A 144179-nucleotide genomic window follows, 5' to 3' on the forward strand; every position below is an offset into this window, starting at 1 on the left:
TGCACTCCAGCGTTTGTTTTTACATCCTTATTTCACGATATTCTAAACCAGCATCCGGACCATGTACCTGTATTCACAGATGGCTTTAAACAGGGGGACTCTGTTGGTTGTGCTGTAGTTTCCCCTGATCGAGTCATCAAGTTACGTCTTCCTGCGGCGCTTACCATCCTTGATGCTGAATTGTTTGCAATCTTGCGGGTTTTGGAGCAGATGAGATATGTTCCCAGTCTTAAGTTCCTCATCTGTTCTGACTCCCTGAGTGTCCTTCAGACCATGCAACACTTGTACCCAGCGGATACGGTCGTCCAGAACATCCATGAGGTTTCTTTCTGCTGGGTGTCGGGGCAGGTGGGTATTAGGGGAAACGTACTGGCGGATGTGGCTGCCAAAGATGCATGTTCCCTCCCTCACGTTGCTGAATGTACCGTCCCCCTCCATGCTGCAACCTCCCTTTTGCGTTTTCGTGTTATGCATCAATGGGAAGAGGAGTGGCCGGCAGTTTCTGACAATAATCTGCGTCTGGTAAAGGCCACTACACGACCATGGCGTACGTCCTACCAGCCATACAGGCCGGATGAGGTTCTCCTCACTCGCCTCCGCATCGGGCACAGTCCCTTAACGCATGTTATTTTACTCCGGCGGGAGGACCCCCCAATCTGCAGTGCTTGTGGCGCCCAGATTACTGTCCGCCACATTTTACTTGACTGTCTTTTATTCTCTGACCAGAGGGCGGTGGTTTCTTTGCCACCGGATTTGCCCTCTATTTTGCAAGACGACGCAGCGACTGTGGTTAAGGTCTTACGGTTTTGTGTCCTGTCCAATCTGTTGCCTCGGATTTTAGGGAGAGGGTTTTAATGTGCTGCTGGGTGACTGGCTCACCCAGGTTTTAGGTAAGAGGTCCGCCAGTCACGATTACCTCCATGTTTCCCTTCGGTTTCTGTTCTCCATCCCTTGTGTTTCCGCCAGCCGCGGTGGTCTCGCGGTTAAGGGGCTCAGTCCGGAACCGCGTGACTGCTACGGTCGCAGGTTCGAATCCTGCCTCGGGGATGGATGTGTGTGATGTCCTTAGGTTAGTTAGGTTTAAGTAGTTCTAAGTTCTAGGGGACTGATGACCACAGATGTTAAGTCCCATAGTGCTCAGAGCCATTTGAACCATTTTGAACCTTGTGTTTCCTTTCCTTTTTTAGTGTGTTCCTTCTCCTCTTGTTTTGCCTCTGTATGTGGGGATTTGGAACTGCGTCAGGTCTGCGTCTTTTAGCCATTCTCCCTGATCGCTGTTCGTCTTAGACCCTTCACTGCATGTGTTCCTGTTTTTATGTGCCTGGGCGCTGATGACCACGCTGTTTAGCGCCCGTACATCTCAAACACACACACAATAGTGGATAATATAACATCCTGAGGAATATCCCAACAGCAGTTCGAAACGTTAATCATTTTAGCATAACTTCAATTTTGTTAAAATCGGAAAAAGAAATATTTGATCAACGATACGTTTTACTTATAAGCTTTAAAATATTTTTTTTAGTTTGACCTTTTTTATAACTAGAAAATAAAATCGCTTAACGTGAATATACGGAGCTCTAAGTATAGTTTTTTAATAAGTGCAATAATGACTGGTTAACTAAACTGTACATGATGAGGATGTACATGATGAGGAACTACAGTATTCATTGGATGTATTCACACAGGATGTGACAACAGTGATATTTTTAGTTCTTTTTTTATTGCAAGTATTTTTTCATGACTGTATTTAATGTGTGGTTTAATGTATGGTTCAATTTTGTTGTATGTCATTTGGTGATGCTCATTGATGAGAATAAATTTCATTTCATTAACCTAAATTCATTCTTTTTTTTATTTGTTGAAGAGAAGGAGTATTTGTAGTTTTTCTGCTGTATCTGTCACTTGACGTTCATCTTTAGCTACATCTAAGGCAAATGTAAAGTTTCTTCAATTTTTTAAACGAAGCGCCTCCATGTGTTTCCAGAAACACATTTCCTGCTGTTTGCCAATTTAAGTCTTAGAAAACGAATTGTAGTTGAACTTTTATATTCTTCAATGACTTTATAGCCTGCAATTACTTTTAGTACTAAGGAGGCTTTGTCTTTCATTTTCTTATTTGTGTAAAAGCTGATTCTGACATTGTTCATCGGAAAACATTCATTGACGAAGAAGACAAGAGTTTATTAGATAATACCTTGAGCATAAAACAGTTACAACCTGACGGGTTGCCATCTGACTACTGTTGATAATGAGAATAAATAATATAAACGTAAAGTATATTTTCATCCCTTACCACGCTGAGATTTCGGATTTGACCTCAGCTCTCTATTAGGAAACAGCCGGGGAGTCCTTATTAGCTCGTACGAGATGTCATCTTAAAGTATGAGGCAAGTATAAGAAAAACGAAGCAGATCACCGTTGTGGGTAAAGTGATGGGTCGATTGCCACAATGAGCGTCGGAAAGCACGGAAAATTGCTGTCTGACTGACAGTCTCGTGCCGGCTGGGGTGGCCGACCTGTTCTAGGCACTACAGTCTGGAACCGCGCGACAGCTACTGTCGCAGGGTCGAATCCTGCCTCGAGCATGGATGTTTGTGATGTCGTTAGGTTAGTTAGATTTAAGCAGTTCCAAGTTGTAGGGGAGTGATGACCTCAGAGGCATTTGAACCATTTGACAGACGCGGTCCTATTCTAAGTTTTATTTTTGGAATTAATTTAAGCCAGTAAAGGATACTGTAACCTTTTTTTTCTTAAAGCGTCAGCTGGAGAAAATAAGTTTTGTAAAATAGCCAGTGCTACAGACCTTACAAAGAAGACGTGTCTTCAGTGACTCAACGATACAGATAGCATCGTCGTACGTACAACCAAAATAAGGTGAGGTGTCTGTGAAAAGGCCAGACTACCGCGTGGTTCCTGTGAGGGCCGCAGCATTTTCAGTACTTGCAGGAGCAACAGTCTGGAGGGTTGACTGATCTACCCTTCTAACTCTAGTCAACGTGGCCTTCCCATGGTGGTACTGCTAACGGGTGATAGCAAGGGCAAATTAAGTCCATTATTTTTCTGTAAGGCCTGCAGATTTTCTGCATGGTTAAATGAAAGTTCCATACTCTTTGTCACCACCCGCATGTGTCCCTGGAAACGACTTACTGTTTAAGATCTGGTTTAGAAACCTGTTTTACTATTATATGACCAGTTTCATACCTTCCAGTGTCTCCAGGTCTCTTCCACGTCTATAACCTTCCCACGTGATTGTTAGACAAAGTGTTAGCAATGATAAAATTATGCTCCGTGCAAGACTTGACAAGCAGCTTCCTATTTCATTCCGCCAGTCCATATTCTCTTATTTTCTGCTTTTCAAACTTTTCGCATTATCGAGTTCCCATGGCCCATCACAATTGAATTCTCCTGTCCCTTCACTCCGCGAGTAATGTCATTCCTCTCATGATAATTTCTTAATCATGTGCATAAGTGGTTGGTATAAAAACTTTTACTACTGTAGTGTCCGCCCCCTTTGGCTCAGTGGTCAGCGTGACAGAATGTCAATCCAAAGGGCCCGGATTCGTTTCCCGACTGGATCCGAGATTTTCTGCTCTCAGTGACTGGGTGTTTTGTTGTTCTAATCATCATCATTTCATCCCCATCGACACGCAAGTCGCTGAAGTGGCGTCAAATTTATTATTATTATTATTATTATTATTATTATTATTATTATTATTATTATTGTACTGTTGTGGGTGCTGACTTCGTGTCAGTTTCGGTTGAGATAATGAGTTCACCGTTCATAGTATCTGTATATGGAAACTTAAGAAATGCAAAAAGGCTGGATATTAAGGAGGTGGGATAGGGATAAGTTGAAACAACCAGAGAACATTTCAGATTATAGGGGGAGTACTAAGCACCACTTGATTGAAACAGAGGACGGGAATACAGAAGAAAACGAATGGGGTAACTATGAATGATGGAATGGTGCTGACATTAAATTGTCACACGGATTAAAAGCCAAGATTAATAGAAACCGTTGGGTAGAACAGGAGGTATTGAATATAATTGAACAAAGAAAAAAATATAAATATGTAGCAGATGAAAGAGGACAGAAGGTGAAAAATGACTAAGCAATTTCGCCAGAGGACAAATGCTATGCTGTAAAAGAATGTGTGACTAGTAGAAAAATAGACATCACCTTTAGGAAGATAAAAGAGATCGTTGAAGGAAAGAGCAGCAACTGTATGAGCATCAGGCTCAGATAGCTAGCCAGTAGGAAGGGAATGCTGAAATGTAGCTGGAATATATAGCAGAGCTATATAAAGGAAACGGAAGATACTACGAGAACAATATGACAGAGCACCAGAGGACCCAAGCCGAAACAAGGACCATGAGGTAGACGACATTCCATCAAAATTATTGAAATCCTTGGAGGCCCAGCGACAAAACTATTTCACCTGACGTGCAAAATATATGATAGATGTGTAATACCTACAGGCTTCTAGAAGAATGTAATAATTGTAAATCCGAAGAGAGCAGGTGCTGACAAATGTAAATATTATAGAGCTAACAGCTTAATAAGTAATGCTTGAGAAATACTGACACGAATAATTTACAGAAGTACAGAGAAAGATGTAGAAGCCGACCTTAGAGTTTCTATGTAATTTTTTGGTGTTCCAGGTATGTGATGTGAGCTTCATATTTTCGTTGGATGTCTCAAGTTTCATATCTGTACTCTAATCATTTTTCAGATTGTGGCTTTCGATAGTCGATATCTTACGGCACTGAGGCTCTGACTAGAAGCCCTGTGATCTTTGGTTCTCAGTGGCATTGTCGTTGCAGTAGACTTTCTAGGAGATGCTAGTGATGGGTTTGGGTATTGACTATGCTAATTAGCGTTCTAGAAATAGTTAGCCCAAAGATAATAATTTAGAGAAGAACGAATTTTGAATTATGATTTGATAAAAATTAATTGGACAGCTCAATATTATGAGGTCTTACTTGGTTGTGCGTAATTATGATTTGTTTAGTGCACGGACAGCTTTCTTTATTGGTTTGGGTTCGTTAGTTCATTGTTCACACGACAGTAAGTAAGGTTACCAATTCACATGGCTTGCATTCAGAGGTTACAGATTTTACCACTTCCTTATAATTTTCAGTAATTAATCACTTAACAGAGTAAAATTTGTTACGAAAAATAAGTTTTCTAAAGATTAATAGTCGATGAATTAAGGTTTTTGCAGTACAGTTTTTAAAGAACAGTTTTGATTACGTCATTTAGCACGTTCCAATTCCACCACTGTCTCCTCACGAATCAATTTTATATTTTCTGATTATGCGTGTCGCCGAACTGCACTCTACGGAACACAGTCGCTAAAATAGACATGATTTATTCGGCGTAATGGCAAATACTTGCATTGAACTTTCGAAAAACCTTTATTTAGCTTGCTTTCTGCTGTGCTGTGCAGAGCCAAATTTCTGTTGCCAGAGATAAGCCACAAAAATCTGTTAGGGCCAGTTACAATACAGTTAGAACGCAATGAGATTATTCAGAGTTCGGCGTTGTTTTTCAGAATTCATCATCAGGTGAGTTTAACCAAAGTTCGCATCTTATTTAATTTCTTATGCAGACAGTTTTATTTTCACAGAGCTGTGTTACATATGCGTGTGCATTATTCTGTGTTTGGAATTTTGCTTAGCCAGATTGCATACGTAGAATCGCAGACATTTATTATTTCAAAATTTGTTTGATAAATTTATAGAGTATTCGTTTATTCTGTTTGCTTTGTGTGTGGGCACTGCACGTCGCGTCATATGTTGTAACACTGCTCACTCCTGTTCCATACATATTTTCACAGGACATGTTATTTAGTTCAGTATTTTGGTTCCCTAACTGCAAAGGTAAATTTAATTAAAAATATAGTTGTACAGTTGCAGTCTGGGTGACTCATTTTATCAGAAAGGGTTTTCGTAGATACAGCACTTTTCTTTTCACGATAACAACACGGACACGCGAAGCTTAAAACAGAAGTCCAGCCCAATTTTAGTTCTCATCAAAGATTATATTTTTGACAAATTCACACCAGTAACGAAGTCTGCATACTTTATTTATTGCGTGTGCGACAGACGGTCAGAGGTAATCTTCGAAATTTTCCCAAACTGCAGTGTCATTCTGAACCAGTGTTGATTAAACAGTGCGTGTAGACTGGATAAGATAAGATTCTAAGTAATTTTCTTTTCTGTTTTGTAAGTGTGTGTGTGTGTGTGTGTGTGTGTGTGTGTGTGTGTGTGTGTGTGTGTGTGTGTGTGTGTTTTGTAAAGAGATGGGAAGCACTGTAGCCATAACTAACTCTTTTGCATTTCTGCTCTACTTAATGTTGCCTCCCGAGATTTCAAATGCACAAAGAAGAGAAAACACATTAGCTAAGCCTCTTGGCCCCAGTTCCCTTTGAAAGGATTAAGCGTCTCAGAGACATGGAGTTGCACGGAGGCGTGAGACAGGATTGGAGAGCGCGAGATGTCCGTGATGTGGCGCGGACTGCTCGTTTAGTAAAACTGCCTTCTGGGGTCTTCTGCCAAGTCGAAGTACTCGTATCTTCCCTCAGTTATGTTTGAGATTCTGTATAATTGTGTGCAACACGAATGAAACGCTCTAGAGGTCGTTAAAATGAAAACATAATATATATTCTCAGTTGAGAAGAGTCGTGAGGAACACGGTGGTCATCAAAATTTGCTTGGAAACTGAAACTGAATGTGAACTGGCTATCACCTATTGTGGGACAAGATAGTCACGAAAGATAAAGATACATGGGTGAGTGTTAGAATTATGACCACGTTACTTTAATAAACTCTTGTTTAGCATGTATATTTTCCTTCCAACGGTTGAAACGTGGCTACACTGAGTCACAGCGCCAGAGATTGCGCCAAAGATTATTATTCCGCCGCCCTCACTGGAGCAGTAGTAGTTCAGAGGATGTCAAGGACGGTAGTAGTTCATAGAATGTCGAGGGCAGTTGTTATTCTGCTGGGCGAGAGAGTAGATGCTGTTCGGTTGGTGTAATGTATAGGTGGAAGATGTTGCAATGATCACAGTGTATTTTTCGTCAATATATATATTGAGGTAAAAAGAAAATATCACAGATTTCTTGAATGACAATGCCACTTGGTCACAGGTTCAGTCAACAAAGTATCGTGTTCATGTATTAGACTTGTAATTCTGGTTTCTATGCGCAATTATAGTATTTCTGGTTATCCAATTAGTAAATGGTGTTTAAATTACCTTATATTGAGGAAGAACAGAGCCAGATACGTGTACGTTGAGTCACACTACCACACACAGACCGTGTGACTGCTACGGTCGCAGGTTCGAATCCTGCCTCGGGCATGGATGTGTGTGATGTCCTTAGGTTAGTTAGGTTTAAGTAGTTCTAAGTTCTAGGGGACTAATGACCACAGCAGTTGAGTCCCATAGTGCTCAGAGCCATTTGAACCATTTGAACCACACACAGAAGAGTTACATTTGTGCTTTGTTGTTTTGTAGCTTTTATAGTTGCAGGGGACTTAATTAATCAATTGTGTTAATGGAAAGTTCTTGTCATTCTTTATTTTTATTTTATGCAATAAGATTGCGTGCTAACACTAGTCAGGGCCAACAAGTTACGAGACTTCGTAACCGGACACACAGCTACTAAAATTATTGCATTTATCCTTGCATTTTAATTAAGCCCCCATTGACTGTTTCTTAGCATTGCAGTATTAACTTCTGAACAGTTTGGGGAGTAGTGTTATGTTCCATTAAACATTCACACGGTCATGATCTTAATGCAACCATTGAAGATCTTCTTGCTTGAACACTATGCTTAGCTGCAAATGGACACCACAACAGCAATGCAGTCAGCCATGCAGTTAGTACCGGCTCTAATCCTGGCGGCCTGGCATTCCACTACCGGCACCAACTACTAAGGTTGGCGATAGTGCGCCCGGCTAGCCGCGCGGTCCAATAGGAAGGCGTGCCGGTCCCCGGCACAAATCCTCCCGGGTGATTAGTGTCGAGGTCCGGTGTGCCGGCCAGCCTGTGGATGGTTTTTAAGGTGGTTTTCCATCTGCATCGGTGAATGCGGTCTGGTTCCTCTGATTCCGCCTCAGTTACACTATGTGGGCGACTGCTGCGTAAACACTGTCTCCACGTACACGTACACCATAGTTACTCTACGGCGCTAACATTTGGGGTTACACTCGTCTACATCTACATCTAGATCTACATGATAACTCTGCAATTCACATATAAGTGCTTGGCAGAGGGTCCATGGAACCACAATCATACTATCTTTCTACTATTCCACTCCCGAACAGCGCGCGGGAAAAACGAACACATAAACCTTTCTGTTCGAGCTCAGATTTCTCTTATTTTATTTTCATGATCATTCCTACCTATGTAGGTTGGGCTCAACAAAATATTTTCGCATTCGGAAGAGAAAGTTGGTGACTGAAATTTCGTAAATAGATCTCGCCACGAGGAAAAACGTCTTTGCTTTAATGACTTCCATCTCAACTCGCGTAACATATCTGCCACACTGTCTCCCCTATTACGTGATAGTACAAAACGAGCTGCCATTTTTTCCCCCCTTTCGATGTCCTTCGTCAATCCCACCTGGTAAGGATCTCAATCCGCGGAGCAATATTCTAACGAACGAGTCTAGTGTAAGCTGTCTCTTTAGTGGACTTGGTTGCATCTTCTAAGTGTCCTGCTAATGAAACGAAACCTTTGGCTCGCCTTCCCCACAATATTATCTACGTGGTCTTTCCAACTGACGTTGTTCATTATTTTAACACCGAGGTACTTAGCTGAATTGTACTATTTATCGACTAATCGAATTCCAACGGATTTCCTTTGGAACTGATGTGGACCACCTCACACGTTTCGTTGTCTAGCGTCAACTGCCACCTGCCACACCATACAGCAATCTTTTCTAAATCGCTTTGCAACGGATACTGGTCTTCGGATGACCTTACTAGACGGTAAATTACAGCATCATCTGCGAACAACCTAGGAGAACTGCTCAGATTGTCTGGTATGAGACGTTCTGGGGAGGGTCCACTGGGGACAGAGCCGCACAATAACACTGGCTTCGGTGTCGGGTGGCGGTGGGTGGGTTGACTGCTGTGGTCTGTAGTGGGGTTGTGAACCACTGAGGGCTATGGCGGGACGAATCCTCTCTGTCGTTTCTAGGTCACCAGTTCAATACACACACGAGATAATACGCAAGCTTGCCGATATCTGTTCGATCGTGCGTAGCAAGCTAAGGTCTCTTGTCGAGGTGTGTGTGTTGTTGGTTTGGCGGTACCTGGAGAAAAACTGGCTGGAGGGGACGCGTCTAGCAATCTGCTGCTTTTTGGGGACTCCGGCTGTCCGGCGCGGGTTTCGAGAAACTGCGGAAGGTTCAATCGGAAAGGGTGAAGCCTGGTCGGCTAGCTGAAGGATTGGTGGCGGCGGGCTATGCGAAGAGCTGCGGACGCCGCGTGCAACCTGGTCGGCAGGTTCCCGGCTTACTCTGCACGCTTTATTTTTACTGCACGTCGACGATCGCCTGTATGGATTGGAGGCAATAACACCCCTGCTGGAATCCTGCAAGTCACGGCTCCTTCACGGTGGGTGGAGTTAAGATTTCTCTTCCTATTTTTTGAGTACTTCATACTGTAAGGCCATGTCTTGTGTTATAGTGAACTGGACATGTTGAACCATATTAATGCGCCAACTAGTGTCATACATCATTATTAAATCAGTGACATTCACATAACAATCCATAGATAGTAATTATTTTAGATAACCTTTTTATTGTCCTCTTGGGCCTAATATGGTGCTAGATCTTCTCATGTTTTCCATGTTTCTATATCTTTGTAGTTTTGTGTGAACTTCATGTGCTGTATCTCTATCAGATATCTCCACATGGCTCAAAAATAGCTGTAATTGTGCCAAGTTAACGTTAAAAGCTCAGTAAAAGTAATAAGGTCCTAGTGGGAACCACGTTGTCCACTCAGTCGAAAAACGTGAGTTACGGTGTATTACAGTGTATAGTTTCGACTTCACAGTTTCCATTCTCAAAACAACTGACGTATTGTCAGCCCACCTTCAGTAATGCAACAAAATTAAATTACGTTGACAGCGTGTATTACGATGTCGCTAATGTTTCTCTCATCCCATCCTTGCAGTGGAAACAACACGCTTAGTCATCTAGCGATCGGTGTCTTCAACAACCTTCGCTTCAACTATTCCCCCAAATGTACACCTCCGATTGTCTTTCACTTCGTTATTTTACGCGCGCAAACGAGAGGCGACTTTGGTATCTTCATATCTCTGGTGGATTTATGAATCTAAGCTGCCATTATTTCCTGACCATTACTAATTTCATGATTAGCAATCTGTTTCTATGACCGTCTGAAATACACAAAAATTTTATAAAAATTTATCCATACATCATTACCTCTCTATTGTTAGTCATTTTCTGCTGAGATGTCCAATGAAATTAAGGTCGGTAATATCATCTTTGGTCCAGGAAAAACATAATTCAACAATATTTTGGTGTACTGAGCATGCCAATAGAGATTTTATCCATAATGCTTTCATTGAGCTCTAATCTCTTACCTGCCATCATATTAAAAACAGCTGTTTTTGTAGAAAAGTAAAAGCAGTTTAAAAGAGTTTTCTTGGGTAATGGCGGCGGTAAACACAATATCTCACATTTCTATATTTTGCACATGGCAGCACTTCAGGACCGTTTGATATCAGTAAATTTATGCAAAGCACCCAACGAGTTGCAAAGAAAAGGTTCTTTTGGGATACCCTTTCCCACGGTTTTGACGGATGTAAACTCGTCTTATTGAGAAATACGTGTACCCTGAAGACCATGTGACAATAGCTACAAACCCGGAAATGTACACGTCCAGAATAACCGATCATACAACACTAGAGTCTCACAAAGGGTTGAGAATATCAAATATATTATAAAACATCACAAAAATGATAAAAACTAATACTTAGCACTAAAATTTCTTGTTGCAGAAACAGCAAATAATGTGCTCTCAACGCACATCATTGAATACATTATTAAATACGCTGGGCCCTATGATCAGAGCCTGTCAAGTACAAATAGCTAAAATGCGGAAGTAAAACCAGTCAAATAAAATGACAGTTCCAGCAATGAGTCCAACCAGCCAGACTGCACACAGCGCATTCAGCGATTTTCACGTAGAATACTACGTGGCGTTACCAATGTAAATACCTAAACAGCCAACTTACAAAGGCAACTAGCTTTTCGACTTATCTGATGCCCTCAAACATGTCCAGGCCAAAACGTCTTGATATATTCGGACTGTTTTAGGAGTTAACGCCATCTTCCTAGCTCAGTGAACTCACTTAACTCATCTCGATATCTATTGGCTAAGGTATCTGATTCCGTGTCTAAAATTCAGAAGATTCGCCAGCCTTCGTAAACAATATATAATATAGCATGGCTCAAGAGCTTTCATTTAATACTGGGGAAAAACATTTCTGAGGGTCTATTTGTTCTTGGGGTGGGGGTGGGGGTGGTGAGTTTTTGATTTCTGTGTGTGTGATGGAGTGGACTATTTCTACCCACCCCCCATCCCCACCACGAACCACCCTCCACCATCCCTCCGTAACAGGTATGGTGAGGAGTATGAGAGCAAACAGACACACATTTGTGTGCTTCTAGAGAATGGATGCATCTCTAATTGGAAGTATCTGAGTGTGAAGGTACATCTATAATAGAAAATTGCCCAGGGCAACGATGCATGCTTCCTAAACTTCGATGACACGTTCTGTCATATTACATGACATGACAAATGCCATGTTGGGTGACATAATAGCGTGACTTCATGTATTGTGTTATTTAACTTGCAACGATGCATTGTATTAGATGACATGGTTAGTAATACTTACAAGTGGAAAATTATATTCTGTCCGGAACGATTCGGCTGCTACGGTCGTAGGTTCGAATCCTGCATGGGGCATGGATGTGTGTGGTGTCCTTAGGTTAGTCACGTTTAAATGGTTCTAAGTTTTAGGGGCTGACGACCTCAGGTGATACACCCCATAGTGCTCAGAGCCATTTTTGAAAGAGCGTAAATAAGTCAAGATGTTTTGATTTAAGTGTCTTTTAAGCTGTCAGATAAATGGAAAATCTAGTTCTCTTCTTTTACATCCATAACCCTGCAAAGTACACGTTCACCTATTCTATGCTATGGTAGGAGCATTTAACATTCTGGTTCCCTGTTCTCTTAACACACGTCCTGACCTCTCTTCACAGATTTTGCCGATTTTGCGGAGAACGTCCTAATTCCTTTTCAGTGCACCTAATTTTCAGTGTTCTTGTGTAGCACCACATCTCAAACGCTTCGGTTGTCTTCCGTTCCAAGGTAACGTAAGTAAGCAGCACACGAGCTGCTGGAATGGAAGGACTGAACTGAAGTCCAGGATACATAAAAAAATATTTAATTTTATTTGCCCAGAGCCGACCGCGGTGGTCTCGCGGTTCTAGGCGCGCAGTCCGGAACCGTGCGACTGCTACGGTCGCAGGTTCGAATCCTGCCTCGGGCATGGATGTGTGTGATGTGCTTAGGTTAGTTAGGTTTAAGTAGTTCTAAGTTCTAAGGGACTAATGACCACATCAGTTGAGGCCCATAGTGGTCAGAGCCATTTGAACTATTTTTTTGCCCACACACTTCGAACAGTACACGTATAGAACAATTAAGCAAAGTATGGTTTCACAGATAAGATTAGCAGTCTGAATCGTAAAACACAGACTCAGAACATATATTTAGACAGTTTTCAATGAAAACTAAATATATTTTGACTTTAAAATCAAAAATAATGTAATAAAAGTAAATAATTCTGATACTTGAAAATGTAGGTGCATGCAACATCCATAACTTTACTTAATATTCAACAATACTAGGTACAAAGGGGCAAAAGTGCAGTGCCAACCTTATGCTACTCAACTCACCGCAGAACAAGATTCCGATGGCCTTCAAGTGATTCCTCAAAGTATAGATGCAAGGAAATTTTCTCACAATGTTAAGAGCAATGAATGACACAGTGATAACGCATTGGTCCACTTAGTTGTCCTAGGCACAGGGCTGCGAGCGGAATAACTTTGCCAGGCTGGGTTTATCTAAACACATGAAACGTAATTAATACATCATACCCTTACTTCTGCTTGCGTGAACCAGCTGATCAAGACTTATGCCTAACCTTGGGACCACCATTAATAACAACAGGCATAAACAAAAAATAATTGAAGTTGGGTTTAAGCCAAAGCTTACAGAAGCCTGCAATTCAAGGGAGCCACCTTTAAAGCGTGGATTAAAAGCTTTATGAAAATGTAACCAAATGTTCATAGTAGGCAAAAAATACCCTAAACCTCCTTAAACCTCCTTCAAAAGATGGACTAAAACGGAGAAGTACTTTTCTTGAGATTTCTTTCAAGACGAATTGAAGCAAAGACTTCAAAAGCTTACTCAAATATTCACAACAGTAGAGCAGCAACGAGAAGACATCCTTTCGAGAGAATATTAAAAACCTATTACATTAACAAATGTTCACTGTTTGAAAATAGTGAGTTTGCACTAATCAGCCTTTAAAGGGAGGTTAAGACGTTTCAATCTTTTAACAAATTCCATAATAACGAGGTCGGTTGGTTGGTTTATTTGGAAAAGAGGACCAAACAGCGAGCTCATTGGTCGCAACGGATTTGGGAAGGATGGGGAAGGAAGTCGGCCGTGACCTTTCAGAGAACGATCCCGGCACTTTCCTGAGGTGATTTAGAGAAATCACTGAAACCCAAATCAGGGTGAATGACTGTCGAACAATAAGGATACAGCGACCTACCCTCAAACGATGAACATAATATCTTCTAAATCGCTCTTAGTTCATGGGTTGAATTTAAAAAGCCAACTATTATTAATTAGCAAGCAGAAAGTTCCACAAAACGTGAACGCTGGAGGGGACAATGATCGCGTGCACAATCTGGCCAATTCAAATAACAAATACGCCGACGTGGTGTGGACTGACACAGTGTACTGCAGGCAAGGGGACTTTAACAGTAACCACGAATGGTCAGAACCGAAGAACAACTTCCTTAACAGTAACGTTCGAGTGAAGTAGCTCACCAATAACTGTAGTAGCCAGCAGAACAGCACACACGGACTCAATACAGCAAGCAATTCTCTGAGATGGCAGACGTTGTAGAGACGACAAGCCGTCCCTCCAAGCTATCGTTCGCCCTGCGTAGCATTCCGACAGAAACTGGCCTCGGCAAACTCCCCACTCCTTCCCCGCGTGGCCCCACTGCTGTTTCACACAAGCGGCCGTAGCGCCGGCAACCTGCCCTTACCTCTGTGTGTCGCTAGAGAACACAGCCTGGCCACCTGCCCCCTCTGCAAACTCTCCTTAGATCTGTGCGATGGCTAACACTTAAAGATTCCGCCGCACAAAACCCTTCCGGCGGACTTATTCCTGGGAGGTAAGATCTCTGGCCAACGACACAGGCGCTGCGTACCCCGAACGCATTACGAGGACTACGCCGAAAGTTTTTACCAGAATATGTGAAAAAATTTATTTGCAAAAAAACGTTTACAACTTTTCAAAATACTCTCCATTAGCATGTATACATTTTTCCATTCTCTGAAACCATTTAGAAAATGTGTCAGTCCACGTTTCTTTTGGACTGTCACTTAGTGCACTCTCGTACGCAGCAATGGCCACTTGATCTGATGAAAACCACTGCCCTGGAATTTTTTCCTTAGCTTTAGGGAACAGAAAGAAGTCACAGGGGGCCAGATCAAGTGGATAGGAGGAATGGGGTAACACTCGCACTTTTTCCTTCTCCTGAAAGTCCACCGTTCTGGCAGCCCTGTGGACAGATGCATTGTCGTGATGCAGCAGAAGGTGCGCACTCTTGGACTTTGGATGCTGTGACTTCCATGTGGCGATGACCATCATTCACATACCATTCAGCATTGACTGTACGACATGTGTCCCAGGTCACAGAGGTAAGATGCACGATCTTTGTGAAAAAAGTTGCCACCATCTATCTTCCAGAACTCCAACTTCGTCTACTTTTGTGGGTGGTTCCTTTCCTGGAAGACTGTCTATTCGTTTCAGGGTCATAGTGGTAAACCCACGTTTCATCACCTGTGACCATATTGTAGGTGTCTTGGGACTTCCCTAGATTGAATTTTTTGAGCATGAAGCGAAACGAGTCCACTCCCGCCTCCTTTTGACTTTCTGTCAGGGAATGTGGCAACCAACGGGCACATCTCTTAGTAACGCCTAAGTAACTATGAACGATGGTCTGTGCTGTAGTTGATCCAATATTTAGGGTCCCTTCAATGTCGCAAAATGTAAGATCAGTCATTTTCCTCACAACATCAATGTTTTCAGGAGTCACAGCTGTTGCCGGCCGACCGGGACGAAGGTTCATCTGCAATTGACTGCTGACCCCTCGAAAACTCGCGAAACCAATTTTCAACTGTGGCCCTAGAAGGGGAAGCTTCACCAAAAACACGCAGCAAAGTAGAATGGCATTCTTCGGTAGCTAAACCATTTTTATAACCGGAAAAATCATGGTGCGAAATTCGCGGCGCGACAGCTCCATCTTGCACAGTCTCTGACTCAGCACTGCCTGTGCTTTCTTACCGCGCTGTGGGGGGATCACCGCTAGCCACGCGCTGCGAGCGCTCGTCCCAACGTCGAAAAAATCGCTCTTTCGAAAAGAAAACAGCCCCATTGTCCTCCGCCTTACGGTTTACGGGCTGCTAAAAACTTTCGGCATAGCCCTCGTATTATTCCGATTTTCCCAAAGTCCATATTCCACCATCCGATACTACTGAGCACTCAAAACTTCCCAATAACGAAGAGAGATATTCGTCATCTGCAAATGAAAAGACCGTCTCGCTGTCTCTTCCCCGGACTTTCCTACACCACACTATACTGTCGTTGTTGTGAGAACAAATATATTGCCTCTTAGGGCCCAAGCACTGTCCACAGCAGCAACTAACGGCGCACATTTGCGCACTTTATTAGGCCCACTCAGAAACCATATTAGTAGCGTTGGCCTTTTTTCGTTATTGTTTTTGGAAACGAATTAATACCAATTATTTTCGTGAAGTGTAAAGTAATTTTCCTTAAACCTGGAATTTGTTTTTAGTAAAAATTTCGTACATTAATGGGATCAGCAGTACCATTGTAGGTAAAGTATATAGGGTGGAAAGAATGCTTCACGTTCAAATCGGCAAGTAATGCTTCATCCAGATCGAAGACAAAGTCTACCTATCAGAAGCACATCGGATCTAATTTGAAAACACATGCATGAAAACGAAGAGCTCGAAACAGTGTCGGATTGAGTAGCACATGGGAATGTACAAAGGAATGTGTACTGGCTCCACTACCGTACCAGTCATCATAGTTCACTGAGGCAAGTCGTTCCTAAGTGCGTTATTCCTCAGGTATGGAATGGTCCGTTGCCACTGCCAAACCTGAGCTTCGCGCAAACTCATGCATTTTAGCGCTGGTGAAGCCGACATCATGAGGAGGACCTGAGGATTTCATTATGCGGTCCTTCGTGATTTTCATTATAGTGCTCGAGATGTCACTCTGATAATTATAGATGTTCGCCGAGTGAAGGTGAAACTCCTGTAGCTCGAAAGACTGCAAGGGCATGATATTCGTTTGTGCTCCCAGCCACATCTGGTTCTCCAGAATGAGTTCGCTTCTGTATTGTACAGAGGGGTCCTAAAAAATGTATCCACGGTTTAAAAATCCATAACATGCAAATTAATTGACGGTTATGGTGAAAGTGTAGCTTACAGTCAGACTTAAAGATAGCACTGTAGGTGTTCGAAACGGTCACCATTAACATCCACACACAAACAATGCCGCCGAACTGCAGCACGAACTACTGACTGCAACGTGTTCAGTTTGATATTTGCACATGAATGTAAGATGGATCATAGAAGTTCATCCAATGTGCGTGGCTCTTGTCGATAAATGACGTCCTTTAGTGTTCCCCACAGGTAGTAGTCCAGAGGGGCTAGGTCTGGGGAACGTGATGGACACTCCACAGCACCTCCACGGTTATCCATCCTCCTGGTAGATTTTCGTCGAGATACGCCCCAACACCATTTTTATATTGGGCTGGGGCACCATCTGTTGAAAGTAAACTCTTCCGTCTCTATACAAGTCTCGGATGGCAGGTAAAATCGATGTCTGAAGCTTCTGAAGATACACCTCACAGGTAAATGTGCCGTCAAAGAAGAATGGCCCGATCAAGCCCCGGTAAGGCAACCCACACCTCACAATTACTCCTCACAAACTCACGGCCTTGTCTACATGGACGTTCGGATTTTCGACGGCCCAGTAGATGCAATACTGACGATTTACTGTACCGTTAAGTTTAAACTGTGTCTCATCAGACCACACAATCATCTCTGCGAACTCTTCATCGTTGCGCACCATGTTAGTAAACCACTCGCAGTAGTCCATTCTACGATCTGGGTCGTCCTCGTTCATTGCATGTAGCAATCGTGGGATGTAGCACTTCCACTTTGCTGTCTTCAAAATCCGCAAAACACTTGAGCGACTCACTCCAGTTTCACGGGCACACTGTCTCACAGACTTCTGTGGCGAGCTAATGAATTGTTGTAACATAGGACGGGAGTTAGCTGGACTTGTTACTGTTACAGGTGGTCCAGATCGTTGTATGTGTACATCTTTTACACAGCCTTCAGCTTCAAATTTGTCTCGAATGCGACGAATCGTTAAATGTGTCGGTGGCTCTGTTTGATACTCATTTCTCCTTTGCCGTTGAACCTCATTAATGTTTTCGTACTTAAAATACCACTTCAAAACTGACTTCCTTTCATCGATTGTAAGCCTTGCGCCAGCCATGTTTACTCGAGTAACTAGGTGAGACTAAGAAATACACACTGGCCATCTGGCGACTGCCATCTGACAAAACAAGCAATGCAACAGTTTTGTGGCGATTGACAGAACTACAGAGTATTATGCTTTTTTATTCCAGTCTCTGATCATAAATGAATTCCTTAGATGATGACCGCTTTCAGCCTGTAATGATCATCCTCAGATCACATTAGGACATGGTGTGAAAAAGATCTGAGGATGGTCATTACAGACTGAAACCGGTCATCGTCTAAAGAATTCATTTGTGATCAGAGACTGGACTAAAAGAACCTTTTACAGTATTGGATCACTGTTCAAACACGCGATTATGTAGCAGTTGGTGATGCTACAGAGTATTACACTACCAAAGATGAGACAACTCCATCAATTAGTTTGCCAGTTATGGACTTTTAAACAGTGGATCCATTTTTTTGGACTCCTCTGTGTGTAATTCGGCTTCGACCGCGGTCTCAAAGGACGTAGCTCACTCCCATTCGCTCAATAGGTGGACGAGAAATTTTTCGTAGCTTCTCATTATCATGAAATATCTGATGCTGTAATTTGTTCTGCTCCTAGCAAACGCCCGGTTGGGATGGTCTTCCCAAAGAATTTTATGTTCGGTTTAGGTGTCTGATAAGAGATATGATAATATCAAGGTGAATGAGGTGATGAAAGGGGTACTCGTTCCGCCCTCCTTTAATGTCGTAAGAATGGTTTTAATTCCCAAAAAGAGAGGACGTCGGTGTGTGGATCAGGTCCGACCGATAACGCTACTCAGTTTTGATTAAAAAACCGTAGGGCGGGCGATAAAGAGACATTTGTAAGCTCGCTGACTTTGTTGCGCGTTATCAAAGTTGTCTCCCGGGTCGTACACTCCTGACTCCCGTAGTTGAATGTCTTGATCTCACATTGATTGCTTACACTGTTCATGAGTCGGGAGCATTATTTCCATGATTCTAATCATGCGTTTGAACGAGTTTGTCATGAATTTTTATTGCGAGTGTTCCCGGCTGTTGGTTTTAATGATGCTGTAGGACAGATGTTCATCTCACCAATTACTGGTTTTCAGGCGTTTACATTTTTAGTCGTTGGTGTTCAGACTGGATTGACGGAATTTATTCCTTTGATGTCTTAAAAGATGTTCTACCATTCTGTCCCTTCTTCTTGTCAATGTTTTTCATTTACTTCTAACTCGCCGATTCTGCGGAGAGCCTCCTCATTCCTTTTTTTTCAATCCACTGAATTTTAAACATTATTCTGTAGGATCACATCTCACATGCTTCTATCACTCGTGTTTCCAATTTCCACCGTCCATGTTACACTAACGTACAACAGTGTGCCACAAACGTAAATTATCATTTTTTTCACGTTAAGGCGTGTGATTGATACCAGTAGGCTTCTTTTGGCCAGGAATGCCACTTTTGCCAGTGCTAGTCTGCTTTTCATGTCCTCCTTAACCCGTCTGGCATGGGTTATTTGGCTACACAGGTAACAGAATTCCATAACTTCGTCTACATACATCACCAATCCTGACATTAAGATTCTCACTGTTCTCGTTTCTGATACTTCTCTTTAGTTTCGTCTCTCTTCGATTTACTATCTAACCATAGTCTGTACTCATTAGACTGATCATTCTATTGAGCAAATCATGTAATTCTTCTTCACTTTCACTGTTGGTAGCAATATCATCAGCGGATATTATCATTTATGTAATTGAGTTCCTTACGCACATGATTCTCTCTGTCAGACTTGTGGCAATCAATTCAAATTCTGTAACAAGGTATAAAAGTGCATGTAATTAATGGTCGTACTTTTGTTTTCTGAAAGTTGTATCCGTTGCCACAAGATTAACCAACATTATTAGAAAGACAATAAAACTGTCGTCGACCGAGTGAACAAAAATATACATCGTCTACCGAGCTTTGGTTGTCTAATGTCTAAATTATTGTAGAGTAACAGTTGGGAACCTAAACGAAAAATGCTCGTATCGTAGCACAAAGAGGGCCAATATTCCCTGGACAGAATTATGATGAAAAAGAGAGGAACCAGCCTTTCGCCTTACCTGGCAGCTTCAAAGACATTTAAATCAAAACGTCTTGATATATTCGCGCATTTTGTGTTACTTAACACTGTTTTTCCGGCGCAGTGTCCTCCCGTTGTTGAAAGGTGGCGTCACATCTGCTGTTTGCAGATTCTATTGTTGGACAGACTAGCAGTTAGCGAGTGGACGGGGATGTGTATGGACATGATTTTCTTAGTGGAGACTGTGTTGACCGAACACGCAACGTAAAGTGAGCCGAAATGATGTGTTTATAAGAAAATATGTAAGGAAATGTATGATAAGGGATGTTGTTGATAATGCCTGTGTAGTGGAATTAGTGACAAGTATATAATTTTTGGGACTGGATGTCACATGAATAAGATCAGGAAAATAATAATTTTATTATCCACTGCTTTAAAAAAAGAGCACTTGGGAAGGAAAGAAAATAACAAAGGTCCTAGTAACAGGAACTGCATACATAATCTTCTTTACAACAACATTTTTTTTTTTTGTAAAATAAGTTGTGCGGCACTGCTTTAGTGTTAAGATGTAACATAGAACCATTGCATTTCACATGAGAGATAGTATAGATCTTGTTCCTTGGGGTGGCGCTTTGCATAGTTTTGATGATCACAGATGCACACATGCTATTGTAAGCTTAGACATATGTTTTCCTTATCTGCATTGCTGTAGTTACTGTAATTTTTTTCTGCTTGTGCTTTGTCATGTTTAGATATAAGTTATTGCATTTGCTGCGGCTGTTTGTTTGACAGTGTCCTACTAAATGTTACTGTGTTTTACTGTGCTGAACCAGTTATGCATCTGAATTCTTATTCTTGTTTGCTGAATATTGACTTGTATTAGTTGTAATGTAGCATTTGCTTAGCTAATTTAGATATGTCGCTGCTTGCTTTGTCAATCTGCGTTTTTGTCGTTGCTCTTTGTGTTAATTCTTTTTTGTGCTGCTGCACTGCCTCGTTCTCTATTTTATGTACCTTAGCTCAGTAGGTTTAAGTTAGCTTAATAGGGGGTACGCTGTATAAGAAAATGAGTTGTGGTGAATTGGGAAGAAATGCATTGACAAGGTCTAGCCACAGAGTATTGTATAATGACGAACAATTATTTTGAAAGAGGAAATGAACAGATATAAGTATCATATAGTGACAACAGGTTTAGGTAGGATTTTCCTAGAATCAAGTGATGAGGTGAGAAAAATATGGAAGTATAAGCACTGGTTCAAAGTGTAAACAAAGATAGCATGCTTACGAAGAACTTTTATGGAAACAAGTGTTGAAGTACGAGAGGTCTGTGAGAATTAAATGAAGTTGTGTTTAGAAATGAAATAGTTTTGGTTAAAAGTTAAGGATGTATGAACAAGAAGGATAGTATTTAAAAGAAGGACATGGAACGGAGGCATAAAATGCACACCACAAGTACTGCAGTATAGAATGTTATACTTGCAATTACAATTTGACACATTTATACCTGAAAGCAGATCCTGTCTTTCCTTTTTGTGTTATTCCGATGTGTTTATGTTTACCCTTGTGTCTCTGGGTTCTTCCTATCTCTTTGAGTTTACCTGATAAGATAAATATCGTAAAATGTTTTTCCTTCTCATAGTAGGCTGCATTCACTATGACGAGGAATACTGTTATCCTTAAACCTAGTCTCTGGTTTTGTATCATGTTCTTTACTTTAGGAAGATGTTCAGACATTATTTAATCTGTTATGTTTTCTTTTAATATTTGTGAGTCAAGTTGACATTTCCACTGATATCTTCGTTTTTGTTTTATTTACTTATGTCTCAACTCCTTTAGTACTTACATATAAGCTTATTTCTGTTGTTTCTGTCAAGCCTGTATTGCTAAAAATATTATTCTATTATCATGTTCTTTACTATACTGATGTATTCATTACATTTGTAAGCATATTCTTACGCTATAAAATTTTAATTGTATGGAAACCAGTTCTTCAAGTTAGGTAAATAGTAGGGACTCTTTTTACTGCACACATTTGTCTGTCGCTCAAAATGGCTCTGAGCACTATGGGACCTAACATCTATGGTCATCAATCACCTAGAACTTAGAACTACTTAAGCCTAACTAGCCTAACGACATCACACAACACCCAGTCATCACGTGTCTGTCGGTCATACTATATGAATCAAATCTCAGAGATTGTATGACTTTGTTAGTGCTTGTACGTGTGTTGATAATTTAGCAAGGGCCTGATTATACCGTTAAAAAAAAACTGTGGTCCACAAGTGGTGGCTGAGGAACTTGTAATAAGCATGAATACTGACCACGCAGCAGTGGCTCATGGACGTGCTAAATTATCCTCAAGACTCTTTAGTTGTGAATTTGCAACCACACTGTAGCAATGGAAGGCTGCTGGCCATCTCTGCAAGGACTGTAGTGGGTCTGCACCTTTGGTGGCCCACTACTATCATAATCCCTACTAGGACTATAGTAGGTCTGCTCTGTGGTGATTCACCAATTCTACCAGTATTCTTCAAGACTTCGACTGATACTGCTGTGGGTCTGCTCTGTTGTCACCCATTATCAATCTTACGATACCATTTCAAAACTTGTTGTCAAGAGTCAGCACTATGTTTCCATGGGGAGGACAACACTACTTCTCAAGGCTGCATGGTTGTACACTGCGTACTTGTGCATTTTCGGGTACTGTTCAGCCTTTCTGCATAAAAATGGCGTAGACTACTGATGAACTACTAGGACTGTCTTTAGAGACTATGAGGAGAATGTTTACTTTACGATCAACAGAATATTACTTAACCTTTGTGTGCATCAGCTCTATTTGATATTGCTAATATCAAAATTTTAACAACTTAGTCTTTGTCACTGCCCAAAACACCTTTTAAAATTTTGTGAGGGGAGCAGAGGAGCTACGTAAGTAGCTTGTTTGTGTGGTGGCAGCGCTATAGCCTATGTTAATATCGCTGACAGCGCTCTGCCCCTTTGGCAAGAAATTCTGTGGTTGGACGGACTAGCAGTTAGAGGGAATATAGGGAAGTGTACGGACATGATTTCCTTAGTAGAGACTCTGTGTTGGTACGACACGCAATGTAAAGTGAGCGAAATTATGTGTTTATAAGAAAATATGCAAAGAAATTTATGATGAGAAATGTAGTTGAAGATGTCTGGGTAGTGGAATTACTGACAACTATATAATTTTTTGAACTGGGTGTCATATAAATAAGGCAAAATTTTTTAAATACATTGTTGGCTTTTCAACAAAATCTTTCATTTAGCTAACCATATGCCTTTTAGTAGTTAGAATCTTTTTACTTAGCTGGCCGTTTTTGCTACCTGCTGTAATTTCTGTAGTTCGTGTTATGGAGATTTTCTGTAGGTAAGTGACTTAGGGAAAAGAATGGGTTTGCACTATCGGGATTGGTGACTGAAATGAGTTTAGGCACTTAATAGAGTTGAAGGTAGTTTCATATTTCGTTAAGTTCATACTTTTTGTATTTGTGTTATTGTTAGGACTTCTTGCAGATCAGGGTCATTCTTTTGCGATAAATATTGGAAGTTATGTTGTCAATGTACAGCTGTCAGATGGCGGGTGATAGATGAGTACTTTAAGTTTGAGTTATCTTTGTTAGGGAAAATCCTGTAGATCAGTGTAAATAGTATGTAGATAGTCGTAGTTTCAATACGTTTAATAGGTAAAAAAATCTTCCCTTGGACGGACGAAATTTCGGGGGTTGAGTTATTCCTCGGTGGTCGTTGAAACTGTTTTTCGATTTTTGAGAGGGCAGGCTGAGTTTTCTCGCTGAAATCCACGCCTAGTTACGTGTATAATGAGAGATGTAAGAACAATAGACAAAGCTACGTACAAGACTAATGAGGAAATATAGACACGTTCACAGGATGTGTCAACCTGGAAAGAGCGACCGACAATGTCAAATTGTGCAAGAAGTTCTAAATTCTGAGAAAAATAGGGGTAAGCTATAGGAAAAAGAGGGTAACATACAAAATACAGAAGAACTCAGAATAAACAGTAAGAACGGAAGACCAAGAACGAAGCGCTCTGATTAAAAAGGGTACAGCATAGGTGTCAGGCATGTAGCCTTTCGCCTCTACTGTTCAATCTATATGTAGAAGAAGCACTGATGGAAATAAAAGAAAGGTTCAAGAATGGAACTGAAATGCAACCTGAACGGAAACCATCCAGAATGAAGTTAAACCATCGATTCTCGACAAGCGATACAGTTTATTGGATTGAAAAATTTCGCTATGACTTTATGCATTTATCTACTTTCGTGTAAAGTTTTAACCGATACGTTAAGTATAGAAGGGGCGATGTTGAAAGGACGCCGCGAAAAACTTGTTTTTTGCATGTAATGAAGAAACATTTTTTTCCAACGGTTGGATGTTTTCTTGCGTCAAGATTCTATACACCGGTGGACCAAATGTGGACCATTAGTCCCGCTTCAATCGAAAATTGTTAAAGGGCAAATGATTTTGCATGTAAAATTCAGTCGAGGGAGGCTGTTTCTATCATATTGGTCATATACAAATGGTGCCAATACCTGAGCATCAGTTTCAGCTCAATGAAAATGTTTTGCAAAAAGAATTAATCGATTCGTTCAATTTCCTTTTTGCCAGCTCATGTTTGTCTTTCGAACTTTGTTTAATACAGCTACAGTAAGACAGCTGTCCGAATGCCTAGAGAAATAACCGCTGGTCCGGGCTAAACCTTAAACTTCCTACACCACAGTTTCATCAGCTGAAATAGGCCGGCCGTTATGACCGAGCTGTTCTAGGCGCTTCAGTCTGGAACCGCGCTGCTGCTACGGTCGCAGGTTCGAATCCTGCCTCGGACATAGATGTGTGTGTTGTCGTTACGTTAGTCAGGTTTAAGTAGTTCTAAGTCTAGGGGACTGATGACCTCAGATGTTAAGTCTCATACCACTTAAAGCCATTTGAACCATTTTTGAGCTGAAACAGGAACCGAGCGCCAAACAACTCTCCCTCCACACAAGCCACTATTCTGGGTTCGGCGTTTGAAACACGTTTGTTACAGCACTTTCATCTACGTACGGTACTCTTTCCAGTACTGTAGAGTGTGAGGGGTTGCCTTGACTTTTATGACTGGTTCACGTGTCTTGTATAGCATGTGCGTGGGTGACCTCTTTGAAGTAGTTCTGGCGTCCAGCAGCAACTACTGACGCAGCGTCATACGTCATGTGTACAACCACTCTTTATAATTGTCCTCTTTTCGTGGAATAAGCAAATAAGAATACCCCCAGCATACACCTTTGAAATGACACTTGAGTGGCGGCAGCAGATTTAAAAGAGTGAGTACTTTGTCTGGTCTAGAGGGCAGCACGAACTAAAATGGTACACAGCGCAGGTGCAACAAAACATGAAAGACCGGCCATGAGCCCACGCCAGCGCTCGCCGTTGGCCGCCGTGACGGACGGCGCGACCCCGGCGCAGGTCGGCCGCTCGTCGCGTCCGCTTGTCCGCCGTCAGCGGCCGCTGCAGGGTCGCCACATGTCAGCCGCAGCGGCGCTACAACTCTGCCCGCCGACCTCTCTCGCCGCAGGCCGTCGCTCCGTCCCTTCCCGTGACGGTGTAATCATACGAGATTAATGCGACGCTACACGCGCCCGCTGTTGTCGAGGTGGCAGCAAAGAACGTTCTATTTTCTGCTGACGTAAACCTAGCTGAAATAGTAGCCCCTAATAATAGTTCAGAGGTTATTGACATGAAATGTATTCGCAGCTGCGAATTTGGACAGCCGTCAGTTGTATAATAGAGTGACAACAATGAAAATTTGTCGACATCAGTGACGTGCCCGTCATTCGTCACTGATATTTGGCGCAATACGCCAATGACACGGCGCTTTATACGACCGGCCGCAATTCTGATCAACTCACAGCTCACCTCTGAAGGCTAGTGGACGCGACAGTGAGCTGCTGTCGCTCCAATAAAATGGCCCTCAATGCCGCCAAAACCATGGCTGTGTATTTTACTAAACGGCGCCCTATATTCCGAAACAGCATCTCAAACGGGGGCGTCCGGGTCCCGTGGCCCAAGCTACCAAGTATCTCGAGGTCTGGTTGGATCAGAAAAATTTTTTCAACCCCCACGCAGAATACGTCACCCATAAAGGGTTAAAGTTGACAAAGGCGTTGTACCCGCTCTTTTCCAGCCGAGAGCTGAATTTAGATACGAAGCTCCGCCGCACGGGATTAGCCGAGCGGTCTTAGGCGCTGCAGTCAAGGACTATGCGGCTGGTCCCGACGGAGTCTCGAGCCCTCCCGTTTGTCCTTAGGATAATTTAGGTTAAGTAGTGTGTAAGCTTAGGGACTGATGACTTTAACAGTCCCATAAGATTGTAAGGTGTCAGGTAAATCCAACAACTTCCATGAAAACCCTGACATAATAAGCAAATCTACTAGTATGTCACATAGCTCCGAATAAATCGTGACATTAAATTAACCACAGTAATACAAGTAACGAGTGAGCAAATGGAATGCCACAGACTAACACAAGGATGCCGAAATGCATGTCGTACCTTCCCACCGTGAGGCAGACGCAGTTCCGAGGGGAGAAACGAGGACAGAAGCCGAGAGCAGAACCGTGTTAAGCTAGAAGGCCCTACGATAAGGGAAGGTCTGGACACCTACGGCGCCAGCTAACCAGTAGGGCCCGCACGTTTTCGTGTCTCTGTTACGTCAAGGACCACCCCGCAGCCCATGTTAAAAGATAGGGCCCTCCAGAAGAACAGTATAGATCTTATGATAACGCTAAAAGGACCACAACACCCGCACGTTTTAGCGTGAGACTTTTTAGCGTCTCTGTTACGTTGCAAACTTTAAAAACATTACCCCACCACGAAAAGTATAACGTTTCTCATTGGATAGACTGAATTTTTGTAGGCGGAGCTTAAGGTTAACATTGAGACCCTGATTGGTCAGAAGAAAACATAGGCAGATAGTTTTTTTTAAACTAACTTCGGTAAATTGCAGTAAGGAGAAGTTAGAGGAGAACTGGTTCCGAGACAGCGAGCTGGATGGCTGCTGCGCCGGCCGCTGCCGCCCTGACGCTGCTTAAACACCGACAAGGTAATGAACGCACGCGATGCCGCATTTTTGAGCGCATAAGGCGTCACTCAGAACTGCAGACGTCTCATCTGTTAGACCCCCTTTTTTCATCTACAGCTACATCTACATCTACATCTACATCTACATCTACATCCACATCCATACTCCGCAAGCCACCTGACGGTGTGTAGTGGAGGGTACCCTGAGTACCTCTATCGGTTCTCCCTTCTATTCCAGTCTCGTATTGTACATGGAAAGAAGGATTGTCGGTATTCTTCTGTGTGGGCTCAAATCTCTCTGATTTTATCCTCATGGTTTCTTCGCGAGATATATGTAGGAGGGAGAAATATACTGAAACTTCCTGGCAGATTAAAACTGTGTGCCCGACCGAGACTCGAACTCGGGACCTTTGCCTTTCGCGGGCAAGTGCTCTACCAACTGAGCTACCGAAGCACGACTCACGTCCGGTACTCACAGCATTACTTCTGCCAGTACCTCGTCTCCTACCTTCCAAACTTTACAGAAGCTCTTCTGCGAAACTTGCAGAACTAGCACTCCTGAAAGAAAGGATATTGCGGAGACATGGCTTAGCCACAGCCTGGGGGATGTTTCCAGAATGAGATTTTCACTCTGCAGCGAAGTGTGCGCTGATATGAAACTTCCTGGCAGATTAAAACTGTGTGCCCGACTGAGACTCGAACTCGGGACCTTTGCCTTTCGCGGGCAAGTGCTCTACCAACTGAGCTACCGAAGCACGACTCACGTCCGGTACTCACAGCTTTACTTCTGCCAGTACCTCGTCTCCTACCTTCCAAACTTTACAGAAGGTAGGAGACGAGGTACTGGCAGAAGTAAAGCTGTGAGTACCGGACGTGAGTCGTGCTTCGGTAGCTCAGTTGGTAGAGCACTTGCCCGCGAAAGGCAAAGGTCCCGAGTTCGAGTCTCGGTTGGGCACACAGTTTTAATGTGCCAGGAAGTTTCATATCAGCGCACACTTCGCTGCAGAGTGAAAATCTCATTCTGAGAAATATACTGCTTGAAGGTATGTTCTCGAAACTTTAAGAAAAGCCCGTACCGAGCGTCTCTCCTGCAGAGTCTTCCGCTGGAGTGTATCTATCATCTCCGTAACGCTTTCGCGATTACTAAATGATCCGTTGGATCTTCTCTATCTCTTCCATCAAGCCTATCTGGTGCAGATCCCACACTGCTGAGCAGTATTCAAGCAGTGGGTGAACAAGCGTACTGTAACCTACTTCCTTTGTTGTCGGATTGCATTTCCTTAGGATTCTTACTATGAATCTCAGTCTGGCATCTGCTTTGCCGACGATCAACTTTATATGATCATTCCATTTCAAATCACTCCTAATGCGTACTCCCAGATAATTTATGGAATTAACTGCTTCCAGTTGCTGACCTGCTATTTTGTAGCTAAATGATTTTTGCGTAATACTAGTGTCGATCGTTAATTAAAACTCATGGTGTTCACATTTGCCACTTGAAGAACAGATCTGAAACGCGATGATTTTTCTTTTATATAGTTATTGAGAAGCCACATCAGCCACTGTAATTTACGACAAGTTTGATAAGTAATTAAAGATAATTCAGGGTCAATGTAGACCATTTTGATAGTTTGCTCTTTTGTGAAACTTAATTTAAACCTAGATTATAGATGTGATATGGCATAGATCATCCTTCGATCGATTGTAGAACTTGGAAACCCATTCAGGGAATATTCGTTCACATCTTTGTTGAACGCAGTTGGTTTTTACCATCCTGATTAAAAAAATTCCTTTTATCAAAGGTGTAATTTATAAACGATGTTTTGTGAGTAGAACAAAATTTCCAATGGTAAACTTAACTGCTTTTTCGACGTTATTTTACCAGTTAACTAAAAATAGGAATGCATTGAACCCTTACCACTAAATGTAGTTAGTATTAAGATTCTTTTACAGGGAGTGAAGTGGAGCTGACGCTGAAATGGTTAAGAATTTGATTATATCATCGCTAGTCTCACTGAACTCATCTGAATTCTACATGTCATGTGTGGTCTGGCTTCTCCTTACCAGCAACAGGTCCCAGGTTCAAACTAGTCAATTCCCTAAAAAACACGCTCAGAGCGTCGTTGCCCGAAAGTGATAGGGAGACACGATATAGAACAATCAGACACCACCATGAATATTTAGAATGCTCCAGCGCCTACAGAATAAAGTTCCCAGGTGGAGTCTTCATGCCCCTACACTCACAAGTATTGTCATTCTGCATGAGGAGAAAATAACAGCACTTCTGAAGACGACCATTTGCCGTGCTCTTGAACTGTACAGAAAAGTTGACGCCCACCGTGACACAATCGCTGGTCTCCTTACCGCCGGCACCACCGTCCCACGGCTCTGGCACCGACAGCCCGTTCCGCTCACCACCACGGAGGACTCGGGTTGGAGCTATGACTGACGATAGGCCCTATACGACAACGTTTTTCTACGTGTTTCGTACAGTCACTAGCAGTGGCTTGTTCACGTGTAGCCACTTTTCTCCTTGACCATACTGTTGGAGCATTATTGCACCCCTCCACTGTCCTTCCACCATCGGAGGATGGCACAGAATGTAAAGTTCCACCGACACAAAGTGGTGGCTGTTATTCAGCCGTTGCTACTAAATAGTATTTAAAGACCTGTGACTGACGCCCGAACAACAGGGAACTAATGCATCGAGATTACAAAATGTTGCACTGATAATGGCTAGGGACTAGCTGAATTTGCATAATAAAACTGATGTGTACATAGCTCCTCGTAGTCAGCGCGTACACAACTTTCCCATTAGAGGGCGCCTGCTAAGCACAACAGCGCAGGCGCAGCGCTCGTCCGTCTCCGCACTACGAGATGGTGCTGTCTTAGAGACGGACCAAATTCTGCTTTTCTTTTTCGATTCCCCTTTAAGGGGGGCGGGCTGGCAGCAGCTTATTACGCCGCTCTTCAGCCTACAGAATTTGTTTTAAAAAGACGAAGATAATAAAAAATAACAGTTGGCGATAAAACTGGTGAATTAAAGGTAAAATGGCAGAAAATTCTGGAACTTAAAACATAAAACACAGGGTTGATGATGCGAATAAAATACATAGGAAACAGAAACATAATAGACAGACAATTAAAAAACACGGCGACAGCCTGGTTTCTGTTCGCAAGAGATATAAAATGCACACCCAGCAACAGCATGATTCTGTTCGCAACACTGTGGAAAGATGCACAACACTGAACACTCACTTAAACACTACACTAAAAAGTTGGCAGAAATATAACATACCACAGCCGAGAGCAGGTGGGGGGAAACTGGAGATATGACGGAAAAAAAGAGGGAAGCAGAAGAAAGGTGAAGGGTGGAGGGGGGGAAAGGAGCCAATGAAGGATGAGGATCCATAAGAGGAGACGTCCCAGGGTGTGGGGAAGGCAAATACAAAAGGACTCTTGGGGGGGGGGGGGGGTTGAGAAGGGAGATCGGGAGAGGTTAGGCCGGGAGAAAACAAAGGGGGAAGGAAGAGGGTGCCCATGGAAAGGACGGAGGAAAGGAGGGGGTTGAAGATCAGAGTTGATAGAAGGGATAAATGGAGGGAGAGAGGGCATCATCCGGGAGGGGGAGTTGATGGAAGCCACCTTGGGAAACGAGATGTAGAGTGTAGAGATGGAGAGTAGGGGGATACAACAGCGAAGGTGTGGCAGGGGGCGGGGATGGGAGAGGAGAGGAGCAACCAGGGGTGAGGGGGTTCAAGGCGGCGGGAGGTGTAGAGAATGCGGATACGTTCGAGGTATAGGAGCAGATGGGGGAAAGGAATGAGATCAGAGGATCCGTGTGGGGGACAGGAGGCATATACGGAAGGCAAGGCGGAGTGCATGACGCTCAAGGATCTGGAGGGACTTACAGAATTTGGGGCAGATATCCAGGTAGGACTGCCATAGCAGAGGATGGGACGGATTAAGGATAAGTAGGTGTGGAGGATGGTAGAGGGGTGCAACCCCCACGTCCAGCCAGAGAGGAGTTTGAGGATTCGAAGGTGGTTGTGGGCTTTGGATTGGATAGAGTGGAGATGAGGGATCCAGGTGAGGTGACTGTCAATGGTGAGGCCAAGGTAGTTGAGGGGGGGGGGGGGGGTGAAGCAGACAGGATGGGCGCTGAGAGTAAGGAAGAAATCCAGGAACCGGAAGGAGCGAGTGGTACGACCTACGGTGATTGCCTGGGTCTTGGAAGGATTGATTTTCAGGAGCCACCGGTTACACTATGCAGCAAAAAGATCAAGGTGATTCTGGAGAAGGCGTTGGGACCGTTGGAGGGTAGGAACGAGGGCGAGGAATGCGGTGTCATCAGCATATTGCAAGAGGTGTACTGGAGGAGGGGGGGCTTATCTGCTGTAGGGGGAGGAGATAAGTGAGGCAGAGAAGTCGGTCTTCAGCAGACAAGGAAGGTCGAAAGCCACATTGGGTGTTGGGGCAAATTCTGCTTCCGACGATTCGCGTATTAATATGTCACGCAGCCAATGAGATTGCTGCTAACGTAGAACATTTTCTCCTCGCAGATCACACTCACGCAGTGATACCTCAACGCGTGAGGTATTATAACAAGTGTACAGACCTCCGATCAGTCAGTCTGCATTACTCTGCACCTGTCTACATTAGTCTGTACCAGTCTAAAGTCAAGTTTCAGTCTGCGCCTAATAAGATTATCATATTCCTCTACATAGCCATGAAGAGAAATGTATAGACACTTTGTCAAGTATCAGAGATATGTGAGAATAAGATTAACGTACCAAGACCAAAGGTACTTAAGACTGCAGCATCCAGAACCCAGTTAAGTAATTTTTATGCTGGCTATTATTTTAATAAATGTGTGTGAAAATCAATGTAGCTCTGTTTCAAGTTGGTCACCGTCAATCTGCTACTCTAAGCGTGTATGTGGCATCCTGAACCAAGTTAAGTAATTTTTATGCTGGTTATTATTTTAATAAATGTGTGTGAAAATTAATCACGTTCTGTTTAAAGTTGGTCACCATTAATCTGCTACTCTAAGCGAGCAAGTGTCATTTCTATCGTCTGACCTAACGGCAGAAGATAAACACGCCACGGTAAGACCACGAGACATATTGCCGACACTGGCCTACTTCTTTAGAGCGATAAGTCAAATAATCTGATGGTGTGTGTGTACCGAAGGTCTTACAGTACGCACACCACAGATCAACAGATCAACGCAGACCACAGATCAACACCCCTAGGCCCTACTCGCCTACTTCTTTAGAGCGACAAGTCAAATAATCTGATGGTGTGTGTACCGAAGGTCTTACAGTACGCACAGCACAAAAACCTACAAAAAAACCACGACTCATTGCTGCCCTCTATAATTTATAAATCACATAACAGTCGATGAGTGCTCACACTTTCCCAATGGAATGTAGCGTGATGAGTCATGGTGTCATCACTTAGAACCAGAATCTAAATGAGACAGTCTCCAGTGGAAGCATCCAGGGTCACCAGGTTATGCAGACGTTCTTCTTTGACCAAGATGGCCCACTTCTGATTCACTTTCTGCAGCACGGGACAGCAGTGGATGGCCAGTGTTATCGCCCAGCGATCAAATCAAAACTACGCGGCAGTCTCACCCTTGCGATCATTCTGCTCCACGACAATGCAAAGCCTCACATGGGAAACACAGTCGCGGCACTCCTGCAGAAATTGAAATGGCAGGTTCTCAGCCACCCTGCCAATAGTCCGGACTTGTCTCCCTGTGATTACGCCATTTTTGGTCCTCTTAAATAGGCTCTGAGGGACAAACGATTCACCTCGCACGACGACGCCCAGCTGACCGTACGGAACTGGTTAACATCGTAACCCCGGGAATTTTATGAGACAGCAATTTACTGACTTGTGTCCCAGAGGGACAAATGTCCAAACAGCCAGGATCAATACTTCAATCATGCAGGTACTCGTTTTTGTAATTATGCCCCCGGCTCATTTCTTTTTGAGCGCCTCTTATACCACATCAAAAAACGTTTTGCATCACCTCGGTGCCGAGAGTTCCGGAACCTGTACAGAAAACTGGAAGATATGAATATAAACATAATTTCCGCCCGTTTTATTACTCATGAAAACCACACATTACATGTATTATTATCATACAGCGAGACTTTCAGAGGTGGCGGTACAGGGTGTTGCACACACCAGTAACTCTAATAACCAGTAGCACCTCCTCTTGCATTGATGCATGCCTGTAATCGTCGTGGCATACTACCCGCAAGATCATCAACGCACTGTTGGTCCAAATTGTCCCAGTCCTCAACAGCGATTCGGAGTAGATCCTTCAGAGTGTTTGGCGTGTCACGTCGTCCATAAACAGTCCTTTTCAATCTATACCAGCCATGTACGATACGGTTCATGTCTGGAGAATATGCTGGCCACTCTAGCCGAGCGATGTCGTTATCCAGAAGGACGTCATTCACAAGATGTGCACGATGGGGGCGCAAATTGTCGTCGATGAAGGCGAATGCCTTGCCAGTACGCTGCCGATATAGTTGTACTGTCGGTCGGAGGATGGCATTAACGCATAGTAAAGCCGTTACGGAACCTTCCATGACCACCAGCGGAGTACGGCGGCCCCAAATAACGCCACCCGAAAACGTCAGGGACCCTCCACCTTGCTGCAATCACTGGACAGTGTGTCTAAGGCATACCGCCTGACCTGGTTGCCTCCAAACATATCTCCGATGATTGCGTTGTTGAAGGCATATGCGACACTTATCGTGACGTCAATCCTGAGCGGTCCATACGGCATGTTCTTGGGCTCATTTTTAACGCGCTGCATGGCTTCGTGGTTGTAAAGGTTTACCTCTCTATGGACATCCTGTGGATGTACAAAAGGTGTTATTTAACGTGGTGGTGCTGCTGTCAGGGCTCCTCCGAGCCATAATCCGTAGGTAGCGGTCTTCCACTGCATTAGTAGTCCCTGAGTTGCCTGTGCGAGGCATGTCATCGACAGTTCCTGTCTCTCTGTATCTCCCCCATCTCCGAACAACATCGCTTTGGTTCACTCCGAGACGCCTGGACACTTCCCTTGTTGAGAACCCTTCCTGGCACAAAGTAACAATGCAGATGTGATCGAAACGCGGTTCTCACCGCCTAGGCACGGTTAAACTACAGACAACAACAGCCGTGTACTTCCTGCCTGGTGGAATGACTGGAAGTGATGGGCTGTCGGACCCACTCCGTCTAATAGGCGCTGCTCATGCATGGTTGTTTACGTCTTTGAGAGGGCTTTGTCGCATTTCTGAAGAGTCGAAGGGACTGTGTCTATGATGAAATATCCACAGTGAAGGTCTACCTTCAGGAGTTCTGGGAACTTGTGTGATGCAAAACTTTTTTTTTAATTGGTGTACTAACACGTTTGAAATTATGTTAAAGTGTGGTGTGCAATATTCATGCCAGTTCATGTGCATCATTATATCTGTTCCTTTGTATAGAAAAGAGAATAAAAGAAAATAGCAAATAAATAAACAAATAGATGTTCGCGTATATTTTATGATCTAATTTGTATACTGGGCACTAATTACCACGATTATCGGTACCCTGGATGGCTATTAGCGTAATATCGCTGTTTCATGATAACAGCAGAAATCGTTATCAACTGTAGTCTATAGCACACATCTCATTGGGTCGAATCACTCGTTCCATCTGCGATGCGGCATTTAAGCTGCACCATTTCTATTCAAATTAATTTCGGATAGAGTGTGAACTGCAATGACTGAGAAGGAATACTCGTTCCTAGACTACAGCAGTGCTCCGCTTGTACTTTTCCCTAAATGAATGCAAATGCGAATTACAGTGACCATATTCATGTGGTTTAAATTCCAAAAACAGTGCTCGTAGTTGAAGCGCTTGGTTCTGAAATTAAATGCATATCCTCTCTCACTAGTCTGTACAAATTATTGTATTTGATAATTATTGAAAACTGGTTTCCGATAATGATAACTTAACGTACAAAATATTAAGTGTCTGGTGTTCACTTAAACCCTGTCACAACGTCACAGTTCACAACGGGGTATCGCAGTCTCCCCATAACAAAATACTGAGAAATCACTGTAATTTCGAGTAATAACTCCTTCAGTAATATTTGTCTCCTGTGTTATTGAATCATACGATGCATTTGGGACCTTGAGTCCCTCATCAAATGGAAAGAGTCTTAATACAGGTTGTCTCAAGAGATAAGCTACAACAATATCCAAACAAATTAAGATATTCATACAGTGTTTGGCATATATGAATATCATACAAGGTTTCTGTGTCCTTTAATTAATTAATTAATTGGCGAACCGTTCGACGCACATAAGCAGCATTTTAGATTAAAATCAGAGTATTGACGAACAAAAAGCAAGCACAAGTTACGCAACATTTTGCAGAACAAATGAAATTAGATGTAGTAAAGTAACCGTTGTCCAGTCCAGGCTCAGCTCACGAAATGAAGAAGGAGGTGAACAATATAAAGCAGCAACTCTGTTCTAATTTTTTGCATTGGAAGATCAGGAGAGTCTCCTCAGTGGAGAAGGTTTCGCAAGACGTTGAGGAAGTCCGGGAGACCATTAAAGGTACTCAGAAAGACTTACATGAATGCGAGAGCGCCAGATCATTTTATGACGGTAAGTGTTCATGTTAGCCAATGCCTTCGTGAGTAGAAAGAGCCTGTGACGTTATATTGTACGCTTGCGTAGCATTCTTTTGTCAAGATTGTGAGAGGGACGCCTTTACACATTAACGTTAGTTCCGGTCAGGACGCAATTCTAGTCACTAAATTCTCCTCTTCATACGAAAATCACTTGTGTTAATCATCACAAAAGAATTAGTCCCTCTCCTTCGTTAAAGGCGTCTTAGCAGATATCAGTCCACACTGTTATCAACTTCCTGATTGCTCTACGCAGCTCACAGCTTCGACCAAGCTGTTGATAGAAATATGCTGACGCTAGAATATAAAATGTTTGTTGTCGGGTGTGAGGGATAGGTTATGCTAAGGCATTCTAAAGTCGAAAATGATGTGATAGAACACTCTAGGAAAAGTAAGAAGACTACCGGATTAGTTCTCGAACTGTGTACTGCAAGAAGGTAGACGGCCAGGCCTGTGGAACCGGTAACAAAGAGCAGGAGCAGTGAGAAACCCAGCAGAAATTTGATTAACTGGTACTCTCCTGTTCAGTTGCAGGAGAGCTCAGTAGGTGAAGAAATATTTGTAGAAGGAACCACAAGGGTAACTAGCGTCATTACATAATTTAAGAACAATTCACTTTCCGAGTTACTTAACCTTCTCTGAATGGATGTCTGGCTGCATATCTTTGCCTTTCATTTGTAAGTTTTGACTTTCCAGCAACTTACGGTTCCTGAAATATACTTTCTACTTTCATATATAAGCACACAGCTTGCAACTCTTTCCGGTAATCCGCAATCAGATACTTTATCCACAATTGAGTCAAGTGCGAGACAGCAATTGTTCCTTCCCATATACTGAGACACAGAAAGTATCAAATATCACTCGTAGCCAATACGTGCACATAAATACATAAGTTCAACGTAGCGCTTTTTCCTCTTTATAGTCTGAGTCACAGAAAACATAAAAACATTACTCTGCTTCTATACACAAACAGACATGATACTCATAATGGAAAACAAGTGTGACACAGTGTGTTTCCTTTTATGCTCTGAAACACAGAGCATTGAGAGACAACTCGTTGCTACTGTAAGCAAATTCCATAGTGTTTATTCCTCTCTAACAGGCCCAAAACTCAAGACAGTAAGTTTTACTTGCGTCCTCTCTCTCGAAAGTGCTACCACTTCTTGCCGTTACTGCTGCAGCAGCTTCCAAATGTCACTCTACTGTCATTACTCCTGACGACACAGCTGTAGAACCAATAGCTTCTGACTACCATTCCCAGATAAGTGTTCACTATGTTAGGTTAACCGCGCTATGCGTGTGTCTGCTGGTTGTTGGAGGATTCGTATGCGAGTTTCTCCCGTAGAGTTGTTTTCCCCTGGCTCTTCAGAAAGGAACGGCATGTTCTGGAACCTTCTAGAATGTTCTTGAGGAGTCTTGCTGTGTTTACGCATCTGACACCCATTAGGGGCCTTGTTAGCCCTCACAGCGGCGCCATTCCCTCAAAGATCTGCCAACAAGCCTAACATCATATAGTGCGTTAGCTTACTTCTGAATGCCTGCTTGACACCATGTCTTGTGCGTTGTCTTAATATTACTCTTAATAAAGTTTCTACCTTTCCCTGACAGCCGCGACATGTCTCACATTAATGAAATTAGATAGCCTAGACAGCCTAACACAATAGAACAGATGTGAAAGCCGGATGTACTGGCTCCGTATATGTGCCGCCCTCTGTATACTGTGTATCCTGAAGTACTCCTGTGGGCTGTAATGATTACGTTGGTTCCAGTGGTAATCAAGACAACGAAGTTTTGAATTTGTTGATGTATCTCATTTATAAAGATTACTTCGTAAAACCAATTTTCGAAATAGCTGTAAAAATTACACCACCAAATTGGACAGCGGAATGTGGTAATTCAGCTTTCAACAACTTAGCGTGGACAATAGATTATTTCTTCTGTATTTGACTATGTTGCTATGAGTATAACAATACTGAACAATGCATAGATATAGCTTGTAGTTGTTACAGTCCAGTGTAGGTGAATAGAGATAGTTTCTATTAAAATTATTCGTTTGGCTTCGAATGTCACAGTGCTTTCCATTATTGCCATGGGCTATATCTAGTAATGTGTAACAGCCACGTCAGTGAAAGACTGATGCTGCATCCAACACACTTATTCATGCGATCAACGATGAACTTTAATTAACTATGACTCCTAACCAACCACCAGTTCTATTTAATTATGCATGTTATGGAAAGGATATGTTTTATGTTACTTTTTTCCCAAACTAGATGGGTCTGTTGTCTCTACTAAAGTATATTTTCAATGTTTACGTCATCGTGTAATCTTGCCATGATACAGAAAATAATTGTAGCACGCTTTGTTTGTAGCCTACGACAGTCGACTAATTTGTCCTTGACACACAACTGTGGTAGATAGCGGAAACTAAGTCGATAGAAAAGCATAATATATTTTCTAGCATGCCACCAACGCTGATATGCTACTTTAGCACCTGATAAGTAATAGTTTTAGGGGAACATCACCTTATTGTGTTAATTGGAAAACATCGTCTCAATGTATCCCGTTGTTAACGGTTGTTCAAGGTACAATATTTCGTTGTCACCACTACTATTTTATCTGGAGGTCTTCCTTAACAAAGCAAGGGGGATGATTATGCATCGGTAATTTTTACAGCCAGTATTTTTCTTTTTTCCTGTAGCGAACTCCCAAGGCAGTCATAGCAACCCACAAAGAATTGCGCTGACGTCTCTGACTAATTTTGAGGCGTTGACATTCAACGGAAATTTCCTTTTGTCTGAAGTTCAGAACGATTTTTGATCACTGTGACACAATCATTGTAGTGAGATAATCGACCCAATACCGTGTAACGTCTCTTAGCAAAAGACATATTATGTAATAAAGAGAAAACTTTGTGTCATGTTTTGCTCTAGTATAGAATTATGTACCTTTTTTTTATTTAGATAATATCTGTGTCGGCGAGTACTGAAACCGCCACAGACGATACTTATTAAATATCAAACAAAGATGTGAATAGGTGACCAGTATAAATAGTAAAAAAAAATAACATTGATCTCTCTGTCGTCTTCTTGTAGTTACGTGAGTAGGAAGAGCTTGTGACGTTATATTGTACGCTTGCGTAGCATTCTTTTGTCAAGATTTTGAGAGGGACGCATTTAGACATAACCTTGGAAAGGTGTGTAATTAATTGATTTGTTTAAATGTTTTGAATAGAGTTACTTAGTGAAACCTTGCATTATGATTTGTAATAAGCTTGCGTGGTATTTTATCCCATCACTTCAAGGCATTTTCAGTTATTTAAATGTTATTCGTGGTGCAGAGATGCGCTACGAACGAACGAGCCGCTGCCGCGGCGCATTTAAACTGCATTAAATGAAATCTATCATACCGCAAAGAAGCGGGCAGATAATAGTGAAGTAAAATTATTTCTTTCAGCTTTCGGAATTGCAGAGCAGAGCAGCAGATTTTATGATGTGTTTTACAGGTTGATCCGGGTGCTGATAAAATATTACTAACAGTGCAAAAAGATAATTTACCTTCATAACATTAAAGAAATCTTGCTGTGCGTAGTTCTGGTCTGGCAAACCTTATAGTAAAAACATCTTTTTCTCCGATGATAGTCTCATGTTCTCGTGATAGTCGTGATACTTATTGGTGTTTTACTGTTAACAAAAATCCACTGCAAAATTTTGATGTTGAACAATCATTGCGTACTAACATCAGTATTGATAACAAAGTAATTTTCATTAACCTTTTCAATAACTATAAAGTAAGAAAGATATGTTGAATATGTGAGTTACAGTAACGAAAAAATGTTCCTTTAATAGAAAGCCAGATCCAGAAGAATAAGAACAAAATATATTTAGTTTTGCTGAAAATTAATGATCCAAAGAAAGTCACAGCACAGCATCAGTAAAAGGTATTTCGGGGCTCTTTGCGTAGTAACATATTTTATTTCGTATATTAGTTGTTACACGAGTAATGATAAAACAAAGCAAATTATAATAGAGCCAGCAAAAACCGTCAGAGTTTCTTTTGTCAGTTCAAGTGCAGGGATCCAGAATATTGGTGAACTGTGTGTTGACATCATTCTCTAACTAATAATTTTGATTTGTCTGACACGGCCAGTGAGCAAAATTCTTTGGTACTTTGAAACACAGTAAGTACAATTATCACATTACATCATGAAAGGAAATTCGGCTGTGTTACTCCACACAGTTTATAGCTGTGGTCATCTGAACTTTCCGATCTTGTGGTCTAATTGTCTACTTCTATTTTAGAATTTTCTTTTTGACATCGTTCAAGTCACTTGGTTATTTCCGTTCTTTTTCTCAAGTATTCATGAGTCCTTACAAAAAAAAAAAAAGGTTCAAATGGCTCTGAGCACTATGGGACTTACCACCTGTGGTCATTAGTCCCCTAGAACTTAGAACTACTTCAACCTAACTAACCTAAGGACATCACACACATCCATGCCCGAGGCAGGATTCGAACCTGCGACCGTAGCAGTCGCGCGGTTTCGGACTGAGCGCCTCAACCGCTAGACCACCGCTGCCGGCTGAGTCCTTACAGCAATAAGATCTCTTTTGAGTGCAACCTGTTGATATCAGAAGTGCTTTTATGCGACATATCGTGATTTTTCAGGATAATTGTTGTGGGTACCTCGGAATGTGGACTATAGTTTTGTGACAACATTGCTGATTTTTGTTGAAGACCAGGAGAAAATATAATTCTAAAATTGGCATTGCGTCTACCGTTACTCTTTGTTCACTACATAGCCATAGGCGATTATTGTTGAGAACCTCTCGTAACGTTGCCACCATTATCTGAAAATTATAGTAGGAATCATGTTAGTGAACTTTTCAAACCTTAATTTTACACACCATTACCGTTCTCAGAAACAATCAGAACCTTAAAATATTTTCCATAAGCTTTAATAGATTAGAAATACCATCGGCCCAGTTGATAAATACTGGTTTGTTAAACCTCGACCATGTTTTCTGTAGTTTTAAACCTGCGTTCTTCAAAAGGTACTATACCTAGAAACACATTTTATCTTCATCCGATGTAGGAGTCTTTGACTCTGTCTAATACATGTCTGTCATTCACCAAATCACTATTTAAAGTACGTGATTTAAAAGTAGTTGCAGTCTACTGAAGAGGTTTGTATTAAGGCTTTTTAAAATGACACACATTTGGCAATGGATCCAACGTCATGTACGTCACCTACATCGGTTATAGATGGTGTGTGATACTACGTACCTACCTGTTAAAACCGTGGTCAAGGTTTAATAAACGTGTGAATTGAAATTGATCTGGTGGAATTGCCAATCGATTGAAGCTCTTGCATACACAGTTGTTGAAACGTAGCCGTGTTTAAAATACTGTATTTAGCATACTTACAATAAAGCCATATTTCATTTCATATTAAGTAACACATGACTTAAAAAATACTGACTGCAGAAAAAGGACCTGTGAGAAAACGGTGTATTGTTCTGCAGTTAGCTTATAACTGTCTCTCGATGCAAACAGTCCTTCTAATCTCACCCTTATTCTACGTATGTTCGGTAATGAAATAATCGACCACATTTTCAAAGTAATACAAATATCCACAGCTACAGCACGAGGAAAATATGTTGTTCTTTGCACGACTTTGTAGCTGGAAATGGCTCAGTAGTATGTTCATTAGACACAGTAATCTTTGATCAGTTCCTCAGTAACATAAAATGTCCGACAACGAAGGCATTTGAAACTGAAAAATGAAATCTTTTGCTCTAGTCACAACTCCTCCGTTTCGATAGACGTATTATTTATATACTACTATTGGCGTAAGTAATATGCAACTCCAATTTGTCTACATTTTTGGTTAAATTTAAGTATCCGTATGTTTTAATTGTAATGCGAAAAGTGTAAAAGACTAATGAGATTAGAGTATTACATTCACCTTTACTGTCATAGAACTATATACACAGATATACCAAGTACATCTTACGTCTAACCAAGATTGACTCACCGGGAACCGTTGCGTACAGCGACTGTATGAAACTTTAAAAAAAGAAACGAAATTCATCTATCAGCTGCAAATGCACTATTTGTTTCCATTGCAGACCTACAGTTCAAGTAGTGAATAGCTGTTTTCAGTGGATGCACTGAACATAGGTATTCAATATCTCAAATGTAGATCTACAATAAAAACACGGAGAGAATTTGCGACGGATTGCTCAGTCGCTTTTTCCTTTATGTTATGTGTAATATGACTCGTTCTACATCGTTTCGATGGAATCTGTAACGTTTCTCTATGGAACATTTTATTATAAATTTATGTAATTACCAGCGAGGATGCAAGAATCTTTTATTTAATGTGAAGCAACTTACAGAGTTCAAACTTGTTTTGGACACTGGGTCGCGTCGTTATGAAATTTGAAAGCAATTAAAATGACATTGCAGCGGTCTTCTTCAGGGTGACTGACTACGCCTTCAGGAGGACCGCTGAAAAATCTTTCGAAATATCGGCATTTTAGTTGTTTTAATGTTTCATAATAATGGGGAATGATGACCAAAATCATTTTGCATAAACTGGACTGTACGTGGAAGCCTAAGAACTGATCTGACGCGAAAAATTTAGTATTGCGTAGCTCCCCACCTTTCCGCCATACATCGTGCACATTGAATGTGAAAATATAATGGAGAAGCATAAAATAATAAGAACAGCAATTATAAACTTACCTTTTTGCATATGTCGGTAAGACTACGCGACCACGTGTACGGCTTCGGCCAGCAGCACGAAAAGAACTTTTAAGTTGAAAGTGTAATATTCAAATAATGGAAAACTTTACACCTAAGAATATGCACTGCCACGACCTAATACAGTCTTTACCTGATTACATTTACTTTTATGGACGATACACAGTGTGTATAAGATATTGAATTAGCATCTGCAAGGATACAAAATAATCATAAGCGCAGTATAATGTGAACAATAAAGCTACTGCACCTTTAGTTTATATTTTTGTTTAACTTATTTCATTGTACACTACAGAGGGAGAGAGAGAGAGAGAGAGAATCTTTACACTATCAATTTTACATTTACAATCAACAAATGGGTACTTTGTTATATTTATTTATTTTCTTTAATAAAGCTCTACACCAGCTAGATCTAGTATTCTTCGTACTCTGTAAAGCGGCTACAATTCGTCTGTCGTCTTAAACTCTCTGGGAATCTAGTACAGTTTTGATGCTACTCTTACCACGAATCAATATCAAGCGTCAGTAAGTGGGGCTAATATATTCCAAAACGGCAAAAAACGGTATTTTTCGATGATCATAACTTTCTGTTGGTGTTAAAAGGTTAGGTCAAGAGCTTTCGATAGCCCACTCCCTATGCACCATTTGGATCCCAGCAAAAGAATCTTACGGTACTGTGTCAAAGTATGAATATTACACACTTCCTCCTGCTAAGGCAAATACACCGAATCTCTCTTTTTTTTGTTTCATTGGATGTGGTCTATGGAAGGCTTGATAAGACTTACGGAGGCACTATTAGTTCGTTGACTGTTCCTTGGAAAGCCCCACAAAAAAGAATTTTTGTAATACATTTTTGCCGTCACCGGCGGACGAAAAGTCAGCTTGGAATTCCGTGACGACTATGCACAGAAAATGGCATTAATTTTGACCCTGTGTTCCTAACCATGAAAAGTTTCTTCATATCTTTATCCATTTTATCCATGTCCGAGACCCAGGGGTTCAGAAAATCCTCCTTGTACAATTAAAAACGCATATGGAATCCGGTGCGAGACGGAAACGTACTTTATAAAGTGACGTAGCATGGAGAAATATTGCTTTAAAGTGTTTACGTTATCATCTTGGAACTCTATGTTGTAGTACTGGAGCAGATGCAATTTTTTTTGCGTATAAAGTCCAGTCTGACGTGTAAAACTAGTTGCGGGTTATTTCAATGTAAAATAACTAAACTACATAAGTTTTAATGAATAGTAAATTTCTTTTCATGTGAGTTACATGCTCTGCTGCAGCAGGGAGTTGAATGGAACCAGCGGAAAAATACTCATTTCAGGGCACAAAACATACAATTATGTTCCTGTTTACTGAACGGTCCTCACTGAAAAGCGGGGAGCAAGCTGCCTCATTTTCCGAAAAATTTTGGGGTGCGAACATACACTGAAGAGCCGAAGAAACAGCAACACCTGCCAAATATCGTGTAGGGCCACCGCGAGCACGCGGAAGTTTCGCTACATATACAGGGTGATTCAAAAAGAATACCACCACTTTAGGAATTTAAAACTCTGCAACGACAAAAGGCAGAGCTAAGCACGAACTGTCGGCTAATTAAGGGAGCTATAAAGTTTCTTTTAGTTGTACATTTGTTCGCTTGAGGCGCTGTTGACTAGGCGTCAGCGTCAGTTGATGCTAAGATGGCGACCGCTCAACAGAAAGCTTTTTGTGTTATTGAGTACGGCAGAAGTGAATCGACGACAGTTGTTCTGCGTGCATTTCGAACGAAGTATGGTGTTAAACCTCCTGATAGGTGGTGTATTTAACGTTTGTATAAACAGTTTACAGAGAATGGGTCTTTGTGCAAAGGGAAAAGTTCTGGACGGCCGAGAACGAGTGATGAAAATGTAGCACGCATCCAGCAAGCATTTGTTCGCAGCCCATGAAAATCGACTCGCTGAGCTAGCAGAGAGCTGCAAATTCCACGATCAACTGTGTGGAGAGTCCTGCGAAAAAGGTTAGTTATGAAACCTTATCATCTGAAATTGGTTCAAGCACTGTCTGCAGCTGATAAGATTAAAAGAATCGATTTATGTGATTTTATCCTTGCTCAAATTGAAACAGATGAATCTTTCGTTTCAAAGATTGTGTTTAGTGATGAAGCAACTTTCCACACTAACGGGAAAAATCAACCGTCACAATGTCAATATGGGGCACTGAGAATCCACGGGAAACAATTCAGTATGAACGTGACTCGCCTAAGGTGAACGTTTTCTGTGCCATTTCAGACAATAAAGTTTTTGGTCCCTTTTTCTTCGAAGGTGCTACTGTAACTGGACTACAGTATCAGGAGATGTTAGAGAATTGGCTGTTCCCTCAGCTCGAACAAGAAGCACAACAATTCATATTTCAGCAGGATGGAGCGCTACCACATTGGCACTTATCTGTCCGTAACTACCTGAACGTCAACTACCCGAGGCGATGGATCGGCCGCCAGGCAGCCCGTGACAGAGCACTTCATCACTGGCCTCCAAGAAGCCCTGATCTTATCCCCTGCGATTTTTTCTTATGGGGGTATGTTAAGGATATGGTGTTTCAGCCACCTCTCCCAGCCACCATTGATGATTTGAAACGAGAAATAACAGCAGCTATCCAAACTGTTACGCCTGATATGCTACACAGATTGTGGAACGAGTTGGAGTATCGGGTTGATATTGCTCGAGTGTCTGGAGGGGGCCATATTGAACATCCCTGAACTTGTTTTTGAGTGAAAAAAAAACCTTTTTAAATAGTCTTTGTAATGATGTATAACAGAAGGTTATATTATGTTTCTTTCATTAAATACACAATTTTAAAGCTGTGGTATTCTTTTTGAATAATCCTGTATAGCGTGGACTCGACTAATGCCAGATGTAGATCTGGAGGGAACTGACACCATAAACCCTACCTAGGGCTGAGCATAAATCCGTAACGGTACCTTGTGATGGATACCTCTTCCGAACAGCACGTTCCGAGGCGTCCCAGATACGATCAACAATGTTCATGTCTGGGGAATTCGGTGGCCAGCGAAATTGTTTAAACTTAGGAGAGTGTTGAAGTTTTAAACATGTCAGAAGAGTGTTCCTGGAACCACTGTGTAACAATTCTGGACATGTGGGGTTTCGCGCTGTCCTGTCTGAATTGCCTAAGTCCGTCGGAATGCACAGTGCACGTGAATGGATGCAGATGATCAGACAGGATGCTTACTTATGTGTCACAGGTCAGTGTCTTACCACTCCAACTGCACATGCCCCAAACCATTACACAGCCTCCACCACATTGAACAGTCCCATGCTAACGTGCAGGGTCCATGGATTTACGACGTTTTCTCCCTGCCCACACACGTCTATCCACTCGATACAACGCGAAAGGAGACTCATCTGACAAGGCAACACGTTACCAGTTAGCAACTGTTCAATGTCGGTGATGACGGCCCCAGGCGAGGCACATAGCTTTGTTTCGTGCAATCATCAAGAGTACACGAGTGGGCCTTCGGCTTCGAGAGCCATATCGATGAAGTTTCACTTCTGTCACGTTGAACGTGTGTCTGCAGTCGTCATTGGTCCCGTTCTTGCAGTATCTCTTTCCAACCACAGCGAGGTCCTAGGTTTGATGTTCTACTGGATTCCTAATACTGAAAGTAAACTCGTGAAATGATCGTACAGGAAAATCCCCACTTCACCGCTTCCTCGGTGATGATGTGCGAGGACTATAACATCACGTTCAAACTCACTGTAGGCTATAGTTGTCACAGGAGTAACCAACGTAACAATTACGCCAGAAACAAGTATTATGTGGGCGTTGCTGACCTCAGCACCGTATTCTGCGTGTATACGTATCCGTATAGTTGAATAAGAACGCTTGCACCAGTTGGTTTCGGCGTTTCAGTGTGTTCGCGCTTTTTACGCTGAGAGAGGACAATGATAGAAGCAAAGTGACGGAAAAAATAAATATTGGAAGAAAGTAGACAATGGTTGTTACTTAAAGGGCGAAGAAGAGACAATGACAATGTCAGAGAGAACGACACAGCGGCTGTGGAACGTAGTGGACAGTGACGGAACAGTGCCAGGAAAAGAGGGAAAGACACAGTGAGGAAAAAAGAGGAAGAATCTCTTGTGATAATTAGAGACAGAGTATACGACAGGCCTAACGAGGAAAAGAGTAGCTGTGAGAATCGATGGCAGCAGCGGGACGGAAGCTTGAGGTATTAGCAGTAAAAGTCAGAAAGAAGGAGATATTGACAATGACATGACACTGTAGTGCTAGAAGAGGACTAAGGGGCTGTAGCTGTGACACAGGAGTCAATGACAAAGAGAGGCAAAGAGATAATGACAATGAGTTGGGCTGAATGAGTGAGTGAGAAATAGCGACTGGGAGTGGATGGGTACTAGCGACTTACGGTGGCGGACCAGTTGATGTAAGTGAGTTACAGTGAGCGGAGCTTATATGGGTTTGAGGTGAGTTGCATGTTAAAAAAAACGCCTTTTGCATTCCAAAATATTTAGGAAAATTTTCAAAGAGTCCGAGGAAGACAGAATAATGCTACTGATAGTTTGCTCCTCAGTCACAGTCTTTTAAGCGAACAGGAACATATTCGCACTTCCTGTGGTCCGATTAGAGACATCTTCCGCTAATACACATATGAATGGGCAACTAACGGACTAATAACTATCTCTGTCAAATATCGACACTCGAAACAGTACTTTCACACTTGAATCTGTCTCGTCAAAGTAAACTACACCTGAACAAATGTCTGCGTTTAGCTAATATGTGGCCGGCCGGAGATGCCGAACGGTTCTAGGCGCTACAGTCTGGAACCGCGCGTCCGCTACGGTCGCAGGTTCGACATCTGCCTCCGGCATGGTTGTGTGTGATGTCCTTAGGTTAGTTAGGTTTAAGTAGTTCTAAGTTCTAGGGGACTGATGGCCTCAGATGTTAAGTCCCATACTGCTCGCAGCCATTTGAACCGTTTTTTAACTAAAACACTACTGGCCATTAAAATAGCTACATCGCGAGGATGACGTGCTACAGACGCGAAATTTAACCAACAGGAAGAAGATGCTGTGATATGCAAATGATTAGCTTTTCAGAGCATTCACACAAGGTTGGCGCCGGTGGCGACACATACATCGTACTAACACGAGGAAAGTTTCCAACCGATTTCCCCTACACAAACAGCAGTTGACCAGCGTTGCCTGGTGAAGCGTTGTTGTGATGCCTCGTGTAAGGACGAGAAATGCGTACCATCACGTTTCCGACTTTTATAAAGCTCGTCCGGTCGGAGTGGCCGAGCGGTTCTAGGCGCTACAGCCTGGAGCCGAGCGACCGCTACGGTCGCAGGTTCGAATCCTGCCTCGGGCTTGGATGTGTGTGATGTCCTTTGGTTAGTTAGGCTTAATTAGTTCTAAGGTCAAGGCGACTGATGTCGTCCGAAGTTAAATCGCATATTGCTCAGAGCCATTTGAACCATTTATAAAGGTCGGATTGCCGTCTATCACGATTGCGGTTTATCTTATCGTGACATTGCTGCTCACGTTGCTCGAGATCCAATGACTGTTAGCAAAATATGGAGTCGGTGGGTTCAGGAGGGTAACAAGGAACGCCGTGCTGGGTGTGCAGCCACGTCTCGATCCCTGGGGACATTTGCAAGACAACAACCATCTGCACAAACAGTTCGAAGACGTTTGCAGCAGCTCAGAGACTATGGCTGCGGTTACCATTGGCACTGCGTTGTGTATGTGACACTGTCTCACTACTGAAATTGGCAATAGCATGTTACCCAATTCCACACACTTAGGCACAGTCACACTTCCATGAAACATTTACCGATATGAAATTAAATTAATATCTACACAAGCATTTGCGTTTTATTTCTGTCTCTGTTTCGACGGAAATGCTATGTATCACTGTACCTAGAGCAAATTTTCTTTTGTATAACTGAGAAAGTTTAAAGCGTAATAAATTCATTGAACTTATGGAGCACCCTAAACGTAAATGTAATGACTGGACAGAAACGTTAACGTGAAATTTATCTTGTAAGATTACTACTAACGTACATGAGTGCATGTATTTTGAGTACATATTTTCTAATAGTAATTAACGAAATGATACAAATGGGTAAGTCCTAAAAAATTTTAATGTACAAAGCAGATAGAGGCAGATAAAGCAGAACTGGAATTAATTCAACCCATTTCTCAAGTGAATGAAGTCTCCCACTCGAGCTATATAGCAGCTCGAAAAATATGCAGACAGGAATGTGCCTCAATATAAAATAGAATGTCTTTAGAATTGTTATTGCTATTGTCAATAGTTGTATGTATCACGTTATTTGTTGTAGTTCTCTATCCGTTTATTTAATCTGCTGCGACTGCTTAATTCTGTGTAAATATTCACTGATGTGTTGAGAAAGTGGCTGTCGATAGACGTGTAACGCTTTCCTAAACTGACATGTAAGCGACTGACATTTTCTGGAGCTGCAGTGCTTCAGATGTTGGCGTTGAAGCAGGATGATAGGATAATGCTGATGAGCTGTCTCATAAATGCACAAATTAATTTCTAAAATATTAACTCCTTACTGATCTGATGAACTTTTTAAGTACAACAACGGACAACCCCGTCAGCATTTGCCTAATGCGACGTCTGCTTATTAATATTTCTCATTCAGATTAAATGTGTGCCTTGGTACTCACGTTAAATGCTATTAGTAATAGTTAACTGGATCTCTGTCCACCTTTTGAAACACTTCTAATTTTAACAGGCGTCACAGAACCACTGAAACTCAGAGTCTTCTCTTTCAAGAGTCAAAATAACGCCTTTATTTATTTCGTAGATTGATTCTATTAATGCTGCGTACACTCGCATTTTGTGATAAAAACCACTTTCGATCCTCTTCTCTCTGACAACTTTTCATCTTTGGGGTCCTGTTGTCTTCTGCGTCAATCTTCTTGAGTCTTTACTATTCTCTCCTGTAACATTCTCACTTGCGTCATCTTCGTTGATAACTTCAAATATCATTGATTGTTCCACAGTTACGGTGATTCGTTGTAACAATGACATGCTGATAAGCGTCTGGCAGTGTATTTGCTCCGCGCTCTTTCGTCCTCTATCCCAGTATTATGATTCTCGCTTCCACTTTACACCATCCATTATTACCACCAAGAATATGACTTCTTTCCACCATTCTAACAGTGCTTTTCCTGTAATAGATGACAAGTCCTTTTTCTCTGTCTTTAAAAATCAGCAACCTTTTTTCAACTTCAGTTCGCTGCACAGCAGTATTTCGATTCTCCTCCCCGCATTTTGAAATCCGTCCATTACTAGCAACAAAAGAGCTCTTTTCCACTAATAAACGAACATGTTCCTGCTGTATACCTTCACACATCAACATCCTATGATCAGCGGTTCGTCTTCATCTGCCGCCTTCATCCTACTGGAAGCTGCAGAGATTAAGTTTCACTCATCAGACCAAACCACATTATTTTACTTATAAATGACACAGTACTCAGAATAACGTGAAGCACACACTGATATGGCATTATCTTTGCATAAATTTATCATAGACGACAAAATATTAACGTGGTACCCGTTTCACCAAAATACACTGCAGTAATTACAGACGGAGAAAATTTTCGTTACAAGTGGTGCGTATTTTTTTTTAGTTATATTGTTTGTTTAGATGATCTGCATTGGGCTAATACGTCTTTATCTGTTGGTCCATGATAGTACACTGTCCTATCTGCTGCCACTGGAAGTTCCAGTTTTGGCCGACACAAGTTACAACAAAAGTGCTCGTTTCAGTGATGTTCGGCCATGAGCAAATCGCTAAGTGTTCATGAAAACAGATTAGCTAAATATCAGAACGTAATGGCATCAAATTTCTTACATAGTCAAAAGCAAATGAAATGTAACCCCAAAATCAAAACTTTTCAACACGTCAAGTAAAAGGAGGTTTAATATATTATTATTGTTGGTTAGTTAATTAAAATGTTCTTTATTTATTATTATAAATAAATATTCCTTATTTGGTCTTTCGTTTTATTTAATAGTTTAGTTATTGTTTCAATTGGTTTAGCTTGGTTCCGTATTTCATCTTACCTTTACTTTCCTGAAAACCTGCAAAATATTAATACTTCGTTTTAATCACAACAGGAGAGCAAGAGACATATTCCGCAGAGGCGATCTCGTAGAAATTCCTCGACGTTACCTGCTGCAGCTGAAATCTCTAAAACCTTTACTCACTACGCAGACAGTTCGTCACAATTGTGCGCTACGTTTTTCGATGAGTCTGGATGATAACTCCTACAATTTAGCAAGTTAAAGTTTATTAATTCGGAGATAATCTCTCGACGAATTATGATCGTGGAAAACGCACGTTCGCACAGTCGTTTCATACTTCCCCTCCGAGCGATCTACGTCTCGTAATATCAAACTTCCAAACGTGTGTGAAATCTTATGGGTCATCAGTTCCTAAGCTTTCACACTACTTAACCCAAATTATCCTAAGAAGAAACACTTAACCTAAATTATCCTAAGGACAAACACACACACACACACACCAATACCCGACGGAGGAATCGAACCTCCGCGGGGACCAGCCGCACCGTCCATGTCTGCAGCGCCCTAGACCGCTCGGCTAATCCCGCTCGGCGTCTCGTAATATCTGTATCGTGATAATTAACTAATTTCAGTAGGGAGATAAACACACCTTAAGTACTTTACGTTAGTTATTGCATTTTATTTTGTCCAAAAAACGGATTGTGCTATGTACCGCAATGGCGTCTCAAAACAATACCATCTCTCTACTCTTCTTACACGTCTTATCTCTCAATTTCCTTCACAATGAGTCTCTAAAACACCTTTGGTTCCGTATGACACAGATGCGTTCGCAGCACGGGAAGTCCGATTCTCGCAGCTCGTATATGCCGTTCACCACAATATCATTCCTTCGCATCGGAGTAACAGTTGTAGCATCGCTTATTAGAAAGATGAGAGAAACATATGAGCCACGCACAGTGAGCCCTGAATTCGGGGTAAGTAAGTTCGATTTAATACAGCTTAGAGTACTTTAATCGTGAGGTTTTGTTAAAAATAGAAATTGCTTCTTTTCTGGTATATGTGAAACAATGTATCACATCAAGCCAAAATCTCATAAAACATTAAAGAGCCCTTTACGTGCTTTAGCGCACGAATGGTCTCGTCGGTGCATAGTCTGTGGCTCCATCATCCTAGGATGATGTCGAAAGGGTTTTGCCTACTATCGAGACCTGACGATCAATTGATTCTGATTTAAGAACGTCTAATACAGAAATCCTTTCTTTAAGGAGGACAAGTACACAAGAACCTTAAGGGGCGTATGTCCGGAAAACCGGTAGATGACGCAATTGTTCATGTGGACCATTGTTTCTGTAATGATAGGTAATAAGCAGTGCATCTTGAACAATATGGCGACAGGAAAAATATTTTTGCACGCAGCGGTTGTGCTGAGAAAACATTTGGTCCTAACCGTTAGTGACGTAGAATTCCAGAAAACACAAATTTTAAGCAACTGATTCGACCACGAAGATTCGCCTCCAGTCATAAACAGCAGTTTCTAAAAAATGCTATGTCGTCTCTCCAAATGTTGCATGACATTTACGAAAGACTGAATATACAAACAACGGATTGACCGTTCCCGCAAAAATTTATCAGCGAACTTCAAGTGTACCTTGTGAGAGAAAAATCGAAAGTGCAGGGTTCACTGAACCGCGCTGGCATTGCTACATGGGGTTGAGCCGTAGCTTTTCGACTGTTTTTCGGTGACGCAAGCTAATCCTGTGGTCTACAAAATCGGTATTTTCTTGTTGTAGAAACGGGAGCAGATCACGCTTGAGTTAGAGACTGGAGATGTGGACAGAGCGGAGAGCAAGAGCGTGGCATGGCTGATTGCAGGTAACTGCAGTTATCAACAGAGGGCGCGCCGAACGGAGCAGTACGGCACCACTGGCCACTGACACGCAGGAAGGGGAATGGTGGATATGGCAGCAGTTGAGGCGGTCAACCAGTATCGGCTAGTTGCTGCTCGACACTACATCACCACGCGTCTATGGGCAAGGCATCAGCGAGGGCAGAAAAACGTCCAGCTGACTTTTCACTACGCGGTACCTGAATCTTTGAAATTGACAGATTTAGTATAAGGGAAAGCAATGTCTTTGCCATATGGTTGTGCTCGCGAGGATAATTAAAGTGTATTACAGTTCTATTTATTACAGGTAGAATCTGAAATGGTATTCTAGCCCTGCTGTAGCTTACAAACGGTAATCTAATAACTATGTTCAATTTTGCTGTGTTGTCCATGTAACGTCAGAGAGAAGGCGTGAAGATACTTGAAATTCGGAGAAACGGACTGGTCGAAGAGTTACGTAGTGGTTATAAAGGAAATTGCTTTTAAATATTAGGTTCACGTTAAATCTTGTTTGTATATTTTATGCGCTGCTTATTGGGTATTATATCCGATTGGTAATGGCAAAAAGAGCTTTATAAATTTTCTGTCTTATTGCAACCAAGTGTATTTAGAGCATAGTTGTCCAATGTTCAGTGTGATTTCTAAAAGCTTTCTAAAACATTTATGAGCATATGAACTAATAAATTTTAGTAAGAAATGAGCAATACTACGGGACACAGTACTACTGTGCATCCATGTTTGCTTCTTATTTCGGCTACTGATGTCAAATAACTGTTTTTGGATGTTTCTTTCACCATTCAGTACATCTCCAGTACCTTCCAATTTCCAAAATCCGTCCTTGTCACTGTGCGTTCCCCCTCCATCCTAATTTATACAAATCCAATAATGTCATAATAGAATGAGCCGTTGCGTTAATGTGGTTTATTACCCATACACTCGCATCACAAGCAAGCGATGGTTATAGGAAACTTAAATTGCAGATCCGTTCTGATACGTGTCTGAACTTCATTAAGTTCTATTAGTAGATGTACTTCCCACTTAAGTATTTAGCTTCCATTTATTGTCGACAAAGCCCATACTTAGAGTCACTGTTCTGATGTGGAGGCTCACATTCAACGCCCCGCTAACTCACATACACACATACACATACACTCACGTACACATACACACACATACATGCTTTCTGAAACATTGAGCAAAAATAACAAACAGCAATACCGTGTTTTACGCTGCATAAGATACCACCAATTACATATAAAAACTTTTGTACAGCTTTGGAGTGGTTGAGATCCATGGTGGGTGGTGAAAATGTCAGTGGTTAGGAAGACAGTAGTTCACCATCCTGGGCAGGATAGCAATGAAACATGGCTATGTGCCTCGTTAGACGTAGCCAATAGTTCACCATGGTGCGCAGGGTAGACAAGAGCAGTGGGCTGATGCCTGGTTTTTGACCCAGGTAGCCAATACTTCACCTTCCTGGGCGAGATAGAGGTTGAGCTCTGGGCTAATGTCTGCTTGTAGACTAGCGTATTTTCATCAAAAAAAGCATTATTAACATAGTACTCTGCTCAGAAGCGCCAGTGCACCCAAGGTGTAACCTGTGAATGCCCGGCAGAGAGAGCACCCGTGAAGCCGTCAGTAAGCGGTCTTTTGTCACTGGTAGCTTGCGGAGCCACTCGGTCAGTAAAATGATGACACCAGCGACTTGGAAAGGGTGGACAAGGTGCTCAGCAGTCTGCAGGGTAAGGTTTCCAGCAATCTACTGTTGTTTGCAAATGATTCTTTGGTGTAGAGGAAGGTGTTGTCTTTCTATGACCGTAGGAGCATACCAAATGACATGGATATAATTTCTAGCTGGCTAGCTGTAAATGTAGAAAAGTGTAAGTCACTGCGAATAGGTACGAAAAAACAAACACGTAATGTTCAGAAACAGCATTCCTAGTGTCCTGCTTGACGCAGAAACGTCATTAAAGTAAGTTGGTGGTACGTTGTAAAACAATATGAAATGGAACAAACAAGTGAGGATTGTGGTAGGGAAGGCGAATGGACGGCATCGGTTTATTGGGAAAATTTTGGGGAGGTGTCATTCATCTGTTAAGGGGACCACATGTTCTTGGGTAGTGCAAAAGTATTGTGTGATGTCCTTAGTTTAGTTAGGTTTAAGTAGTTCTAAGTTCTAGGGGACTGATGACCATAGATGTTAAGTCCCATAGTGTTCAGAGCCATTTGAACTAGACATCAGCACCAGGTAGATTTATACGAAAACGTTGAAGCACTTCAGAGGCTCGCTGCTATGTTTATAATTGGTAGGTTCGAACAATATGCGAGGATTACGGACGTATTTTGGGAACTCAATGAGAATCCCTTTTTTTCTCTTAGGAACACTGTTCAGAAAAATTAGAGAACAAGCATTTGAATGTGACTGCTGAACGATTCTCCTGCCACAAATACACATTTAGCGTAAGGACCACATAGAAGTAACAGGAGAAATTAGGGCTTATACAGGGGCATATAGACAGTCGTTTTACACTCGCTCTGCTTGCGAATGGTACAGAAAGTGAGATGACTAGTAGTGGTACAGGGTTCCCTTCGCCACGGACCATGAGTTGGCCTGCGGTTTATGGTTCAAATGGCTCTGACCACCATGGCACTTAACATCTATGGTCATCAGTCCCCTAGAACTTAGAACTACTTAAACCTAATTAACCTAAGGACAACACACAACACCCAGCAGAGAAAATCCCTGACCCCGCCGGGAATCGAACCCGGGAACCCAGGCGCGGGATGCGGTTTATGTATGTAGATGAAATGCAAAATCAAATTTCTGCTGAGAAATACTTAGGGTGTCCGCGGTTTTTTCGTCATGTGGCAATTAATTATGATTGGGCATAGGCAGCCTAGTGGTAGTATTCGGTAGCCAATAAAAATTACCGAGCGTAATGATTTCTTTCGGGGTAATCTATGAATTGATTACAACACCAGTAGTACCTTTCTCAATTTTTCATAATCACGATCACGTTTCTTTCGCAATACGTCACGATTTACATGGTTGGGGGTGAGTTGGCACCTAACAACACAAATTACTATGTGCAGTCACTCTTAAACTTGTAAAATGTAAACTTTCACGGCCGTAACTGTCATGATTAATAAAATTCTTTTCCGGGCTATTATGCCGTGGTCTGATGGATTTCGCATTGTAACCCAACGTTTCGTCCGCATCTGCGGAGGACATCTTCAAGGGGGTTCGTGGCTTCTGTTAACTTCCGAAACACACTGTCTCACTACTGACTGCAGCAAATTTTTGTTTTCGCGTGCTCCCGCGCATAGGCGTGACGTCACATGTTTTGAATACGCGAGCGCAATTGGCCGTTGTCGGTTGCCGCCGTCCGCTGTTGCTATCATCCCATGGCGGAAGACTGGTACACATCTTCAGATGTCCTCCGCAGATGGGGACGAAACGTTGGGTTACAATGCGAAATCCATCAGACCACGGCATAATAGCCCGGAAAAGAATTTTATTAATCACTCTTAAACTTACACACGAGACCTTCTTTGTGGTGACAGAATGCTCCGTAGAACAGTCTGAAATCTGGGGTTTCATTTGAACGAGTAGGCAATGCCAACGCTCAGCCACTGTAGTGGTAAAGATTGACCTATAACACAGACATCAGTTTTTCTGGCGTTAGTTTATACTAGTAATTTTGTTGTTTACGAGGATAACACGGTAAGTGCCATACACCGGTTTCTTAGAAACTTGACTTAGTGAGAAAGGAGTCATAGTAAGAGAAAACCTATCTTGGCTTACCCATAGATACTAGACCGACTCTGAGAAAACGACGGTCAATGTGTTCTAGTTCTTTATATCTCTTTCAGCGAGCGATAATCTCAGCCGCATTAGTGGCTCAGTGAATAGCTTCGCAGCCTCTCGATTTTTGCGCCCTATGTTCGGAAACCGATTATTCTTTTTATTTATTTTATTTATTTATTTTGTTATTTACCTACCCATGTCCTTACAAGATTACTGTCCAAATGCTTATCAAGTTACAGTGGTGTTACATTAATTGTAAACTTATAACTGATGTTCGTAACCAGTTTAAAACATTTATTGTATAGCATATCTGTGTATGATGTTTTCAGGGATCATAATCTTTTTAAATTCTCATATTCTTATTTTTCATTCTTATACCAATTCAGATTTCAAGCCTCGTTTTTCATTCGTATGTTTTATTCTGATACTTATTCTTCAGGAAGATTGGGTGCATTGCTGTGGATGATACCGATCTCAGCAACTTAGAAGCATAGAAATTCCGAACACCACGAGCATCACGCAAAGTCAAGTTTGCCATAGTGCAGTTTATGTGTATGGATCACAAACGAGAAAGAAACTTCGTTGACAATGCTGATGATTTCACATGTTCGCAATAATTTCGAGCTAAGCTACGCATAACTGATCACTTTAAGGAAAACTGGCGCTTACAAGTGATTATGAATGAAGACACGCTACAGGTATTTCACCGAAAACAATTCCAAATAATTTTCTGATTTTTATCACCAGATTGACAAATAGTAGAGGAGTAAGTACAACGTTATTTCAGTATACGTGGGAAATAATAGTGTAGTAATCTCCTACTGACATGACCAGATGAATGAAAATAAAAAATTAAATAACCGTCTTTCGTAGACAGGGCGCCAAGTTGTAAATTTACGACGCTTGCCCTTGTCCCATCGCTTCACTTTACGTGTTTACTGGATGAAAGACACGTTTTCTCGGAAACTTTGACAGTCGAGTATCTACGAATATGCTGAGACATGTGTTCGCTTATTTTGACCACTTCCACTGTGTGAGGTTTCTGGAAAATCAGGTTATGGGACTTGCCGTTCAAAAAAATGGCTCTGAGCACTATGGGACTTAACTTCTGAGGTAGGTCATCAGTGCCCCTAGAACTCAGAACTACTTAAACCTTACTAACCTAAGGACATCCAACACAGCCACGCCCGAGGCAGGATTCGAACCTGCGACCGTAGTGGTCGCTCGGTTCCAGACTTTAGCGGCTAGAACCGCTCGGCCACCATGGCCGGCGGACTTGCCGTGTTCTCCTGGTTAGATGTGAGGAAAGCTCCACCGCTTTTTACAGTAACATGTTTTTCTGCATCACCTACGTAGTGCATGTCGGAGCAGAGAGTTGTTAATATGTGGCGCGCCGATAGCGACGCTGCTCAGGCAGTTCCGTGCCTTGCGGCTGGCGGCGTGTGGTGAGCCACGTCACAGCAGAGCGATGTGTGCCCCGCAGATGCCGTGACGCAGACAGAGCGCCGGGCCCGCGTGAGCGCTGCCAACGTCACGGCTGGCGCCTCATCGCTCTCCCACGCTGCAGTCGCACTCCTTGGTTACCCAGGGAGGCGAATGCGATCAGAGGCCACGTGCTTGCTATGCCGAGACTACGCTGCCAGAAATAGTTAGAACACAGTTTCAGAGGCTCTCAATTCACTGATGGCTTTTGTTTCAACAGTTCATGTGGAGTGCTTGTCATGATATCTACAGATTAATAGCACAATTGGATCTCAGGAACCAGATATCGACCCGTGCTGAAACAGCCATACTGGCACGTGGTGTAGCCCCGAGGGCTGAGTCTGACACTGCCATACAGTCGACCATAACTGTTGGCGTACACTGTTCTGGGGGATGTTATGCCACACCATCTAGATGTTCACATAGTTCTGTAAGACTTGTCGACTGACGAGTCACTCCTCGTCCCACCATGTCTCACATGTGCGCGATTTAAGAGCAATCCATAGATCGTGCTGGCCAGGAAAGGTGCTGCACTTCTTGCAGAGCACGTAGAATATTACGCGCAATGTGTGGGTGAGCATTATTCTTTTGAAACAACGCATCACCTCCATGTTGCAAGAACGGCAAAAGACCGGTTATAACACCATCATGCACGGACCGATCGCTGGTCATCAAAGTTGGACGACAGTTTTAGCTTATCGCACCCCTTACCATAAGACGTGGGGTGAGGCCCACATGTCTTGGACAAATGCACCCTATGAGACAGCTATGAGTCAATGTCGTTCGGGCAAACAACCATCACTTGTGTGAAGTCAGAAACTACTTTCATTGTTGAAGACCACAGCGCGTCATTCCATCTTAAACTTGCAGTGAAGCTCTCTTTGCTTTAGCAATAGTTTCCTAACATTGTTGAACCACGGTGGGTTTTTCCTGTCCCTCACAGTTTTACTCGGCACGTACCTGTCTAAAACGCATTTTACGACTGCCTTGAACATTGTCAGTGACAGGAACAGAAATTTTCGTTCTGATCTGATAGGTAGTCTGAAGTCTGCCTCCTATTACTCTTGCTAAACAGATAAACTTTCCTCCCTTTTTTTAATATTCCTATTTACTTCCATATTCAGGGATGCTACAACGGCCTTATGATCACTGATTCCCTGTTCTGCGCTTACAAAGTCGAAACGTTCGAGTGTGTTCGTTATCAATAGGTCCAAGCTGTTATCTCCACGAGTCGGTTCTCTGTTCAATTGCTCGAGGTAATTTTCGGATAGTGCACTCAGTATAATATCACTCCATCCTCTGTCCCACCAGCCGTCCTAAACGTCTGAGAGTCCCAGTCTATATCTGGTAAATTGAAATCTACACCTAAGACTATAACATGTTGAGGAAATTTATGTGAAATGTACTCCAGATTTTCTCTCAGTTGTTCTGCCACTAGTGCTGCTGAGTCGGAAGGTCGGTAAAAGGAGCCAACTATCAACCTAGCTCGGTTGTAGAGTATAATCTCCACCCATAATAATTCACATGAAGTATCCACTTCAATTTCATTACAAGATAAACTACTACTAACAGTGACAAACACGCCACCACCGGTTGCATGCAATCTATCCTTTCTAAATACCGTCTGTGCCTTTGTAAAAATTTCGGCAGAATTTATCTCTGGCTTCAGCCAGCTTTCCGTACCTTTAACGATATCAGCTACGGTGCTTTCTATCAGCGCTTGAAGTTCCAGTACTTTACAAACGCAGCTTCGACAGTTTACAATTATAATACCGATTGCTGCTTCGTCCCCGCATGTCCTGACTTTGCCCCGCACCCTTTGAGGCTGTTGTCCTTTCTGTACTTGCCTGAGGCCATCCAACCTAAATAACCGCACAGCCCACGCCACACAGCCCCTGCTACTCGTGCAGCCGATTGCTGGGTGTAGTGGACTCCTGATCTATCCAGTGGAACCTGAAACCTCACCACCCTATGGCGCAAGTCGAGGAATCTGCATCCCACACGGACGCCTCTGATTGAGACCCACCACTCGGCTCTGTATCAAATGTCTGCGGTCATTCCTGTCGACGATACGGCAGATGGTGAGCTCAGCTTTCATCCCGCTAGCGAGACTGGCAGTCTTCACCAAATCAGATAGCCGGCGGTCGCCAGAGAGGAGTTCCTCCGATCCATAATGACACACATCACTGGTGCCGAATGAGCGACCACCTGCAAATGGGTGCACCCTGTACCTTTCATGGCATCATGGCATCCAGAAGAACCCTCTCCACATCTGGAATAACTCCCCCTGGTACGCACACTGGGTGCACATTGGTTTTTTTCCTCTGCCTTGCAGCCATATCCCTAATGGGTCCCGTTACGCGCCTGACATTGGAGCTCCCAACTACCAGTAGCCCACCCTCTGCGACCGCCCGGATCTTGCAGACTGACGGGCAACCTCTGGAACAGGACAAGCAGCCATATCCAGCCGAAGATCAGTATCAGCCGGAGACAGATCCTGAAACCGGTTCGTCAGGCAAACTGGAGATGCCTTCTGTTCAGCCCTCCGGAATGTCTTTCGCCCCTGCCACACCTCGAGACGACGTCCCACTCTACCACAGGTGAGGGGTCAGCGTCAATGTGGGCAGTATCCCGGGCAGCCAGAGCTGTAGTCGGATTGGGGGATGCTTGGGACGAGCTGACCGTCCCCTACAAACCCCCGTCCGGACCCCCACAGTGACGCCCATTGGCAACAGCCTCAAGCTGTGTGACCGAAGCCAACACTGCCTGAAGCTGGGAGCGAAAGGATGCAAACTCAGCCTGCATCCGAACACAGCAGTCGCAGTCCCCATCCATGCTAAATACTCTTGTGCAAAGTACGTCTCAACTAATCTACAGAGACCACAAACTATTCGACACAAAATTTAAACGGTTATTAAAATACAAGATTGCCTAGTAAATGCAGTAATGCTGCTACTTGCGCACTCTGACACACTGCTCGGCGGCAGAAGGAGACCACGTGATTTTACATTATTCAGGGGCTAAAACGCGATGCTACAACCTATGTTGGAGGACGACGTTGAATTCGTTATCAGATAAATACTGACGTGGTCTTTCAAGATGTTTATTAGTAATCCAACATTTTTGTGTGGACTTTGGGAGTATAGTGATTGACTTAAGCATTCGAAGAGTTCTTTAAATGAGGGCCTTGCTACGAAGGGACTTCTAAAAGTAAGTTACATACAGAGGCTGCCGAAAAATATTGAAACACCTCGAGAGAAGCACGTTTGAACATAGAAGCAGATGGTAGCCAAGCATTCAGTTTGCGGTGTTGAATTTAGCAACGAACGACACCTGTCCAATGTTGTCAATACTTTGCAAGCGTTTGTCTTTGTCAGGACAGTGTTCTGTGTAGTAGTGACAGCATGTTGGGATAAGTTAATTCTAACTTTGGCACCATGTTTGTGCTCGTTCGGTGGGTGCTTGCGTAACCAAGGTAGCCGACGAGTTTGATGTTTCCAGAGACACCACATCGAAGTTTCATACCGCACACAGGGAAAGCGGGAAAACAGCGTCCCCCCAAGTCACAACATAGACGAAATGCGTGGGCAGTGATCGTGACGCACTGTCATTGAAGAGCGGGCTGTTGTGGCCAAGTCGTTCTAGGCGCTTCAGTCTGCAACCGCGCAACCGCTACGGTCGCAGGTTCGAATCCTGCCTCGGGCATGGATGTGTGTGATGCCCTTAGGTTAGTTAGGTTTAAGTAGTTCTAAGTTCTAGGGGACAGGTGACCTCAGATGATAAGTCCCATAGTGCTCAGAGCCATTTGAACCATTTGAATTGGTCATTGAAGGGAACTGTGATCGAAGATAAGACGACTGCGGCAAAGGTCACTGCAGAACCGAATGTCTAACTCGCGAACGCTGCCAGCATCTAAACAACACTGTGCGAACGTCATAAACAGGGGAATTGCACGACGAGTTAGACTTTCAGTGATGTAAGTGACCGACCACATTCGGGGACACGATGGTTCAAACCCCTGTCCGATCATTTTGATTTAGGTTTTCAGTGTTTTCCTTAAATCGTTTCAGGCAAATGCCGGGATTGATCCTTTTAAACGGCATCGCCAATTTCCTATCCAATCCTTCCGTAATCAGAGCCTGTGCTCCGTCTCCAATAACATCGTTGTCGACGGGACGTTAACAGCTGATGTCGCCATCCTCCACCTCCTCTAGTGATGCAAATGCCCGTAAGATCGATACGTGGTACCGAAAACCATTAAACCTTGACGAAAATGCAATGAAAGAAGGTCGTTTGGTCGGAAGACTCTTGTTTCACACTGTTTCCACCTTCTGGCCGAATTATCGTACGAAGATTGAAACATGGCGGTGGTCTGGTGATAATTTGGCCAACCACATCGTGATAAACAGTTTTTAATGTTCCTGAGGAACAGTACACAATAAGCTATAAATGAACACACCGCCATTTTATTGTATTGTTGCTTATTTAGTTACTACCAGGTTTCGACCTTTTATATCATTTTCAAGTGATAGAGTTTATGTCACAGCTATTGAGTTTATATCATATCGTGATATTTCATGGGACCCGTGGTCTGCTGTGCAAGGTAGAATTTCTGCCAAGGATTATGCCATCGTTTTGCTGATCAGGTGAGAACCCATGATACAATATTTGTTCCCCAGTGGTTATGCTTTGTTCCAACAAGACAGAGTCGTTGCTCACACAGCTCACATCGTCCTAGATTGGCTCCATGAGAACAAGGATGAACAATCCTGGCCATCACAGCCACCATGTCACAGATTAAGGAGGCTTTGTGTTCTGCTTTGGAGATATTCGGTACGTGATTGCTATGCCGTTCCATCATTGTTACCTGAACATACCTCTGTTCTGCTGGAAGAATGATTATACGTTTCGCTTGAAAATCGTTCAGAAGCTGTGTTTATTGTTTCCGAGATGACTGTGGGCTGTTTTCCTACACGGCATCGGGCATCGTAATGTGCGAGGGTTATTCTGAAAGTAAGGAACGATCGGTCGCGAAATGGAGAATACAGTGAAAATGTGATGAAGCTTTGCAGAGATGCGTTGGGCACAGTGTATAGTATGCCCATTGATCGCATCATGACGCTCTTTTAAGTTCTGAGCTCAAAGTGAGAATGTAAAGATGGCTAAAAATTAGTGTCTCCAACTAGGTATGAGGGCCTGAAGCTATGCAATCCACATAGCATAACTGTCATGCAGTTCGTTCTACACGCCAGCTCTCGGCCGCACTCTGCACGGGCAATGAAGATGTTGTTGTACAGATAGCAGGTGTGTCACAACGTGACATTGGAAATAGCGCAGGAACTAGAAACGTGAAGTATGAAGTACGTGCGACAGTAATGTTGCTGGGGGAGAAACATCTAAACGGTACACAGATTCACTGAGATACGGTGGTGTATGTAACAAATACAGTGTCGCGTCCAGACGTAGTGGCATTGTGTCAACAATAAGATAAAGGCCGCACAGACATGGGTGTTGCTGACTGGGGAGAAAGGTCATCGACATCGACCACAGGCAACATGGTCCAGGCAAGGGAGGAACTGATTCAGAGCAATCAAACAATTTTCAAAGGCGAAGAGGTTCACATATTTTATCTCGAATAGTTGTATGGCCAAAGATCAATTGAACGATTAATAGAACGTTCCGTCAGCTGTTCACAGAAATATAGTGACCGTGATTAAAATAGTGTCTTGTATCAGTGGCACTTTCACTGTTACTGCATCCGCAGCAGTTACTTGGACTTCCATAATAATCTGTAATTTACTTCTTGAAGTCCTTTCATTTATTTAACGAAAGTGAGAACTTCTGCACCACCTACTGAGTAGGACCAGTACGATATACGGACTGACAGTTAACGAATACAGTGCTGTGCTTTAGTGTCACGCAAGAGCAGAGAAGAGATTGACATCAAAGTTAGAATCAAATGTGGTGACTTGTGGTTGGCAGGAGAGCCAACCGTGTTCCTAAAGGAGGCCGAAATGCACGCTTTTTGCTCACGCAGGCTGGCGTGAGGTCTGGAACATGACAAGGGAATTAGAATTGAGAAAAACGGACGTAGCTGGTGGAATATAACTTTAATCCATTAGTGACGAACGTCGCTCTTGACGGTACATGATTTACAATATCAATAGTACGGATACTGGCGCCTTGCTAGGTCGTAGCAAATAACGTAGCTGAAGGGTATGCTAACTATCATCTCGGCAAATGAGAGCGTAATTTGTCAGTGAACCATCGGTAGCAAAGTCAGCTGTACAACTGGGCTGAGTTAGGAAGTCTCTCTAGACCTGCCGTGTTGTGGCGCTCGGTCTGCTACCACTGATAGTGGCGACACGCGGGTCCGACGTATAATACCGGACCGCGGCCGGTTTAAAGGCTACCACCTATCTAGGGTGGTGTCTGGCGGTGACACCACATTCGTCCCCGCTAATCGGCGTACGGTTGTGGCATAAGGCTTCCGCCCGCCGTGGGGAGGACCGCATGTTGACGTATGCGACGAGGTGGGGAGTCTAACAACAGGCGAGACTGTGCCACCCGCACCCTGCCATTCGGACCGCGGGTAGATAGGAAACGCATGGAAACCTGCTCCAGGGTGCACGTCAACATGCAGTGTATGCGCCTGTAGAGAGACAGGAGGGGCCGAAGGGTCGATCTCCATCAGGCCGGGGCACCCGACGGGCGAAGACGACGTATGGTCCGGAGCGGGCAAGAGTTCCATGTCGGAGGACAACTGGTCACGGGAAGCGATCGGCGGCGCGTGACCAAGGTAGGCGCCCGGCGGTTGCAGCGACGCGTCCACTGCGGGCGTCGCCGGCGGGAGAACAGGCGGCGGCGGCGGCGGCGGCGGCGGCGCGTCGCCATGGGGCAAAATGGAAGGCAGAGTCGGTAACACCTGGGGCTGAGGCGAGCCAGTAGATGGGTCCCCGGGGCGCTGACCGGACGGCACCGTCGCTGAAAGCAGACGGCGAGCGGCAGATCCCGTGCGACGACAGAGGCGTAGCTGATTGAGATGCCGACGCACCTCACCAGACGCCCCCAAAACCAGATACATAGCGCGGCCGAGGCTGCGAAGTATGCGCCCCTCGAGCCAACGCCGTGAACCTCGATAGTGGCGATAGTAGACAACGTCGCCTGGAGCAAAAGCAGGTGTCTGTCGCTGCACAGGAAGCTGATGCGGTGGATGCAGCAAAGATATCAAGGTTCGATGAGTGCGACCGTGGAGCAACTCAGCCGGCGAGCGACTATCTCGGGGCTAAGGGCGATACGAGAACAAAAAGAGCAATAACGCGTCCTCCCGAGAATACGACTCTCAACTTCAACATCTGTGACTTGAAAACCTGACCAATCGTTCAGCGGCACCGTTTGACTGTGGCGAAAACGGCGCGGACGTCAGATGTTGAATACCATGGGCCTTGCTGAATGACAAATTCTGCGGACATGAATTTTGGGCCATTGTCGGAAACAATAGTCTGTGGAAGACCTTCAATGCAAAAGATAGCGGATAACGCTTGGATAGTGGCAGATGACGTCGTGGAAGACATCTGGACGACAAAAGGAAAATTACTGAATGAATCTACCACAACCAACCATCGAGCACTCCAGAATGGACCAGAAAAATAGATCTGTAAGCGTTTCGAAGGGGAAGTGGCTTTTGACCATGCAAAGAATTTCCGCGGTGGCGTTGATTGTTGTTCGGCACACACCCTGCAAGAAGAGCACATATTCTTAATCGCGGCATCGATTCCGAACCAAGTACAGTGCTGACGAGCAAGTTCTTTCGTTCTCACTATACCCCAATGCCCTTGGTGGAGAAGATGTAAGACAGAGGACTGTAACGAACGTGGTACCACGACCCTGGACTGATCATTATAAGAACGCAACAGCAAAACACCACGTCGTACAAAAAGTCTCTCCTCGTGAGCAAAAAATCGGCGAACCAACGGGTCCCCGATCCGTGACTTTGACAAGGGCCATTGCGTAGCAACAAAACGCAGAACGGTAGCAAGGACAGGGTCGGCAGCTGTGGCTGTAGCTACACGACGAAAATCAATCGGAAACGATTCGACCACGTCATCGGTTTCCGCATCGATGAACATGCAAGCGAGTTCGGAGGAATAGAATGCTCTATCCTCAGCAACAGGCAAGCAGGACAACGCATCGGCGTTTCCGTGATTAGCAGTGGACCGATACAAGATATCGTAGCGGTACTGCGAGAGGAAAGTAGACCAGCGAATGAATTTCTGCGCTGTACGTGGAGGTACAGGCTTGGTCGGATGAAAAAGCGATGTCAATGGTTTGTGGTGTGTGATTATGGTCAAGTGACGACCATACAAGAAATCATGAAACCTTGTAACACCAAATACGAGAGCCAATGATTCTTTCTCGATCTGTGAATAATTTATTTGCGCAGACGAGAGCAATTTGGACGCAAAGGCAAAAGAGCGACCCTGCGATCCATCTTCGTGAGCAAACACAGCAGCGATCCCGAAATCAGATGCATCCACTATCAACAAAAGGGGCTTTCGGGGATCGAATGGCGTAAGGCAAGTATTGGATAGCAACGCCGATTTCAACTGGCGAAAGGCGCGTTCGCATTCCGTCGTCCAGACGAACGGAACACCTTTCGGCGTAAGCGATGAAGCGGAGCTGAAATGGAAGAGGCGTGTGGAACATATTTATGATAATTGTTGATTTTTCCCAGCACACTCTGTAGCTGTTTCAAATTCTGCGGCGACGGCAAGTCTTGTATGGCACGAAGATGCGTGGGACTGGGATGTATGCCTTGGGCATTGAGTACATGGCCCAAGTATGCTAAGTCCCGAGCAAAAAGCACACATTTATCCTTTCGCAAGCGAAGACCATTTTGTCGCCAGACCTGAAATAATGTTCTGAGATTGGCTAAATGTTCTTCTTTCGTCTTTCCGGAGATCACAATTGTCGCAAGACCTGAAATAATGTTCTGAGATTGGCTAAATGTTCTTCTTCCGTCTTTCCGGAGATCACAATACCGTCCAGCTAATTTGCTGCAGTAGGGACCGACGCACAAACAGTTTGTAAATATTGCTGAAACAATGCAGGGGCGGATGCACACCCGAATGGCAGTCGTTTGAATCGATACCAACCAAGATGAGTGTTAACCACCAAAACGCGCTGGGACTTCGTCCACCGGTATTTGCAAGTACAAATCTGTGAGGTCCAACTTTGAAAAATATTTACCCGGGCACAGTTTGTCAAAAAGATTTTCCGGGCGGGGTAAAGGAAAAGTTGCAATCACTAGTTGTGGATTCACTGTTGCCTTGAAGTCCACACAAAGTCTCAACTTTCCGGAAGGCGTTGACAAAAGTACTAACGGAGATGCCCAGGAGAAGTCTGCACACGTTCAATTACACCTTGTGATTCCAAATCGTGTAATGTTTTTGTGACCTCATCACGCAATGCGTGGGAAACATTGCGCGCTCTGAAAAATTTCGGTTGTGCGTTTACTTTCAGTTCCAAATGTGCTTCATAGTTCTTAGCGCAACCGAGGCCAGGTGCAAAAATGTCTGCAAACTCTTCACATTGACGAGAAACACTGTCTGAAGGCACAGTCTGGTTCACTGACAGGACCTGATTTACTATAGACAAGTTAAACAACTGAAATAAATCTAAACCAAACAAGTTCACTGCAGAAGAAGAACGAAAGACGTAAAATGACAAGTTTTGTTTGTCCTTTGTATGTTGCAAGAAGGCTGCACTGTCCTAACAGGGATAGCTTGACCGGAATAGCTACTTAAATTAACCTTTGCGGCACGCAATGGATGTGCGCCCAGCAGTTTGTAAGTGTCTTGATTGATCAGTGAAACTGCAGCTCCGGTATCGAGCTGGAATGGTATCACTTTGCCGTTAAAGTCCAAGTCCACAAAAAGTTTATTGTCCTGCTAACGACAAGAGCGACTGTCTCGTGCAAGGTGAACTGACACTTGTATATAATCACTTGCTACTCGACGGGAGTTTCGGCGATGTCGACGCACACTATTTTTGGGACGAACACAGTCACTGTTAGAGTGGCACTGCGCGGAGTGGAATGAACTACATGAATTTCCATGGGCGAAGTTTCGCGAGCCTGAGTATCCTTGGTTCGATTCCGATTCCGGCGCGAAGCAAAGGGCGTGGAACGGTTTTGAGCTTCCAACCTGAGCTTTTTCTGGCAAACACTCTGAACATGTCCTTTCTTATTGCAATAAAAGCAAATAGCTTGGCGTGACGGGCAATTCTCACGCGAATGTTTAGTAGCACACCGCAGGTATGATTTGATCACCGCATTTGCTTGCTTGCGCGGCACAGGTGGCCGAGAGCCTGTTTACTGCTCCGTGCAGCTCGCCCGGCGGGCCGGTTAACCTGACACACTGCTGAGCAAAGTCAAGTGTGTCCTGCCGATCCAGTATGTCCATCACTAGCTGAAGGGAGGGATTTACTAGTTTCAAAATCTGTTCCCGTATACGAACATTAGAAACGTTCTGTGCAATTGCATCACGTACCATAGTATCTGAGTAAGGGAGTCCACATTGACACTCGAAAGCACAATCCCTAGTAAAGCCTTGCAAGGTTGCAACCCACTCCCGATTAGTCTGACCAGCCGTACGTTTTGTACGAAAGAAGGTATACCTTTTCGCAACTACTTTGACTGATTCTTTGAAATATGCATCTAATGCAGACAAATATTCTTCGTAGGACAGAGTTGTGACGTCACGTCGGGGAAATAATTTGACTATCACGAGGTAATTGTTCACGCCGACAGAAGACAACAAATAAGGCTGCCGCTCGTTACCTTGAATTCTGAAGGCGGCGAGATGGAATCCAAATTGGCGTGACCACTCCGTCCAGCTTTCCAGCGCAGCATCAAAGGTTGAAAAGTGGGTGCAACAACGTGTTGTGGCTGCGTTAGCGGTGAAGCGGCTGCCGCCTCATCGTTTTGCATCGCACGTTGACCCTGGACGAGCTGTCCAAGGGCCTCCAGTAAGGCCTGCGTCTGATGATTCTGTAAGCGATAATATTCGGACAGTACATCTGGAGATTGTGGCTAAGCCATTACACAAGTAAATCAGGGCAATATCGATAAGAACGCGGTTTTGCCTAGTCGCCAATTTTGTGGTTGCCAGGAGAGACAAACGTGTTCCTGAAGGAGGCCGAAATGCACGCTTTTTAGCTCACGCAGGCTGGCGTGAGGTCTAGAACATGACAAGAGAATTAGAATTGAGAAAAACGGACATAGCTGGTGGAATACTTAACTTTAATCCATTAATGACGAACGTCGCTCTTGACGGTACATGATTTACAATATCAATAGTACGGATACTGGCGCCTTGCTAGGTCGTAGCAGATAACGTAGCTGAAGGGTATACTAACTATCGTCTCAGCAAATGAGAGCGTAATTTGTCAGTGAACCATCGCTAGCAAAGTCGGCAGTACAACTGGGCTGAGTGCTAGGAAGTCTCTCTAGACCTGCCGTGTGGCGGCGCTCGGTCTGCAACCACTGATAGTGGCGACACGCGCGTCCGACGTATACTACCGGACCGCGGCCGGTTTAAAGGCTACCACCTAGCAAGTGTGGTGTCTGGCGGTGACACCACTGTGACCATGTAGTAAACTAAACGAAGTGCTTGGGTTCCCTCGGCAGCAAAAATAACTTTTGGTGAAACGAAACAACCAGGACATAAAAGGGAGACCAGCACTAGCAATGGCAGTTTTCCTGTCTGAGAATGGTCTACATTTATAAACAATTATGCACATTAGCGTACAAAAACTTGGTCCATGACTTAAGTTACAGTGAACAAGAAGAATAAACATAAAACTCAAAGAAGAATTGTATACTAAGGAATAAAGTTATTCAATAAATTGCCCTGTATGTTTAAGGAGGATATTAAAACGAACTTATTTAAAGAGGCCGTGAAAATTCCTGTCAAGTAACACATTCAATAAAGTGAATGATCAGTTAACGACGATATGCCAGAGTTTGGTAATGTTTATTCAATATCCTGGCTTTTATCTTGCATCTTAACAGGATCGGCCTGTTAATTTTGTTATTTGGCGATGTTAGTGGTAGAGGGTGGCCGAATGCCATTCCCAACTCCCATCACCCCCAATCGTCAACCGCCTTCCCTCTCCCTCCCTCCCGAGGTTGAAAATGTGTATCCCAAGTGCCTGTGTCTAGTGTTGTCCCAAGTGAAAGTGTGCGAACGTTTCCTAAATGTGTGCGATTCTTGTAACTGAGTATGGATGAGGCCACCAGGTCTGTATTCCCATATTTGGATGTGGGGAAATGCCTCAAAGCAACATTCAGGCTGGCCACTACACCGAACATTGTCGTTAATCCGCCGGGCGTCCTTCAACCAGTTTTTTTCTAGATTTTAACGGGAAGGCCGCTGGTACCAGGAATGTTAACATATTAGAATCAAAGCCCAAGCGAATATTTTTTAACGTATCTGCCAAATGTCAAAGGTCAGTATTGATGAGAATTGCCAGTCGAATGCAATTTTTAAAGAATATCAGTAAATGGATCTTTCTATTACAGTTGTTGTGCACCTGTATAACATCTGTATTAAGCTGCTTCTTTGACTTTAAATGCATGTAAATATTTTCTCTTATTCTGCCATTTGCGGCATTTTGGAACTGTTTTGTAAATAAATGTCTTTTCTGAAACTACGTCATCTTATTACCGAGTTATTATACATAATTGATTCGTGCTTATACATCGTAGGATTGTACGCAGTAAAAAGTTCGACTGAAGTACCTTTGCAACGAAAAGGCTTAGGCGTGAATGTAAAAGGGTGAAGGGAGCGATTTGGCGTTAGAAATCTTTGTCCAAAAGAGAATCTATGGCCAGTTTCCGGTGAGTCAGAATCTCCAGTATTCGATTATTTTGAGACAAGATGTCCTGAGACGTTGGACCAATATGCCTTGGATGTAAGTTACTGTTTGCTGTTATAGCACTGACTTTATTAGATGTCCGCGGTAGCGTTCTCGCTTCCCGAGCACGGTTTCCCGGGTTCGATTACCAGCGGGGTCATTGATTTTCACCTGAATCGAGATGATTGGGTGTTATTGTGCTGTCATCATCATCATCATCATCATTCATCCCCATTACGGTAGGAGGAAGGCAATGGCGAACCACCTCCGCTATGAGGTTGCCTAGTATGGCCGTGCGGGTCTCCCGCATCGTCCCCTACTCTGTGTCAAGAAGTATGGGACTTAATCATCATTATTATATTACTCTAAAATTTGCAGTTCCAACGCAAAGGAAACATATTATAGAGTAGCCGTACATCAAGAACGATAACTCTTTTACACTGCGTCGTTCCATTGCCACAAAAGATAAGCCAGCTCAACTACACAAACTAGTAATGAGGTTCGAAATACTTGCATGGCCTACATTTTCTTTCTTTTTTTTAGTTTACAGCCAGTCTTTTGTGTGAAGTGTTCCAACTGATAAAGTTCATAAGCCAATGCACGGTAAAAAGTAAGTGATTAATGTTCCAATTTGTAGTGATAATTTCCACTTATTATTAAATTCATTCCATAATACTTCAAATTTCCTTGTAAAACAGTAGTAACAAAATCGGTACTAGAGTATAACAGTTCAGAAGCGTACAGCCAAGATGTTTTGCTATATCTCTCTCTTTTCTGTGTATGTGTTCTGGTTACGTAATGCCTTTAGTTAAGAAATGTGTCAATACACAGAACCGGTTCAGGGTCACGTTACGTTTTAGCTAGTGTAGTAGTAATTACATAAAAGTTCCTGTAGAGCTACCTAATTCTGAAATTTTTGTGCACTTGAAAATATTATTTGCCATGTCTTACTTAAACAGAAGAGTATATCTTAGAAGAAGATCACTTTGGCTCTGGAAAACGTAAAGGCAGACGAGAGAGAGAGAGTTCTGATGTTGCAGATGGCATTGAATGTGAGACTGGCGAAAGATAGAGGCAATTCTTTTGATTTGTCGAACTGGAAAAAAGCATTCAACCATGCAAAATGCTACAAGATGTTCCAAATTCAGAGAAAAATAGGTGTGAGCTGTAGGCAAACATTTACAACATGTACAAGTACCACGAGGCAAAAAGTAGACTGGAAAAACAAGAATTAAATGTTCGGGTTAAAAGGTATGTAATACAGGTATATAGCCTTTCATACCTGCTGTTGAATGTATACATAGAAGAAGCAATGACGGAAATGAAAGAAATGTTCAGGAATGGGGATAAAATACAAGATGATAGGATATCAAAGTTGAGATTGCTATGCTCAGTGAGAGTGGAGTAGAATTACAGGATGTGTTGAAGTGAATGAACGGTGTAATGAGTACAGAATATGGATTAGTAGTAAACAGAAGAAAGTCGAAAGTAATGAGATGTAGTAGAAATAAGAACACCGAGAAACCTAAAATCAGACTTGGGAATCACGCAGTAGACCAAGTTAAGGTATTCTACCACGTAGGCTGAAATCTAACACTTGAGGGACAGACCAAGGAGGAAATAAAAATTAGGCTAGCACTGGCAAGAAACGCATTAGTGGCCAAGAGACGTCTATTAGTATCAAACATACGTTCGGAGACATGGACTGTGGGAAAACAGGAGACGAAGAGAATCAGAGAATCGAAGCCTTCGAGACGTGGTGCTACAGAAAAATGCTGAAAATTTGATGTACTGATAACGTAAGGAAAGAGGAGGTTCTACACAGAAACGGCGAGGAATGGAACGTATGCTATACACGGACCAGAAGAAGGGATAAGATTTTACGACAGCTGCTAGGACATCAGATAATAACTTCCATGGTACTAGAGGGAGCCACGCGGGTTAGCCAAGCGCTCTGAGGCGCTGCGGTCATGGACTGTGCGGCTGGTCCCGGCGAAGGTTCGAGTCCTCCCTCGGGCATGGGTGTGTGTGTTTGTCCTTAGGACAATTCAGGTTAAGTAGTGTGTAAGCTAACGAACTGATGACCTTAGCAGTTAAGTCCCATAAGATTTCAAACACATTTTTTGAACTACATGGAGCTGTAGATAGTAAAAACTGTACAGGAAGACAGAAAATGGAATACATCCAGCGAATAATTCCTCCTCTGATATGAAAAGGAAGGTGCTGGACAGGAATTCGTGGCAGGTGGCATCGAACCAGTTAGAAGGCAGACGAAAAAAAAAAAAAAGAAACAACTGAACCTGGATCCTCATGAACAACATATGTAGCCACTTAACTTAATGAGAAGGTAGCTGTCATCGTGAGTTGTTTTCTGTATACTGAAATGAAGTTACTTTCGCCTAATTGGATGGTGACAGTATTCATTAGCGTGACCGCTGATTTTACTTTTCAAATAACATACCGTTGGTTCGACTCCCGTCGGAATAGCTGTTGCATCCTTTCACTACGTGGTCCTTCAGCTGACAAATTATAATCCGATTACTCTACGATCACACACGATCACAGTCCATCTGAAATTAAATCAAAGGGGTAACATTACAGGTGGGATTGGCAATTGTATCAAACCGCTAGACTAATACAAATTATTGTTGCAAGCTACGCCCGAAACGCTTCAGGAAAATGTCCATGTGAAAACTGAGCTTAAACCTTCCTACAAAATGGATACCAAAGCAGTAAATCGATGTGATAAAGATATATTTCACTTTATTGAGGAAGCAAGTAGTATTAGACAGGACTGTGTTAACATGATCAGTCACGATTAGAGTTCTTGTGCTACAAATATTTTGTCGCTTGGTAGCTGTTACAAACAGCCGTTTCGAATGAGGTTACGGAAATAATGCCACTTGGTTCGCTATGTCTGCAAGTGCAGCGGGTCATCTTCGTCTCGTATACGACGGCATGGCGGTGATTTCATGGGGTATCCCTACGTCAAGTAAAAATTATCCAGTTTCACCGACCTGTAGATTTGACGCTACCCTACGGTTTTATCCTAAAGTAATGTGCGTCTTCATGGATACTATGCAGATCACGCTTAAGTGCCTGACAGGCGATTCATTGAACCAACTTCACAACAATACTCTATTATTACACTCTGCAGCATCGCGTGGAAAAAACCAAACCTTATCTTTCAGTGCGAGCTCTGATTTCTCTTATTTTATTATGATGATCGTTGCTTCCTATGTAGGTCGGGATCAACAAAATATTTTCGTATTCCGAGGGGAAAGTTGGTTATTGAAATTTCGTGGGGAGATTTCACCGCAACGAATAACGCCTTTGTTTTAATGGTGTCCATCCCAAAACCTGTATAATATCGGTGACACTCTCCCCTATTTCGCGATAGCACAAATAATCTTTATTTCAATCATATCACAATTCAAGCTCTACCCTGAATAATTGTGTAAAACCATCAACGCAAGACGCATTAACGGCTTAACTTAACATAAATATTTCCATATAATGATGTAAACTTAATACTCTTTCATTTGTTAAAAGAACTGTGCTGCTATAGAAATAAGGCCACTAACAGAAGCACTCTGAAGATTGCTTTCCTATTAGTATTAGTTATATGTTTTTCCACGATACAATATGTTAAGAAATTCATTCGGTGTTAATTCAAATGTTCTCTCGACAGTGGAAAAACTGCACAGTCCTGCAATAATACCACGCTTCACTGCAGTATTATCTTTATTGAATGGAAGGAGTTCATTAAATTCGGTATGCTCTATTTATTCAGAAATACTTTAATAAACACGAGAGTCTAAATAAATGCATTTGATTATATGAAATGGAATAATTGTACTCCGCAAAACTAATGACGCGGCTTTAATAGGTGAATATCTGCAGCATTTTGGTCGTATTGCGAACTTTTACAGTGAAAAGTTTCCCAATTATCAAAGCTGAGGTCGAATTTCCAATGAAAAGCATTAAATTCTCTGGTTTCTGCATTCGGGAGGACGACAGTTCAATCCCGCGTCCGGCCATCCTGATTTAGGTTTTCCGTGATATCCCTAGATCACTCCAGGGAATTGCCCCGATGGTTCCTTTGAAAGGACACGGCCGACTTCCTTCTCCATCCTTCCCTAATCCGAGCTTGTGCTTCGTCTCTAATTACCTCGTTGTCGACGGGACGCTACACACCAATATCCTCCTCCTCCTCTGGTTTCTGTTTTACGTTTGCAGTTTTTAGTGATTTTTCCAAGCGATGTTTGATTGTAGTCTAACCAATGATTGAGTACACGTTAGCTAGGCTGATTTTCAATAATGAAATATCTTTACGATAAAAGCAAATGCCTTATAACATACCTTGTTCTAAGTCGTGTCTCCCTACCACTTCCGCCCAACGACACCCCGAAAATATAAACTCTAGTTCCCTTAGAATCCCTTTAAATGCTTCGACACCATTGCCTCCGCGACCAGCTATTGAGTGCTGGTATTTCAATGGTAACTTCATTGCGCATAATTTATTCAACTCTCTGTCACTGCATGGTACATTTAAGCATTGATTTTTCTTTGTCATTGCTTCGAAAAATTTCACGAAACTCTTCTCTCCTGAATATTCGAAGTATGGGTTGTGTAATAATTCGTACTTCACTCGGTTCTGTGCTTCGCTGAACCAATATCGCGAGAGAAACTTCTCTCTGAAATCTTCGTACGATCGGCATGTCGCTGCAACATTCTGCATGGCTTCTGCAACTGTTCCAGATTTGTGTGCTAGCGCCCAGTGTTCAGGTAATCCTAATCGGAACTGATCAATAAAAGAATGTAATGAGTTTCCTTCTCGAAAGTGTTGAAATTTTCTGACTGTGAGGAAATGATCGTCGTCGTACTTCGTCATGGTTCCATATGAAATTCGCCATTCTTCGCCACTTTTGTTTCTGATCATTTCTCCCATCATTCCTTCCGGTTGTAGTAGATCCATTGGATATTGTCCACTGTAACTCTCGCCCACTCTTGGGTAATATCGTTGAAGAGGTAAGCAATAATTTTCTTCCATCGGTTGTGAACGTGTAGCTGAATGCATTGCACTGTACTCTTCGCGACCTGGCTTTCCATTGTCACGTATTGGTTCAGTATCTTGTCCGGCTAACCTTGCCGCTTCATTGCACGATCCAGACTGTGTTGAAACATACATTTTTGGTTCTGCATGTGTTTGTAGTGCCGTTTTTTCATCAAGAATTTCGAAACGTGTTTGTTGCGGTGCAGGCTGTCTGATTTCACGTATGTTACTTTCCGCCTGTGATTGGAATCGCAAATGCATGATATCTTCGTTATTACTTGTTATTCCTGTGCTGTTACACATACGGATGTGGTTGTTGACTCAGTGCTAGTTCGATCCTATTCACTATGATCTTCAATAGTTTGCAGCAACTCTGTTCGCAATTTCTGAAATTGTTGCATCGTTTGCACATCTATTTTGACTATGCGATTATTATATCTTTCCAGTGCTGCTTTTGTGATACGTTTGTGTAACACACTGTTTTCTAAAATTTCACGCGCTGTGCCTGCAACTTGTCTAGTAATTACGTTTATCTGTTTCTCTAGTTTCTTGACTTCTCCCTGGGTATTGTTATGTAATGTTTTGATCTCGTCCTGAGTGTCATTACACAATGTTTCTACGTACAGTTGTACCTTGTCAATGTCTGTTCTCAATTGATTGTGACCTGTTATTAAATTTCCTATCATTTCTCGAGATTCTTTTGACTCGTCTTCAATATGACTTAGGTGTAACTGAATATTTTTGTTTTCTTCTTTAATCTCACGCATTTGTCTCATGGTTTCTGCATTCTGAATTTGAATTGGGTTCGCTATTTCTATATTTTGCCTTGTCATGGTTTCCGCAATTTGTTTTAATAATTCTGTCAGATTGGTGGGTCCTATTGCGTTCTCTTCCGACGTCCTACGTTCTGTGTTTTCGTCCAATTGTTGGTTTGCAACCGATTGCATTGAATGTTCTGTGACACTTTTCTGCTCGCATTCCTTGTACTCTGTAGTGAGGGAGCTCTGATTACTTGTACTATGGGTACATATTCAAGACGCACGTTAGAGTCCTCATCGGCCGTCTCTCTACTTTCCTGCTCCTCTGTCGTATGCTGACATACGTTTTCTATGCCTTGGCGTACATTATCATCGTTATGGTGCGTTGTCTGTCCTATTTCTCGCGATACTGCATCGACTGTTATACTGTCCTCTTTTCTCTGTCCGTCTTCATGCTGGGTCTCTACCTCAGTTCGGTCAAGGTCTCGATCTGCCGTTGCTAATCTTTCTGATTCCATTATATTCTGTTTTAAAAGCAATTCACGCGCCCTACTTCGCTTTTACATCCGCTCATACGATCTCACGCGATTCATAAACTTCATGTTCACATGATTACACACTTATTATACCCAATACAGACAATCGATTCACTTACCTGTTGGGTCAGAACCAACTTGTCAACGATGTATCCGCCACCTGTGCAATTGCATTGGAGAGAAAACTTAATTCTAACAATATTAAAATTCATAACTTTATTATGCTATTGTTTCTGCTAGAATGTCTCGCTTTCTATTGCATACTTTCTTACTATCTATCGCTGCAGTTACTGTTTTCAACTATTTATGCCTTTCAAAAAAAAGTTTATTATGAACATTTTTAACAGGATATTATTCTGTCCTAGTTAGGCATGTGGTGGACCTTCAATCATGATATTTTACCATCCTGGCAGGTTCGCCATTCTCTAACATCATGCATGAAGTCTGTCTGTTCTGAGTTGTGTCTCCCTACCACTTTCGCGCAACGACGCTCTGAGCGTGTTGTTTAGGGAATTGACTAGTTTGAACCTGGGACCTGTTGCTGGTAAGGAGACGCCATACGACACATGACATGTAGAATTCAGAAGAGTTCAGTGATACTAGCTATGATACAATCAAATTCTTAACGATTTCAGCGTCAGCTCCACTTCACTCCCTGTAAAAGAATCTTAATACTAACTTAATTTAGTGGAAGGGGTTCAAGGCTTTCCTATTTTTAGTTAGCTGGTAAAATAACGTCGAAAAAGCAGTTAAGTTTACCACTGGAAATTTTATTCTACTCTCAAAACATTGTTTATGAATTGCACTATTGATAAAAGGAAATATTTTAATAGAGTATGATTAAAACCAACAGCGTTCAACAAAAATGTGAACGAATATTCCCTGAATGGGTTTCCTAGTTCTACAGTGGATTGAAGGATGACCTATGCTATATCACATCCATAATCTAGTTTTGAGTTAAGTTTATTAAAAGAGAAAACTATCAAAATGGTCTACAGTGACCCTAAATTATCTTAAATTACTTATTTAACTTGTCGTAAATTACCATGGTTCATGTGGCTTCTCAGTAATTATATAACAGGAAAATCATCGCGTTTCAGATTTCTACTTCAAGTAGCAAATGTGAACACCATGAGATTTAGTTGACGATCGACACTAGTATTAGGTAAAAAGGGGATGTAACAGATGAGACTTCTGCAGTTCTGAGTGAAGTCTTATGCGCTCAAAAATTCGGCATCGCGTGGGTTCATTACCTTGTCGGTGTTTAGGCACCGCCAGCGGGCAGCGAGCGGCACAGTTCCACACACCTCGCCGTCTCGGAAGCAACTCTCTCCTAACTTCTCCTTACTACAATTTACCGAACTTGGTTAAAAAATCTATCTGACTGTGTTTTCAGCTGACCAATCAGGGTCTCAATGTTAACATTAAGCTCCGCCTTCAAAATTCTGTCTGTCCAATGAGAAACGTTATACTTTTCGTGATGGGACAATGTTTTTAACGTTTTCAACATAACAGAGACGCGAAAAAGTCTCACGCTAAAACTTGCAGCTGGTGTGGCCCTTTTAGTGTTATCGTAAGATCTATACTATTGTTCTGGAGGGGTCTATCTTTTAACATGGCCTGGGGGGGGGGGGGGGGGGCTGGTTTTGGCCGTCAGCTGGCGACGTGGGTGTCCGTCACTTATCGTAGGGCTTCCTAGCCTACACGATTCTGCTGTTGGCTTCTGATCTCGTTTCTCCCCTTGGAACTGCGTCTGTTTCACGGTGGGAAGGAATGACATGCTTTTAGGCGTTCTTGTGTTAGTCTGAGGTATTCCATTTGCTCACTCGTTGATCGTATTACTTTGGTTAATTTAATGTCAAGATTTATCTGGAGCTATGTGACATACTGACGGATTTGCTATCATGTCAGTGTTTTCATGGAAGGTGTTGGATTTGTGTGACACCTCACAACATGTGTGGCTCTCAGGTTCAGTCTACCATAGACATTTATCAGGAATTTACTTTCTAATCCTCCCATTCTTTTTATAGGTGGTCTGAGTACATAAATATATGCCTTTGTAAATCATTTATTAAATATGTATATCTTAAATAGAAAATTCTGAGCAATGGAATAATCAATAGCACAATCCGATCACGGTTTCATAAACATATTCAAGGGTAGGAGATGATGACAATGTTCATTCGGAAGAAATGAGGGCATCAATGAATTCTTATGAATACTGCACTTCGTTCTGGAAATATTTTAAATCTTTTTTTCTTGTTTACATCGTACCGAATCATCAAAACAATTTGTAGTCCACAGAACATAGATTAATAAAAAGGCTTTGTAAGACTAAAAATGCAGGATGCATGGCACCTGCTACCGATATATAACCCTTTTTTTTAAATTGTATGTAAATATTTGTAATTTGAATGCTTTCTTTTAATAAGTTATGACATTGCTTCACTGCATGCCTACTTTTAGGTAGAAGTCTGATGACGTTCCATTGTATTTATCCGTGTTTTAGTGTGAAACTTATAAGCCAAAGGATTTGTTATTTGCATCGACTAGCAACGATAATACCAGTGCTTTTGAGTTGTAAAATCTTTGCGTAGGGAGTTGTTGCGCAGAGCGCGTGGAGTGACCAGGAGACGGGTTCCAGCCCTTTTAGTGTGTGGAAGTGATGTGTTAAGGCTCTCACACTAGAGAGTACCGTTTTCGGCGGCATCATGTACGCGCACCGGCCAGATGTCTAAAGCAGGCGTATGGGCTGAAGAGGCTGTATTAGTTACGATTGCCTGTTCCTATAATTAGGCGTGGCTCCACAATATGCTATTGTCTTCAACAACAGCAGCAGTTCCAGCAACACAGTTTTGTCGTCGGCTCCGAGATCGTCGTATGCACAGCAATGACGTAAGACTGTTCATTGGTAGAAAGTATTAACGGCTAAACCAGCAGCACAGTTGAATGTGATTTAATTGATAAGATTTATTTAAATAATAATCAGCTAAACTCAGGACGATTGTTGACCTCATTGCCCCAAGACAATGTTACTAAGCAGGATACTTCTTCCTTTTTTTCCCTTATATGCTAACTGAGTGTCATAAGAATAAAACTGAATAGTTACAGCCAGTTTATTACTGAATAGATTCTCTGTTAATAATTTTAGCTTCAGTCTACTTTCAATTATCTGTTGTACAACAGAGGCTCAGTATGTGACTAAGTAAAGCAATTTCATTTTTCAAGTTTGAGAATCAAAAATTGGAAAAACCCAAATCTAATTAAATGCACAAGTGAAGAGTGCGGAAGTTTTATTTATTTTACATACAGCTTGGAGCACATGGGTGTTTAGTTTGGTACATATTCTAGTATTTAATTCTATTCAAGTCAGTAACAAAAGTCTCAGTTGTTCAGACAATAATATGAAATCAAATCTGCAAAATAAGTACGGCAAAGTAAAATGTCCTTGCTTTTTTTCCAAATTTCTTTGATGACGTTATGCAGAGGTCACTGAAAGTCATTGTTCACGTAACGAAGTTCAGTACTAACATACAGTTTAATTGCATATTTTCAAATCATTACTTCATTGCCTTTCTCAAAATTTAATGCCAACCATATCGTAAGAGTGACTTCTCAGTTTTCTTATCATTAGATACTCACTTAAAATTAGTATCAAAAAACGTGACAACTTTCAGTTGCCATGTCAGTGTTTAATAACGCATGTTTTTCTTTCCCATCATCTTGTACAGGATTTTGGATGTAAATCGCCCTAGTGGACTGGCGACCGTTAATTATTTCCTTTTAGTTCATTAGTGTAACTTTTGGATTCATGATCAGTGGTATCCCTTTTCTTTCCAGTGTTTTCCGTCAGTGAATGCACTAAACAACTTTCATTTTCCAAATTCTAGCCCTGTTCTTTTTAATTACTTTTTAATTTTAGTAGACTTTCCATCATAAGGGTCGGTTGTACACTTTCTTCCTACTTATAGGTATCACCTCTCCCGGAAAGATAGCCTTATCCAATTAGAAAAATCCATTAGGCATACACGCGATCCACGGCATATTATATATCGCAAACAGGATAGGCCGATTAGTAAGAGGAAGGTTACAGATTTACTGCGTTAGCAGAATGAAATCCGTGGGACGTTGAATTCGACAGATTATATCTTTGCCGAAAATAGCAGCTACGGTGAAGTATATTGAGTATCGTATAATTAATCTCAGTTGTGCCCAGTAGCTATTGTATCGATGAGCTGAAGAAACTTTGGTTTTAGAAATACGTTCCTCTACCCATTTGCGCTACGTGGACTTTTCACAACGAAAGTACACGCTTCCCCAGTGTAGATGCCTTTTGTCTCCTCTGTTCTTCTGTTTTACTCATGCTACTTTAAAAAATGTGAGAGTAGCTCAGCAGTCATCCATAAATAAACATACGGAAATGCTCTGCTTGCTTACGTACGTTACCACTACATTATAGCACAGGCTCTTTCCGCAAATTACCGCCTATCAAAGAGCACTTTCTTGATATCCACAAAGCAAAACGTCCGCGCTATTGTCTTCTTTCGATAATGTTTGGAGCGTATAGCACAACTCATTAATTCCAGGTGGTATACAATATATGAGACAGGCATATTAAACTCATTCGTGGAGAAGGACGTAATAATTAAATTTCCAAAGCAGTCAGGTGCTGATAGCTGTGAATATTAGAGAACCATTAATTTTGTAAATCATGAATGCTAAATACAGACATTAATTATTTACCTAAGAATGGAAAAATTCACGGAAATGGCCTCAAGGAAAATCAGTTTGCTTTTGAAAGACATAACTGGAAGGCGTTACTGATCCTATGACTAACCTAAGAAGACACACTGAAGGAAGAGCAATCTACATCTTTACTTGTCTATATTTGGAGAGTGATTTTGACCAAGTTCACTTGAACATACTCTTTGAAAGTCTGAAAGTAACGGGGGTGTAATATATGGAGTGCCTGTTTATCTACAACTTGTACAGAAAGCAGATAGCAGTTATACAAGTTGAAGTACATGAAAAGAAATTAGCAGTTGTAGGGCGTATGAAAGTGCTGTGATCTATACTCCATGTTATTTAATATGTATATTGAGCAAGCAGAGAATGGAAAGAAGAATCAATATGGAAAGGCAATCAAATCTCATGGAATGCCAGAAGATTATCGTTAAGTGTGGAGTAAAGCATTTCCATCCCGTGAATCTCGATGTGTATTGTAGTGTGGTGCGTGATACGTGTGTCATCGTCCGTCATAAGTGTCTTAACCCCCTGACCAGGCAAGTGCATCTGTTTAATAAACTACACGATCCCGGAGGGCCTCGTACCTTCAGCAAGACCTGGTCCAACCGATCAATAAAGAATTTTGTCAAAATCTTTTGAAGAATACCTGGCAGACCTGAGAATGGGTATGTGGCATTTCGCCTCTGGGTACTTGACCTCCCTCTTATTCAAACCACCTGGAACGTCTTAGAGAGACATGAAGATACCTGTGATTTGTGTGTTACAATTGAGAGATGATGCCGTTGGATGACTCTGCAACGCATTGACAATGTTAAAACGCGTTGCCGTCGTCATCTTTGTATTATTTAGTGTGTGTCAATGATAAAGCTGCACGTTAATGTGTTGTTGCTGGAAAACGCATTTCCGCTTCACTTTCCTTAGAAAATACTTAAAGTATTTATTTCTTAATAATCTCCAAAAATATTGCTACAATATGGTATATTAACCTGTTCAGTTGTGTATAATCCAGAAAAATGAAGGGAAAGGAACGAAAAATGTTGTATGAACAGAGAACAATAGACAAGATACGAGGGTTGGGACTTTAATAGTGGCAAATATTACAGCTTATACAAAGCAGACAAATGTTTCAAAGTTTTATTGTCCTTGAGAGTAGTCACCAGCATTGTGTATAGCCCCTTGCTAGCAATGTGGAAGCCGTAGGACACATTTAGCAACCCCAGAAGTGTAGGTACATCGAGTAGAACCGTCTACTGCCTGACGAATCTCTGTAACAGTTCTGAAATGAATGCCGTAAAGTGGTTCCTTCATCGATCGACCAAATCAGTCGCAAGTTGTGCCACACGAAACCGGGCATTGTCCTGCAAAATGATGGGCGGATCCTGCAGAAAATGTCGCCGCATCCTTCTCTAAGCTGTCCATTTCTGGAAGATACACTGCAATCCACCACAGTCCCACGACTTAAGGCCATGTGATGAAGGAAGCACTTCCTGGGATTCGTTTCAGAACTGTTACAGAGATTCGGAAAACAGACAGCTCCTCTCGGACTATCAACACAGCTGTTGCTGCTAAAGCTATCCTACGAGCTCCACATCACTGACAACTGGTTATACACGACTATGGTGGCTACTGTGAAGTACAGTATAACTTTGAAACATTTGTCTATTTTGTATAAGTTCTTATGAAACGTTTGCCACTATTTAAGTTCCAACCCTCGTATACTGTAACTGGTTAAGTCTACAATGCGCGAATAGAAGCTAGACAGTGTAACAGGTTAGACTAGAGATGTTTGTTTTGTTGTAGGACCAAAACCTACTAGGATCCTACGCGTCCACTTGAGAACTGCAGAATACGAAGACGAAGAGAGGTGTTAATAACTATTACACGTTAATCCCAATCGACGGAGGAGAAGAAAGACAAACACACGGATGCGGAAAAAGTCCTATAAATTACGCCATAGAGAAACGGAGGTCGTGAACCAAAAATGAAGTGGCCGTTGCCATATTACTGCGACGGATAAAAAGTAAAACGCAGTCGACAGCCAGCGCGTCGTTAGCTACTACGGCCGGTAACTCAGACGGCAAACACAAAGGAGATCGTAAGTGGTTAAAAAAGGGCATTCCGCCTGGAAATGGCGGGCCGTCAAAGGTTGAGCGCAACGAGTAGAAAGTGGTGGGGGAGCACCACTTAACAAATGACGATGGCTAAAAAGACAGTGCCCGATAAGCAACTTAACTAAAATGATCTCTTCACGGCGTGGCGGGAGAGGAGACCGTCCAAGCCGCTGGAAGACACTTAATAACCCAGAGCTTGTTCTCATGAAGGGAGTGACACCAACTGCTGACGGACGGCAACACACAGATCACTGGAGGGAATGTAAGAACCAGCGGGCTGAGGTACGAGAACTGCAGCCTTGGCAGCAGCGTCACCAGCTTCAGTTCCTGTCAGACCAACGTGACCAGGAACTGAAACATCACAGTGGCTCCATTAGGAGTGAGCAAGTGACAGCTTTTCTTGACCATTTGTGCTAAGGCATGGACGGTGTACAGCACAAAGAGGCTTTGAAGGCCACAGATAGAGTCGTAGCACATGACGCAATTGAAAAGCCTGTGTCACCAGCTGTACTGACTGGCCTGATACAGGGCAAAGGGGTCTGCGATAAATACTGAGCAGTGTTCCTGAAGCCGGTGCCAACGACGTGGGCACACCTGACACTACGGTCAGTCCTAGAAGCATTCGTGTACACAAAGGTACTGTCGGGAAGATCGTGAAACTGAAGGCGGTAGAGAAGGAGTCACCAAAGAAAGAGGCATAGGGTGGGTGGAAAATCATGGCAGACAAATGGCATGCATATCTGCTGTGGAGAACATCAAGGCGGTAGGACAGTGGTAGTAGGCGGCTTCTGCATACAGACTCTCATCCGGGCTAGTGTAAAAGGCACCAGTGGCCAAACGCACGTCACGACAGTCGATAGCATTGAGATGGCGTTAGAGATACGGGCGTGCAGATGCATAAAAGAAAGACCGGAAGTCTAATTTCAAAAAGGACCCGTGACCGGTACAAACGGAGGAGAGTGGTCCGATCTGTTCCCCAGGAAGTACCACTGCGGACACTTAGGACATTGAGGAACCGAGTACACCAGACTTCCAGTTGAGACACATGGGAGGAACAAGAAAGTTCCCAACAGAGAATGAGCCCCAGGAATTTCGAAGCTCCAACGAGCGGAAGAGGAACAGCCGCAAGACGTTAGGACGGTGGAAGAAATCAATTTTGCCGCCAGAAACTCATAAAAAACAGATTTTCCAGAGGAAAAACAAAAGCTATCGTCGGTACCCCATGAGTAAAGACCATCGAGACATCGCAGAAGATGCCGCTTCATGAAACAGGTCCTTGGAGATATGCAATACATTGGAAAATCGTCAACGAATAGGGAGCTGGAGATGCCCGGCGGGAGACAGGCCAGTATAGGGTTAATGGTGATAGCAAAGAGGACGACGCTCAGGATGGAACCCTGAGGTACACAGTTTTTCTTTTTTTTTTTTTTTGTCCTCAGTCTACTGACTGGTTTGATGCGGCCCGCCAACACTTCCTTTCCTGTGCTAACCTCTTCATCTCATAGTAGCACTTCCAACCTACGTCCTCAATTATTTGCTTGACGTATTCCAATCTCTGTCTTCCTCTACAGTTTTTGCCCTCTACAGCTCCCTCTAGTACCATGGAAGTCATTCCCTTATGTCTTAGCGGATGTCCTATCATCCTGTCCCTTCTCCTTATCAGTGTTTTCCACATATTCCTTTCCTCTCCGATTCTGCGTAGAACCTCCTCATTCCTTACACTATCAGTCCACCTAATTTTCAACATTCGTCTGTAGTACCACATCTCAAATGCTTCGATTCTCTTCTGTTCCGGTTTTCCCACAGTCCATGTTTCACTACCACACAATGCTGTAATCCAGAGGTACATCCTCAGGAATTTCTTCCTCAAATTAAGGCCGGTATTTGATATTAGTAGACTTCTCTTCGCCAGAAATGCCTTTTTTGCCATAGTGAGTCTGCTTTTGATGTCCTCCTTGCTCTGTCCGTCATTGGTTATTTTACTGCCTTGGTAGCAGAATTCCTTAACTTCATTGACTTCGAGACCATCAATACTGATGTTAAGTTTCTCACTGTTCTCATTTCTACTACTACTCATTACCTTCGTCTATCTCCGATTTACTCTCAAACCATACTGAGTACTCATTAGACTGTTCATTCCGTTCAGCAGATCATTTAACTCTTCTTCACTTTCACTCAGGATAGCAATGTCATCAGCGAATCGTGTCACTGATATCGTTTCACCTTGTATTTCAATTCCACTCCTGAACCTTTCTTTTATTTCCACCATTGCCTCCTCGATGTAGAGATTGAAGAGTAGGGGCGAAAGGCTACAGCCTTGTCTTACACCCTTCTTAATACGAGCACTTCGTTCCTGATCGTCCACTCTTAATATTCCCTCTTGTTGTTATACATATTGTATATGACCCGTCTCTCCCTATAGCTTACCCCCAGTTTTTTTCAGAATCTTGAACAGCTTGCACCATTTTATATTGTCGAACGCTTTTTCCAGGTCGACAAATCCTATGAACGTGTCTTGATTTTTCTTTAGCCTTGCTTCCATTATTAGTCGTAACGTCAGAATTGCCTCTCTCGTGCCTTTACTTTTCCTAAAGCCAAACTGATCGTCACCTAGCGCATTCTCAATTTTCTTTTCCATTCTTCTGTATATTATTCTTGTAAGCAGCTTCGATGCATCAGCTGTTAAGCTGATTGTGCGATAATTCTCGCACTTGTCAGCTCTTGCCGTCTTCGGAATTGTGTGGATGATGCTTTTCCGAAAGTCAGATGGTATGTCGCCAGACTCATATATTCCACACACCAACGTGAATAGTCGTTTTGTTGCCACTTCCCCTAATGATTTTAGAAATTCTGATGTAATGTTATCTATTCCTTCTCCCTTATTTGACCGTAAGTCCTCCAAAGCTCTTTTAAATTCCGATTCTAATACTGGATCCCCTATCTCTTCTAAACCGACTCCTGTTCTTCTTGTATCACATCAGACAAATCTTCACTGTCTTAGAGGCTTTCAGTGTATTCTTTCCACCTATCTGCTCTCTCTCCTCTGCATTTAACAGTGGAATTCCCGTTGCACTCTTAATGTTACCACCGTTGCTTTTAATGTCACCAAAGGTTGTTTTGACTTTCCTTTATGCTGAGTCTGTCCTTCCGACAATCATATCTTTCTCGATGTATTCACATTTTTCCTGCAGCCATTTCGTTTTAGCTTCACTGCACTTCCTATATATTTCATTCCTCAGCGACTTGTATTTCTGTATTCCTGATTTTCCCGGAACATGTTTGTACTTCCTCCTTTCATCAATCAACTGAAGTATTTCTTGTGTTACCCATGGTTTCTTCGCAGCTACCTTCTTTGTACCTATGTTTGCCTTCCCAACTTCTGTGATGGCCCTTTTTAGAGACGTCCATTCCTCTTCAACTGTGTTGCCTACTGCGCTATTCCTTATTGCTGTATCTATAGCGTTAGAGAACTTCAAACGTATCTCGTCGTTCCTTAGAACTTCCGTATCCCACTTCTTTGAGTATTGATTCTTCCTGACTAATGTCTTGAACTTCAGCCTACTCTTCATGACTACTATATTGTGATCTGAGTCTATGTATGCTCCTGGGTACGCCTTACAATCCAGTATCTGATTTTGGAATCTCTGTCTGACCATGATGTAATCTAATTGAAATCTTCCCGTATCTCCCGGCCTTTTCCAAGTATACCTCTTCCTCTTGTGTTTCTTGAACAGGGTATTCGCTATTACTAGCTGAAACTTGTTACAGAACTCAATTAGTCTTTCTCCTCTTTCATTCCTTGTCCCAAGCCCATATTCTCCTGTAACCTTTTCTTCTACTCTTTCCCCTACAACTGCATTCCAGTAGCCCATAACTATTAGATTTTCGTCCCCCTTTACATATTGCATTACCCTTTCAATATCCTCATACACTTTCTCTATCTGTTCATCTTCAGCTTGCGACGTCAGCATGAATACCTGAACTATCGTTGTCGGTGTTGGTCTGCTGTCGATTCTGATTAGAACAACCCGGTCACTGAACTGTTCACAGTAACACACCCTCTGCCCTACCTTCCTATTCATAACGAATCCTATACCTGTTATACCATTTTCTGCTGCTGTTGATATTACCCGACACTCATCTGACCAGAAATCTTTGTCTTCCTTCCACATCACTTCCCTGACCCCTACTATATCTAGCTTGAGCCTTTGCATTTCCTTTTTCAGATTTTCTAGTTTCCCTATCACGTTCAAGCTTCTAACATTATACGCCCCGACTCGTAGAACATTATCCTTTCGTTGATTATTCAATCTTTTTCTCATGGTAACCTCCCCCTTGGCAGTCCCCTCGCGGAGATCCGAATGGGGGACTATTCCGGAATCTTTTGCCAATGGAGAGATCATCATGACACTTCTTCAACTACAGGCCACATGTCCTGTGGATACACGTTACGTGTCTTTAATGCAGTGGTTTCCATTGCCTTCTGCATCCTCATGTCGTTGATCATTGCTGATTCTTCCGCCTTTAGGGGCAATTTCCTACCCCTAGAACTAGAGAGTGCCCTGAACCTCTATCCGTTCCTCCGCCCTCTTTGACAAGGCCGTTGGCAGAATGACGCTGACATTTTATGCCGGAAGCCTTCGGCCGCCAATGATGATTATTTATTTTACTGGATAAAATTGTCCGACAAGAAAGAACCCATATGTACCTTAAAAACTCAGTCTTTTACAAATTCAGGGCAAGTGGCCACGGAAGCAAGACGTGTAGAGTGTGCGGATGATACCAGTCCTCCAGCAGGTGTCGTAGGCTTTCTCCAAATCTAAAACCACAACCACAGTGTGGGATTTCCGGAGAAAACCATTCATGACGAAGGTGAACAAAGTGACGAGTTGGCCAACTACAGAACGGCGAGCTTGAAATCCACACTAGGCAGCGGTTAGTAAATTGAGAGCCTCGAGCTATGAGACCATCCAGGTAAGAATCATAAATTCGATAATCTTGCGAACACAGCTTGTGAGAGAAATCGTGCAGTGGCTAGAAGGAAGGTGTTAGTCCTTACCGGGCTTAGGTATGGGCATGACAGTGACTTCATACCAGCGCCTGGAAAACGGGCCCTCTGTCCAGATGCCATTGTACATATGAAGCGTAAAGTCTTTGCTGGAAGAGAAAGGTGTTGCAGCATTTGAATGTTAACATCTGGCCCTGAGTCGGGGGACCAGAGAGGATGATATAACTCCCTCATAGTAAAGGGGGCATTGTAGCACTCAAGATTCTGAGAAGGGAAGGGTATGTCCCAAGCCTCCTCCGCTCGTTCCTGATGGACAAAGACAGGGCGATAGTGGTAGGAGTTAGAAATCTCCGCAAAATGGCGGCCCAAAGTGTTGCACATAGCGATATAGCCCATGATGACATCATATATACCATCTAACTGTACTCATTCAATGTTAGTAGAGCGTCATACTGGAGGTTGGCCCATGTGACGGAAGACGGAGTGGAACTGTTTAAAAAAACTAGTGAATGAAATGTAGCTAGAGCTTTTGCTATCCATAATAACGCGACGACACTATGCATGCAACTGTTTATAATGACATAGTAGGATGACGGTTAAATACACGGAGAGCACGTTTCTGCTCGCGAATTGCTTCACGGCACACCTCAGTCCACCAAGGTACCGCTACACGTCGTGTTAAGGAGGAAGTGCGAGGAATGGAGCGTTCTGCGGCGGTAAGCATAACGTTTGTTAGATATCGTACCACATCGTCACAGCTGGGTAAATGTTGTCAGGCGAAGGTCGCTAGGAAGGAGTAAAGTCTCCAGTGGGCCTTCGTAAGCTGCACGTTGGGTGTGCACATAGTTGGGATAGGAGTCAGCGAACGGATACCACACGGGAAATGGTCCATCGAGTATGTGTAAGGGAGAACGGACCGCTCGAGAAGATGGGCAAGCTAGGCAATACAGAAGGATAGGTCCAAATGGGAATGAGTGAATGTGTGTGTGTGTGTGTGGAGTCTTAAGGGAATTTTGGTGCTCTTGTGTTAAGGCAGAGGAGGTTAAGTTGATTGCGAAGGTCATCGAGGAAGGTACCTCTCTGACAGGTTCTGGGAGAACCCCAAAGGGAATGGTGAGCGTTAAAGTCACTGACTAGCAGAGAGAGGAGAGGTAGCTCCCCAATAATCTGCATGAAGTCTGCCCCAGTGACTTCAAATAACGGTACGAAGGGAAATGGTAAAGTGAGGAAGAAGAAGGCGAATTGCAAGGGGGGTAAGATCAAAACGGACCGGGATGAAATACGAGAGCGGTCGTGGGAACGTAACTTTTTTTCCTGAAAGCAGAGAACCAGTGGACACTACGATTCTAAGAAAAGCCGTAAATCCTCTTTGTTGGTTCGAAGACCGGGAATGTTGTGTTGGAGGAGAGACATGACGAGAAAAAAAAAATGAAGGAGAGTCGCCTCGGCGGCTGCCGAGTGCCACCTTTCGAAGACTCGCTGCTACAGGGCCTAACGGCAGGAGGATCCTGCTCCATGAGGTCTACAGAGGCGTCGGCGTTCTCTTTCTGTGGGCATGTAGAGGCTACGTCAGAAAAACGATTGGTGGTGCACCCCAGCGACATGGTGGTCGGACGGGCGACGGTATGGGATGGCGACACCGTCGAAGAGGATCTTCGAGTCAGCGAAGGAGAGTACCGTTTGTTTTTGTTTGACTTGTTGGAGTCTTTTCAGTTCGTAGATGTTGGCTAGCTGGAAGGACGTAAGAAGTCGTCACAGTACTCCTCTTGTCCTTTCCGACCCGCCGATTGCGTTGCTGATGACTTCATCCCGTGAGGCGAAAGTTTGGTATCGTGTTGCACAGCTGGGGGAGGGGACGGTGATGCTACTATGGCACTGGGCGATTTCAAAATCGCGGTGCTAAATTTGTCGGATGTCAGTGTGGCCAAGTCCTTTGTGGAGCAAGATGTAGCAAGAACTGCACCGTACGTGCCAGATCGTAGAACGCAGCGTTTTCGACTAGCCAACAACTCGCGAGCGACGGAGTAAGGCACTTTTGCCTTCACCCAGATCTTTTGGACAGCCCGTTCATTGAGATACACGGGACAATAGTGGTAGGAGTTGGCATGGTCGCTATTGCAGTTGAGGCAGTGCAGTGAGCATCCCAACCACAGGTTACACATTTGGTTGGGTGTTAACAGGATTCTATAGTTCGGTTGTAACGATGACATTGGTAGCAGCACATCGGGTTCAGAATGTACGGTCGGAATGTCATAACTTCATGACTTACTTTCATCTTTGACGGATGAATCACACTATCAAATCTGAGAGAGACAGTGCGTGTGGGCACTAAAGAGGCATCTACTTTTTTCATCAACCGATAGACTGTAATGGCACCCTGATCAGAGAGCTACGTTTAGATTTTTGTCTCGAGCAGACCATCGAGCAGCCTAGGGGAAATAACACTATGAGAAGAATCAGCGTTCGATGGGTCTCGACGCGAACAGGACTGCATGCAGGAGCGAAGTTGCAAGCAGTTGATGAGCTTGTGACTCGGAAAATGACCTCCAAAAGGAAAGTGCCATTGCGTGAACGAGAGCAGGATTTAACAGGGCCAGCAACTGCGTCAACACATTTCTGAACAATATACGGATTTACCGCAGAGAAAGACTGCCTGTATTCAGTACATGAAACCGCAAGGAACCGCAGTCCAACTGGGAGGCTGTCTGAATCGTTAGCCTCATTCCGTTTACGTTTCATAGCCGTTGGCTCATTGCGAGAAAATCCCCCACGATCTCCAGCGTCTCCGATAGCATGCTTCTTCCTACTGGGCCGCCCCTTTCGGAAGGGGGCGCATCCGTCTTAGGTGATCGTTCACATCTCTGGTTACTCCTCCAGAACATCTGACAGGTGGACAAATGCACAATTTGAGAAGGTAGCAACTGAGGCAGTCACCCCTCCAAACCTGTACCAGGGGATATACGTGTCAATCTGGGGCTGGGAATTACACGATATCCAGGCATCCGTTACGCCTCAGACGTGTGGGCCGACTTTCAGGCACCCACAGGAGGAAGAAGAAAAAGAGGAGCCTAAAACTCTGAGGCGGAGGAAGGGTAAGAGAAGGACGACGAAGGAAGATAAGGTACGAAAAACAGTGGAGAGTAGTCTGATACTGACTATCGAAAACGTAGAATAAATTTCCCCAAGGGAGAGGAAAAAGAACAGCAGAAGAACAGACATGCATCAAGGAAGGGACAAGATGCTGCAAAGGCTGGGGCTCCAGCGCCCTCGGGGGATTAGATTGGAGAGCTTACGGTCATTAGCAATGCAACCGTGTTAAGAGATTTGGCAACTTTTAGAAACTCTTATTCAGTCAAGTAAACATGTTCCGCCAGAGGACCTAGAGCTCTATCTACTCCTATCTAACCAAAGAAAGGAAAGTCTGTTTCTATATGTGTGTGTATACAGATGGTATGACGTAATTACAGACGACCCTCTACTTCAAACAAAAGATTCCACCAAAAGAAATCCTATCAAATACACAAAAACACCACAGGGAAATCTAGAGAGATTTACAGAAATTCAGTGCATCCACAATCTGTAGAAAGACTGCTAGATTATTGGTAGATTTCTATAAGCATGCAGTACTGAACTTGAATGAGAAGTAATTGAGAACATAAATCTAAGTGCAGACAGTGAAGCACATCAAAATAGATACATCAAAACAAAGGAAAAAGAGGATAGGACACGACTTTAGAATGAAATAAATGGCGGAGGCAGTTAAGAGAAAGAGAGCACTTTACCAAATACCTGGTACACCCAGCTCTGAAGAACAAGGAAATATGTAAGAATCAAACAACAGAAATAAAAAGGTAAGCAGGAGCTGTATCGGGATAGCTGGCATAAATTCCAAGCCATGATTGAAAATGATGTGCATGGGTTACAAACATTTGTGCATTACTGTGACACCTGAGTAAAATGGAACAAGATGTGGCAGACATTAATGTAATATAGAGCACAAACTATCATTATTACAAAAAGTGGGGTAATGAAATGAAAATGAAAAATGGCGAGGTCTTAGAATCATATCAGAGTTAGAATATGCTCTGACATACATAAAAAACCGAAAGCCAGTAGCAAATGACGTCGTAAGAGATGAACTGATGAAATTTTCTTCAGCAGGACTTAAAATAAAATCCCTGAGATTTTTAAAACTTTGCTGAATAGGAGAGGAAGCACGAAGAACGGAAGAGGTTACTTGTTAAACCAATATTCAGAAAGGACCACAGGTCATATCCCGAAAATTATGGAGGTATATCGTTACTGAATTCGGCGTATTACTGAATTCGGCGTATAAGAGAGGTGTAAGAATGATATCTGAAACTGAAGCCCACGAGGGGCACGCTCTACCAGAAGTAGAAAATGAATTCAGAAAAATATGAAGCTGTGCAGACAACACATTTATATTACACCAAATTATAGAGAGACGAAAGAAATACAATACAGAAACATACATCATTTTCTTAGATTATATAAAGGGCTACTATAATGTAAATAGAAATTTTTAGTGGGAGGTACTGAAAGGAAGAGGCATACCAACAAATTTGGCACAGGTAATCCAGAAGATCTATACTAATACAATAAAACAAATAACTGAGGAGAATGAAAAATGAGCAGAGGAAGTTAACTTACGAGATCGACAAAATTGCAGCCTTCCTCCACTTCTCTTTATAGTATATACAGGTGGACCAAAGTGCACGGCAATGAAAAATGAAACTGCATATTTTAACCAACAAATTATAGAATGACAATGTTATTTGCAGTAATCAAGCTTTAATCTCGAGCAGTCAAGATGGAATACAGAGTGCTCCACAAAATATGTCAGATATATAACAAGTCATTGTCAATACAGGTATGAGAATGCATTGCTTTCCTTGGAAAGCCCTGCAAGCATAAAAATAATAATGCAAAGAAGATCATAGAGCATAGCTCCAGAAAATTTCAGATAGGTTTCTATTCTTACTTTAGCTTGGCAATATTTTCTAATAGTACCTTCTAGGTAACTGCTATCTACTTAGATGAAAATATTTACAGGCGATGTTAATATATAGAGGAGACCTAAACCAAAAATCAAAGTTAGAGAGTTCAATTGCCTAAAAGGAACCACAAGAAGGTCTTTCCAAAATCAAGTAAGAACAGAAACATATCTTAAATTTCTTGAAGTTTATAAAGTTATGTCGCAATGAACTTTGCCATATGGGAGGGAATCTTGACTCATGCAAAAGAAAGATAAAACAATACTACAGGTCAACTAAATGAAATTCCTCAGGACGATAGCAGGATGTACAATATTGGATTACAAAATAAATTTAGATACCAGGAAGGAACTGAAAATATTTCAACCCTAAGAGTTGAAGAAAATAGGAAAACTGGATATCTGTTGGACATGGAGGAATCGCCATTACCACTACAATTTTGGCAATATATTCTGCAAGATAAAAGATACATTGGAAGACAAGTAAACAGATGGTTCAAAAGTAGCTGCAAGAGGCCGAGCAGAGGCCTAACGTTTGAGAGAATAAAAGAAATTCGCTCATAGAGGGCAGTACCCTATTGGAATAATCTTCTTCTGGGTTACATCAAACCGCCACTTCCCTGTGAACTGAGAAAGTATGGATGTATTGAAGACTACCCACATGTTAATAAGTCTATGTTGCGTTTGTAAGCTCGATACTGTGTTCTGTAAACTCAGTCATTTAATAGACACCTGTAATTAACAGATGGGAATGTGACGCAGTAAAAATCTTATAAATTGTACTTCCTTTAAAATGTGCAGTTAACACAGCCAGTAATCTATCAGCATGGTGATAACGCATGTTGTACAGAGTATGTTAGGTTGTATCTAGGTTTTCAATGTGACAATTTCGATAGAACATTGATAACTTTGGCATATGTTGTTTCAAGCATATTTTATGCTCTGAGAGAGTAAATATTTGTTTGTGAATCTTAGCATCTGTACTCTTACAGACATGTAAAGTCGATTTAAAATTTATATACCTTCTAAGTGTACTCATTCAATGTTAGTAGAGCGTAGAAACATTTAAAATACTGGTTACCTCGTTGCACTAAAAAGCAAATTTAAACCTTATGTCGTCGTCTCATAATTTCTGCATCGACTTTTGTTATATATTTTACCGGTATAGTTTGTTAACATAATTTGATTTAATAACTCATCTAACAATTGTACTGCCGTATGTGTTGCCGGTAGTAACTTCTGCTGGATATAATTGTAAAATTATGCTCTGCCTGCCCCCACATACCTCCCAAAAGGAAAAGCCTCTAAACGTTTTGCAGCTTATTATAGCTTAGTAGGTAACAAATAGCTTTCCACAAAGCTTCATAGAAATATTACTCAGTTTGAACTGTTCAGCTGTTAGAGTCTTATGACAGGGCTGCGAGCACACGAAATGCTATCAGTGGTTTCTGGACACGAACTTGGCTGTTCAATCTACACATTTTTCGAGCTTCGGTATCTATGACGACTACATCATATCCTTCATTCGAAGGTAAATGTGAAGAACAGCAGCATGAACAGATAAGTCAAGAACTCCCATGAGAACCGTGACAATTCTTGTAAATAATGCAACCATGAATCATTAACTGTAGTTGGAGAGTGTCAATTGGCACCCAAGACATCGTCTTTGCCCCACTCTCCAAAAAAAAAAAAAAAAGAATGAGAAACAGTGAGAAACAGAGCAGAAATGTATATGCTGTTTAGATCACCGGTACTTCATACAAAAGGATCCTCTTTGACAAAAAAATCTGAGAAAAGCAAAGGTCGCCCGAAGGAAACCAGAACTGCCAAAGCAGTATAACTCCCGCCTAATCCTACCAGATCTGCGACGTTAACCAGGCGGAATGTTTTGTCTATGATTCCACATCATTGTGCGAAAGTAAGCGAGAGGGAAACAATATTTTTTGTAATAGTTTGAAATCTGAATGAGAAACTAATATAGAAACTGTGTAGAATAAGTCCCTAAGTAGACTTATATTTTAGATATTGAATCTGCGTTAATTGTCCAGATTTCTTTGCTAATGTCCTAAACATTGAAACCAACACTTAATACTCATTAAATTTCTTTATTAAATGTCACAGGCGAGAAAATGTTTAGTTGTAGAATTTCTGACAGCAGCGATTCGATGTAGACGACCTTCTTACCAATTTTCCAGCTTTACACGCATCCGCGTCCTGTAATACATCTTTTAAATTTCAGAATATTTATTTTCAAAATTTTCGTTATGTGTCAGAGAATGAGCTACACATTATTAGTACTGCATTAAGATAATATGTATTAGGTTCCAGAAAAATCAGAGAAATTTTGAAAGTAGCACAAGTTACAATATTTTGCCGTAGGAGTTAGGGGAGGGTAGTAAACAAAACTAGAAGCAACTGGTTCAGTTTCACAACGAACGGTATCATGCGAATCCTTATGGTACGGAATAAAGGCTTGGTGAGGAGACAGCTGAACGCACATTTCTTACTAGCAGAGGAATAACGGGGAAGGAAGAACTGGGGTAAAATTTTGTGAGCAGAAGAGTGATCGAAAAGTCGCGCGTATGAAGATAAACGTGTGTTGAGATTGGAGCTGAAGTACATTCGTTCGATCAGCCACCGCAAGATAGTATCACAGGTATTATCGACAACAAACGAATATGCCAGTACAACGGGCACAAGTCATATGATGTCTGTGGTATTGCACAGGTCACTCTCTGGTACTAATGCCTTGACACTGATGCCTTTATCCCATGAGCAACGAGTTCTGGTTGAACAATATGTTTCGAGTCGATCGTGATCCTATACTGCAAAAGCGTTTCTTAAGATACATACAGATGTTGCAGTAGTGCACAGTGCCAAAATAACGAGAACAATCGCCCATTTCCGGGATTAGGGATCAACTGCAGAGAAGAAGAGAACCCGTAAACGGATCATTCTCTCAGACGATAACCTGGCTAAGGTGAGTGCCTTGATTCTTTGATGCATCAGAACGTGTCCTACCAACCCATCCCTTTTTCTAGTCATGTTGTGCCCCAAATTCCTCTTCTACCTAATTTTATTCAGTACCTCCTCTTCACTTAAGTGATCTATCGATCCAATCCTCCTCATTCTTCTGTAGCACCACATTTTGAAAGCTTCAGTTCTCCTCTTGTCTTAACTACTTATCGTTCAGGTTTCACTGCCACCCATGTCGATACTCCATACAAATACTTTTAGAAAAGACTTCCTGACACTTAAATCAATGCTCGATTTTAACAAATTTCTCTTCTTCAGAAACGCTTTTCTTATTATTGCCGATCTACATTTTATATACTCTCTGTTTCGACCATCATCTGTTATTTTTCTCTCCTAATACAAAAACTTATGTACTAGTTGAAGTTTCTCATTTCCTAATCTAATTGCCTCAGACTCACCTGATTTAACTCCACTACATTCCATTATCCTCGTGTTGCTTTTGTTCATCTTATATCCTCCTTTCAAGACACTGTCCATTCTGGTCAGCTGCTCTTCCAAGTCTTTTCCTATCTCTGACATAATAACAGTGTCGTCGGCAAACCTCAAAGATTTTATTACTTCTCCATGGATTTTAATTCTTATCCTCAATTTTTTTGCGGTTCCTTTACTTTTTGCTCAGTATACAGATTGAATAACATCTAAGACAGGCTACAACCCTGTCTCAAACCATTCTTCTGGAACATTGCTTTCCTTTCGTGCCGCGCAATTCTTATAACTGACATCTCGTTTCCGTGCAAATTGTAGATAACAATTCTCTTCCTGTATTTTACCTCTGCCACCTACAGAATTTGAAGGAGACGATTCTAGTCCACATTGTCAAAAGCTTTCTTTAAGACCACAGATACTAGAAATGAAGATGTGCCTTTGCTTAATCTGTCTTCTAAGATAAGTCGTAGGGTGCGGATTGCCTCGCTTGTTCCAGCACTTCTACGGAATCCAAACTGATCATCCCCGAGATCGGCTGCTACCAGTTTTTCCATTCGTCTATAAGTATTGGTGTTAGCATTTTGCATCCTTGGCTTATTAAACGGATAGGTCGGTTATTTTCACACCTTTCAAAACCTGCTTTCTTTGAAATTGGAATTACTATATTGTTCTTGAAGTCTGAGGGTATTTCACCTGTCTCATACGTCTTGCTCACCGGATGGAAGAGTTTTATCACGGCTGGCACTCCCAAGGCTATCAGTAGTTCTAATGAAATGTTGTCTACTCGAATTAGGTATTTAACTGCTCTGTCATATTCTTCATGCAGTATCATACCTCCCGATTCATCTTCATCTGCCTTCTCTTCCATTTGCATAATACTGCCCTCAAGTACATCGTCCTTGTATGGACCCTCTTTATAGTCCTCCCACGATTCTGATTTCTCGTCTTTGATTAGAAATGGTTCTCCATCTGAGCTCGTGATATTCATAAGGTGGGATCTCGTTTCTCAAAAAGTCTCTTTCATTTCCATGTAGGCATAGATACTGTGCTGCATGATACAGTCGCTCACAATAACTATTTGAGCTTAACATCACAAAGCGATCTGAAATGGAACGAGCACTTAAGGTTGGTACTAGGGAAAGTGGTTGGTCGACTTCGGCTTATAGAAGGAACCGTAGGAAAATTAAGTATTTCTGTAAAAGAAAACCTCAATAGAACACTGGTACGACCCGTTCTCGACTCTTGAACTAGCTTTCGGGATCATCAGAAGCTAGGAAGGCATCAATGCAATTCAGAGTTTTACGAGGATTCTTCGTGGATTCAGATTAGATTCCTCGAGGATAGACGACGTTCTTTTCGGTAAACAGTGTTGAGATAATGTACTGAAACCGCATTCTGGGCTGAATAAAGATGATCCTACTGCCGATAACGAAAATTTCCAGTAAGACAAGGTAAGACAAATTATGCACCTTTTTTTTGTCATCAGTCTGCCGACTGGTTTGATGCGGCCCGCCACGAATTCCTTTCCTGTACTAAATTCTTCATCTCATAGTAGCACTTTCAACCTACGTCCTCAATTATTTGCTTGACGTATTCCAATCTCTGTCTCCCTCTACAATTTTTGCCGTCTACAGCTCCCTCTACTACCATGGAAGACATTCCCTCATGTCTTAGCAGATGTCCTATCATCCTGTCCCTTCTCCTTATCAGTGTTTTCTACATATTCCTTTCCTCTCCGATTCTGCGTAGAACTTCCTCATTCCTTACACTATCAGTCCACCTAATTTTCAACATTCGACGATAGCGCCACATCTCAAATGGTTCGATTCTCCTCTGTTCCGGTTTTCCCACAGTCTATGTTTCACTACCATACAATCCTGTACTCCAGACGTACATCCTCAGAAATTTCTTCCTCAAATTCAGGCCGGTATTTGATATTAGTAGACTTCCCTTGGCCAGAAATGCCTTTTTTGCCATAGCGAGTATGCTTTTGATGTCCTCCTCGCTCCGTCCGTCATTGGTTATTTTACTCTCAAACCATACTGTGTACTCATTAGACTGTTCATTCCGTTCAGCAGATCATTTAATTCTTCTTCACTTTCACTCAGGATAGCAATGTCATCAGCGAATCGTGTCACTGATATCGTTTCACCTTGTATTTTAATTCCACTCCTGAACCTTTCTTTTATTTCCATCTTTGCTTCCTCGATGTTCAGGTTGAAGAGTAGGGGCGAAAGGCTACAGCCTTGTCTTACACCCTTCTTAATATGGACACTTCGTTCTTGATCGTCCACTCTTATTATTCCCTCTTGGTTGTTGTACATATTGTATATGACCCGTCTCTCCCTATAGCTTACCCCTACGTTTTTCAGAATCTTGAAGAGCTTACACCATTTTATATTGTCGAACGATTTTTCCAGGTCGATAAATCCTGTGACCGTGTCTTGAATTTTCTTTAGCCTTGCTTCCATTATTAGCCGTAACGTCAGAATTGCCTCTCTCGTGCCTTTACTTTTCCTAAGGCCAAACTGATGATCACCTAGCGCATTCACAATTTTCTTTTCCATTCTTCTGTATATTATTCTTGTAAGCAGATTCGATGCATGAGCTGTTAAGCTGATTGTGCGATAATTATCGCACTTGTCAGCTCTTGCTGTCTTCGGAATTGTGTGGATGATGCTTTTCGGATAGTCAGATGGTATGTCGCCAGACTCATATATTCTACACACCAACGTGAATAGTCTTCACCCTCATAGAGGCATTTAATGTCTTCTTTCCATCTATCTGCTCTCTCCTCTGCATTTAACAGTGGAATTCCCGTTGCACTCTTAATGTTACCACCGTTGCATTTAATGTCAGCAAAGGTTGTTTTGACTTTCCTGGGTGCTGAGTCTGTCCTTCCGACAGTCATATCTGCGCTATTCCTTATTGCTGTATCTATAACGTTAGAGAACTACAAACGTATCTCGTCATTCCTTAGAACTTCCGTATCCCACTTCTTAGCGTACTGATTCTTCCTGACTAATGTCTTGAACTTCAGCCTACTCTTCATCACTACTATATTGTGATCTGAGTCTATATCTGCTCCTGGGTACGCCTTACAATCCAGTATTTGATTTCGGAATCTCTGTCTGACCATGATGTAATCTAATTGAAATCTTCCCGTATCTCCCGCCCTTTTACAAGTACACCTCCTCCTCTTGTGATTCTTAAACAGGGTATTCGCTATTACTAGCTGAAACTTGTTACAGAACTCAATTAGTCCTTCTCCTCTTTCATTCCTTGTCCCAAGCCCATATTCTCCTGTAACCTTTTCTTCTACTCCTTGCCCGTACAACTGCAGTCCAGTCGCCCATGACTATTAGTTTTCGTCCCCCTTTACACACTGCATTACCCTTTCAATGTCCTCATACACTTTCTCTATCTGTTCATCTTCAGCTTGCGACGTCGGCATGTATACCTGAACTATCGTTGTCGGTGTTGGTGTGCTGTCGATTCTGATTAGAACAACCCAGTCACTGAACTGTTCACAGTAACACACCCTCTGCCCTACCTTCCTATTCATAACGAATCCTACACCTGTTATACCATTTACTGCTGCTGTTGATATTACCAGATACTCATCTGACCCGAAATCATTGTCTTCCTTCTACTTCACTTCACTGACCCCTACTATATCTAGATTGAGCCTTTGCATTTCCCTTTTCAGATTTTCTAGTTTCCTTACCACGTTCAAGCTTCTTACACTCCACGCCCCGACTCGTAGAACATTATCCTTTCGTTGATTACTCAATCTTTTTCTCATGGTAACCTCCCCCTTGGCAGTCCCCTCCCGGAGATCCGAATGGGGGACTATTCCGGAATCTTTTGCCAATGGAGAGATCATCATGACACTTCTTCAACTACACGCCACATGTCCTGTGGATACACGTTACGTGTCTTTAATGAAGTGTTTTCCATTGGCATCTACATCCTCATATCGTTGATCATTGCTGATTCTTCCGCCTTTAGGGGCAATTTCCCAACCCTAGGACAAGAGAGTGCCCTGAACCTCTATCCGCTCCTCCGCCCTCTTTGACAAGGCCGTTGGCAGAATGAGGCTGACTTCTTATGCCGGAAGCCTTCGGCCGCCAATGCTGATTATTTGTCAAAATTTAGGCAGTGGCGGGGATCGAACCCGGGACCGAAGACGTTTTGATTATGAATCAAAAACTCTGCTCCTAGACCACGAGGTATCGTACAGAGGCATATAAACAGTCTTTTCTCCTCGCTCCGTTTGATAGTGGAACGGGGAATGGAATTTTTAGTAGTGGTACAAGGTACTTGCCGTCATACAACGTGTGATGACTTGGAAAATGTGTATGTTGATGTAGATGGTGCTACCGTAGGTTGTTAAAAACTGTTGTAGCTGCGACCGGAACAGTCGCGGGGTTGAAGTGAGGGAAAATGCGGCGGGACGCGCCTAGCGGCCCGCGAACAACTATACAACGGAAGAGAACGGACACGACCAACGAACGACCTTACGACAACAACAAGAAAGAAACAACAGAGTCAAGAAAACCTAACTAGCCAACCACGTCCACAGTAAACAAAACACGGAAGTAAATACGCTGTCTTAGGCAAGGTGATATGTCCTGAGACGTACACAAGGTTAGACTAGAAGGCTGAGAGAGAGGCAGGCGCTTAAGCTCGCTATCGGGGACGCCGCTATTGGCCGCTGCAACCACGTGTTCCACTGTGGCGGCCTCACTCTAAATGCGGGCCAGGAGGCGCGCGCCGTCACAGCTTACGGCGCGATGGTGCAGAGACCTCTAGGGGTCTTCGACGTCCATGACGTCTGGCGGGGATTCAGATTCTGCGGCGCGCGGTACCAGAAAGACTAAGTGGAAGAGCTAAAACGAAAAACTAATAGGACTAGGTGAAAAAAAAGTCTACAGAATTTTATCTGTAAAAGGAGCTACTGCGTCCAGAAATAATTAACTTTGCTCTTGATGGACATTGGAGAAGATAAATGTAGGTTTATACAAGGACTAGAACGCGCAAACAGGATTACAAACAATGACGGGCACAGTGAATATGAAAAGATGGCGGAAAGCATTAAATACAATCCAAAGCCTGACGAACACAAATTAAATCATTAAAACCAGTCCAGAGCCCGATGTCCTCAAACTGAATTCCATAAATATCACGAGTCATGATACTAGTTTCACCAACAGGCCATGTGTCGTCTGTGACCAGGTGAACAGGACTCTCAACAGACAACTACGTTTCTGGAATGCTGCTTTACCATTACACAGTACGTTTGCATATACGAGATTGAGTGAGTCAGATAGCAAGGTCAATTTATGTTCCATTTCTTTTATCGACCTCTGTTACAGGGCTATCTAACAAATACTACCCCATTTAACAGCGGAAATTACTTTGTATACGGATGGGCGTTAGTAACAAACATGCAATAGCTTCGAATTTTGCGAACCAGTAATTTGGGCTAAAAGTAGGAGGAAGGGATAGATGAGGAAGTTGTGATGCGGGCGGAGAGAGCGTGGGAGGACCTGAGAGAGGGGGCAGAAGCAACTTCCGAGAAAACTTTTAATTAAAATAGGGAGAAGGCTGAGTGGGTGGTTTTGCATCGTTGTTTAGTGCGCCGTATGATGAACTCGATCCAGAAAATTCCCCGTAACCAGAAGGAGAACGGGAAGGTGAACTTGATAAAAGCCTATCATGGTGTTAGTTGAACAACAGCGCTGTTACGATCTATTAGATTTGCTTGTAGAAGCATCACCCAAGATGTCGTTTAAGACTGTGGTGAAACAAGTAACACGATACAGGTATTATTATAACTATAACGTGATGCGTAGATTTAAATGTCCTATAACCTCGTCCGTATTAGTCAGACATTTGTTAAATGTCTGTGTCACCAGCGACGTGTTAGCGTCAACGGCATTATGGGAACTGGAAACATATATAGTCATTTGAGATGGCACAGTTACATTTAAAGTCAACATGGACGAACAGCTTAGAAAAGATTTGTTGGATGATTGGTGAAAAAGAGATTTCTCTCCTGTATATGCTAGTTCAAACTCACATAAAAAAAAACAATGTTTACGGAACGAACAGATGTGTCATAATGGATTTTAGTGGCAGAGTAAATTAATGGTGTCAGCTCTAAACTGTGAAGCACTGGAGTGACAAATGGTCATATATGTTCCGGGCTTCACGAATAATAAAGCATATTTCATATCAATAACAACGTCATAGAGCCATTCCATTTCCTCAAGACTACCACACTCATCCTTATGTGAATTTTAAAATTGTTTGTTGGCCGGCATCAACTGAAAGAAAAAGTGGAGTCGAATTTATGAATATGGTATGACCGCAAGTTGTCAAAGAAGATATCAGAAAGTAAATTACTCTGACACCTTATGAGTGTAATGTAGAACTTACGAACCGTTCTTGGACCAAAATCAATTTGTGTTCCGAATAGCTTAACTTATCAAACGTCATGTGAATGATTTTTTCATCCTCTGTTTCGATCATACACCTGCAAAAATGAAACACAGTCACGTAATAGGAGAAGATAAGGCGAGGGTTATATAGCACTGTTCCGCGATATTTTTCATTCGGTGGCACCTTCAGTGCACCGCAGTATACCCGGGAGCTTTAGGGCGACTGAATGTAATTTTTGAGCACAACATGTAGAACAATCTGTAACAAGGATTTATCCTGGAATTCCAGATTAAAAATGTGCCGCTTATTACCAGGTTTCAAGCCTCATGATTAGTGGGGCTCTCAACATAATAAAGTTGACCATACGCCGGTAGTTTTCCTATTTATCCTCAGAAATTGATCATAGTTCTTTGGTGTGTTGCAGACTTCAAGAGATTAATAACTGTTTAATACCCTTATATTCACAAGTAGCTGATTGTAGATATTGTTTTGCTTCATGTAAGCATTACAATAGAATTCATAAAGCAATAAACGATATTAAACCTCACGCTGCTAATACAAATGTATTGTCTATGAGAGAAGCGGTGTTACGCCTCATTCCTACAGCAGTTTCTTTTGAACTGTCCAAGAGAAAAGCTGCACACAAAAACCTTTAAAATAATGGATAATAGTAAATTACATATTTTCATATATTGATCACTCGCCAGGAAATTGTTTTACACTAAAGCGTTATGGTCAGTTAGTTTGCGGGGGACTTTACCGTGTTTCCGATATTATAAAGTGATGTATTGGGATTAAAACAGAGATTCAATTTCGTAGTAATTATTTTCGTTTCTTTGGTGAATTTATAATTTTTATTTATTTGGTGAAAGTTATCAGGAACTGTAATGTTAATGTAAGGGTTAAATTATTAGTTTTATTTTGTGAAGATATTTCTTGGGGAAGAGGTCGGAGGTTTCGTTAGGTCAACGGAAAGGTACCTTCAGGCGCGACGAACACGCTACTGAACCGTGACTCCTATTTATACCACTCTATGTAGGAAATGCACAGTCGTGAAGGCTCCAAGTTGGGTGGCAACAGCGAAGGTTTCCTGGTCGCTAGTGGGAGGGACAGCTACGCCACGTGTCGGAAGATGAACGGAGAGCTCCAGGACTGTCATTCGTACTGTGCACTGGCGCTCGGCAACTCCAGCGCCTGCTGTCGGGAGCCGCAAGCCGATACACGCGTCCTCTCTTGCATGACCAACAGTCAACGTCTCGGGTCGCTGTGAGTGCATTATTGCCTGCGCTAGATCTCACGCTATGCTGCGTTGGAGCCCTGCGTCTCTGTTCACCAGATTTGTCAAGCAGCGAATTTCCACCGCTTATTTAATTGTACTGCATGTACGTTGTGGTTCTAGGCACATCAGTCTGGAACCGCGCTGCTGCTACGGTCGCAGGTTCGCATACTGCCTCGGGTATGGATGTTTGTGATGCCCTTAGGTTGGTAAGATTTATGTACACATTAAAATTACTACACCAAGAAGAAATGCAGATGATAAACGGGTATTCATTGGACAAATATATTACACTAGAACTGACATGTGATTACATTTTCACGCAATTTGGGTGCATAGATCCTGAGAAATCAGTACCAAGAACTACCAACTCTGGCCGTAATAACGGCCTTGATACGCCTGACAGTTGAGTCAAACAGAGCGTGGATGGCGTGTACAGGTACAGCTGTCCATGCAGCTTCTAAGCGATACCACAGTTCATCAAGAGTAGTGACTGGCGTATTGTGACGAGCCAGTTGCTCGGCCACCATTCACTAGACGTTTTCAATTGGTGAGAGATCTGGAGAATGTGCTGGTTAGGGCAGCAGTCGAACATTTTCTGTATCCAGAAAGGCCCGTACAATACCTGCAAATTGCGGTCGTTCATTATCTTGCTGAAATGTAGGATTTCGCAGGGATCGAATGGAGGGTAGAGCCACAGATCGTAACACATCTCAGAAGCAATCTCTACTGGTCAAAGCGCCGTCAGTGCGAACAAGAGGTAACCGAGACGTGTAGCCAATGGCACCCCATACCATCACACCGGATGATATGCCAGTATGGCGATGACGAATACACGCTTCCGATGTGCGTTCACCGCGATGTCGCCAAACACGGATGAGTCCATCATGATGCTGTAAACAGAACCTGGATTCATCCGAAAAACTGACGTTTTGCCATTCTTGCACCCAGGTTCGTCGTTGAGTACACCATCGCATGCTCTCCTGTCTGTGATGCAGCATCAAGGGTAACCAAAGCCATGGTCGCCGAGCCGATAGTCCATGCTGCTGCAAACGTCGTCGAACTGTTGGTGCAGATGATTGTTGTCTTGCAAACGTCACTATCTATTAACTCAGGAATCGAGACGTGGCTGAACGATATGTTACAGCCATGCGGATAAGATGTCTGTCATCTCGACTGTTAGTGATACGAGGACGTTGGGATCGAGCACGGCGTTCCTTTTTACCCTCCCCTGAAGCCAGCGATTCCATATTCTGCTAACAGTCATTGGGTCACTACCAACGCGAACAGCAGTGTCGCAATGCGATAAACCGCAATCGCGATAGGCTACAATCCGACCTTTATCAAAGTCGGAAACGTGATGATACGCATTTCTCCTCCTTACACGAGGCATCACAACAACGTTTCAACAAGCAACGAAGGTCAACTGCTGTTTGTGTATGAGATATGGGTCGGAAACTTTCCGCATGTGAGCACGTTGTAGGTGTCGCCACCGTCGCTATCCTATTGTGAATGCTCTGAAAAGCTAATCATTTGCATATCTCAGCATCTTCTTCCCATCGGTTAAATTTCGCGTCTATAGCACGTCATCTTCGTGTTGTAGCAATTTTAATGGCCAGTATAGTCCTATGTCTAGGGCATGGGTCTCCAAACTTTTTAGTCCGTGGATCACATTGACTCATCCACGAAGTCATAAGGGCCAAGATCTACCTAGTGGGACTAAAACACCCTAGCACTCCATGATCACCGTAATGTAAGGCTAAAGGAAAGATGAAAGCTCAAAAATCTAAGGTTGTGGGAATAGCTGGCACTGAAACGAACTACCATTTTTATTTAATTACATAATTTTGATTGGTGGACGTACTTGACCAAAATTTTGTCGTAGTTTATTATGGTGAATTTCACCGACAAAAAAAGTATGTCACTACACATTCTTCACGAGAGCGTCCTGCAAAATTAAGGAAATCTCAAAATCACTGTTAGCAACACAATTACTGCAAGACGTATCAGATGTAGAGTGTGTCAACGCATTGTTATTTCAAGCGGCGCTACAATAAGTTTAGTTATGTTGTCTTGTAGCGTGTAGCAGAGGCAGAGCATATATTTGATAGTTCTGTTGCGTGATTCTGTCTATGCTGCGAGTGTCTAAAGAGTTCTTTTATAGTTTTATGCGGTGTACTAGTAGGTGAGACGACGAAGTGTGGGACAACTAAAAGTTTGAATTCGAAGAGACAAGGAAAATCTAAAAATCGAAATACGTATAGCACGACTTGAGTATTGTTTCACTGTATTTTTTGTGGAACTACAGTGTAATTGTATTTAATTTAGTAATTGTAGTACGTTAAAATAAATTCATTGCATTTTGTTAAGACAGACTACTCCCTAGCTTTATTAGTATTAAATAGTGCAATTTTATTTTCGGGCTACAACCTTTTGTGAAGTCTGTACAGATATGGAAAAGAAACGAAAGATTGACAGTGAATATAGAATTTTTAAAGAGCAATGGGGATGTCAATATTTCGTGGTGGACTCAAGCAACAAACAAATGTGTATTATTTGCAATGAAGTAATATCAGTCTGAAAAGAATACAACATGAAACGTCATTATGAGTCTAAGCACTCTCAGAATTACTCCAAGTTTACAGGATGCAAACGATTAGAAATGTATGAGTCTCTGAAACGCCAGATAAAAACCCAATTGTTGGCAGTATAGGTACCACCTCAAATGTTTGGCGGGCCGGATATCGGGGATATCCGGTCAGCTAACGCGGGCCGGTTTGCCGGCCCTCGCTGGTCAGTTTCGGCCGGCGGGCCGTAGTTTGGAGACCTCTGGTCTAGGGGACTGATGACCGCAGATGTTAAATCCCATGGTGGTCAAAGCCATTTGAACCATTTTTTGTAGTGGTCGACGAGAGAATTTTGGTATTTTTGTAGTTCATATTTTTCCCCGTACTGAACAATGCACAGGTACCGAATCTTTCCCTGGATGGTCATGTGTATGCGATGAATTCGTCCTGTTTATGACCTCCCTCCACTGCAAGGGCCTTCTCGAACGAATATCGTATTCTATTGAACCAAGAAGAACTCTAACTTTTGTCATCGGATGTAGGACGAATTGAATTTTATGTTTTGTTTGATTTTCGGGGCAGCCGAGACAGCGAGTGACAAGCGCGAAACTGCACGTTGTTGAGTTGTGAAGCATTCGTGGACAGAACGACTTATGGCGCCGAGCTGATGTGGTAAACATTGCGTACATGGCTGACCATGACCGCCGATGGTAGAGACCAACGCCTTCATCTCTGCTGACAGCTGGAAGTCTCACCGAGCTTGACAGGGTCCCTATGCACGGCACCTGAACAGGAGTCCAGAGACAACTGTTACTAACGCTGGAGAAACCTGAAGAAGGCTACAGTTTTAATTTTTGAAACAATTACCTGAGGAAATCTTCTGCTTATAGCTGTATAAACCAAAATTTAGATGAACGGAAGTTGCTTTATATGGTGGTTGTTGTCTCTGGTTAGTTAAAGTTTTAAAACATTTTAGTAAAGTGGCAGTTGACGCTAATCGTTGTATTTAAACTGATGTCTGTTGTACTGGCTAATGTGTATGCTTGGTTAGTCAGTTATTAAGACTTTAGGCAAACATCAGTTCTAAGGGGCTAATTTTAGTGCCCCAAGTGAAAGTGAAAATTACAGGAGCTGTTGAATGGAATCAACAGTGTAATGAGTGCAGAATACAGATTTAGAGTGAGTTAATCAAAGAAAGACGAAAGTAATGAGAAGAAGTACACATAAAACAGGGAGAAACTTAAAATCGAAATTGAGAATAACGAATTAGATGAGATTGACGCATTTTGCTACATAGGTAGAAAAGGATTCCGCCCTCACGGAAGTGTTTCCTCCAATTCTAGAGCGGAATTGAGAGATGAATCACGTTCAAGCGCCTGGAGAGGAAGTTGATGGTTCAAATGGCTCTGAGCACTGTGGGACTGAGGTCATCAGTCCCATAGAACATATAACTACTTAAACCTAACTAACCTAAAGACATCTCAAACATCCATGCCCGAGGCACGATTCAAACCAGCTACCGTAGCGGTCGCGTGGTTCCAAACTGTAGTGCCTAGAACCGCTCGGACGACAAGGCCGGACAGGAAACTGAGCACGTTAGAAGTTCGTTAGGCCAATTACAGATAGCAAGGCGGCACAGCTGAACGTGACTGCAGTGATTTGTTTGGTAAGTCACATAATTCCTTACATGGGTTTTTACAAGAGAGTAGAAAATTATTGACCAACATCTTAGCCCAGATTCAGAACCAGCAGTGATTGCTGGTTGAGTTACTGGAACCAGGGAAAAATTTTGGATTGAGAAGACAAGAGTTTTATAAGTGTACAGGGCATTTAAGGAGTACGTCAACAAGGCTACGGTGGTGCAGTATAGCTTTGGTGAATTTTAAGAGGAGCTGTGTAATTGGTATCTCTGTGGGCATTGAAGACGCTAGTACTAAGGCCCTACTGATAGGTACAACCAAATGGGAAGCTGTGAGCACAGTACGTATGAGATACCAGAAGCACAGAAAAGGCGCTACGTTTACCTTCTAATAAAGTAGAAGTTTTAAACAGTATTGTAGAGTTGATAAATCTAAAGAAGTTTGAGTCCGTGGTCTTGAGGTAGAGTCTTCAGTCCCGGTTTCGAATCCGGCCGCTGGTTAAATTTTGATTAATAATCAGCATTGGCAGCCGAAGACGTCCAGCGTAAGAAGTCACCTTCATTTTGCCAACGGCCTTGCCAAAGAGGGCGGAGGGGCGGTCAGAGGATGAGGGCACTTTCTTGTTCTAGGGGTGGGAAACTGCCTCTGAAGGCAGAAAAATCAACAAAGATCAACGGTAAGAGGATTCAGAAGGCAATGGAAACCATTGCATTAAACATACGTAAAGTGTGTCCACAGGACGTGTCGCCTGTAACTGAAGAAGTGTTATGATGATCACTCCTTTAGCAAAAGATTGTGGAATAGTCTCCCATTCGGATCTCCGGGAGGGGATAGCCAACAGGGAGGTTGCCATGAGAAAAAGTTTGAATAATCAATGACAGAATACCATTCTACGAGTCCTACACCGGAAGCTGAAGATCAAGAGATAAAGTGTATGTGGATATTGAAAGGGTAGTACAGTACGTAAAGGAAGATGAAAATCTCAAAAAATGGTTCAAATGGCTCTGAGCACTATGGGACTTAACATCTAACGTCATCAGTCCCCTAGAACTTAGAACTACTTAGACATAACTAAGGACATCACACACATCCAAGCCCGAGGCAGGATTCGAACCTGCGACCGTAGCAGTCTCGCGGATCCTGACTGAAGCGTCTAGAACCGCACGGCCACCACGTCCGGCTGATGAAAATCTAATAGTCATGCAGGACTGGAATGCAGTTTTAGGGGAAGGAGTAGAAGAAATTGTTAAAGGAGAATCTGGGCTTGGGATAAGAAATGAGAGAAGAGAAAGATTGAGATCTGTAACAAAATTCAGCTAGTAATAGCGAATACTACTACAAGAGCGTGTGGTAACCGCAAGCAACGTACCTGTAATAACGCGTCATGTTCCCAAAACATAAATTTCCCCTTAGCTTATTCACTACTATTTAAACTGTTACCTCCAGTGCAAGAACTATGTAAACATTAATTGGGGTGTGGGTAAAGTAAATGATTATTAGTAGTTATTCTAGTATGAAATTCTATTGGTGTTTCGTGGTCAAATAACAAAACTACAGCTGTAACTCAGTATGAAATTTGATTAAGAGAATGAAGTTCACCTTTGTCGTACATTTTGAACACTTTCACTCCCACTTTATATTGGTTATGAATGAAATATTCGATTAGTGTTCAAATAAAATGCCCGTAGTATATGGGTAGTGTCTTCGACTAGAATAGGGACCGATGACCTCAGCAGTTTGTTCCCATAGGAATTCACACACATTTTGACTAGAAAGTCCAATGTCTTAGTTCTTCTGTTCGGAAGCAGCCGCTATTTTAATTTTGATTAAATGTCGTCAGCAATGGCGGCCAAAGACATCCGGCTCAAGAAGTCGCCTTCGTTCTGCCAACGGCTTTGCCGTCCTTGGGACGCGAAACGGCACCCAAAATGCAATGGCAACATCATGAGGATTCAGAAGGCAATGGAAACTCACATAACGTCTATGGATGAGGCACTGATAAGGGGATATGCTAAGAGCGAATGAGTCAGTTACAAACTTGTATTCTAAATAACGTTTCTCCTTCACAAAATGTGATATGAAACATTTTACCTTAACTTAGAAATTAGTGAACTTCTCAACTGTTCTACAATTCCCGTATACTGATATAGTTAACGATAGTTGAATAGCTACATGACCAAAGGCCTGAAATCGTTAAATTCCAAAATTCAACCTGGCTGTATCAGGATTACAAACACACAATATATTATTAATGGGTATACCTAATCAACCTATACTTTAAATGTGATCGCAAATAGGTGGTTCCTACATTCGAGGGACGCTACTGTTAGAATAATCAAAATCCCCATTGCGTTGCAGCATACTTAAAACTATATACATAAAATTTCATTACCTTACAAAACTGTGCTATGGTGCGTCCCTAGCCCAGCAGCTAAATTCTCGCACCTAGCACTAGCTTTAACTCTTACATCCTACCTTGAACAGAGTGCAACGGTAACTGCCACTACGCTCCGCGCTCTCGTAGTTAAAATCGATTCTGCTACTCAAGCAACATCTTTGGTTCAGTGGTATCAAAGATAATCATTCCATGTCATTATTCATGGAATACATTTCAAAATCGGGCTCCACGTACAAATAGACCCCTCACATTATGCTACAACTTGGATGGTAACTAAGAGAAAAGATGGAAAAATTGAGGAAGCGATGGCATTCTACGATTCAGGTTATTGCAGTTCGAGCGTTCAAAAGACGCTATAACATACAAAAAGGTAAATCCAATGGCTCAGTTTAGATATGATGAGCAAAGATGAAGTGAAATGAGAACTACATGAAATTTTCTGGTGAGACAAATTGAGGTTAACATGAACAGCAGCAGAAAATGGTGTAATGCAAATATTTGTTATGATTAGGAAGACAGAACAAAGAGTGAGTTACTGTAAACAGTTCATTGGCAGAGTTGCTCTAATCTTGTCTGACAGCAAGCCAATGCTGAGGTTGAAACCAGAGGATAAAAGATGTAGGAAGGATATAAGATTATTGTACGGATAATTCACAATGGAAATCTAATAAACATGGTGGACCAGAACGCGATTCCGGGGAAGGAGTAGAAGAATGGTTTACGGTAAAACAATGGATTGGTTGTAGAACAAGGAATGAGGAGAACGAATGGAGTTCTGCAATAAATTTCAGATTCTAATAGCAAATGCCCTGTTCAAGAATTACAAGAAGAAACGTACTCTTAGAACAGACCCGGAAATACTGAAAGACCCCAGCTCAGTTACATCATGGCTAGACAGTGATTCCACAATACGATATTCGACTGCAAAACCAAGATAGGAATGCAGTAATGATGGCGAGTATACTGATGTTTAGTGGAATAGTCCAGAAGGATCAGTGTGGAAAGGTTCAAATGGCTCTAGGCACTATGGGACTTAACATCGGAACTTTTGAGGTCATCAGTCACCTAGACTTAGAACTACTTAAACGTAACTAACCTAAGGACATCACACACATCCATGCCCGAGGAACGATTCGAACCTGCGACCGTAGCACCAGCGCGTTTCCGGACTGAAGCACGTAGAACAGAATGGAAAGAAATCGTGTACTGAAAACTGATGAAATGCTTCTGAAGTTCGCTAATTCTGCGGATACTGGGATAAACAATAACAAGGTAGGTAGTTCAATTGAAGATGAGAGGACATCTGGAAAGGACAATCACAGTTGTTGAGCGGTCAACGATAGATAAAAGGAAGGGGTAAATGTGAAGAAACCCTGGCTAATTGAAGTAATACTTCAACTTATCGATGAAAGGAGAACGACTGAAAATATTCAGGGAACCACAGGAATACAACAATATACATCATTTAGGCATGAAATAAACATGCGGCACACGGAAGCCAAAGGTAAATGGCTAAGGGAAAAATTTGAATAAATCAGAAAAGCGACGGTCTTCGGAAGGGCTGATTCGGCAAATGTAAAAGGCAAAACAAACCCCCTTGAAATTAAAACCAAGGATGGTAGCATTAAGAGTGCTATAGGTGTTCCACTGTTTTATCCTGATGCGAGAGCGGACAGGTGGAAGAAGGTACCTTGGAGGCCTCATGACAGTGATAAATTATCTGATCACGTGAAAGAAGAAGAAATTGGAGTCGATATGGAAGGTACAGAGGAGGCAGTATTAGAGTCTAGATGGGCTCTGGAAGACTTGATATCAAATAAGGCAGAAGGGCACATAATGTTCCGTCTGAATTTCTAGAGCCATTTCGGCAAGTGGTAAGAAAACGACCACTCAGGATTGTGTGCAGAATATAGGAGACTGGCAACGTATCATCTGATTTTCGAAAAAATATCATCCACATATTTCCGAAAACAGCAAAGGCCGATAAGAGCAAGAACTGTTGTATCGTCAGCTGAGCAATTCATGCTTTCAAGCTGTTGACAATATACAGAATAATGGAAAACAAATTGAGGATTTGTTACATGACAATCATTTAGGTTGTAGGAATAGTACAGGCACCAGAGTGGCGGTTGTGAAAGCTGGACTGAAGAAAAGGCATGTTCACAGGTTTTGTCGAGCAATAAAAAAAGGTTCAACAAAGTAACATAAGGCAAGATGCTCGAAATTCTGAAAAAAATAGAAGTAAGATAGAGGGAAAAACGGATAATATGCTGTACATAAAAGAACTAAGAAGTAATCATGAGAGTGTATGAACAAGAAGGCAATGCTTGGATTAAAAATAGTAGGACAAGAATGCCGCCTTTCACCTCTACTCTTCTGTCTATACGGCGAAAAATGACGAAAATAAGAGGAATGTTCAAGAATAGGATTAAAATTCAGGGTGGGAGGATATCAGTGGTAAGATGCGCTGATGAGATTGATATCCGCAGTATTAGTGAAGAAGAATTGCAGGATTTGTTGAATGAAATATGCGCTCTAATGAGTACAGAATATGGAATGAGAGTAAGGCGGAAGAAGATAAAGAAATGGGAAGTAGCAGAGGTAACAGCAGTGGGAAAATTAACAAGAAAATTGATGATCAGAATGTAGTCGAAGTTAACGAATTCTTCTACCCTGGAAGTAAATTAACCCTTGACGGAGGAGGCAAGGAGGGCATAAGAATCAGACTACACAGGCAAAGATGGCATTCGTGGCCTCGAGAAATCTATTGATATCAATCATAGACCATAGTTTGAGGAAGACAGTTGTGAGACTGTATAAAGTGTCATGGACAGAGGGAATACCGGAATAGAAGGGAATCTAAACACCTGAGGAATGTGTGAAATTATTGGTAAGATAACGAGTTTGGATGGTCCTCCCAGAATCGGTGAAGAAAAGAACAAATGTTCTGTCAAGCAGAAGGGACTGATGATAGGACATGTGTTAAGAAATCAGGGAATAAGCTCATGGTGCTAGAGGAAAATGCTGAGGGCAAAAACAAAAGGCAGAGATTAGTACAGATCCAGCAACTTTTTGAGGATATTTATCACTCCAAGATGAAGAGGCTGGCGTAGGAGAGTAATCCGTGGCGGGCAACGTCTATCCAGTGATAAGACTGAAGAAGAAAAATTCCAATTGTGCTATCACATAAAGCCTTAGCTGCCAGTAATACCATGGAGAACAATGTTAAGGGTGGAATTAGACGAACTAACACACAAACATAAACACGCAACTTGCTGCCAAGGTAGTTATTGTTTTCTTTTCTCAGGTTCGGTTAACCACTATTCGAAGATTTTGGATGTAGCCCTTGCAAGAAGTTACCTACAACGAATGGCAACGGCCATGTATACTATAAATAATTTTTTGTTCCATCGAATCTGAAGCAGCAGGAATAACGCAGCACACATATCTGTGATGAACGAGAAATCATCCAAAATAACGTTTTGGGAATTCCCTCAAAAATAATAATCGTTACCATAATAACGATGTGCGTCATAGAAGGCTGTTGTTGTTCTTCAAATGGCTCTGAGCACTATGGGACTTAACATCTGTGGTCATCAGCCCCCGAGAACTTAGAACTACTTAAACCTAACTAACCTAAGGACATCACACACATCCATGCCCGAGGCACGGTTCGAACCTGCGGTCATAGCAGTCGCGCGGTTCCGGACTGAGCGCCTTAACCTCTAGACCACGACAGCCGGCTGCTGTTGTTGTTCTTGATCTGGTTTTTGTTGTGGTCTTCAGTCCAGAGACTGGTTTGATGCAGCTCTCCATGCTACGCTACCCTGTGCAAGCTTCTTCATCTCCCAGTACCTACTGCAACCAACATCCTTATGAATTTGCTTAGTCATCTCTTGGTCTGCCTCTTCGATTTTTTCCTCCACGCTGCTCTCCAATACTAAACTGGTGATCCCTTGATGCCTCAGAACATGTCCTACAAACCGATCCCTAGTTCTAGTCAAGGTGCGTCACAAATTTCTCTTCTCCCCAATTCCATTAAGTACCCCCTCATTAGTTATGTGATCTACCCATCTAATCTTGAGCATTCTTCTATAGCACTACATTTCGAAAGCTAATATTCTCTTCTTGTCTAAACTATTTGCCGTCCATGTTCACTTCCATACATGGCTACACTCCACTACTAGAGGTGCAGATTTTGTAACAGATTGGTTATCATGTTTTAATTACTTACGATACAGTTAAAAACAAATTTCGTTACCACAACCGACGTTTTCGACTAGCAGTGTTTCCCATGAGACTAAATGAACTAGATGGTGCAAACCGGTTGCAGCACTATGAATCGCTCTGGTGATTCTGTCGAAGGAAAATTAAGGGAAGGAATGATGAGTGCATGTTCTTGTCGATTGAACAAAAGTGAAGGTACTGCAGACGAATTAAATAATACTTCCGAAGGTATTTGGAACTCAAGGATACTCTCCCACTGTAGTTTTCTCCTTATTTCACCCTCCGTTTACCTTTCCCTTCTCCTTGAACTTCCCCTTTTCTTACTCACCCGCTCGGTCTGTCTTTCCCTTTGGTACACACGATCCGCCGAGCACAGAGGCACACATTTCTACCAGCAGGGGAAGCACCGGCGGAGTCGGCGATATCGGGCGGGATAAGAGGTGTCCGGACCAGACGGCGGGTTGCTCGCACCTCCAGCCTTTCCGCAGCAAAGCTGCCGCCGCGATAAATCCGTCTCGGGGAAACACGTCCTAAATCTCGCTCCGCCCGTGAACTTGCCGCTGCGGGCGAGCCGAGCCTGCGCCGCCGACGCGACGGAACGGGACGGTCACTGTTCTGCCCCGTCCCCCCTTTCCACCCCTCTTGCTGCTTCTCCTACGCTCGCCTACCCCAAAAGCCCACAAACGGCCTCCGCAAAACCCACGACAAACTCCCCGCTGGTTCTCTCTTCCCACCTAGAAAGCACCAGTAGGGCAAGTGGCGAGGATATATATGTCCTCTGGAAAGGCATTCACTTCGTTAGCACAGCATTCCCGTAAACTTTGTCCCGCAAGAGGAGGAGGAGGAGGAGGAGGAACTAACTCCACTAACAAATAACCATTACTCTTGAGATGATTATTTGAACAGCGTGCGAGCAGTACTAGGAAATATTACATCAACAGAAAGTTCCCTGTATCACAACAACAAGATAGGTCGTATAAACAAATGTCCGAAAATTCTTGTTTTTCGAGTTACTAAGGAATTTCGTCACCACATAAATTAGTACTGTGTCGTGAGGATTGCGACAGGCCCCTGAAACTACAGACAATGGTTTGGCAGATTACGCAACAAACAATAGGCGAAAGTTATCCGAAATGGGTGGTCGGCAGACATAAGGCCCTCTACAGCTTCAAGATGAGGGATGCATGACTTACTTGTGAAGTATTTCCTCCAGGCTGAACCTGGAGATGTACCACATTCCAGGGTCATTGGACTTCAACTGATATCTGCCGCTTCTTCGACAGCCTATAGAATGTGCCCTGCCTGTCCAGGCATATGAGAAACATGTGGTCTTTCTGAATAAGTATGCTGTTTTGCTATGGGCCCTGTATAGGCAACACTACGCACCACAGCACCGCACCAAAGGTTGAGTGACTTGGCTGTCTTCGGTCAGAGTACGCCATCAGTTACAACCGCGTAGCTTCGTGTCCATTACCACTCAAGTGCCGGCCGGAGTGGCCGTGCGGTTCTAGGCGCTACAGTCAGGAACCGGGCTACCGCTACGATCGCTGGTTCGAATCCTGCATCGGGCATGGATGTGTGTGATGTCCTTAGGTTAGTTAGGTTTAAGTAGTTCTAAGTTCTAGGCGACAGATGACTTTAGAACTTAAGTCGCATAGTGCTCAGAGCCATTTGAACTGCTCAAGTCGTCATACATAAAAATCACGTCTGCCTGCTAACGAAAAGATTATCTTACCAGTGAAACGCAACAGGCTTTAGCTAGCATCGTTTTTCATTTCTTTTCTTTTTATTTAATAAACATGCATAATCCAACGATATTGTAGGTAATAATTCAGAAGAGCGGTAATGTATATGGGGCTCAATGATGCCTTTCTAATAATGTAGTAGAGCGGTATTGTACACGGGAATGTTGAATTCATTGTAGTAGTTAGCGGGGAATGAAAACATGGTCCGTACTGTTTCCGCTCGACTTGGCATACCTTCAGAGGACAATACGGCTGACTTCATAGGGCATAACACAGGGCATCTGAGTCCCGTGACCGGCCGCCCTCTGTGACATTTACTGCGCCATAAAGCGTGATGTGTCTTTGACAAGAAGAGGAATGCGCTTGTATGCTGAGTTCAGCGAATTCGCTCTGTCCTCGCCAGTTGGCGAATACGAATATAGAGTTTTCTCCAAAGGACAGACCACCGACGCAAGTGGCGGGTCCCGAAAGATAATTTCGCAATATGGTGCCGTAGGAACGGGACGCCTCCACAGGGGAGTCTTGCGTCTAGTGCCGACAGGCCGCTGACGCCTTGAGCGTGAACAATGAGAAGGAAAATTTACGCGAAGCTCCTGGCTCGATGCCCATTTACAGATCTAAACTTTGAATCTTTGGAACGGCGATGTCACGAGGGGGGGGGGCTTTGGAGGGGAGGGGGGGCGCTAATCGTAAGTTCTCGGGAAGAGGAGCTGAGATAGAGTGACTTGCGGAATCTTCCAAAAAGCGACGCCAAACGTTCGATATCAAAATTGTTGTAAGTTTTTGGATTGGAGAAACAATATACACCGTTTGGCCAAAAGGGCAGTTTTGGCAGACTTACATCCCAAAGGATCGGGAGGTGAAGTACAAGGTACTTCGTTGTCCAGAGAACAGACATCTCCATCGAGAGGCATAGAGGGAAGACACACTATCGGTGCTAGAGAGGGACGGAACTGGACAGGAGCAGTCTATTCATGAGCGGGCGGGTTGTGCTGCGACGCCGTCTATCTCTGCCTGCAACCTCACCGCGCCTCCTGTCGCTGCAACAAATTTCGTTGGTACAGATTCATCAATCAGTCAACCTGTCGTGGCCTGTCAGCTATGATTTTAATCTTTGGTGTTCTATTTCTCTTTACTCATTGACTTTTCGATGCTATCACAACAAAACTCCTTTTTTGCAATTGATACTCAGTTAGCAACACTCCCATTCGTCCTATTTTATGAGAAATTTTCCATTAAATGTACCTGATATGTAAACCTTGTTTCGTTACCATAGCTTATCGTACCCATATCTTCTCAGTGATTATTAATGTTTAATCAGAACACGCAACTACACTCCACGTGTTAGGGCCAAACGTTTCCGTTCTTTTTTGCCAACTAATTCCTTTACATACACCTGGACTGTAGTGAGGGACTTTTATTTTGACAGGTGCTAGAAGTAGATGTCAGTGGAAAAAGAGTGGCGCCTTGCACCGTATCTCAACGGAGAGCTTTTAGTTTACTCACTACCCGTAATACGTGTTTCGTGAAACGCACGTTTTCTCTCACGAGGGAACCACGTTTGTGTTCATGTATTACTTCTGTCTTATGAACAAACTGGTAACAAATTTAGCAGCACGCCTACGGATCTTCTCTGACTGTCTTTCTTTAATTCAACTTGGAAGGGATCCCAGACACTCTAACATTACTCGAGAATGGATCGTGCAAGTATTCTGTATGCATCTACTTTGTAAATGAGCTACATTTTCCAAGAAAGCTCCCAGTAAACCTAGAAATCTGCCACCCCAGCGCTCGGAGTCACAGCACCTAGTTACGACCCGTGAACATGGGAGTATAAGAGCCCGAAACCGGTTGTGACCTAAATAAAATAACCTTACAACTGTAGCGGTACTTTGAACCTCTGTTAAAACACTCACTTGCGGATGTTCCTCCAACAGGATTGTTTCAATTTACAAAGTTACTTCCAGTTGTATAACTGATGTGAGTGTGTCCACCAACACTCCATTAATAGTAAATTCGAATATAATATTATTATTTTTCTTGTTCTACTTTAATTTACATTTTTACCCATATAGAGTAAGCTGTCATTCATCATAGAAAACAAAAACTGCTTCCGTAATATGTCATGAAAATATTACTGACAGCTGTTGTCAATAATTCCTAATGTAATGTTTTGAGAATCATAAAGAAAAGAAATTAAAAATGAATTAGGCTGCGTCAGTGTCCCAAGTGTAATCTGAAGACGTAACAGCTTTGTATATTCCATAACAAGCTACATCTACATACATACTCCGCAAGCCGCCGTAACTCCCCTGTAGTTCTTACAGGGTGTTTCAAAAATGACCGGTATATTTGAAACGCCAATAAAAACTGAACGAGCAGCGATAGAAATACACCGTTTGTGGCAATATGCTTGGGACAACAGTACATTTTCAGGCAGAAAAACTTTCGAAATTACAGTAGTTACAATTGTCAACAACAGATGGAGCTGCGGTGTGGGAAACTCGGTAGTACGATATTTTCCACATATCCACCATGCGTAGCAATAATATGGCGTAGTCTCTGAATGAAATTACCCGAAACCTTTGACAACGTGTCTGGCGGAATGGCTTCACATGCAGATGAGGTATACTGCTTCAGCTGTTCAATTGTTTCTGGATTCTGGCAGTACACCTGGTCTTTCAAGTGTCCCCACAGAAAGAAGTCACAGGGATTCATGTCTGGCGAATAGGGAGGCCAATCCACGCCGCCTCCTGTATGTTTCGGATAGCCCAAAGCAATCACACGATCATCGAAATATTCATTCAGGAAATTATAGACGTCGGCCGTGCGATGTGGCCGGGCACCATCTTGCATAAAACACGAGGTGTTCGCAGTGTCGTCTAAGGCAATTTGTACCGCCACAAATTCACGAAGAATGTCCAGATAGCATGATGCAGTAATCGTTTCGGATCTGAAAAATGGGCCAATGATTCCTTTGGAAGAAATGGCGGCCCAGACCAGTACTTTTTGAGGATGCAGGGACGATAGGACTGCAACATGGGGCTTTTCGGTTCCCCATATGCGCCATTTCTGTTTATTGACGAAGCCGTCCAGGTAAAAATAATCTTCGTCAGTAAACCAAATGCTGCCCACATGCATATCGCCGTCATCAATCCTGTGCACTATATCGTTAGCGAATGTCTCTCGTGCAGCAATGGTAGCGGCGCTGAGGGGTTGCCGCGTTTAAATTTGGTATGGACAGAGGTGTAAACTCTGGCGCATGAGACGATACGTGGACGTTGGCGTCATTTGGACCGCAGCTACAACACGGCGAAAGGAAACCCGAGGCCGCTGTTGCATCACCTGCTGCACTAGCTGCACGTTGCCCTCTGTGGTTGCCGTACGCGGTCGCCCTACCTTTCCAGCACGTTCATCCGTCACGTTCCCAGTCCGTTGAAATTTTTCTAACAGATCCTTTATTGTATCGCTTTTCGGTCCTTTGGTTACATTAAACCTCCGTTGAAAACTTCGTCTTGTTGCAACAACGCTGTGTTCTAGGCGGTGGAATTCCAGCACCAGAAAAATCCTCTGTTCTAAGGAATAAACCATGTTGTCCACAGCACACTTGCACGTTGGGAACAGCACACGCTTACAGCAGAAAGACGACGTACAGAATGGCGCACCCACAGACTGCGTTGTCTTCTATATCTTTCACATCACTTGCAGCTCCATCTGTTGTTGAAAACTGTAACTACTGTAATTTCGAAAGGTGTCCGCCTGAAAATGTACTGTTGTCCCAAGCATATTGCAACAAACGGTGTATTTCTATCGCTGCTCATTTAGTTTTTATTGCCGTTTCAAATATACCGGTCATTTTTGAAACACCCTGTATGTGGCATTATGGACCAGGAGACTCCGTTTGCCTTAGTTGGTCCTCCTAGTGTAAGTCTTTCTATTTGACGCCACTTCGGCGACTTGCGCCTCAGAGAGGATGAGAACAACACAGACACCCAGTTCCCGGGCACAGAACATATGCTGCCATCCTGAGAATCAATACTGGGACTCCAGGAATTAATGACGTCAACGCTATAAACTACAGTATGACCTGTGGACAATTGAAGCAGGTCACGAGGCGAATTTATTCAGAAAAATGAACCCCTAGACACATTTGAGGCATACTTGCAACTTGCTTTTCATTTTCTGCTCGGTCTGCTGGCTCTTGACTGAATGATTTATGGTGTAAATTTCGGAACACTAATCACAACAACAAACCAATGTTGTTCACTTTTTAAAATTGTTTACGATGGATTGCAAAGTCTTACAGTTATTTGAAGTGGTTCAGTAGGTACGCTTGTGAAAATCAGTGATGACTGATGTATTACTTCGTAAAAGTAACTAGGTTTCAATCATTAAAGTGCTACATATTTTTCAAATTATTTAAGAGCCTTTCCTTTGCTTTATTTTCTTCTATATACACATGAGATCGTTTTGCATTGAGTCTGTGTATCGAACACAATATTCCACGTAACATAAAAAGACACCATAATCTTCGTTTCGAATTGTGAGCGTGGAAAGTAGTTGGGTTACCGTACTTTCCATGCTTCATTTCATGGATAAGTGTATGTTAATGAAGGAAAAGTGACACTACCGCAACATTCCTCTACAGCATTAATGATACGCTGCGTCAATCAGTCACGTCCATGAAATAACATCTTATCGTTGGGCAACGACGTCAAATGCAACGAGCACATAGGGTCTGGTATGTTGGTAGCAGGTTGGGTTGGGTTGTTTGGGGAAGGAGGCCAGAAAGCGAGGTCATCGGTCTCTTTGGATCAGGGAAGGAAGTCGGCCCTGCCCTTTCAAAGGAACCATCCCGGCATTTGCCTGGAGTGATTTAGGGAAATCGCGGAAAACCTAAATCAGTATGGCCGGACGCGGGATTGAACCGTCGTCTTGGTAGCAGGTCTCAAGACTGTGGTGAGTGAAAGGATCAAGTCCAGAGAGGATTCCCAACACCAAACTTTATTTACGAGGCATCGAAACAACCAACACTGGTAATAGCACAGAGACACGATGATATTACGACGAACTATTATTTGTGTCCCGCCTGGATAGGGGGTGCGTGGGTCTGCTCTTTTGAACTGCTTCTGCAATGTAGGTCAGGAGTGAAGGAAGCGAGTAGGTAAAGCACTTCGGTACTGCATGCAATGTTAACACAAGTAAGTATCAGAGGCATACATAACTTTGGCTAGGATGAGCATGTAGGTGTGAAGCGGTAGTCCATGTCTAATCCTGTCAAGTTAGGATGACTGTTCTGTATAATCTCAAAACTAACAAATTCTCATTGCTGTCCAAAACTTTAACAGAACATAAGTAATACAAAGTCTTAATAGTAAGCTAGCCCACTCGGTAGTAGAAGCAATATTTCCAGGCCGTCTGATGTTAATGAAAGTGCAGAAATCAAGATGGCACTCCCTGAGCTCCACAGCGTCGGACAGAGGGCGCTGTGGTTGGCGTAGTTAGTCTTCTCTCGTAGTGCCAACTTACGAGAGCGTGCACCTACGTTTGGCATCGTAACTATCGACGCCACACTATTTGTTCAAATAATATATAAAATCAAAAAGTTAGAAAACTCTTGCGAAGGAACTAGCTTAACGGTTAAGAATACAAATTTCAATTTGAAGCAAAATAGTTTTTTTAAAACTTGGTACAAATGGTTTTGTTTGTGACAAACCTTCATAGAAAAATGTAGATATCCTTTTTTTGAAACAAAAAATTTAAGAAAAGACTTCACAGATATTCAACTTTTTCAATGCAAATACTTTAGACAAAATTATTCGACATAGGACTAACAAGGCTGGCTCCTCCGAAAGGATTTTAAATCTTTTACATACTTTAAAACTCCATAAATATTATTTAAGAGTTACAATTTTAAGATTTATAAAGGTAGAATACATGTATCAATTACAGTACTGCTCCAACGTAGCAGCCTTCTGCGGTCGTAGAACCTACTTATTTGTACTGGTCACGCTGCATCGCGTGAGGCGCAGCCCAACCGGACTAGAAGACACTTGGTTCCTCCTATAACACAGCTGACCATTAGAACATGGCCCGGTTTACAGAAACTGTGGAGCCAGCAAACGTTTTGCATACAAGATATTAAATCAGACATTAACGTACAGCCTTGAAAACATTCAAGAAGCCCGAAGCTCTTAAAGGACACTGCAATACTTTAAAGCACGTGAGATATTTTCATTGCAACTTTAATCAACAAATGACTGAAGTAGGAGGCTTATTGAAATACTCGAGAAAAACAGTAAAAGCATGGCCCATTATAGCGTTAAGATAAAACTACACCTTTGAAATTACACCTACAACGGCACTGCATAATTTGAGCTGCTTGCGCACCCAGTTGAGCAGAGGTAACCAGTACGTAATCAAGTACTGCGAGAGCCGCGGTTACCAGTAACTTGACTGGCTCACAATTAAGACTGCACATGCTGCCACTCGATACAACGTACTGACTTTACCACAGTTGTGCTTATAGAACTTTCCAGGCGTTGGGCTTTAAATAGATAGATATTACTCCAGCAAAATTTTCCGGACGCAAGCTGTATACAGTCTGAATAATTTGCTCAGCATTCGTAAGTTAGGCCCAGTAAATCACGCAGTAGAGACAGGAAGCACTTTTAAGTAAAATGGCACCTACAATGGGAGGAACTCCCACACACGGAAAGCTAGGGCACATTTGAGGTACCACAGCTCACCGCGAAAGTCGTTAAGGGCCACCCAACACTTGACCATACAAGAACGATCCTGGATGAGAAAAGAGCTTACCAACCAGAATTAACGCAGCTGAACCTGACAGCGACTACTTTGGCACGGTAGTAGGATGCAGTCGCTTCTATTCGGGCCTCTGTGCGGCTACACTGGCCACCAGAATGTTCCGCTGTTATCGCGAAGTCTCACGCCCTATCGTCCACTCGCGAGCGTTGCTTCCATACTCGGCCAAAACAAACTCCTGGCTCTCACGGCCCGCCATCGACCACAGCACGACCAGTACTGCGACGACGACTGACAGGGTCATTGCCCTCTCTCGGTAACCAGCGTAACTTCCACCGCGTCTCGCTGCTGCGCGCACCCCTTCCAATCGTTCCGTGGGCGCCTAAATAGGCGATCGCGAACAATGGCACCGCGACAAAGCGCGGGTACAACAAAGAGCCTACACACTAACCGCTCCAGAGATAAATTACGTTTCAGAGTCAGTCAGACGGATGGCGTTATTGGAAGGATTAGGAGAATGTGATGCGCACCTAGAAAACAGACAGCACACAGAACGATTTTGCGAGACGGTCTTGATTACTGGCAAAGTAATTGGGATACTCTCCAACTCGTGTTATATCAAGACATCCAGGAAGCAGGAGACACGTTCTCCCACATTTGTTATTAGGCGGTGTTTTCCATATATTGATTTCCTCGCTGATTCTCCAGAGAACCCCTTCCATTCTAACCTCACCACACCACCTAATTTTCAACTTCCTCTGTAGCACAACATATTAAATGTGTTGTTGCTCTTCTGTTCCAGTTTTCCGCAGCCCATGTTTCAGTAATATGCAATGCTGGGTTCCAAACGTACGTTTTCCGAAATTCCTCCCTCAGATTAAGGCCTATGTTTGATGAAAACTTTTTTGCCAATGCTAGCCTGCTTTCTACGTTCTCCTTACTCTGCTCGTCATATGTTATATTTCACTTTCAATAGCGCAACCATTTAACTTCACCTCTTTGTGATCACAAGGGCCGATGTTAAATTTATCACAGATTTATTTCTGCTACTCCTCATTACTTTCGTCTTTCATCGATTTATTCTCAATTCACATTCTGTACTCGTTACAGTGTTCATGCCACTCGACAGAACCTGCATTTCTTTTCGACTTTTACTTGGGATTGTAATGTCTTCAGCGACTGTATCACCGACGTCCTTTCACTTTGAATTTTAATACTACTCTTGAAACATTCATTTATTTCCGCCTCATTGTTTCTTCGATTTATTGATTGAACAGTAGGTGCGGAAGACTACATCCATGTCTTACACGATTTTAAATCCGAACACTTCGTTCTCTTAATGTCCCCTCTTGGTTCTTGTACATACTGTATATTACACGCTTTTACCTCTATAGCTAGCCTATTAATTTTCTCAGAAATTCGTACATCTTGCACTGTTCATTGCTGAATTTCTTTTTTTTTTTCAGGTCGACAGATCCTCTGAACGTGTCTTGATTTTTATTTAGTCTCGCATGCATAATTAACCGGAACGTCAGAACTGTCTCTTAGTGCTGTTGCCTTTCCTAAAGCCAAACAGATCGTCATCTAACAGATCCTCAGCTTTCTTTTTCATTCTCCTGCGTATTATTGTTATCAGTAACTTAGATGCATGAGCTGTTAAGCTGACTGAGTGATAATTCTATCATTTTTCAGCTCTTGCAATCTTCCGAAAGAAGTGGATGATGTTATCCTGAAAAACATGTGGTGTGATGCCAGACTCAGTCAGTGCACCACTGTAAAAACTTTTTTTGCCATTTCCTCTAATGCTTTCAGAAATCAGTCCATTTCATCTTGAGTCTTCCAAAGCTCTTTTTAATTCTGATTCTGATACTGGATCCCCTGTCTCTTCTGTATCGACTCACGTTTCTTCATGTGTCACTTCATCACAGAAGTCTTCCCGTCATAGAGACCTTCAACACACATTTTTGAACTATCCGCTCTCTCCTCTGCATTTAACAGTGGAATTCCAACCACACTCTTAATGTTACCACCTTTGCTTTTAATTTAACCGAAGATTGTTTTACTTTCCTATATGCTGAGTCATTTCTTCCGACAATAAATTTCTTTTCAACTTCTTTACATTCTTCATGCACCCATTTCGCCTTAGCATCCCTGCACTTCCTCTTTATTTCATTCCTAAGTGACTTATAATTCTGTACTCCTGAATTTCCCTGAAAGGTTTTATACTTAATCTTTCCATCGATCAACGGAAATATGAGTATTATTCGGAAAGAAAGGAACGATCGGCCGCGAAATGGAAACCAGAGTGAAAATCCGCTGAGGTTTTGCACAGGTGTGTTTGGCAGTGTCTCTAGTACGCCCGTCGATCTCATTACGTACGAGGGCCTGGTGACAAATTTCCCCTGAAGCTATGCAGCCTACATTACATAACTGTACAGTTAATTTATCTAATTAATGCATATTTAAAGACGATCAAATCTGCGAATCATATGAGGTGTAAATACGAATACTAAAGTAATGGAGTAATCTTTATTTGTGACGGCAGATTCTGTGTAATTCAAATTATTTTCAACAGCATCTGATGTTCAGCGAGTACCTGCAGTTGGTACAAAAATACAATGACATAAAAGAATGCAACTCCCTCAAGGGCAACGTGGCACTAAGGCACATTACGAGTAGTGGTAGTAGCGTTAGTGATTCATTTGTCATAGTCATTAGTGATGGGATAGCATTCCGGAGGCTTTTCTGTGCTCCCTGTGTTTTGAATCTGCTGGCAGTAGCTATGCTTAGTTAAGTAGTGAGAAGTGTTTGCAAAATTCGTTGCATGGTACAACGACGCCACACTGATGCGCACGTATTCCTGTTGAACAGGTTCAGTCACTTGACCAGGCTCGCATTGTTGGCGTGCAGGAAATTGGATGGATGTACCAAGGGATGCTGCACAACTTGGACACAATGTATCGGTAGTATGTCACTGCTTTCAACAGGGCTCTGCGTAACATTCCCACACATGTACACCAGGTTCTGAACGTCCGCGTACTGCAGGCGCACGTCAATATTGACACCCCGTGCGAGCAGCGGTGGCCTACCGAATATAATCCAGGGACGAACAGGAGCACATGTAGCACCTTCCGTGACACCAGAGACCACCGGGCGGCAGATCTCGGTAGCCTCTGGCCGGGCTACAACTGTCACCACGATACCGCCAAGCATGGATAGTCAGGAGACGTGAAAGTGTTGACCGGAGTGTGGAATGGCACTCTGTTGTCTTCAGTGTGAGAGTAGGTTCCGTCGGTAAGAGAGTGATGGAGGTACACGTTTGTGACTATTCCACTGTGGATTCGGCAGCGACACACAGATCGCAGACCACGCTTCTTGGTGTGGGAGGCCACTGGCTACAGCTCGTGGACACATCTGGTGATTCTGCAGGTAAAGTATTCAGCGCCTTCTGTTGTCCCGATGCTACTGACATTTCTAAGACATGGTATTTCATCAGGACAACGCACGTCCACGTGCAGGTGCTGTGACACACCGCACTCTGTGTGGTACACAACAATTGTGCTGCCCTCCAAGAGCACCTTGCCTGTTCAGCACGTACGAGACATGGTGAAACGGGAATTTACTCGCTTTCCAGGGCCATGAAAAACCACTGCAGAACTGAAACAAAAGGCGCAAAAGGCTTCTAACACTCTAAGATTGCCATTCGCCATCGTTATGATAGTTTGCAAGAGGGACTAGACGCCTGCGTTGCTGCCAGAAAAAAAGGAGTGAGTACACAATGTACTGCTTCGACTATTTAGCCACCATTTACTGTTGCATGAGTGTTTCATTTAATCTGAATTTGCTGTCATATAATCCTACAATGATGAACTGCTTGTCACCTCACTTGTAAATAAAAGATGCTGTGATAGAAGGTGTAGTATTTTTATCGGGAATATGAGGGCTATTCGGAAAGTGGGTTCCCATTCGTCACCAAATTAAAACCACTTACTAAAATCCGATGGATTTTTACACCGATTTGTTGGGTAATGCCTCTAATATGCTGGGCGATCGCGCCACGTCGCCAGCAACTCCCCAGTCGACCACTCATAATATTAGCATCTTGATCAACTGGTCAATTATGAACGGCAGATGAGGACAGAGGAATTGTGTGCGCAGCTGAATATCAGATACAATTCATAAGACAATATGTTACTAATTTCTGATTACGAGTCTGCGAATGCGTCTCATGAAGGTTTACATACAACCAAAACAATCATCGAATGTTCATCTACATCTACATTTATACTCCGCAAGCCACCCAACGGTGTGTGGCGGAGGGCACTTTACGTGCCACTGCCAGTACCTCCCTTTCCTGTTCCAGTCGCGTATGGTTCACGACAAGAACGATTGTCTGAGAGCCTCCGTGCGCGCTCGAATCTCTCTAATTTTACATTCGTGATCTCCTCTGGAGGTATAAGTAGGGGGAAGCAATATACTCGATACCTCATCCAGAAACGCACCCTCTCGAAACCTGGCGAGCAAGCTACACCGCGAAAAGCCGCATGGAACTTGCGGCACTATCTACTAGGTCATTTATATACACTCCTGGAAATGGAAAAAAGAACACATTGACACCGGTGTGTCAGATCCACCATACTTGCTCCGGACACTGCGAGAGGGCTGTACAAGCAATGATCACACGCACGGCACAGCGGACACACCAGGAACCGCGGTGTTGGCCGTCGAATGGCGCTAGCTGCGCAGCATTTGTGCACCGCCGCCGTCAGTGTCAGCCAGTTTGCCGTGGCATACGGAGCTCCATCGCAGTCTTTAACACTGGTAGCATGTCGCGACAGCGTGGACGTGAACCGTATGTGCAGTTGACGGACTTTGAGCGAGGGCGTATAGTGGGCATGCGGGAGGCTGGGTGGACGTACCGCCGAATTGCTCAACACGTGGGGCGTGAGGTCCCCACAGTACATCGATGTTGTCGCCAGTGGTCGGCGGAAGGTGCACGTGCCCGTCGACCTGGGACCGGACCGCAGCGACGCACGGATGCACGCCAACACCGTAGGATCCTACGCAGTGCCGTAGGGGACCGCACCGCCACTTCCCAGCAAATTAGGGACACTGTTGCTCCTGGGGTATCGGCGATGACCATTCGCAACCGTCTCCATGAAGCTGGGCTACGGTCCCGCACACCGTTAGGCCTTCTTCCGCTCACGCCCCAACATCGTGCAGCCCGCCTCCAGTGGTGTCGCGACAGGCGTGAATGGAGGGACGAATGGAGACGTGTCGTCTTCAGCGATGAGAGTCGCTTCTGTCTTGATGCCAATGATGGTCGTATGCGTGTTTGGCATCGTGCAGGTGAGCGCCACAATCAGGACTGCATACGACCGAGGCACACAGGGCCAACACCCGGCATCATGGTGTGGGGAGCGATCTCCTACACTGGCCGTACACCTCTGGTGATCGTCGAGGGGACACTGAATAGTGCACGGTACATCCAAACCGTCATCGAACCCATCGTTCTACCATTCCTAGATCGGCAAGGGAACTTGCTGTTCCAACAGGACAATGCACGTCCGCATGTATCCCGTGCCACCCAACGTGCTGTAGAAGGTGTAAGTCAACTACCCTGGCCAGCAAGATCTCCGGATCTGTCCCCCATTGAGCATGTTTGGGACTGGATGAAGCGTCGTCTCACGCGGTCTGCACGTCCAGCACGAACGCTGGTCCAACTGAGGCGCCAGGTGGAAATGGCATGGCAAGCCGTTCCACAGGACTACATCCAGCATCTCTACGATTGTCTCCATGGGAGAATAGCAGCCTGCATTGCTGCGAAAGATGGATATACACTGTACTAGTGCTGACATTGTGCATGCTCTGTTGCCAGTGTCTATGTGCCTGTGGTTCTGTCAGTGTGATTATGTGATGTATCTGACCCCAGGAATGTGTCAATAAAGTTTCCCCTTCCTGGGACAATGAATTCACGGTGTTCTTATTTCAATTTCCAGGAGTGTATATTGTGAAAAGCAATGGTCCCATAACAGTCCCTGTGGCACGCCAGATGTTACTTTAACGTCTGTATACGTCTCTCCATTGATAACAACATGCTGTGTTCAGTTTGCTAAAAACTCTTCAATCCAGCAACACAGCTGGTCTGCAGGCTGTTACTTCGTTGATCAGACGACAGTGCGGATCTGTGTCGAACGCCTTCCGGAAGTCAAGGAAAATGGCATCTACCTGGGAGCCTGTATCTAATATTTTCTGGGTCTCCTGAATAAATAAAGCGAGTTGGGTCTCACACGATCGCTGTTTCCGGAATCCATGTTGATTCCTGCAGAGTAGATTCTGGGTTTCCAAAAACGACATGACACTCGAGCAAAAAACATGTTATAAAATACTACAACAGATCGACGTCAGAGATATAGGTCTATAGTTTTGCGCATCTGCTCGACGACCCTTCTTGAAGACTGGGACTACCTGTGCTCTTTTCCAATCATTTGGAACCTTCCGTTCCTCTAGAGACTTTCGGTACACGGCTATTAGAAGGGGCGCAAGTTCTTTCACGTACTCTGTGCAAAATCGAATTGGTATTCCGTCAGGTCCAGTGGTCATTCCTCTGTTGAGTGATTCCAGATGCTTTTCTATTCCTTGGACACTTATTTGGATGTCAGCCATTTTTTCATTTGTGCGAGGATTTAGAGAAGGAATTGCAGTGCGGTCTTCCTCTGTGAAACAGCTTTGGAAAAAGGTGTTTAGTATTTCAGCTTTACGCGTGTCAACCTCTGAATGCCATCATCATCCCGCAGTGTCTGGATATGCTGTTTCGAGCCACTTACTGATTTAACGTAAGACGAGAACTTCCTAGGATTTTCTGTCAAGTCGGTACATAGAATTTTACTTTCGAATACACTGAACGCTTCACGCATAGCCCACCTTACGCTAACTTTTGACATCGTTTAGGTTCTGTTTGTCTGAGAGGTTCTAGGTGCGTTTAAACTTCGAGTGAAGCTCTCTTTGCTTCCGCAGTAGTTTCCTAACTTTGTTGTTGGACCACGGTGGGTTTTTCCCGTCCCTCACAGTTTTACTCGGCACGTACCTGTCTAAAAGGCATTTTGCAGTTGCCTTGAACTTTTTCCATAAACACTCAACATTGTCAGTGTCGAAACAGAAATTTTCGTTTTGATCTGTTAGGTAGTCTGAAATCTGCCTCCTATTACTGTTGCTAACCAGATAAACCTTCGTCCTTTTTTTATATTCCTGTCAACTTCTATATTCAGAGGTGCTGCAACGGCCTTATGATCACTGATACCCTGTTCTGCATTTACAGATTCGAAAAGTTCGGGTCTGTTTGTTATCAGTAGGTCCAAGACGTTATCTCCACGAGTAGGTTCTCAGTTTAATGGCTCGAGGTAATTTTCGGATAGTACACTCAGTATAATGTCACTCAATGCTCTGTCCCTACCACCCGTCTTAAACATCTGAGGATCCCAGTCTATATCATTTGTCGAGATGTACTGGACAAAACAGATTTTCATGGTCGTAATTTCCAGAGGACTATTACACTGCAGCTGAGGCGTGGTGACATCATTACGTGTCGTAATACTAAAGATTGCTCACTGACTGATGACATCCAAGAAAGAATAAGCTGGAGCCACTACGATTTGCTCGCGACATGAACTGCCTTATGGGATTGTCGTGATGTGATTATTTTGAATGCCTTGGAACCTAAACCAACTTTCAATTCATAACGGTACAAAATATTAGTAGGTTTAATGTCCAAATTTCCAAGGTCAAGACAGACAAGAAGTTCGAGTTTGGCTTGAACATAACATCAGATCCGGTCACTGTTTCGCGATCATGGAACTTAAGCTGCATTCGGCATTAGTCTTCTACCCCACCGTGCAGACTTCGATCTCTTTTGACATGTAAAATATGGGCTAGGATCCAACATTGGCATCCTATGTGCTGTAGTCAAAATTGGGAAACTGGTTACTATGACAGCAGCAAATGTGCGTCGGTGATGAAAGTGTATAAGGAATGGTGGTGGCTGTGAGGAGATATGAAAATATGTATCTGATGCCTTGTTCCATTTTACGGCATTGTTGTGCATTCTTGGTTATTTTTAGTTCCCATGAAAATGTGAGAATGACCCTCGCACAACCACATTCTTCATCAAGTTATCCATAGTTGAAAGAAATGTATAGCACTGAAGTCTGCCTATGGAGACAATGACAAAGTTCCCTGGTGGAATTTCTTAGAAATGGTTAAATCTGTATGAAAGCCTGTCAAACAATATCTTGTGGATTTTGTATGTAGATTAGAAAGGCCAAAGAAATAACAGGTCAGAAATAAATTAACCGTTACATACAACACGTCAATGACAAATCACAGTTATAAGTATCTTTCTGTGATTTCAGTGACATACAAATGTGTATGCTATCTATGTTACGTCATTCATACAACTAAGAACTTCTTATCTTGTTTCTATTGCTATAATGCTATTTAGACTATTCTCAAGAATATTATGTCAGGAAAATGCAACATACAATCACCCACTGCAGTGCATCATCTGATGGCCGGAGTTTGTCCTTCTTTCAAAGAACTTCGTGCCTCACGCTGTCCATGTGAAAGCAATGTTGGAAGAAATGGAACAGGTCGCCTGTGTTGAATGATCACATTGGCCCCACGTCTTTAGACATTTATCAGGATGTTTCAAAATTCACAGAATGACAGAGAGATTAAGATGTTTCGTCTGTGTTGAGAAGCTATACTTCAATTCTTCGTGAAGAGGAAGCGAATTGTGGTTTGTACAGAAAAACATTTTTCTACAAATCAAGATCGACGAATCTCTAGACGCACATACAAAGGTCGCGCAAATATGATGCTCTGAGGAGTTAATATGGTAAATTTATTTCTGATTATTTTCTCTCTATCAAGTCAGCGTTTCGAAGTGTAACACTTCCCTTCAGGATAAAGAGAACAAGACGTTCCCTCTGCTCGCGGTATTTTAGTTGCGCACGCCTCAGGGATGTTCAAGACACATGGTAGCCCACGAGAAATTCATCAACGGAATAGAAGGAGTTGTCCAGAAGAAATTATTTTAAACTAGACTAAAATCTCCCTTCCTTAATTGTCAGAGACTTAATGTTGATGGGCAAATGATCAAAAACTTTTGTTGCTGCATACTGTACTCCTTTCTGAGCCACTAGCAGTTTTGCCAATGGGTGAGACAGGTGATTTTTCCTTCTGTGGTTGTAGGTGCGACATCACCATTCTCATTCTGTGATTCTCAAACTGTGATGGACTGTGCCGTTAAAATGCCTTAATCCTTGAAGAAGTACTACACGATGTCCTTGGGTGAATATCGTATACTCTTCCTGCTGGCTTATGTGCAATCAATACTTTCTTTCTAAGCGATGGAAATATGCTAAATATGTCAGATGGTTGACACGTTAGTTTCCAACATTAGCTATTGTAAGAAGAGCAATAGTCACTCAGCTGTGGAATATACTTCTTCCCCTTCAAGTTTTCAAAAATATGTAAGTTATACCAAAAAATTTGGAGCATTTTGTTCTATTTGGCGACTCTGGCCATGTGTTGCATGAGTTGTTGGACTGTCATTCACATACTCAACGAATAGGAGTAGACACTTAATTTAACCCTCTGGTACTTCCTTTGTTATTCTTTGTACCACAGTCACTGAAGTGTTCAGCTGCCCGGTGTGGCCGTGCAGTTCTAGGCGCTTCAGTCTGGAACCGCGTGACCGCTACGGTCGCAGGTATGAATCCTGCCTCGGGCATAGATGTGTGTGATGTCCTTAGGTTAGGTAGGTTCAAGTAGTTCTAAGTTCTAGGGGACTGATGACCACAGATGTTAAGTCCCATAGTGGTCAGAGACATTTGAACCATTTTTTGAAGTTTTCAATCTTTCCGACATTGTCTGAATTACTCAGCACAACTTTTTGCTTTCTGTTCGTTAAATCGGATTTAAATCAACCGTGTGTGAATCCACTAATTCCATAAAACTAGAGTTTTTGCAAGAGTATCGCGATCTACACTATTAGACGCTTTCGGAAAATAAAAAAAAGTACCAACCGGCCATATACTATTAATTAAGGCTTGTAATATTTGATGAGCTAACGTACAAACAGTTATAATCCTCTATTCACATGAGTGGAGGGATTCTGCTTGTGAATTCGTAAAACGTGTTAGACAATAAAGATCAAACCAAAAGTATTACATGCAAGAAAAAGAACCTGTCACCAAAAAATAACCGCGAAACCATCCCCAACGCAGATGCTTACGTAGGCCACAGGTCCACCAGTTGGGACCAGACGGCCGGGCGCAGATACAGACGTGTGATGGTTGCGCGCGCTCCGGCAGCGCTGTGGCGGAACGCAGCAGGTAGGAAGCGGGCTTCCGAGTGACGGCAGTCCCAAAGGGTGCTCGCCTCGCCGCGCCGAGCTGAGAACAATGCGTCGCATCGCGTCGCGCCGCCCAGAAACTCGCGGGCCGGGCTGCTACCTGTTATGTGGCGCCGCTATTAGTTCCGCCACGAGAGTTGGCGCAACTGCCGGGACGAGCCCATTACGCAGGGCTGCCAACTTGCTCCCACCCATCGGCTCCTCGGCGTCGTTCTCGGGAGGCTTTTAGGGCAGTGGCTGATCGTTATCTCCGCCGACTTCCCGGAGAAACAGACGTTTTCCTCCCCGCCTCTAACTGTGCCGCCAGATGCCGAGTTGAGCTCTGCTAGCCACATGGGACACATTTCGAGGGAATTTTATTCCACGGTGTGTAAGTGAGGAAAAGTTTGAAAGTGAGGACGACAGAGGTGAAATCTCTAAGCTACGGTGAAGAGTCTGCCGAGAACCCTTTTCACAGAAGAATTAATAAGGTGCGCAAAAACTAACATATAAATTAATTCCTAGAGCTGCTCATGTTCACTGATACGTCTACATTCCACATTTATCTTCATGTTTGTGAGGAGGGTACGTGTTGTACCACAATCACTTACCATCATACTGAACAAGTGTTTCTGCAAACAAAGTTTCAATGAAATCCAAGTCAAATGGAGTCTGCTAAGCACACAGGATATTTGAAGACGTCGAGATCTCCCACAACTATTTCCATCGCTCCACGAACCTGTCAAAGAAGCATGGAATAAGAGTAAATCTACTTATCAAAATATACAGTAACAACTGGGAAGGAAATATAGATACCCTACGAAACGCAGTAATTTTACTTCTGCACTTAACTGCTGAAATGTGTAGCCAGGTATGGAAGAACAGCGCCCAAAACGTTAAGCTAGACTAACTTCAAGCGCAACAGCGGCCTTAAAAGTGCGAATATTAAGCCTCTGTTAAAAAAGAGGTGACCTTGAAGACTTATTTGAAAGAGAGTAAGGTAAAAGAAATTAAACAAAACAGTAGGTAGTATTCGAGGAAAGAAAGGAAGGAATTTAAATCAATTAATGACTAACTAACGGAAGGTTAACCCATAATTGTCTACGCAGATAAAGCGAAAACCTCGGTTGTGCTTTCTCTGCAGGAATATACAGACAAGGCAGAATAGTTCATTGCTAGCAATGAGATAGTTAAGTGTAGGGACCTCACTAAAAAGTGTTCCGATGGAAATCGGAAAGTATTTAAGAAATTAAGACCTTTCTGTAAGGAAACAGGGAGAAAAATTTCGCTGTGAATCCAAAAGCACCTACACTTTAAGGGACGATTACGTTGCATATGGCTCATCAATCAGCGAGACTGATTTTTAACGCTGGAGCTGTCACACTATATGAAATAAGAAAATTGATCGTAGCCAGGAAGTCCAGAATGACAAAAATTAGGGAAGATTTAATAAGGTATTGTAAGAATGTCAGCAACCCTGTATGTACTCACAGGAGGACTTTCGATGTCTGTAATATGTAGAATAATGTCTCCACAGATCATACTTTAAGACTGTTTTACCTTTTAATCTCAGTCGAATCATCAGCAGGCAACCAATCTGAAACGACCTAGTTCACAGTACGAATTTATTAAGCAATCACGGGCACCCGAACTGTTGCCAATGAATGCTTAAGAAAATTTTATTGTACTTATTACTCTGAGATCATCAAGCAAAGGTTACTCAAACGTCAGAGAGCAGCAGTAGCGGCTACTTTAAACGTTACACGAAGGCAGTCATTCAGTTAAAGTCTAAGAAGATTAATTCTCTTGGGATTAATTTCTAATAGAGTTGTAATAGGATGTTTCATTATGATCTGTACCATAACCTTTGACTAACAGACTTAATACAAGAACTCAGATTTAATGGCGCGGCCTTCGCGCTGCTACACAATGTGATATAGAAACCATACCAGCCACACATTCAGCACACAACAGAAATAAACAGAACATTAAATTTCGATAGTACCATACAAATCCGCTGACTCACATGGTGGAAACAATTACGTCTGAATTGTTACTGTAATAAATGAGCCTCCGACATCTTAACTACGCTTGGGATAGATTAAGAGAAGACGTGGAAGCTGGACCCACACATCAGTGAACTGTTATTTCGTGTAACACATCTTATTACCTACTGTCGATATTAACATTACAGTTAAAAACTTATTACGGGAATCATAAATCTGAACAGGGTCGAAAGGCTCAAATCCTGTTTTAAGAACTCCCTAACAATTATACCATTAAAAACATTACATGAAAACCGGAAGTACAGAGTTGCCAAAAAAACTGTCAACTGACCGTGTTTGAGAGCAGGTTTAACAAACAATCTTATCAACCGGATGAGCTACAGCCACGGCCGTTGAAAGTACTAAGAATTACTCAGTTCATTTCAGAAAACAACGTTAGCAGATATTGTTCCATTAAGAAAGGGACTTTAAAATCGGAAGTACAGGGGTCCCAAAATCAAAGGCTATATCAACTAAGCGTGGCTGCAACCGGATTCAACAAACAACTTTACCAACCAAATGAATTACAAATTCAGCTGCTAATTTATTAACAGATTTGAAGCCTAGCTGAGATAATTGAACAACATTCACTGAAATCCCAGATTGCTCAAAAGACATGTCACTGATTGAAGCTTAGCAATGTATAAACGTTAATAAAATATCCGCTAAACAATAAACTACAGAGTCCCTCAAACAGACCAACTAGAAAGGTATAAGATTTAACCATAAATGGCCACCCACAGATCCCAACCAAACATTAACAACTGTGCTTAATAAATATGCAATTGCCCAAATTTGAAGATAAACTTAAGTACATGCAGTGAAAATGTGCTTGAACTAGGTGCGGACAAGCCTAAAATTTGATGAAATCCATAATAACTAAAGAATTGCTGGCAATTCAAAGTAAGCTGAGAGCTACAGCAGACGGCTATGACAGCCAACAAGACACGAGAATTCAAATTTCGCCGCGAATGTAGTAAGTGGTTCAAATGGCTCTGAGCACTATGGGACTTAACATCTTAGGTCATCAGTCCCCTAGAACTTAGAACTACTTAAACCTAACTAACCTAAGGACATCACACAACACTCAGCCATCACGAGGCAGAGAAAATCCCTGACCCCGCCGGGAATCGAAACCGGGAGTGGGAAGCGAGAACGCTACCGCACGGCCATGAGATGCGGTCGCGAAAGCAGTAGCTAATGACTGTGTATATAAGTAAGGATCGCCAGTTTATCTTGGTAAATAACATGTATTACATTGCACACACTGGAAACGGAAATAAGCGTCTGGCGTCATTGGCCGGGAGGCGCCTTGCGGCGCAGGTCCAGCCGCCTTGGTGCAGGTCGTATTACATTCGACGCCACATTGGGCGACCTGCGCGCCGGATGGGGATGCAGTGATGATGAAGACAACACCACACCCGGCCCCTGAGTGGATAAAATCCCCAACCGAGACGGGAATCGAAGCCGGGCCCGTAGGATAGCAATCCGTCACGCTGACCACTCAGCTAGCCGGGCGGACACTGCACATACTAAGAAGTAGTGGTATGGATGTCAACTTTAAAGACCAGTTAAAATTGTACAACGAGGAAAAACATCAGCCAATACCGGCACGCCTTTAAGCTACAGAGCTCTTTCAGTTTACCAAACAGATGTAACTGCTGGTCCCGGCGCGAAGGGCCACACTCTGCCGTGGCACGCGTCGAAGGATCAACTTTACTTAACCTGAGCCACACCGACGCGGTTGGTAAGAGCGGCCGTCTGCCGACCAACCCAAACGCCGTGCGACGGTCGGAGTGTCGCAGCGCCACAAGCAGACAGGAACGTGCCGTTTGCCGCTAAAGCTGCCCTGTCAGCACGGATGAAAAGAGTACAGTAATCTGCGGACATAAACTTCACACAAGAATAACCGTGTATCAAAAAGAATCATCTGATTAAAAAAAAGACGTAACTGTTACGTTATTTGAGATACGTGCGTGAACAAACTACTGTTGGAAACAGCAAACTCTCGAGTTTTACATGGTTCCCGGAAGGCAGCAGTAGTGTGCTTCCACTGAAGTTCTAGTAAAAATGGAGTCTGTACAACGGAAAGCGTTTTGTGTTCTTCGTTCTGCACAGTGCAAATCAGTGATAACTGTTCAGCTTGACTTTCGTACTAGGTATGGTGTGGATCGTCCTACAGCACAGAGCATTAGACGATGGCATGAACATTTCGGAGAAACATTTTGTCTGTGTAAAGGCAAATCGTCGGGCCGTCTCCGAGTATCTGACACAGACGTCTAACGCATGCGCCATAGTTTCACGAGGAGTCCGAAGTAACCGTTCGCCGTGCAACTCGACAGCCCAACCTGCCCCCGATGTACATCTGGCATTTCTGGCGTCGACGTTTACCATGAAACTATACAAAATTCAGGTACTGCAAGCTCTTCGCGAAGGTGAAAAACAATAACATGTGGAGTTCTGTAATTTCTGTTTTTGGCAAGATGGAGGACGACAGTTTTCTTTCACGCTTAGTGTTTAGTGAGGAGGCAACGTGCCATTTAAATGTAAAGATGAACCGTCATAATATGAGAATGTGGGGTACGGAACAACCACATGATGTTGTACAACATGAGAGGGACTATCCAAAATTTAATTTCTTTGTGCATTTTCACGGGAAAAGTATGGTCCAATTTTCATTGTGGAAAACACTGTTACAAGAAATACATTTCTCGATATGCTTGAGAACTTTCTTATCCCATACTTGGTGATTGATTCGATTGCCTTCTTTTACCAGCAGCATGGGGCACCGCCACACTGGCATCTGGAAGTGCAGGAATTTTTGAATAAAAGGATTACTGAACAATTGATCGGTCGCACTGCAGCAAAGGTTCAGCCTTACATTACTGGTCCCCAAAGTCACCGGACCTGACAGTATGAAATTATTTCTTGTGGGAGTTTATAAAGCACTATGTGTCTCCATTACCTACAAGAATAAATTAATTAGGATATAGTATAACAGCTGCTGTGGAAGCTGCACTGTGGGAACACTCTCAATACCGCATTGAAATATGCCGTCAATCACAAGGTGGACATATTGAACACCAATCAAAAAGTATGAAAAACATTTTTGGTTTCCAGTTCACCAGAAAACAACATCTACTTTATATGTTCATTAGTTTCAGAAATAGAGACGTGCCAAATAAGATGATTCTTTCTGATACACCCTGTATAAACATTAATGGCAAGCGGACAGCAATAGGTAACTTATAACACACCTTAAGACTACTAATATTCGCTACCAATCAGCTGCCACTGATTCAGTAACACAAACATACACATATACCACCTCACCTTCCACACAGATCGAGCCACGAATTTCCATTCACGAAACCTATCACAGGAAATATCCTTACATTTACAAGAAATATGGCGTAGAACACGAACTAGAATTAGTACCACTGACGATGATCATGCGCTCAAGCGGTGGTAGGTGCGTTAGCATCAGTCCCAATTTCATATAATAAAGGCATGGCGTTACAGTATCAAGACATTAAATTATGAAGACAACACTCACCTAGGTGAGAAGGACATGCGGATCTTGTCAGTCGTACATAGCCACCAGCGAGGTTCTACCACCTGATGATGTCGGACAGTTGCTCCGAGGAAATATTGTGGGATTTGCACGTCAGCCGGCGTCACACACGTGAAGAGTATTTACAAGGTAGGATTTGTTGGAAGGAGAGGGGATATGAGGGGGGGGGGGAAGGGGGTAATAATCTCTGCCACCACGTACTGAAAGTACTCAGTACTAGGATTGTAGATATTTTTAAAAATATCGGGAATCCGGTACATCGATATTTAAAAAATATCATTATAGGCCTTCGACATACCGATGTGGCGAAGGAAAAAATATCGACATATCGGCCTACAAAAGTCAGCTACAAGTTGTAAATACAATATCTGTTTTAGAGTATTGACTTATTATTAGATTAGCCTGTGAATCCCTTTACACCAAGAATTGAAAGAAAAGCACTTATTTTGAAAATTTGTAAGTTAATAATGGGACCTTCGTGCTGATGAAAAAGATGTATTACAATACTTTTTTGCTCGGCTGTTGTGTTGATAATTAACAACTGTGTACATGTTTTAAAGTCATGCTATATTTTATTCCAGTTCACCTCTCATACTTTACTTTCTTAATTTGTTATTGGCTACTGTCGAAATCAGCCCTTTTCGCGCTAATGTAGAACAATTACGTGGTAAAGCTAAGCGAAACAGTGTCTTTTGGCAGCGCTGAGCGCCGATTACGTAAGTATTTCCCTTTAAACTATCTGCCTTAAAACTGTTTTTTAACGCAGCTGGCGTACTATTTCCTCACATACGAAATCTGATTATTACAATAACCCCCCCCCCCGTCGTCTTCCTCCAGAGCAATGGGAGTTATGGGAGTTCTGTGTCACCATCACTTGCTTCGCACAGTCAAAGAGAAAGGTGGGACGTGGTGAAGTCTCAAAAAGTTGTAAGACTCCTTCACATAGTGAAAGTAAAATTATGTTCTATTACAGTTTCAAGGGAACAAATACAATATTTTCCAAAAACTGTGAAAAAATATGAAATGAAATAAGAATTTCGGCACTCTATAATGCCATTTTAATATCGACGTTTGAATATATTGGGAAAAGAAATATCGCCGATAGATATCTATATTATCTAGGTGAAATATCGATGCCGAGTTATTTTATAGAAACCCCTACACTGTGCATTTAACACAAACCTGGGTGTTTAGCTCCCACGAGCTCCTGATAACCGATTTCCTTTTTCGAACGGCACTAGAAGGCACCCCCCGAAATGTACCAAAAATTGCGTCATCAGCTATTTTCGAAATGATCACGACGAAACTAGCGCAACAAAACAGATGACAGCTCAGCTCATCGTTAAGGCAGCCGTCAGTGCAGTCAACAAAGGTTAAAAGTGCGCTGCACACTTGGCACGGAACAGACACAAATCATCAAATCACTACGGCACGAAGGCTGCCAACTGCTGCCGATCAGTACAACATATGCCTACAGCGTACAGACTATTTTCCCGTAAGAGGGCGGAGTGCGCAGAACACGAACTCGTTGTCAGATTTAGATCGATAATATATCGACGTGGCTGTACGAGCGAACGAGCGATGGGGCACAGCATGCGATGAAGTAAGTGAGGAATTTCCCGTACCACCATTTCACGAGTGTACCGTGAACGTCAAGAATCCGGTAAAACCTCAAATCTCTGACATCGCTTCAGCCGGAAAAAGATCCTGCTAGAATGGGACAAATGACGACTGAAGAGAATCGTTCAACGTGGTAGAAGTGCAGCTCTTCACACTGCTGCAGGTTTCAATGCTGGGACGTCAACAAGTGTCAGCGTGAAAACCATTCAACGAATCATTAACGATATTATCTTTCTGAGCCGAAGGCCCAGTCGCATACCCTTGCCGACTACTCGACACAAAGCTTTACGCCTCGCCTGGGCTCGTCAACACCGACACTGGACTATTGAAGACTGGAAACATGTTACCTGGTAGTACGAGACTCGTTTCAAATTGTATCTAGCGGATGGACATGTACGGGTATGGAGACATACTCATGAATCCATAGACCCTTGGTGTCAACAGGGGACTGCCCAAGCTGGTAGATGCTCTGTAATGCTGTACAGGACGTGCAGTTTGAGTGAAATGGGAAAGTTTGAGTGTAATGGGACACCTGATACGTCTAAATACGACTCTGACAGATGACAAGTACGAAAGCATCCTGTCTGATCACCTACACCCATTCATGTCCATTGTGCATTCCGACGGACGTTGGCAATTCCAGCAGGACAATGCGATACCCCACAAGTCCAGAATTGCTTCAGAGAGGCTCCAGGAACGCTTGTCTGAGTTTAAACACTTCAGATGGCCACCAGACTTCCCTGACATGAACAATATTGATCATATCTGGGATACCTTGCACGAGCTGTTCAGAATAGATTTCGATCCCCTGTTACGGGATTTATGGATAGACCTGCGGGCTTCATGGTGTCAGTTCCATCTAGTATTCCTTCATAGAGTCCTTACCACGTCGTGTTGTGGCATTTCTGCGTGCTCGCTGGGGCCGTACATGGCGTTAGACAGCTGTGTCAGTGTCTTTGGCTCTTCAGTGCATGTTAATTTGAGATACCGTCAGTGCGTGTGTACCATAACGTTAACTATACCTGATCCTTCTTACTGAGGGCTGTAACTGCGGCATTGTTGAGCATGCAGTGATGGCCCGGACGTAGACGCTCCTTTATTCAGTTCTAGAGCTATAGACACTATGGTATGCCGTCTTATGGGACTCTTGGGCCGTATTGCCTTTGCACCTTTGCTTCTACACGCCACGCCAGCCTGTACCATCTTCGCCGAGGAGATAGTCGCTAGCTAAGTAACGTAATTGTAATATAGTAATTCATTCATGTAACGGCTGTATTTCTCAGTCTAAGAGCCTAATAGACCTGTTACTTTATGTCAGATTTGTATAACTTGTTTTATCACTTTTTAAACATGGCTAAGTTTTTTTTTCATTACTAGGGAAAGCTACGTTTCTTGTAAACTTCTCATTATTTTGATGTAGTAGTTTATTTAATGTGTTAGAGTTCCCTGTCCACCTTCTTTTTTAATGTTTAGGCTGTATCAGCATTGCCTTTGGTCACCTCTTTCTTGAATTGGCCACAGTTGACTGTATTTCATGGAGCTGTGCTTAGATACAAGTAGATTGTTTTTAGTTTTTCCCTATTTGTCACATCATCGCCCTGCAGGGTTGTATTTATTGTGTTTAGTGTCGTAAGAGGTAAGAGGCTTTGCTTGGCTTAAGCGTTGTGCGTAATGTATTTATTCTGCCCAACATCCTGGCTGCTCGTTGACGTCTCTGATCGGTCTTGAGCGGGATAGAGTTCCTAGGAAATGAACGATTTTTTTTGTAGTGGGGTGGTGGATGGGGGTTCAATAAAGGCCGCAGCGCCATATATTAAGTTGGGGATTGGCGGTAGCGTTGCGAGAAGAGTTGGTCACGAGGTCCGAGCGGCCGAAGCCACGAGCACCGCAAGGAGGGTCTCCGCAGAGTGAAGATACCGAAAGACTTCACAGGGGTGAGCGTCGACTAAAACAGCAGGACGATATCCCGTCGGTTAGTTGGCAACATTCGTGCCGGACGACCGCTCGTGGCCTCGGCGTCCTCTTCTACATGGCTTTCATCGCCACCATGGAACTGCTTCCTGATAAAGAGGAGTAACATTCTGT

This window comes from Schistocerca gregaria, chromosome 8 (assembly GCF_023897955.1).
Source record: "Schistocerca gregaria isolate iqSchGreg1 chromosome 8, iqSchGreg1.2, whole genome shotgun sequence".
In the NCBI taxonomy this organism is placed as follows: Eukaryota; Metazoa; Arthropoda; class Insecta; order Orthoptera; family Acrididae; genus Schistocerca; species Schistocerca gregaria.